At 36.3% G+C, this 144179-nt stretch overlaps 1 protein-coding gene across 1 annotated transcript; it reads left to right on the top strand.

Moving 5' to 3' along the window:
• Positions 1-43383: 43383 nt before the first annotated feature.
• MARCHF1 (membrane associated ring-CH-type finger 1) lies at positions 43384-134382 on the top strand. The gene is made up of 6 exons (XM_065634734.1): positions 43384-43485; positions 86276-86326; positions 100662-100741; positions 114179-114359; positions 131848-131995; positions 134081-134382. Exons 1-6 carry the CDS (start codon positions 43384-43386, stop codon positions 134380-134382), a joined length of 864 nt encoding a protein of 287 aa, XP_065490806.1.
• Positions 134383-144179: the final 9797 nt, after the last annotated feature.

Here is a 144179-nt window from a genome sequence, read left to right as displayed (position 1 = left end):
TGCATTCAATAAACCCTCATGTTAGAGTGTATCAGTATACCTTAGTTTAAACCAGTGATGTAAAACTGGGATGTCAGCGTGAAACAGATCCTGATTTATCTCTGACTAGTCTCTTTCAAACTCTTTTGACTCAGACTGAAAAATAGTAACTAAAGTAGGGGAGCAGTGAATCAACAGTGTTTTAATCCTCTCCACATGGCTTTGTAAGAAGATCCAGACTGTATATAATGCCATTATTTCTGTTAGAATTTCAAGTGCAACTGTATACGGCTAGAAATAAAGATTATTTATTTCAAGGCCTGGGTAATTTTTTTAAATTTTTAACATCTTAAAAGATTTTTTTCCCCCTGCTTTCATTCCTGTATTGCTTATTTATTTATACAGTGCTGAGAATTTTACTTCTGATCTAATTATCTCTTTACTATTTTTTATCACAAATCAGTTTTCCTTGCATTCTTAATATTTATCGACAATAATATTTTTTTTACAGAAGTATAAGTGTTAAGAGTTTATTTTCTTCCTATCCATTTTTGTAATATAGTACCTGGGATACTCTCCTATTGTTTTGCATTTTAAGGGCTGGGGACATGGTGAAACAGTTTTCCTGGGCATTTTTCTTGTAACTGAGAGAATAGAAGCTGTTGGGTGGGAGAGGCTCATGTAAATGCGTTTTTCGGAGTCTGTGACTACTGTAAAGACACGTGTGTGTCTGCCTTTGGCTTCTCCTGCTGAGCTTGCTTCTGTGATGTCTCAGGGAAAGACGAGCACAGCAAAGGGTTAACTTTTTACTATCAACCTCAGAAAGGCACATTTGCAATCCCTCCCAGTCTTGTCTTCCCTTTTACACCTCATTTGCTCACCGCTGCTCTTCACTTCAAGGCAGATCCTTTGACCTAAGCAGATTATTGTAGATGCATGAAGGACACAGCAAGCTATCCCTGCTTTTAAAGGAGGAGATTTTGGCTCCAAAATAGGACACTAAGCTTTTCAGCCTTATGCTGCTTTACCTAGTCAGCACAGGCGGTGTCTCCGGGTGCTTGGTGGGCTCCTGTGGAATCAGATGGGAAACAAAAGCAGAAGTGGCAGCCGCTGCAAATGTGGGAGCCTGTGCCATTAGAGGGAAGCGGTTGCTAAAAAGGGCCTGCGAGACACGGGTTTCCTTGGTTTCCATGACAGTTATTAGGTAACACAGATTGAATTGTCTCTCACAATGCTCTGGGGGACAGAGGGGCAGGGGGGTGCTCCAGGGACACAGCAGAGGAGTTATGACTTGCAGCAACTCATCCCTCTAAGCATGTGAAACTCTCTGGATTATTGTGCCTTACTTCTTTGTCTGCTGTTTCTCTTCTGTGGTTGCGATTTGCTCTGCTTTACTTTTTTTCTTTTTTTTTTTTTTTTTTCTTTTTTTTTAATGGAAGACTCTGGCATATGCTACACGGTTTCTCAAATACTATTTTCCCCTTTTTATTTAGAGCTGAGCTTGGCAAAGCAAGGATATGAACAATTATACAGGTGGGCTACTCAGGGGGAGTGAAGATATAAGGCATCCAAACAGGTATTGGCAACCTGCAGCACTGTAAAAATGCCCCTCCAGCAGATTTCTGTAGTTCCAGCGCGGGAGACTGCCAGCAATGGGAGAAGTTCAATGGGCAGAAACAAAGAGAAGAGCAAGGAAGTTGAGGTAAGAGGAAGGTTTCAATTTGCTATGGTAGGACGAGTCTGCCTTTGGTAGCCAGCGGGTTTTGCTGCTCAGCAGGATGCAGCGTGCCATAGACTGACACAGTACCCATGGGTGCAGAATACTGTAGCACACTGAAGCGGTCTCCTCTGATAATATCTCAGTGCATTTGAAAAAGAAAAAAAAAAATAAAAGGAAATTGCAAACTGAACTAGGGGCTTTTAACATTTTTATTTAAATGCATGCATTCTACTAGTACGGACAAACATTATTCCTAATATGCTGTCAAGTAGCAGTTTCCTTATAATCGGTTGGATGAAAAAATAATTTTAATAAGATCCCTATCTCTATTTTAAAACAGCAAAAACCTCATGTTAAAGCCTGTCTTTCTAATATGCACATGTTATTCATAGCAAATGTAGGCATGAGCTCTATAAATTACTCTTTATTATAATTTAAAAGGCATCAGTCTTTAGTTTTTCATCCCTTGACTTCGTTTGATTCAGAAACACACAGAAGTGTTGTTCCAGTAGCACATATCATATCCTTTTGTTTTGCAGTTAAGAAGAAACTGCAAGTGCATATTATATTAATGGTTAGAACAAGAAATACAGAAAATGTGCAATTTTAATGGTATTTTTACATGTAGGGATCTATTTTGCTATGTATAGATTAAACATGCATTGTGCAAGACAAAGAAAAAAAGGCATCCTTTCGCCTCTGAAAACATAAGTAATCTGTTTCTAGATGTAAAAGTAAATATGTATAACATAGACATCTGCTTTTTACAGTCATGCTTCTTGTCTCTGTGTTTTTCTGTTCCCTCTTCCTGTATGGAAAATAAGAAACTATTGGGAAAACAAACGTGATGTTTTCTAGGTATTATCTAAGAGATTGTGACAAACTGCATCCCTGAAAGAAGTAGTGTTTCAACTTTCTTTTTGTGGTTTGTGTGATGTAGTTTTCAGGAAACTGTTAAGTTCAACATATGACTGATACTCATAACACGTCTGCGTGATTGCAGAAAAGTATTGGTAAGCTTGCAGGCTTTGTTGTTTGTTTGTTTGTTTTTGAGATGCTTTTTGTGCTCAATATTTGGCTTTGACAAGTTCATTGGATGTGATGATTCTGTTTTTTGTTTGAGCACCTACGTATAAGCAGTGTCCTTCCCTGGAAGTAGTCCCCAGTTGCTTACTGGTAGCACTGTTGTCAGAGTTTATAATGTCTAGAGATTTGTGGTTTGAAATGGAAAACTTTTGCTTTGGTATTATTCTTCCTTTGATTGATTAAAGGTGAACGTTCAGGTGAAAATAGATCTTTGTATTAAGACTCAAGATGTGAAAAACAGAAGTATAAAAGGACACCTAGCTTAAAATTGCTCGCTGGCATTGTTTTAATTTGATCATTAGGGTTAACTGAAGAATATGTACAACATTTACACAGGGATCAGATAAGTGTGATAGTTAATTTAGGGTGGTGGGGGAAGTGCGGAGCTTCTAAATCGTAAGAATTGTCTCATGTACTTTTCTAGGTTTTTTCCTAGGAGGGCTGGGTACCATAATTTCAGCAAGACTCCAGTATCTCAGCAGACAAAAGTCTTTTCTTGAAAGTTGTGGAAGTTATATGGGATATAAATGCAAAATGGCCGAGATAACTGAATTCATGAAAGTTCTCTTCTAAAATGAATATAAATAGAAAACCCCAAATCCAACTCCAAAAAACTTCCAACCAACCTTAAAATACCTGCTGCTCATGGAAATGTTTTTGCTGAACTGTCCTCTGCTGGGCAGAGCCTGATCATCCTGCTTGAGTATCTCTTCATCCCTTAGGGCTTGTGGCCGGGATTTCTGCAGAGTAAAAACTCCCTAATGCTTTTGATAGAAATTATAGATCAAGTGGTAAAGACTGTTTTTCACCTAATATCTACATTACAATGATGTTCATGTTTGTTTTGCCTATGTAACTTTGGAGTAGTGAACCAGCCTTTTTATTGTCCCCACAGAGGTTGCTTGGGCTTATGCAGATGGTCTTCTGTCCCTGCAATTTCTCCACAGCATGGATCTCACAAGGGGAAACCTCCTTGCTTGTACTCTGTGTTTCTGTCTCTGTGGGTGAGGGTCTTCTATGTTCATGGTATCCACTGATGATGCTTCTGCAAGTACCTGCTTCCTCTGCCTTCCCATTAGCGGGCATTTTGAGGTGAAAGAGCTAAATAAAGTTGTTGAATTGGCTTAGAGCAGTGAGGGCACCAAGCTAGTTCAAGTTCAGGGAGACATGAAAAAATGAAATGTCTGAAATGTCTTCCAGTTGCTAGGATAACAGTTGTTAGGATAGCATGCCAAATTCTGTTATTGCTAGAGAATTTTATACATTAAATTTTATATATTAAATTTCACGAAAAAGAGTTAATATTTTGTCTAATTGCAGAGCTTACTGCAGCGAACTGTTTCCAAGTTCACAGTAAATTACGTAAATCTGGCTGACTTAAGAACCTCAATTGCATATGATTCATGATGCAAGTCATTCTATAACACTTTAGTGATCGTAGTTGCTCACAGACTTGTTTTATCTGAATGTCTTAATGTCTATGCACATTTATAGACGATTGCCAAATACTGATCTATTTTTTAAGAATACCAATAAATGCAATATTAATTATGGTCCACAAGTGCTCATAATAGATATCTGACCAATATTAGGATGATAACAATGGCTAGAGAGGGTTTTTTAGGGCAATGTTCCTATGAAATATCGTTTGTGGGAGCAAAAACTTCTCTGCAGTCTATTCCTGTAATTTTTAGGTGATTTGCCCTATAATTACTGGAAGTTGTACCTATCAATGGATTTTGCATCAAATTTAAATATAGATATTCTTTGAGTATAGTCTAAAGATGATAGCGGTTTTTTTTCCATAACAACACACTGAAAATGCTAAGGTGTTGTATAACCCATTGCAGCAGCTCTGCACTACATTTCCATACACAGGATAATCTTCCATGAGTTTGTTTTGTTGATTTTAGGAAGGCTTAACAGTCATTAATGCTAGTTGTTTTGGCCAAAACATTTAATTGAGCAAGTTGTCTGTCTTTCTTATTCTTTTACTAATGCTATTGGAAAAGACCATTGCTGGAATGAAGGTTAAAGTGTAGAGTGTAGGGTCCACAACATGATATGGACTTTTTAGGTATTTAGTAGTTAATTCAACTTTCTTCAGTATTTGAGAAAAACCGGAAGTATAGAGTGAAATGTGTAACTGTGACTCTGTGATGGGCAAAAAAACTTGGGTGTCTGTTCACAGAAGAGTTTGTTAACAGAACTGTTGTTCTATGTGACTTAGAAACCAAATTATGTCATTAGGACTCCAACGCTGTTAAGTTTTTGAAAACATAGACTTCAGTGCTTTGAGACCAGTGCCATAAATAAATGCCCCCCATTTTAAATATAATATTTAAGCAGCTGTGGTGGACTTCTGTTTGATTTTTGTCTACTGTGATAAAAAAGGCTAAAGAAACGTATATGTTTCCTGAAGAATACGGTTGATGAAAAGCCTGCTCTGGCTAATACTTTTATTATTTCTTTATTAACATACACTGGGAGGTTCATGAAGTATCCTCTGTTTACATTGTTTTGTGTACAGGCATGCATTATTATGGTAAGGTGAGTTAACTACAGAAAGAAGTTTTCATACAGCAGAGAAAATTGGGCAGGACAACTTTGTAAAGATTAGCAAAAAATAGTAACTAACACTAACCTAGAGTTTGCTAGGGTCATAGCATAAACTGCAATAACTACAGTGGAAAAATAAACTTGAATATTGTATACACAGAGTGGTAGCAGTAGGTTTATAAATGCCAACAATAAATGTCATGAAATGACAGAGAAGATATTCCTTGCTGCCAAACTAGAATTTTTCCTTCATGTTATAGACTCTATACTTTTTCAGCTCAATCATTATTTTTCAAAATTCAGTACTGGAAAATGTGCATGTTGTTTTTAAAAGAGTTAAAATAATGAACTCTTGCTCATGGGGAGCAAAAATTAGGTCTATTTATCTGAGTGTAATAATCTCAGAGTAAAAGATATGTTAAAAAAGAAGACTGTGCCAGACACAAGTCAATACTGATATGCTTACCTTGCAAGAATTATCTTTAAAATAAAAGAATAAAAGCCTTTAGAACTGTAATATGGCTTTTGGACACATCCGTATGGTAATAAGACTGGCTTGTTGTAGTGATGAGTCTTACGTCCATTGACTCAAACCCAGTATCCTTAAGATGTCACAATATTTTATATTCTGTAGTTACTATTAACAAACAATGAATTTGCGATGTTATTGTTGTTTTATTTTAAAGTTTTGATACTTTGCAGAGGATCAATACTGCTTGTGACATACTAGTAAATTTTTTTTTTTCTACTTATGCCTATTACATTTCTATATCTCAGTATGTTTTGGTGTTCTGACAGGTGATGATGAATATTAGTTTCCTTCACAGAACTTCGTGATTGCACAAAATGCAATAAGATGCAAGGAGGAATTTTATTTTTCGCTAACACATTCAAAAGTGCTGCTACATTTGTTTTTAAATCTACCTGCTTAAACATCTTTCTCTTTCCCTCTCAGATCCTCGCCCCAATGTTTGTCATACTTTGGCAGGAAATCTAATTTTGTATATTGCACAGTTCCGTGCTGTGGAAGAAACACTTGCACCTCTGTCTGTTCTTAAGCAGTGTTTTCATCTGCCATCTCAAAGGCAGCAAGACAGCAAGAGACCTGCAACTTTTGAGACCTTAAATGTTATCAGGAAAATACTTTGACATTGGTGGAGAGAGTACGGTAGATTAGACTTGAAGTTGGTGGTTTTGCTGTACAGCTTGCACCTTTAAAAAAAAAAAAATCAAATGTGTTGCTCAAAATTATGTATGCCCATTTACAGGTCTTCTGTTCAAGTCAGAATTGAGACTGAAAGCTAATGGTTACTTCAAATGCCACATTAGAGTAGCTGCTAACATTATAAATGCCAGACTGGAGTTACTGCCAACACTTACCTTAAAGCTTCTAAATAGTTTAGGAGACATTGACATGCTTTTTAAGGGAGGAGGTGGTAGCTGAGTGATCTTGATGGGAACGAATTGGTTTACATCTACCTATGTTATCTCACTTGTTACTTGCTTAACTATAAAAAGAAGTAATGGTAGATTAAATACTTTTAAAGGCATATAGTTTCTTGTGTGCTACAAAGAAAGTAGTGCTTGTACCTTTTTATTAAATGATTTTCCTGGCGGTTGTGAAGTACATACAGAGATATTTGATACTTCAAACATGTCTGTAATTAACAAAAAAAAGTTAACATTTACATGTCTGTTTATGTCATTTTATTGCCTTACAACCTTAATTCAGGCAATGTATTTTGTTGTGGTTTTGTTTGTTTGTTTGGGTTTTGATGGGGAGGCACAATATTTTGTGTAGCTAAAATTGTTAGTGGCTTTGATCACTTTACCAAAGTGTTAAATTAGAGTAAGTCCTCATGTATGAAAATGTCAGTTATACCAGTACTAATAAAATAGCAGATATTCCTCCTCTGGATGGCTTGAGGTATATGGTACAAGGAATAAAAGCCTTAGAATTCCAAGAATTGATGAAATCTTCAGCCAGATAGCAGATGTTTGTGGTTTTGTTGCTGATTATCTAAAATTCTTTTCTTAAAGTTTCCTAGGTATAATTTAACAGATGAATAGACATGGCCATTTATTGTATAACACACAGGTGTGGTTTTGGTTTTTTGTGTCTGTTATGTTTTCGTTTGTTTGTTTTTTCTTTTTTTCAGGAGGAGTAAGGATGTTTGTTTTCAAGTAAAGCTGCTTGAAAAGAGTCATGTATTTGCAGTCCTTTTAGGAGGCGTAATTTTTATTTAACAAGAGATGTGGGGTTGGGAGAACGGGGAGAGGGAGCTCTGGCATATGAATCAGATTACTGATGTACTTTGAGGCATATTGCTTTCCTTCATAGTTTTTCTTAACGGAAAGCTCATGTTGGACATGATGTCACATATATGACAAAATCTCTAATCCTGTATATTGACAATAATGTATGGAGTTTCTCAAAAGACGTGAGATGTTATTCTTCTTTTCTTGACACGATCACAGTTTGGACTTCTGTGTTATGTTTACACAGAAATCCACCTTTATCTGCAGTTATAAGACACTTACTGCTTCCTGGTGAATTTTTTCTGTTAATTTTGTGATGATAGATTGCTGTTGTGTTTAATGATTGAAGTGCTCCCAAAGTATAGCTATAAGTCAGCCTGTGGTGTGCTTAGTTTTTTTCAACGTGCTTTAGAAAGTTAAATTCTTTATCAGTAAGTCTTCTGACTCCTGTTTGGGAACTTATTATTTTGCTCTGCCATATGATTCTTATGACGGGCGATTTCATGACAGTGAGAGAAAGAGGAAATGTTACCTAATACAGGCTAGGTTTGTTCTAATCATTTTGGATCCTTGTTCCTTTTCATATTCCTGTGAATAAGAAACATTACTCTGCCACCAGTAAGAAAATAAGACATTGCTTGCTGTGCTTTTATTAGCATGCTGCAGGATAGTGCCACTTCTTTACAGGCTGCTTTTCCTGATAAGATTATGTAATGGCTACTGGCTGCATAGTATAATTGTCAGGCTTTTTATGAAAAGAAGGAGGTAAAAAACATATTTCAACTCGAGTTGTTGTGTATTGACTATGCGTCAAATACCAGTATTGATTTTAAAATTGGTCTTTTCACTGATAAAGGATCTGAAGCTTAAGATTCTGTACCACAATAGCCTTCTTCCTCTTTATGTTTCTAGCCAATGCTTACAATCTGCTGCCTTATGTCTTCTGATGCTACTGAAGTTTGGCTACAAGACTCATGAAGAAAGCTTTTCTAATTCCTTTTATCTCTGGAATTCCCAAATCTAATAAGTTGAAGGTTTCGATTTGTTTGTGTGTATTTTCCCATTCCTTCTCTAAAATGGTTCTGAATTTAAAATATTAGCCTTCAGATTTCATTTCATTTGGATTTCCTTCTAATGTTATTTGGAGATTTTACAGAGAAATAATTGCCTTGTTAAAAAGTTATTGTAAATTTTTCCTTTCAAATTTTGTTTTGCAGAACCCCAACAAACCAAAGTCACACAGACACACAAAAAAATCTCACAGACACACAAAAAAATCTGTCTTTTTAAGTTAGTGATTGTTTGTCTTATCCTCAGCCATAGCATTCCATGACTTATTTAGTTTCATGACTCAGGTCCTGACTTAGATTGAAGCCGTGGCTGTAACTGAGACAGTTCCCAGAATATGTTGTAGTGCCTAAGCCTCGTAGCTGAATGGGACTGACTTGGAATGGGAAAAAATTCAGGAAGCTGAAAAACTGATAATTTGCTCTAGGTACCTTTCAAACTGACTTCCATTTTGAACAGTGCTCTGTAAACTGTTCTCTCTGTTGCACATGCTTTTCTTCTAGGGGGTGACGTGTTGCAAATACAGTTCAAATGAAAGTTGTCTGAGACAGAACTTTTTCATCAGGAGAGTCTATGTTCCAAGACTCAGTTTAGAAAAGTACTCTGAAATCTAGACAGAGCTTTAAAAAGCAGCTTCTGTAGTCACAGATACCCCACCAAATCTTGTTCTGATTAAAGACACCTCTCAGGCATTGAAACCTGGTTGACTGCAACTATTTGATTAGTTAAGAAACAACATCTTAGAAGCTCAAATTTCTTGAGTGTACTGCCAGCTTTGCAAAACTTGTGATGCTAGCCCTGCAGGGATATCCAGTTTTGTCTGAATCTAGCTATCTCAACAAGAAAATTTTAGATTAAAAAAGCCTGCGTATTCAGGTACACAGTCATACCACACACAGAATGATATTAAAATATTATTTACAGTAATATGTAATTCTTCATAACAATTAAAAAATAATACTGAATGTGATGTGATTTTCTTTTTCTAAGACTTTCCAAGCTTGAAGGTCTTTCTTGAAGACACTTTAAATGTAGCTCATTCTTATTCTGAAAGCACAGACAACTTTCAGCTCTATCATCAGCTTTGGAAGGGGAAGGGTGTTCATGATGCCTGACTTCAGTGACTTGTTGTAAGCATATAGAAATACAATTCTAGTTTTACACACGTGCATACTTCAGAAACTACTCAAATGACAGGAAACTTCTTTATTCTCCTTTTTTAAAATGGAGTGATGACCATAGATTTGCTGAATTCTGCACCCGCTTGCAACTCAGGGCATTACTTCAGCACAAGGGACGGTGCCCAGGGTCGTCGCGGCCCTGAGCCATCTGACTCCAGCATTGTGTTGGTGAAATGCATTCTGTTGATATGTTTGCCTTTTTGCAGTGAACTGTGCAGTGCTGGTGAGTAGGGACCAAGTTGTCTGAGTACGCTATATCACATGATAGATGTAGCTAGAGAGGACTGTGATTTCGCAGTGTACAGTGCCCAAAGATGAGTTGGCTTCATAACTGCAAAAACTGTGTGTCTGGAAGGACACTGTATCTGTAGTGCTGGGTGAAAGAGTTAAAGGTGCTGGAGTTGCATGAGATAGTGATTGCATGAGTGTTGGGAAAGCTTTGCTTCTCTTTCTCAGTTTTCTAACCACTTCCAGCCTTTCGCTCTGAACACAGGAGATCAGACACAAGTGAAGGTGTGGATTGGCTTTCCCAAAACCCTGTGGTCAGGGGTTATCACTGTTACAGATAGGCAGCAACAGGAAGGCCTGTTAATATCCTCTCATGCTGCTGCTGTCTCCTATAGCGAGGAAAGGAGGCCAGAGCATGCACGGGGTTAGTGCTGCCGTGATCTCAGCCTAACTGCATGTCTTGCCTCAAATGTGTTTCAAGTCTCATTAGTGAGGAATCCCCACTGTAAGCTGGTGTCTGCAGGTTGTGTTGTTTGGCCATCCTGAGCCTCAGTGAATGTATTGAGTCATCACTGGTTCTCTGATTGTCCTCGTTGTAGGATTCATGGGCAATCATTTAATGCATGAAAATAGTGTTCTTTTTGATGGTATTTTTTCTACTGTATCTCTTCCTCCTCTCTCCGTCATCTATAATGCTGTTCTTGGAGTTGTTGTAACAGGGACTGAATTTGACGGACACCTCAGAAAACTCTGACTTTGATTCTAATTCCACAGGTATTTTTTCTGTGCTTTCATTTTCCCCATCTGAAATCAGTGTGGCACTGCTCCCTTTGCTTTTGTACAACATTCTGAAAACCCCATTGAAGTCCATTTTATAAGGGATATGGATGAGTTGTGTTGTTCCCCGTGGGTGGATCCTGTAGGTAAATGTTTCCATGGAAACAATAGACCCTTCAGCCTTTACAGTTCCCACATAATCATGAAAGTTCTGTGTACACGGTGCAGCTTGGCTCAACTTATTTCTCATGTAGAGGCTCCTTGTTTATTGCTATTTTAGGCTTTGTTTAAAATACAAGTATTGACCACTTATCTCTTGTGCATTTGTTGAGTGTGGTCAAGAATTTAGACTACTGGTGTCATTGTCTATTTGAAATTTCTGCATATTAACACATAAGAACTAAAATCATAAGTTAGAAGAGGCTGGAAGAATAATTGTAGAATTTGATACAGATCTGTTAAATCTTATGTAACATATTGTTTGGTATTTGTGGCCTCTAGGATATAGCTTCTCATTCATGAAATTTCTAGTACCTTTTTGACTGTATGAGTGTTTGAGGATTTTATTTAGTAATACAGTCTCTATTCTGTATTATTTATATGCTCATGAATCATGCTTCTGGCCTTCTGTGTATTTAGCAGATAGGTAGAAGGGCAGTTTACTGTAGTTTCATAAATTATTCTGAGATTCTGGTATTCTAATCAGGCTCACAGTGTTCATTTCTGATAAAATTAAGGATTAGTAGACTGGTCACGACAGTGCTGTCAATACCAAGTATACAAGGAGGAAAAAAGAATCAACATACGAAAAATGGTGGGCTCAAAGATCGTCATGCTGAACTGTCTGCTTCAAAACATTTCAAACTAAAAACAAGTCATACCATTCAGAATGTTTTTTGTATATTTTTACAGATTGTGTTATCAAGCTTTTTCTCTGCAATCATAATTGCAAGACAGTGGCTTTTAAGAGAAATTGGGCATTCTTGCTTAATAGCATGACTCTAAGAATGAGCATTGCATTCCTTACTTTCAGAGATTTCATAGTCTCAGCATCTGCCACCAGTCAGACTGGATGGAAAATTCTGAGTTCATTTGAGATCTTAATATAGAATTCTCTGTTCTCCTGAATTGCTGCTGTCCAGGTGTTATAGGAGAAATATGACAGAATCAATTTTCTCTCTGAAGCTAATGCAACCTTTATTGTCAAATAGCTAAGCTCAAATAAATAGATTATGACATAACTGGGAATAGTTACTCTGTTGCTACTTGCAGTACAGTTCACAATGCTGCTATACGCAAGTGACTGATCTGTTTTACAAAACTTTGAGTTATCATTTTTGTGTCCATTCAGAAAAAAATGGTTAACCTATAGCATTTTGCTAAACTCATTTTTTCCCGAATTGAAAAAAGAAATAAGGGAAAGTTTAAACATCTGATGATTCATACAATGTCTTTTGCTAAAATAATTATGCCAAGTAATATATATATCTATGTGTGGTAACTTAAAGTGCAGATAAGTCAAATGCAGGTTAAATGTGTCTGACTAAATTTTAACTAAAACTTTTATCTTCAATGTGACATCTTTTTTTGTTCTTGTTTGCTTGTTTTTCCCTTGGCAGCCCTACATTAAACTTGATACTTTCTAGTGTGCACAAGCATATTTTATTTGCCATTCACTCTCAGGCAGAATAGCATTTGGCACTGAGTAGAATCAGAAGAGTGAACATTTAAGAAACAATTGCCCTAGTTGTACTAGTAGTATTACTCTGTTTAAAATAAAAACAAGCACACCCTGCTGATGTTCTAGCTGTTCTATGAAGTAATTAGTTAAAGTACACTTAGCTTTGAAATCAAACGCTAACGGCAAAATAGTTTTCATACATCCTTATGTTATTGATAATGAACTTTTTGGTAACACTGAAAATCATAATATTTTCTCACAGAAGTACAAGTGGCATTTTGTGACGTAATAGTATGTCAGAATTCTCAAGTCTGTAGTGTAAATACCTATTACCAGTTTTATCCTTCTTTAGTTTAATGAGAGAAAACCCAAAGTACTTCTTTGGTCTTACTCTGCATGAATTTTTGTGTTCAATATACTGCCTGAATAATTAGGCTCTTTAAAATAAAGGGGTTTTTTTTAAAAAAAACCCCAAAAAACCAAAACAAAACCCCAAAACTTAAAATGGTTATTTATCTAAAAAAAAAGAAAGAAATGCAACTTAGTATCTTCAGCAGACTAACTTCCTGAAAACTTAATTTCACTCTGAAGGTTACAAGTAACAAATACAATCTGTGATCTATGACGGAAAAGTAAATTTTCAATTGGTCTGAAGGGGAGTTACAGTGCAAAGTTTCTATGTTCTTCCTCTGATCCTAATAATTTTTCCTCCTTCCAAATTTCTCATTAAGAATATTGAAAGCTGGAATAGTGTAAGGAAGAAAGTAACATGGAGAATAACTAGATATTTTTGAGGCACTCTAGCTCTGCCTAGCTACTCTGACAGATTTCAAGGAATTTTCAAAATGTAGAAGTGTTCACAACCTTGCCAGTTTGAAATCCATGCTTTAATACTCTCCTTACAGTCCACAAAGTGATGACCTGGCTCTGCATGTCTGTGAGGAGGCATTACTGAAAGCCCTTCCCCATCAGAGACCCAGTGATTTAGGGTCTACACTTCGGAATAACTGTGGACACAAAACAACACTTTCAACTTACAGGACATTGCTAAATCCATCGTCTGACTTCTGAGGACAGGAGAGCTTCAGCTTGAAAGAGATTGTATCATGGAATAGATTCGGGAGTCTTATTTTGTCTAAGCTGATCTAAGTGCAACATAGAAGGTTTTTGCACTGTAGAAGAGATGAGTATTTCAACAACCATTTACCTTGTAGCAGGTGCCTCTGATGGCTTCAACCATCTTATTAGGGAGAGATGTAAAAATACATAAGTGCAAATCTCAGCAGGAAACAATCATGAGCATTCAATTGACATTTTTGGTAAAAGGTATATGCATAAAAATATGAAAATATATTTAAAAGCTACATAAATGCCTAATATTGATTTTCACTGTTTCACGAATCAGCAAAACACTTATTTTTGGCTAGTTTTCTATAAGAACTGATCTCACTGTTTGCTGAGTGCGTCAATGACACACTAGATCATTTCAGATGAGGAGCTTTACGAAATTCCCGAGGTATCAAGCATCTCTTTGCTTGTGAGATTCAAGTCCTAGTTGATATTTCAACTAGATAAATCTTAGCTGAAGATAGGCCGAGGTCTTCTTTCTGACTAGGAAGGTGTTTGGATATGAAACACAAGTCTGTGTACGACATCATCAGCTGTTTTTAGATACTGAGTCTCTCACATTTCCTAGAATAGTCTTTTGGCTTACTGTTCTATCTAAAGTTAGAAAAGTTAGATCTGTTGTTGTTGTGTTTTTTTTTTTTTTTTGTGATGGGGTTTGACTATTTTACGTCATTGGTATCTTTCCTTCGTCTAATGGGTCTGACCATTTCTGGTTATTGACCACTGTATGTAGGGGCTGCTTTGGCTGTAAAATTAGTTCTATAAGACACATTAAGTCTATTCTATGCTAGGGCTATTTTTATATGGCATATGGATTGTTTTTCTGTGTGTTTCATCAATTTGTAGTGTCTTTTATGTTAACCCCCAAGGGTTTTTTTATACAGCTACCTGGTGACGAAACTTCTCCAAAATTGTAACAAATCGAGGCTGTCAGAGATGGAATAAAAGTATCTCCAAGGTTATTATTGGTCTGTATGAACAGTGTTTATTTGTGAGTGACAGAGGATCAAGTTTTGAAAAATTTGAACCTTATAAGAATTCTTGCCCAACTTTACTGCTTGTTTGATGTAAAAAGACTGGATTTGGAAAAACTGGAGGAAGGGTGGCTGTTGCAGCATAAAGGACATGTTCCATTTTATGCACAAAGCAACAGGGAACTTTTACCAGGTGTCCTCATAAAGTGAGTTGCATTTGATATAATGTTATGCCACCAAAAAACACGTTATGAAACATTGGCCTTCACTTCTGCACCTGAAAATAATATGTCTGAATAGCAATTATTCATCATGCATGTAAAATTGTGGATATAAAAACAGCAGAGCGTGTCACTATGAAAATCAAATCTACGCTCTTGGTGCACTGAGTAGATGCTTCATAAAATTCATCTCACACAAAAGGAAATAAATGCATGGGCTGTAAAGAAGTGTGCAGCAGAAATGCATTTAATGGTAAATTTCTGGGGGTTTTTCTGTGTAAGAACAAAAGGCTTAAAGGAAAAAGCTGTCCAAAAATCTCCACTTTGGAGAGCTGAACAGCTGGTAGAAGGTGTCCCTTGACAAAAGTGGCCATACTGATCATGTTATTACTATGAGTCTGTGCAACTTTTATGACTGTTGGAGAGCAAGAGTCTGCAAGTTGAAGATGCCAGATAAATGACCTATGTGTATTTGCCTGCAAGTCTCCAGTGTGACTTCTGTACGCAGAAGTCTCTGGCATGGGTTAGAGAATATAGTAATTCTCTAACATAATTACTTATTTCCCAGTGCCATGGGCACATATTTCTGCAATTGCAGTTAATTTTTTGGTTTGTTTGTTTGTTTTAATATGAAACTTTAGCTTGAAGAAAGACCGAAGTCATGCATATCCATGAAGCAATACCTCATCTAGCAGTTAAGAATAGATTGAAAACTCCATTTCAAACAGAAATTGTTGAAGATCGTAACCAAATGTTTAGAATATCTACATTGTTTTTACCTATGGTACAAGGAACTGATGTGTGGGAAATTGTTTTCAAATATTTCTAAACACCAAATAATTATTTTTTGCTCATTCTCCTCATGTTCTTCACGACTGCATAAAGCCTGTACCTTTCTTCCTAATTGACTTGGAGATTTGGAGTAAGAGATTCAGGGATTAAGAAGCACACATGACACACGTGAAATATTGCATAGCTGTTAAATGCAGAGTTGTATTGTAGCATGTAGTGTTTACAGAATTTTCAGTTAATACCAAGTACACTTTCTCAGAGTCAGATGTCTTTTGACTGCACAACTTTAAAAGAGAAACCTATAGACTTGAAATAGGGAGCTCATGCTAAGGGTTCTTGATCCTTGCATTTGGTGGTCTGGTGGCTCTGACTTCTCAAGAGGATAGTTTAAAACGTGGTGATAGCAAAATGTGTTTAACATGAATGATTTTTCAATAAATATTTTATCACATTTTGAGGTCCCCCAGAGTGCAAAATTTTATTGTTATGTATTAGAGATTATTAATTGGGATTTAATACGGGAAAGTTTGGCAGATAGCATAGGGACCCTCTAGAGAGGAAAAATATGTACTTCCACAAAGGAATCTCCTTCTCTGGAGACATTCAAAACCCACCTGGATGTGTTCCTGTGTAACCTGATCTAGGTATTCCTGCTCCAGCAGGGGGATTGGACTAGATGATCTTTCAAGGTCCCTTCCAATCCCTAACATTCTGTGAATTCAGGGTGGAGTACCTGCACGAACAGAACCACACCATTTATTGGCATAAAATCCTTTAGTAAAAAAAAAAAAAAGAAAAAAATAGCTAAACATGGTGGTTATAGTGGGCTGACAGCAATATGTTTTGTAAAATTTCTTTTCTGTGAAACTCACACATCCTGTAAGGACATACTCACACTGATTAAGGCTCATTGACAGAGTTTTAGATTTGAAGTAGGAGGGAGGTAATATCAGGCTTGCCCATGACAAGCTGTGGGATGACATGCCAAGGTTAGAGGGACAGGGTGCTAGCGAGGGTCCTCAGCTTCTTGCTCCGAGATGTGTTGGGTACACTGCAGCACACTTGAAGTCCTGGAGAGATGAGCCAGGATCTTCTGAGGTGACAGAAGCCAAGAGGGAAACACCAGTGAAATACCTCAAAGGAACAAAGGGTTGTTCCTCTAAGAAGGTGACATTGCCAACAGCCCAGCTAAAGTGCCTCTACGCCAATGCATGAAACATGGGCAACAAACGGGAGGAGTTGGAAGCCACCATACTGCTGGAAAGCTATGATCTAATTGCCATTACTGAAAGCTGGTGCTCTTCACAGAATTAGTCAACAGGACCTCCTGGGAAACTGCCCTCAGGGACAAGGGAGCAGAACAGAGCTGGCAGATCTTTAAGGATGCTTTCCATAGAGCATAATAGCGCTCTATCCCGAGGTATAAGAAATCGGGTAAGAAAGGCAGGAGACTTGCACGAATGAGTCGAGATCTGCTGGTCAAACTAAAGGACAAGAAGGAAATGCATAGGCAGTGGAAGCAGAGACAGGTATCCTGGGATACTCACTGTAAGAGAAGGTCAGGTTTGTGACCACCTAAGGAATCTGAATATATGTAAGTCAATAGAACATGACAAGAGGCATCCCAGAGTCCTGAGGGAACTGGCTGATGTAGTTGCCAAGTCACTGTCTGTGACATTTGAGAAGTCATGGCAGTCAGGTGAAGTCTCTGGTGACTGGAAAAAGGGAAACATTGCACCTGTTTTTAAAAAGGGTAAGAAAGGAGGACTCTGGGAACTACCAACCTGACGGTCTCACCTCTGTTCATGGGAAGATCATGGAACAGATCCTCCTAGAAGCTATGCAAAGGCATAAGGAGGACAGGAAGGTGATTTGAGACAGCAAGCATGGCTTCACCAAGGGTAAGTTCTGCCTGACCAACCTAGTGGCCTTCTGTGATGGAGTAACTACATCAGTGGACAAAGGAAGGGCTATCTGGACTTCTGTAAGGCCTTTGACACAGTAGCTCACAACATCCCTCTCTCTGTATTGGAGAGATATGTATTTGATGGATAGACTGTTCAGTGGATGGGGAATTGGTTGGATGGTCGCAACCAGAGAGTAGTGGTCAATGGCTCAATGTCCAGATGGAGATAGATGACAAGTGGTGTCCCTCAGGGGTCTGTATTAGGACCAGTACTCTAATATTTTCATCTGTGAAACAGACAGCAGGATCAAGTGCACCCTCAGCAAGTTTGCAGATGACACCAAGCTGAGTGGTGCAGTTGACATGCCTGAGGGATGGGATGCAATCCAGAGGAACCTGGACAAGCTTGAGAATTGGGCCCATGTGAACCTCATGAGGTTCAACAAGGCCAAGTGTAAGGTCCTGCACCTGAGTTGGGGAAACCCTGGTATCAATACAGGCTGGAGGATGAAGGGATTGAGAGCAGCCCTGCAGAGAAGGACTTGAAGGGACTGAGAGCGGTTCTGCGGATAAGGGTTTGAGGGTACTGGTGGATGAAATGTTGGATGTGTGCCAGCCATGCGCACTTGCAGCCCAGAAGGCCAACTATATCCTAGCCTGCATCAAAAGGAGTGTGGCCAGCAGGTTGAGGGAGGTGATTCTGCCCCTTTCCTCTGCTCTGGTGAGACCCCACCTGGAGTCCTGCATCCAGTGCTGGAGACCTCAGTACAGGAAAGACACAGACCTATTGGAAAGGGTCCAGAGGAGGCCACAAAAATGATCAGAGGAATGGAGCACTTCTCCTAAGAAGAAAGGCTGAGAGTTGGGGTTGTTCAGCCTGGAGAAGGCTCCAGGGAGACTTATTGCATACTTGGAGTTCCTAGCCTTTGCTTACTCTTTGTCAAAGGTATTTGCCAATTCAATCTGCTATAACAACAACAAGAAAAACTACATTAAAAAAAAAAAAATTACCTCTTTCCCTCAACAGTATTTGTTTAAAAAGAACCCCTTCTGAGTATCTTGAGAATACATTCAAAGTAAGATTTCATTTTTTTAGTTTTTTAGTTTCATCATGCAGTGGCCAAAATTTTAATTCTGTAATGAATTATAGTATTGTGATTTTTCTTGTGGTTTGAAGTTTCCTAAATGCCTAAATCCTTGGGGGTGGGGAGGCGGAATTTAGATAGTAAACAGCTTTTTTTTTTTTTTTTCCCCCACTATTGTCTCTGCAGCTTCTGAGATTATCTGTCTTTTTGATTTTTCTGGCAGGGATTCAAATTTAGTAGTTGTCTTTTTGTAATAATTTAACACTAAAATAAGTTGTGTGTGTGACTTTTAATGACTGACAGCTGTTAAGATGATACTGTTAAAATTATTGCATGAGCTAGTAATTGTTGAGTGATTTTTGTGCTATCCCTTTACTTTCCATTTAATCGCGGTAGATTACATACCAAAAAGTAGTCTTTATTTAAAAGTTTCCCTCTTCATTGCATAGTTTCATTTCAGTGTATTGGCTGTTCTGATAATTCAGTTTTGTAGTGCTGTTAAGTCAGATTGGTGTTATCTACTGTGTAAAGTATAAATTACTGTCTGATAAAGCAATACCCACACATGTGTAATCGGTTAATGGATAGCTATTGTTTGCGTATGTTTCCTGACATACATCTCCCATTTGAAGTGCTTTTTATTCCCAACTGTAGTTTAACAACGTTCGTTTCTACAGTGAGACCCCTCATTTTCCATTTTGTCTAATGATGCAGTTTAGTCCTGGTTTCTAACATAAAATAGCAGTTTAGGAATTTCTTTGACCAAGAACACAAGAGCTTTAGTTTCATTGAATTTTGAGGACTGGTACTTCAAATTTTCATTATTTGTGAGACATAAAAAATATTGACTAACATAAATTGTATCTGATTCCTCCATTTTTTTCTCTCCTCTTTCTAATAACTGCTATAAAAGTCTTTAGCATTTGGCTGGAAACCAGCAAACAATTGATGTTGTACACATTTTACTTCATCCTTCTTTTTATTTATTTTTTTTTCCTTAATAAAGGAAGTGAAAAAGTTGTAAATCAAGCCTATTAAAATTTGAAGTGTGCCGACCAGTGGAGGGAGTGCAGGTTTTTGTTTTTGCTTCATCAAACACCCTCTTATTTTACACAAAAGCTTACAGTATTTGGGTAGTCATTTGGAAATGCTGCGTGACTTCTAAATTTCTTCCAGTATCACTAGTTGTAAAACTTTTACTCTCTGCAGTTTGTCATTCAAAAACTTTAAAACTGTTCTGCTTCCAAAATGCAAAAGACCATTATGCCATTTAAGAGCAAACAATAGAAATGTAGTTGGACAGGTAAACCAGCCAAATTTACAGCTCTAATAAGCTGAGGTAGACACATTTGAGAGGATGAAACAGGTTTTATTGCATTGTGCTAGCAATGAAATACTGTAATCCTTGTGGCAGTTCCTTACCATGAATCAGCTTCACAATAAACAAAAAGGGAGGATACAGTTTTGGTAGTTTTGTGTGCCTTTTAATATTATGTATTAAATATGAATCTTATCATGATCTAGATAGGGAACAGGTGTATAAAGGTACATTCCTATGTTATTAAAAAAATAATCCCTTTAATGATTTCTAAAAACCAGATACTGGGGAAATAAATTATTGTGAATGAGAAACTAATAGAAGGCTCTAAATATCTAGACAGTAAGAAACTTATTAGAAACATATTAGACTTATACACAAAAAGTATAGTTTCTAAAATCCCCAGAGTCTCTTTTCCATATATCGAATTACAAATATGATGACACTATTAGTATAAACATTTTCACTGTGTTCCTTTATTCAAAATTACTGTACATAACTAGAATGACACAAAGATAAATACAAGCAGTTCTTGCTTTGAAACTTAGTGGAAATTAATGGAAAATGAGGAAAAAAGCAAAGCAACAACAACAAAAATGCAATTTAGGGAAAGTGGATCCATTACAGCAGGCCACACAATTGTATATATCTTTGTTTTAACAGGATCTGTTATTTCTTCTTACATGTGAATGTATATTTATATGAAGACAATCCAAAGCATTTGTACTAAGCATAGGCTTAGACTTAATGAATTTGTTGCTTATGCCATTTCTTTATAAGGATTTATATTTAAAATTCAAATGCTCTCAGGCATAAAAATGTAAATCATGTCACGTTACTACTAAATCATCCAGTTACTGTCCTAATTAAAATGATTAAAAACATCAAGGTTCACTGTTAAAAGAATGTGTTTAGTTGAGAAAAGTAACGGTTTCAAGTTGAAAAATATTACTTTCCCTTGCAAAAGATTGAAGTACTGTTAGAAAAAAACTGTTATAAAAGGTGAATCATAATTAGTTTGTCTGAAAAGTGACAAATCTTAAACAATTTGCAAGATTCCTTCCCCCATCATACACACATAAAAGAGTAAATGCATCAATCAGCACCTTTGGGAGTCAATGGCAGCAACAACTTTTTCATTCCCCTGTTGATTAACAGCAGGATTTTATTGAAGCAGATGTAGGGAACCTTCAGTAATCCCTGAAGCATCAGAGTAAGCAGTAAGTAGAAATCAGGAGAAAGCATTCGTTGAATTTGGTTGGTTGGTTGAAGTTAGTTTCCTTTTGAATTGGTAATTGTAATCCACAATACTTTCTTTTCCTATTAATATCCCATCTTCAGTAAATGGTAATTACAATTAATACATAGCAATTGCTATATTACTGTTAGGTTAAATATAGCAAGTGTAACAGATTTGTGTTAACAGCTTTGTTGTTGTGCCTTAAGCATTCCTGCTTATGAAGCACACTGTCACCCATATTCCATCCTTTGCGGGACTATACTCCTTATTATTCATTGTTGCTTCTAACACAGCCACGAAAGCAGTTCATTTTTCTACTCAAAATGAAGTGAGTGGAAACTTGGCTGTTTATGATTGTGTGCACATGGAGTCAACATGGAACGAAGTAACAGAGCAGAAAAATGCTTGCACATCTAGTGCAGAATTCAGCTTTTGCAGCCTCACCAAGAGCGTCCAAGTCCAGACTTGAGAAGTCTGAAGTTTGGGCCATTGTGGGGTTCTGGACTGTGACAGTTATCTCACCACCTTATATTCAGGGTGTGATGTGACCCCAAAATCTAGATCTGAATTAAGGTAACAGAATAACAGAACAAAAGGAGGAGTAAATAGGGCCTTCAATAGTAAAGATACTTTGTATTGCTGAGTTAAGTGACTGTACCCCATTTTCAGGAACTGATAAGAGTTATGCTTAGATGAGCCAAGTATTTTGGTGCTCAAATACCTTGAAGTGCCCTGACAAACATATAGATACTAAATTCCTTTAAAAATCTGAGGCATAGCCATAGTGTTTTGAAGACGCTTCATATTATTATGTAAAGGCCTAACAGTGAGCCTAACAGTGCTCAAGACAATATTCTCTTCATGTTTGCTAGAACTTAATAACCAGAAAGCATATACAGAATGAATAATTAAGGAAAGGGTAATGCTTATTAGGACACTAAGTTCTTCAGTTCTAGGTTACTCTGAAATACATTTGTTTCTCTGTTAAAGAAGTAGTTCAGAATGTAGATTGTATATTGAAGGGGCCTATTGAAAGGATTTTATAAGCAGGAAAACCAGTGAGAACCTACTCTAATTGTTCTGTGGTAGCATATTTCCAAGAAACTAGATTAGATTTAATCATCTTGGGAGGCTAAGCAACCCTCTTATCCCCATTAGTGTACTTACATAATATACATTTTAATACCATCTCACAGTAAGGCTGCTGGTAAACCACAGCAGATATGCAGATTCCCAGTGTTGCCTTTTCTTTCTGAAAGACTCAGAAGAGATATCGCTATTCCCAGAAATAGGTTTTTCCTCCTTGTCCTCTTTTTAATGTAACTTATTATGAGTAGTTGTAATTTTCCCACTAGCTTGGCCTCAGGTGTTTGGTTGTTCTAAAGGGAGGAAAAAGGTGTGAACAACTGAGTATTTTTCCTTCGCTTGGAAAGCAGGTTGTACAACTGATGAAATCCGGTCAATCTGCTGGTAGAAAGCAGCAGTAGGAGAATAATCATCCTGATTTTATATATTAGTTTTTTGGTAGTGAAGAAAAGTGAGCTTCTGGGCAAAGCCTGGTAAAACTGGGAGAGGTGTTGCATGTGTCAAGTCCCATGCTAGTTGTAAAATTTCTGTATATGATAATGTAAACAGTATTAGTAAAAAAGCAGATTAGGTTTTGACATTCAAGAAACCCCTCATGGAATCCTGTGAATATAGCTCATACTAGGTGTGTATTAAAAAGAAGGAAAGCATTTTCTCCATGTATTCATTGTGTCCCCATGATGGCAATACTGTTAGAAATGTGTGAACTTCTTGAATTGTCTTTCATCGGCTCAGTGGAAGATTTTTTTTTCCTATTTTTTATTTGTCTAGATCTTAACACTGGGAATTTTAGTGATCTGACAAAGATGAGGACTTTGCAAGTGCTGTCTCCTTTTGTTTCAGTTTTTTTGCTATGATTTAACCTATTCAGAATCTTTTGTTTCTGATTTTTTTTTTTTTTTCCATGTCTGAATTATTTAGAGGGACAGGCATCTGGAACAAAATTTATTTTATAAAATAACAGTACAAGAACCAATACCTGGTACTGAAATAAAAAAATGGCACTCAGGTTTGGAAATGTCTTGTTTGTGTTATACTTTTTAGACTACATATTTTCCTGACGTTCTACTTCACGCTTACTGATATGGCCAATGGCCAAAATAGTGATAAAGAGGCTATCAGGATGAATCATGTTAGTCTGATGAGGAAGGACTAATAAAACCTGTTTTGATTTAAAAAGCAGCAACAACAAAACCCACAGCCACAACAAACCCATACAAATTGGCTACATTGCTTTGTTAGCACATTTTGCTGATTTCCAAAACACCTTTGAGTGCCTATTTGAAAAGCAGGTTTTGGGCATGCAGTCTTCCATGATATCTTCTTCTAGTACATATCCACCAGCTTAAAGGTGGTTTACTCCCCTGCTGAGCTCTGTGCAAGCTGAAGTTATTCTGAGCAGTTTGGATTGGCAGAGGGTAAATCATTAATATTAATGCCTTCACAAATTTTGTGTTTACAACTTCATGGATCCTTCTGGGGAGAAGTGCTGAAATCCAGGATCTTGACTATACCATGATAATCTTGACCGTTGTACCCATTATGGAATACTTACACTTCTTTAATAATCAGCCAAATTCTTGCAGAGCTGGACTGAACCTTTAAAACCAGCTTTCTTTCTGCATTTCTCTGATAGATCATAGTATAGACATATACTATTGACAGCAATAGCTATTGATAGTACTAGAAAATACAGCATGACTGTATCATGTCTCTAACTTTACTGAGAAGGCTTTTCCTTTTTAGATATACAGAATCGTACGGGAGTTAATTAAAGATTACATGAGTCATAAAAAGTAATCCTCAAATGGGATTGCATTTTTTTTTCAGTTTGTCCAATTTCAGTGTAAGATCTGTGGGTCATTTTGTTTGGCAAAACACTGGATTTTGTATTTAATTCCAAGTTGTGGCTTTTAAGGAAAACATTTCTTTTTTTTCAAAAGAAGTGTTCAGATATTACAGTGGATCAATGTTTGCTGTGTTTGGAGCTACTGCATTTATTTCTTCATAATACAGTACATTTTCTGTGTGTTTGGAGCTCTCAGAAGACATTTCAAATAAAACACCTGAGACACTGCTGCAAGGAGTTTGTGTGAACATGTCTTCATTTAATTTCAGTATTTGCTTTGCTTTTACAAAATTATATGAAAAGAAAAGAAAAAAAAAGGATCTGTTTTTGTTGGTAGCTCCCCTGTTTCTTAGCAGATGAAAATATTACTGGCGACTACATTTAGATCAGAAACAGTATAAGACAGGATCTTAAGGAAATAAGGCATTTACAAATGCATCTGTTTTTATGAAGGCTTGGGTTTCTCTTGAAGGACTGGATGGAGATGTCAAAGATGTTAGGCAATTTGCATAGTATTTTGGTAGTTTTGAATAGGAGATATTATGTGAAATGCTACCATGACCCAAAGACTTTCTGAATAATGAATTTGTGTTATTCATATGTTTTGCATTGTGTTTGAATAAGCTATATAGCAATCATGGTGGTAATACTTATCTATAATTTTTTTTGTCGTCTTTAATTCTCTGCCATTGATATGCACGATTATATGAAAGCAACATGGAATTATCCTGCCCAAAATATAAAACATACAAAACAACATATAGAAATATCTGAAAATCTTATTCTGAACAGTTAAAAGCAATTTAAAGTACTTGCTGTGCCTCTCAGTCAATTGCTTATCTTTTACTATGAGGTCAGTGTTGACTGTGACAACTTTACGTAGGCAAATGCAAACAGATGCATGAGTCCAACCTCAGAGCTCACCTATAATATTTCCTACATATATAGGAGTGACTGCATTGGTATATTTCCCATACTGTTTTCAAGTCTGTGCTTGTCCCCTCCCTTACCTGTTACCTGTGATGCAATCATCCATCACACAGCAATTTACTGTTATTTCACAAATCTCTCATTTCAGCCCCAAGTCTTGTGATTTCTTGGACTGTAATCTTACGTGGAGTGACACTGAGTTTTGCACTTGAAGACAAGTTCCTTATTTTTTATTCCTATTTAATTACTTTTAATTGCACAGTTAAAATATAAGATGATACAAAGAAATAGGCTTGATTCTGGTCTTTGTGTGCAATTAATATTTCTTTACTAAATTCCAGACATGTTCATCTGTGTGGAAAACAGTAGAATTGCAAAAGTATGAGGAGAGAGCATTCTGTTATGTGTTGGGATTTTTGGATAATACATGAGAAAACAGGAGCTTCTTTTCCAAGCCTAGGCTGATTTTGTCAGTATTTGCATTTGGAAAATTTACGTAGTATCCAGCATTCCATAGCAAACACTGAAAAAGAAATGCTGAGCCTGCAGCCCCATTTTTATTGCCACTAATCAAAAATATATTGCAGTATAACTAAACTTCGTGCTACTTAACTATTCAGTTTGTGATACTTAGCTGAGCAACTTTGCCATTGAATGTTTTCAGTAGTGAAATATCTCAAGAGGAGGAAGTAAGAGTTTTTTAAAAAAGAGTCACTTTCACTATAGGATTGCCTTGCTGCTGTCAGCATGCCAAATTTGAAACCAGATTGCAAGTTGCCTTACAGACATGCCTACAGTATTCCTAAAAGTACTGGAAAACAGGTTTCTCATAAGATCTGGTTACTGTTTTTCTTAATCCAAACTGTCATCTCACTGTGCATTAACAGAAATATTATATATTTTTCCCCTTGGTCGTTGTGCTGTGCTCATCCAGAAGTTTGCGGTTCTTCCCTCCTAGCATGTACGTGGACATAGTCATGAGTGTAAGGAAGAACATAGCATATGCAATGAGGGAGGTGTAGGTCTTGGCATATACACTGTTCCTGACCACTCCTGATTCTTTTCCAGCTGGCCCTCTTGGCAAAGTATTTATTTTGTGGGCCAGATTTCAACTTGCTCTTCATTTCAAATCTAAGTTTCTCCTCACCAAAGATGTACTTTTCTGCCCTCCCTCTGCTGGCTTTGAATTTGTTCAAAAATATGACACAAGAAACTGTATTTCATTACCTTAGGGTTTTAAACTTGAGATAAAGAATTTCAAGAGAATGATGAGCAGAAATTATCAGCTCAAAAGGTAAATGCTTCAAATAATCAAGACTGCCTCAAAGAGCAAGACATTTATAATTTTATGCTTTCTAAATTGTAGCTTTAGCTAATAATTTTGTTACGATACCGTCCAAATCATCACACAAGAGGTTATGTTTTAGAGTGTTTAAATTGGAGTAGCTGGAAAGAATGTTGGTTTTTGATCTTTCATTTTTCAGAGACTGTCAAACAGTATTACAACACATAAGGTGGATGTTTCTTCTATATATTTAGAAAGCTATGCCAGTGCTATGCCTTCTACTGTGTATTGGCTTTCAGTCCTTTTATAAAGAGAGGTTTACTATACTGCAGGCAAACTAAGTTTGCTGAGTCTTGTGGTTATAGCGGAGAGAATATGGAAGTTTTGCTCAGAAGTTCAGGCAAGAATTTCAGTGTCGTCCTATTGTGATACAAGTTCCTTTGAATACTTGAATATGAATTACCTAAATACTATTTTTTTAGATTAATAAAATAATTGATTCTTCAAATGTCATTTCAATGAGGCAGTGATCTAATGATTTACATTATAGGAGAGGGGCCAAGTAACTTTTTTAATCAGTGTTACATATTTTAAATATCTGAGATAAGGAAGGTGTGTCAAATGAGAGGCTATCAAGATGACCTATTTATTTCTAACTTATGTTAGTAGAAACGCTAATGCTCGCAAAAATGAATGTGATTGTTCCACCCTAGAAAAAAATATTGTGTTAGAAAAGAAATTTTTCTTAACATGAGCTGAAATCAAGTGTAATGACAGGGGAAGTACATTTATATGGGCATATTAGTGTGTTTTGAGGCGGGACACACACACACACACACACGTGCGCTGTTTGGTTTGGTCCAGGACAGAAACCTAAGCTTCCCTAAAAATTCTGTGATATTAGATGTCTTTAAAAGTTATTGAAGCTAAAGACTATTCAGATTGGTTACTGACTTTGTTTCTTCTACTAAACTGAGAAAAGGCTTAACGTACTTTATTGTGTGGCTTTGGTTTGTGGTTTGCTTTTTTTTTTTTTTTTAAATTTCAGGAACAGATGTTTGTCTTCTATGTGAGACATAAATTGCAGGATGTGGTAGAGGTGATAAAATTTACACTTTTCATAGCCTTCAAAACTTGTTGTAAAATCACCAGCTGTGTTCCCATGGGTTTATCACTCAAGTACCCTACTCACATGATTCTTGAAATTCTGGGAATGACAGATTTCATTGTATCAGCTCTTGAACCAAATAATACAGATTTGCTTAATTAGGTGAAACATAATCTTGAAATATGAGATGTCTATTTTTTAAAAGCTCTTAGAAACCCTTCATAAATGCATAAGCCCATACGTTCCTCATGCTGTGCAAAACTGCTCAGAGGGATCAAAGCCAGTCAAAAATTCAGAGACCTAGTCGAAGTAGCTAGCTGAGGAAGAGGCATAATTTTAAGGGTTTGCACCAATATTTCAGTCTAGAATTAAGGATTAATGGGAAGTCAAAGCCACAATCTTCATATTTTTATTGGTGATTTGAAGATTCTGGACAGCTCAAGTCAGATCTCTTAATCGCAAACTGGCGAGGACAAAGCTGTTGGGCAATATGAAACCACAGGTCTACCAGCCTCCTTTGGAGTTTGTAAATTACGTACAGGACTGCTTTAGCCTCCTGAATATGGTAGGAGTGGAAAGATGTGAATGTTATTGTGAGACAGTTTTTTTCTCCTTCCTTGCAGTATAAAATACTATGTATTGCAGAGGTGAAAAACAAAATAACATCATATATCTATGAAAGACCTCAAAACCAAAGTTTATGGATGTCATAAGTTTAAAATGAATGCTTTAACATTAACGAAAATGCCGTTAAAGGATAAATGTTAATATATTTTTCCAATACAAGAGCCAAAGAGAGAGAATACTTGAGGGAAGAGATTTTCCTTTCTAATTCTCTCTCCATCCAGTCCCAGTAAAGGTCGCTCATTGCATAAATCCTGGAGCAGTACTTATTAGAAGCATTTTCCCTTAAAATGTGTACAGGAGTGGAAAGAGATAGGAACCCATATTTCACAAGAATCAGAAAAATAAGAGAAGTTTAAATCTGAGCTGTCACCTAAATGATCTTTCTGAAGTTGTAAAAGTAATTTACATTAACTTTGGCAAGTGTTAATCAATTTTTCATTGTCTGGAATAACGGAAGACCCAGATAATATGTTGCCAGGGTATACCAGAATTTGGCCTCCAGAGAACTAGTGATCTCGTCTTCACTCAAACCAATTCACACAGGAGTGTCTGGGCATACTTTCACAAAATTTTCTGGTGCCTCAAGCATCAGATAAGTTTTGCTCAGGTGCAGCGTGGCCCCAGGTGTCTTCAGGTGTTCATGCTGTGGCTTTGCCAGCAAACCTTTGCAGGCTGTGGCTCTTGGGAAGGGCAATGCCCATGTGGCTTTTCAGAAGTCAGCTTGGATGTGGGCTTGCTTAATAACCATTTTACACCTGAGCTGCTTCTAGGCCTGTAGCCCATATGGCTGCAGTCACATCATACAGCAGCAGAAGAAAGTGTTGAGAGCCAGGATGTCTCTGCACAAACACCAGCTCTGGGACTGTGTCAGAGGCACGACTAATTTGTAACCTGTATGATTAATGGCATGTGGATAATGGGGAGTTTTCTGTGTGTTTATCAATGCTATAGTAACACCTATAAGGAAATTAAAATTTGTGTTTTGAAGGAGAATCTGGGCAGTACAGTAAACATGATTTCATGTTGGTTTTTTTTCTCCCCTCTGTTAAGTATTATTTTCCACCGTGTCTGAACTAAAGCAAGGAAGAAAAATGTGTAACCCTAGAACTAATGAGGTTATAGTGCATATATAACATGCTGTTATAATTTTGGTGGTTTTTTCAACTTATTGTTTGATTTGTCAGCTTCAGTGACCTCCTTCAAGTGATAATTCCTAATTTTCAAAATTAGAAGACCCTAGTGTAAAACCTTGAAGCTGTCTTCTTTTCACAATAAAAATAGTTCATTTATTCCTGCCTATTGTTGCTCAACTGAGACATGGTTTTGTCCAACACAGAACTTTGCCTACTGCTCACAATTGCTTACTTAAGTATCTTTTTCAGGAAGCTATGACCTGAAGTTCTTTCAGAGTCCACATAAATAGTAATTTCCATTCTTTGTTCATTATTCTATTGACTTTCCACCAAGAGCTGTAAGGGGTCAAAGCAGGATTTACCTTATTAGGATTCTACCCATTCTTCCCTGTTACCTCACAGTGGTCTGATTTGTTTTAGATTTAGCTCATTCTGAAGGTGCCCAGCTCAATAATTCTGAAGACTATTACTGATGTTTTTTCTAAAGGTAGCTACAGCACAAGTTGCTTAGGCAAGCTCCAGTTCTTACGTGAAGCCAAAGAGCTGAGACTAGGTTTCATCTCTGTGTGAGTACTAACTGATCAAACCCATGCCATGCAACATTCCAGCCTAGCTTAAATTTTGTTTGCTTTGAATATACTTATTCTTCACTATTAGCAGACAGTACTGTCAGGCAAACTTATTTCAAATGTTCAAAACTAATTAAACCAATTTTCTGTTAATCTGAGATTCCTCATTATAAAACAAAAGGTAAGAATAGTTTATAGATATCTAAATTTATGCTTGTTGGAAACTAGATTTTGCAACATAAATATTTAGATATACTGGATCTTCAGAATTAGGTTAAGCATATGTCTGAAATTGCGATTTGTGTCAATAGCTCTGTGAGTACTTATTGTACAACATTTTTATCACAGTTATTTCGTTAGCAATGTGTAGTTCATCAATTCCAAATATATGATTAGCGCAAAATCTACTAGAGAGGTTTTTGGTGGTAACTATGGGTTATTCCTGTAAGTAGCTTTGAAATATTTTAAAGATCCTAATAGATTTCCCTCCAGGAACTATTGTTGTTAACTAAACAGTCACAAAACAGAAGGGTAGAGAAACGGCAAAAAAGTCAGCGGGGCACAGTTACTGGGAATAAGAGTCTATCTGTCTTGCTTGTCACCTGCCAGGCAGTCTTGGTTTGGCTCTGGCTGACACAAATTGGAATACTGGCCTGCTACTTCATTTTCGGAAGAATATTTGACATATTTACCTGCTGCTTGATGAATTGTTCTGTACAAATATAGACTGAATGGTGAGTCTACATGCTTAGCAGGGAGTTTAAATTGTTGCCATGCTAGGAATGCTGCTGTTTTTTTCCTGTTAACTATTTATCTTGAAAGAAAAATATTTAAATTTTGGAACACAGAATTCTCACTGCTATATATGCATTACTTTATGACAGAAATTTTATTTCAAATATCTTTCTACCTAAGAGAAGGGACAAAAATGAGTGAGCATAAAATATTTCATGTTTTCTATAGCAGACTATTTAGCAGAACTATTTTGTTCTGCTGCTGTGTTTTTTACAGTGCAAGCCTGTGATAGCTTTCTGCTGACCTGATAAATTGCCCGGACCGATTAGTGATTGTCAATAAAGTACATCTATATAGCATCATCTTAACATTTAATTAGATTGATATAATCAGCATCCCTTGACATTACCGTGGCAATGGTACTGGAGAAGACCCTAATTAGTAAACTCCCATAGTGTTTAAAGGGTGCACTTGACATTTTTCTTCTCTGTACATTTTGATTATTTTACCAGTCTCTGAGTGTGAAAAATGTCCATTCTAGTGCTTTTCAGTGTGGGAGCAGTTAGTGGCAAGAAAAGAAAATGTGTAATTTTCACACTTTGGATACCATGCCTCTTTGTACTTGTACTGAGCTTACATTGAGCAAAACATATTTTAAGTCCCAGTGTTGTTTCTATTTCAGGACTTTTTTGATAGTCTTGTAACTTTAAGGACTATATGGTGCCTTCTGTAAAAAGCATTCCTTCTGTAGTAGAGCTTCTGCTCTGCTGAAAATTTGAGCTGGCACCTTCATTCTATACTGCCACTCATGTGGGCTTTTTACTTGTTGGGAAAAGAACTTTCTGGGATGAAATTTTGCATACATGATAAGAGAAAGATGTATTTCTTTCTGTCTTATGATGGAACTTTTATTTAAATGTCATTTGAAAAATGTTTTGCTTGATGGTGCAATCTTAGATATCAAGTAGTGATGTATTCTTACTGCTAAGGTATCTTCTATTACAGTGCAGGAAATGTGAGACATATAAAATACATAATGCTAATCTGTATTAACAACAACTGTCAACATTCTAAGCAAACTGCAGTCCCATGGATTGTCAGTAAAGACTTGAGTAAATATATACGCTGGGAATCAATATATTCTGTGTCTGAGAATAGTCTGTCCCTCCCTGAGGACACTATGTCACAGCACCTTGTTGGTATAGATGAATGGGTTGTCTTTCTAAACATACTTGCACATCCCTTCTGTCAGCCTTGGGAGGTCCTGATCCTTCAAAACATGACATAGCTTCAGCACAAACACAAGATTAGCGGACTGTCCTTCACTTCCTAACTTGACTGTAAAGATTTACAAAATGGATTAATAAGCCTTTAAACATGTCCCTGGAAGTTCAGCTATAAGAAAGTGCCTAAAGACCACTGTCACGTTGGGCTATAAGATTCCTCTTCCCTATGCTGTGGTTTATTACATGCCCTGTGCATGTTTCATTTTCCCATTTTTCACATCACAGAGAAGCATCTTTGACCCCACTGTTTCAGTATCTTTTCTGCACTTTTCTATTTGTCTCTCACTTATCCCTATCCACTTCCACCCAATTAACAGGGGCCTGACTTGGATTTGCTACACCCCAATATTGCAAAAGCTGAGCAAGGGGCTGGGATCTTCATTTTGTGCCTGGAGTCTTTTAAAATAAGTACTTCAACAGCAACAACAAGCCATCCTGTATGTAATTATTTTCACTAGCACATGCATTTCTTCTTCCCCCTCAAGACTTCTTGAAATGTCCCCTAGTCTTGTGGGTGGCTGGCCTGCAGTTAAATACAACTTTTACTTTCAAAGTTAGTTTCTCTCTTTTAGCTTTCTAAGTAAGTCTAAATAAGTTGACAATAGCCCAGCTGCCTACATGTTCTTTTGCATTAATCTCTGTTTTCCATTATTTTGTATTTCCTAAGGCGAACTTATTTTCTGTGGAGCTATATACAGAGAAAGGGTCCTTAATAAAATCTCATCTGTTGAGCTAGCACTTAGGAAGTATGTTCTTAGTCCACTGAAGAAGTTGAGGCAGAGAGAATGGCATGGCATTGGGAAATAGTGTACTTACTCCAATTAGCTTGTTGAGACCTGTAGCATGGCATATATTTCAAAACTGTAAACAAGTCTTCTGATAATGTAGTGAAAATTGGTTTGTTCAAGTTACATGGAACTGTAGATGTGCTTTCATGAGTGCTTTACTTAATTTTGTAATGTATTTGTTCTAGCAGCTTGCCAGAATTTTGTTAGTTAAATTCTTATTTATTAACTATTTCAACAAACATTTCTAGTTTACAATATTTTTCTGAAGAGAATAAAAACATCAGTGCTAGAATGGAATGTAGCTTGCCTACTTTCTTAAAATGAGAGAGAGAGCGCCTTCATGTAAAAATGTTGGGATTAGAGATGTATATATATGAAAATAAGTGGTGTATCAGAGAGCTAGAAATGTAAAAGTACAACAAACCTTAATTAAACCTTAATGACATAAAAATGTCTGAATTCAGTGTAAAAAAATTTGTAAATGAATAAAATTTGAAATTCAAGGAACTGGGTAGCTAAAGAAAGGAGGCATAACCTTTGTACCAGCTCAAGAGGCTATTTTATTTAGGAGAAATGCTATATATTTTAGTGATTGGAATAAAAAAGGTATGTAGATTGGTCCTGAAGGCAGAAGAAGACAGAGTTGGCATGTGAAGGCGGAGGCATTTTCAGAAAACAGGAAAAAAATAGTGCATTGGGAAAAAGAGCTGAAAAAAACCAGCCAGCCAAGGCAAGTATTTATGCACAAGAGATAACGCATGTCAGTGAATTATGTTGCCTGTCAGGGCTGAGGAAGGCTTTGATTCCAGAACTTGCTGAATCAAAAACACAGTTATCTTTGAGAAGGCATTTAATGCAGGTTATCAATGGTATAAGGTAGCTCTGGAAAGCCAAGGCTTGTGTCTGTTACACCTCATCTGCAGAAGGGAGAAACCAGCACATTCATCTCACTGAGATTATGAGAAAACAAATAATTGAAGATTATGGAGTGTTTAGATATTATGGGACACAGGCACGCTAAATACATGAAGACAACTCATTAAATGACACCTGCAGAGCTACTCAAGTGAGCACCAAGCTTATCGGAGCAGCTGTGTGACTACTTAAGGAGGTCTCACACTGCTGTGCACCAGTTCTCATGAGGGCAAGGCTTATGGCTTAGCCATGGAGCGGCTCTTCAGAGCAGCGGTTAAACAGCTTTTGGAGCAAGACCTTTGTACGTAGCTGTGACAGGCCACATCCCACAACTGCCATGGGCATCTCTGCACCATGCTGTACTGCGTACTGTTGTCTCAACTTCTCAGCCAGCGTTGAGTATAGCCTAAAAGAAAGCAGTATGGATGGTAGCAGAGTCAGAGGAGGCTGTAACTGTGAGGTGACATGCTTTGGCAGATTGTCAGAGGCAGAGATCAAACCTTCTGAGTGGCACAGGAGAGACTTGGCTGCCTGAGCTGCTGCACCACAGCCACGGCAGAGCTGCAAATCTTTCTGCGTTCACCCAGTCACTCAAGGGAGCCAGGGAGCAACGCTGTGCCATCAAGCATTGTGTTTGTCTTCTGTTATACACTCAAGATCACAATTTTATAAATTTACATTTTGTTGGTATCCTTGCTAATGTCTTACTTGTTTGAGGTTCTTTGGAAATACTTGCAAGAGGGTGAATACCTATTTTGTGCTTAGTGTTATTTTGAACTGATGCTGTGCCTAGCTTTCTCCTTTAATTAGCAAACACAACAAATACTACATCTTTGGTTTTTCTTTTTAATGGCTTGTGAAGAATAGCATATTATTAAATGGTTTGTGAAAAATGGCGTATTATAAATGTGACGTGCATATGATCTGCATGAATCTTTGCTCACTGACAGCCATGAGATTGCAGTTATGATAACCGCTGGTTCTGTATTGTTTTCATCTCACAAAGAAGAAAAAAACAATGTTCTCTATGGAAAATAATTAGTAAATCATTGTGGTCTGCTATTATAATGTTTTTATTTTTGCTTAGCTGTCAGTATTATTCGTCATTTGCCCTCATATTCCATTAGATTATTTTATAAAACATTATTGTTGGATTGGTTTCTGGCTGCATTTAGCTTTTTTATTTTTAATAAATAGTGTGGGTTTTTTAATAAATAGTGTTTGTAAGGAATTTACTCCTGATTAGTGAGCAATGCAGTCATATCCACCAATACAAATTTGTAGGTATGACTGATTAATAGTTTATTTGAATGCTAGTTGACAGAAAATTCAGGGTCACCTCTGGAAACTGAGGTGCAGCTATTTTCTTGTTAACAACTGAAATTAGTTACAAGAAGGTGAATTTGATTATTTTATGGAAGGTACTTGATAAAACACTTATTAAACTGAAGTTGTAAGCATTATAATAAATAAAATTATGCTAAATATTTTGAAGGCTTCTGTTGTCATTGAGGATTAACTGGGTATACTACCTAATAAGCTGATATAAGAGCCAAATTGTATTTGATGAAAACTTCTAACAGATATGCTGAAGGTAGAAAATTTTGATTCCTTTTTAACAAAGACTAAATAATCCCATTAAATAGTTGTTACCACTAAACTAACAGAAATATACTCTTGCAAGTAATCCTTTTTCATACCTCCTGCCCCCCAGACATACATTGTGAAGATCATGACTTAAGATCTGACCTTTGCTAGGAGGACAGATGGCCTATTCGGGGTGTTTCAGGATAAACGGATTCCAGTAATTTAAGTTATAAATAAATACTGGCCTAGTGGCCTAATGCTGCAGTTACTGGTAGCAGCTTAAATAACTAGTCTCTTACATAAGTAAAGTATATGTTAACCTAAAAGCTAATAATTAGTTGAGTAAACTTTTGAATAATATTACTCTGATGATTTGCAATTACAATTTCCAGAAAACAAATACAAAAGTAGGCCTTAGAAGTGAATACGTAGGTACAAAAATATTACTCAAATATTACTCAAATAGCTGAAATAATACTTTATTTAAATGGAGTTCTCATTAGATAATAGTAATTATGGTGGTATAATTATGGTAGTGTAATTATTGGAAGCAATTATTCTCATCACTCTGGCTGCTGTCAAAATCTAAATTGGGAAATACTTGCAGAAATTGAGTAGGGGAAAAAAAAATTGAAGGATTATGTAGCCCTTCTAGTTTTTATGTCTGTAGTTAATGAAATAAATAGAAATGTTTTGACGAATAGATAATAAAACTGGAGAGGTGCCAGAAGATTGGGTAAATATCAATATGGCACTCTAAACTGAAATTAATGAGGTTCTTAAGAGTGTTTTCAAATAGCTTCAAATTAAGCCTGAACCTAATTTATTACAGGACATCTTAAAAAAATGAGGCAAAACATAAAAACCTAAATAATATGAAAGAAGTATAATTTTAAAGTGTTAACCAACTACTCACCATTTGATAAACATTTATTTCATGGCAGTGCTTTTATGTTATGCTTGTTTGTGAAATAAAACAAAAAGAGTCAAAACCAATAATGAAACATACTTTTACATAAACCACTTATTTAAGCACTGTGAATTAAAAAAAAAAACATCAACAATAGTATATAACCACATTCTCTGTCATCCTTGAAGAGTCAGCAGAGAATACATGCAGAAAATATGCTGATTGTAATGGACTTAATTATTAGGTGCAAGTTTTTATTCTAAGAATTTTTGCTTCATCTTGTTTCTATATACAAAATGAACCTACTGGAACAGGTTAGAATTTCACAGAAGCATTTCTGTTAATTTGACTGGGGTGCAGCGATTGCATTCCTATCATTCTGATGTCATTCACCGTAAAAGAGCTTTTGAAAACTGTCTGAAATTAGGTAAGAAATATCTAAGAGACTAGCAAAGATATAGCCTGTCCTGCAATAGAGTTGTTACAGTCAGCATTATGAATGGCAATAGTATTTAAGCAACAGGGTTTGCCCTTCCAGCAGTGGTGGCCTTTGTCTAGTGTAGGTGCTATATGACTGACCTACCACAGGAGCAGTACCTGAACTGCTCGCAACCATGACGTTTCTGTGCTTAGGGTTTTCAAAGGAGGATGCTTCATGACTGCCCAGAATTTTGTATTTAACACAAGAACTTCTGTTAAAAATACTTCTCTGACAAAGAGGAAGTACTATAATACTTCTGTTGGACTAAGCGTGGTCTTAGCACACTTTGGCGTGTGTACTTCTGGCTCTTTGATGAAATGTGATTTAACGTAATTTTCCATTTGTTCTTAAAAGCTCATTTAAATTCAGTATTAATTATCCATGCTTTGAAACAAGGGTGTTTAGTGGTTAAAGGATGTCTTTCAGACATCCAACCTTTATTTGATTAAAAAAAAATCTACTTCTGTCTTCATATTTTACTTCAATAGAGAGTTCTGCCTCATTCAAAGTGGGGTTTATCTTATACATAAATATACCCTTCTTCTCTAAATAAACCACAGAAGAATGAGGAAAAGCTTTGCAAAATAGACTTTTGGTTTTATATATGTGGAACAAAATTTGTTACAGACTTACTTTACCTTCTTATGCCCTGCGTGTTTGGATAACTGCATGCATAATTTTATGAATTAGTTAATGCTTTACCTTCTTGTGGATTTTTTGCACGTTACATATGGATTCCCTGAAGAATTTCCATCTGCTAAGCACTCAGTATGGTTTTAGCATGTGCACTTACCAGTCATGCCTTTATTGTTGATTGAAGCTTTGATTTTAGCTGCTTGGCAGTCATGTACAGTTAAATATATGCAAGCTCCCAAGGCAAAACCATGTAGTTTGTTCTCGTTCTCAAATCTATGTTTGTTTCCAGACCATTCTTCTTTCCACTTGGGAGTCAGATGCATCTGGAACTTATATTGAGGGGTCCCAAGGGGAGATTTAGACACCCTTTTGTCATCCACCTGTAGCCAGGAGGACATAACCATACTGTTGCATTGCTTTTGAAAGTGTTGAAGACAATTCAATGGAGACGACTACCCTTGGATAAACAAAGCATTCCCAAGAAGACTAGCTGTGATATTAGGGGCAAGAAACTTTTAGAAAACAAAGTCTCATTTGATTATGGTATAGAGGCTGCTTAATAAAATAGTTTCAAAAAATGAGAATTAAACTGTGTGTAGGCAAATACAGATTTGGTGGTATCTATATGTGTAAAGATTTTTCTTTTAATATTAAATCAGTAGCCATAAATATAAATTTCTCCTTCTAATTTCTCAACATTTTCTTCTTGCAGTCTTCACAAATGCAAAGAGTAGAATTACAATGCTGAAGACACACCATGGGGAACAAAAACTGTCATGGTTTCTCTGAAGAGCCTGGAGTGATTTAAAATTGCTTTCTGCTTTACACAAGAGATACTATTCATTTAAAAAAAAAAAAGAAAAAAGTATGACTATAAAGACAAACATAACCACAATTTTTCTATCTTTAGTAACCCAAAAGACTATTTGCTTTGAAAGCTTTTAAAGATTTCTTGTTACTCTTTGGGTGTAGTGGTTATGGATTGGTTAGACAAAGCAATGTTAGCTGCAATAATTTTTGTACCAGTCATCTTAAATTGATTTATTTTCATTAATTAAATGGGTTTAAGTAATAAATGAAATTTGGGTCCTTAGTTAGGACAAAAAGGAATCAGCGTCTTGAAGGGCTAAGGGCAACTAAAAATACATATTAGCAATGAAACAGAAAAGAACAAAACATAGGTTGGCTTTAGTTGCAAATAAGTATATGGTTAATTATGGTACAGAAGCATCAAAAAAGCCACTTCATAGTCTCTGCAAATTGATTGGATAATATAGGTAGTAATTTAAGAAGAACCTATAGTTGACACTTTGCAGGTTTAAACCATTGAAGCAAGTTCTATAAAACTCGATTATAATAAAACTTCTAATACTCCAAAGAGGAGTGCTGATACTGTGGTTATATTTTTAAAGAGCTGCTGAAGTGACACATTTGGTAAGTGTAACTAAGTTAAATGACAACTCTATTTTGTCTTTACAGCTAGGGAAATGCATTTACATGTGCATAATTGGGTTTACTCTTCAGGTAGTGCCCTAGAAGCACTTCTGAAATGAGTCATTAATAAATATGAGAACATGATTGAATTCAGATTCTTACATCCACTTAATGCAGAGGAATTTGCGTATATGCGGTAACTATACAAGAAAACTGGTATCTTGATCAGTACCATCATGCTAGGTGTCAGCTGACAGATTTGTGGGCAAGTGTGCTTGTTTTTGTTGGGTTTTGCATTTTTTTTTAATGAGGCTAGCACATGAGGTATATATTTTAGCTAATTGCTGCAGGTATCAGATGGGAAGATAACATTTTACTAGATAGACTTGATAGACTTTCAAGTGCTGACTGTGGAAGTTATATTAATTAAATGTTGGACTCACCTGTTTCTTACAAAATTATTCCTCATTTTGGAGGGGCAGGTGGTACTTAGAACTTCTGATGAACAAAAAAAAAAATTACTGACATTTATCACATTTGGATCTGGAAAAACTTATTCCCCAACCCACCCCGGAGTTAGAAGAGCCACCACTGAATTGTACAGGACCAAAATATTTTACGGCTGTTGGCATGATCACACACATTCTAATATAACTTTTTAAAAATATAGAGATAATTTTAAAACTTGAGGTTGAGCTTCTTATTTGTAGAAACGGATAGTTGGAGTCATTATGTTGTTATACTATGGCTACATTGGATTGTTCCTGTGAAACACAGCAGTCATAGGATAATATTGACTCACTGGTTGAGAAATGCCTGTGGTTCACTTGTGACACAAAATTAGCACAAGCTATCAGGACTTTCTAGTGCATCCAGCACATGAATTTATGTTTGTATTCAAATTAGAATAACTGATTGGAAGTCACAGCTTGATAGGACTCAGACAAGAGATACACAAAGAACAACAGGGACTGTATTTCTCTTACCAGACCTCAGCAATTGAAGAGTATTTGCATTTCAAAATTCCTGCAGCTCTAGTCCTGGAATGTTTTGATGATCTGCAAGTCGTGCAGTGGGTGTAGTTGCTGGACAAATACCATCACTTTGATTGCTGTTGGGAATCTTCGAATACAGAGAATAAAAGTATTTAGCTTAGGTAAAGAACAGTATGTTTTGCGTTCAATTTCCTGCGGTTCTATGGTAGCTGTTAGATCCGGTTAAGGACTGAAAAAGCATAACCTTCTCATGTACTTCATCTTAATTTAGCCTTTGTTGAGGCCTTTGTTACCTGAATCTAATTATGTTCCTGAATTAAGCTTACTGATTCTTTTCTCTCACTAAATTAATGAACTTTTTCTTTGAGACATTATGCTTTTATTCCTTATTACTGGCTAATTTTTAATACATCATCCTTAACTAGACCCCTATTTATTTAGTATTAATATTGTGTAAGATGTACTTGAATCTATAATTCTGTATGTCCCTTCGCTTGCCTAAATTACAAGTAAAGGTTGTCTCCTCTGAAAAAGTATGAATAAAGTGATTATTTTCTTTTTAAACAAATTTATAGGGGATGAATTAAGATTTTTTTCAGACAATTTATTTGAGGTGGTGGTTCTTCAGTTGTATGAACAAGTGCAAAGTCCTCCTTTCAATTATGATCTACACAGTAGTAGTCATCATTTAGATTACTCAGGGCAAAAAAGGAATTGCAAATATTCCAAGAGGTTCTGCACCCTGAGAACAGAATAGAACTGTAGCTATAATCTGATGATTGCCTGTCTTCACAGATACAGGCAATATATTAAGGGTGGATTGATCACCTACTGAGGGGTGATGGTGATGTCCTTGTTAGGTGTAAAGTAAGCAGTACCTCTTTGCCCAGCTTTGGACTTGAGTGCAGTCATAAAGAGAGCAGCAGAAGCAGCTCATCCCTTTTCACCGAGTTTAATAGAGTTGACCAGTGTCAAAACTCTGATTGTTTTTCTCATATTAAGTGCTTATCTTTCCAAGTTGCAGAGGAGGGCATGTGACACGAAATTGGGAGGAGCTGTTGACACACTTGAGGGCAGAGAGGCCCTGCAGAGGATCTTGACAAATTGGAGGACTGGGCAATCACCAACCACATGAAGTTCAACAAGAGCAAGTGCTGGATTTTGCACCTGGGACACGGCAACCCTGGCTGTACATACAGACTGGGGGATGAGATGCTGGCAAGCAGGTCTGCAGAGAGGGATCTGGGGGTTCTGGTTGATGGCAAGTTGAACATGAGCCAGCAGTGTGCCCTGCCAGCCAAGAGGGCCAACCGTGTCCAGGGTGCATCAAGCACAGCTTTGCCAGCCAGGCGATGGAGACGATTGTCCCGCTCTGCTCTGCACTGGTGCGGCCTCACCTGGAGCACTGTGTGCAGTTCTGGGCGCCACAGGATAAAAAGGATATAAAACTACTGGGAAGTGTCCAGAAGAGGGCTACGAAGTTGGTCTAGAGTTTGGAGAGGAAGCCGTATGAGAAGCGGCTAAAGTCACTTGGTTCGTCCAGCCTGGAGAAGAGGAGACTGAGAAGAGACCTCATTGCAGTCTACAGCTTCCTCACAAGGGGAGAGGCAGGTGCTGATCTCTTCTCTCTGGTGACCTGGCAGAACCTGAGGGAACGGTAGGAAGATGTGCCAGGGGAGGTTTAGGTTGGACATTAGGAAGAGGTTCTTCTCCCAGAGGGTGGTGGAGCACTGGAACAGGCTCCCCAGGGAGGCAGTCATGGCTCCAAGTCTGACAGTATTCAAGAAACAATTGGGCAATGCTCTCAGACACATGGTGTGAATTTTGGGATTGTCCTATATAGGGACAGGAGTTGGACTTGGTGATCCTTGTGGGTCCCTTCCAACTCAGGACATTCTATGGTTCTATATGCTTGTCCTTCTGACACTTTTTCTGCTTCTCCAGTGTTACTTTTAAGTATTTCATGATATGTTGGATATACAATGAAAAGCATTTAAAACATGGATTAATTTTTTTTTTTTTGTATTTGTGTACAGATTGCTTAAATGCACAAACTATTCAGTGTTACTGCCTTTACTCTTAAAAACCTCCAGTTTGGTATGTACAGTTCTGCTAGTTGCCTTCACAAAACAAAGGAAAATAAACAGTCTTGTAGCACTCGCAAGACAGTGGATTGTCTGTTCCACTGGACATCGTAACTGCTGCTAAGTTGGTGACAATTACTTTAGTTGGTACTTCAGGCGGACTTCTTATTGTGAAGCCTTTGCTGGGTTGTATATTTGCCCTGGAGGATCCTGTTCTTGTAAGTCTACAACTGAAATATTTTATTATGGAAAAATGGAAATGACTCCACAGACAGTCAACAGGCTGTGTGACAGTTTTCATATTGCTAATGCTTTACTGGCATATATTTTTATCTCATGTTAAGATTTCAAGATGCTGAAGAATTAGTAAGAATCACTTCACTTGTTGACTCACTCATCATCTCCAGTGCAATAAAGCTAAGGCTAGTTTCCACTTTTTCCTTACTATCAGTTTCACGAGGCTGTGTGAAGAAATACAACTTTGTGAGTTTCATGTTTTGAAAATTATGTATTAGTGGTAAGTGTGGAAACTGTAGGGCTGTAGTTATTCAAGAAGAGGCTGTAGTTTGTCAGAATCAGAACCTGGGAAGATGAAAGCCTGCTATAAACATAAGCATGTCTTGAATACAGCATAGAGATCTATTGCAGAAAAAAAAATAAACTACTTTACAAGTATGTAATATTCAGTGACATAAAATAAGTGCTACTTTACCATATAAAGTCTTTAGCATCATTGTAAGTATGTTCCAGATTTATGTGGTCTAGTGCTAAACTCTTTTGGAGTACTAGGAACTCAATCTGGTAGGTTAATCTTTTTGTTTATTATGTTTCATGATGGCACAGAATAACACATTTTAAATTAAAAAATGTTATAAACAACCAGATGTTGTGGAGAAAAAATACCTTCAAGTTTTTTTTTTAAATTAATTAGCAAAGTTTTGCACTGCATACCTAAATTACCTATTTCAACTGGGAAAAGTAGCTTGTGAAATTTTAAAAATACTTATGAAGGTTTGTTACACTTAAAAACTCCCCACCTGTATTTCCAGCATGTGTTATTGTTACTTAAAAGGTATTTCATTATTGTTACACACTAAAAATAAGTTCATATGTAACTTAAGCTGGTATGTAGCATTTATTGTTGGTGTGTGTATGTTACTTTTTGCTATTTACAATACGTCCTAATGTAACACTTCAAGACAAACCAGGTATTCTGGTGTGCGTGGGCATAAGTACATACATGTTTGTCTATTTTCACACTGTTTCTTTGTATTTAATATCTGCTACTGCTTTGGGACTTTTTCTAGTTGTTTCAGGGAACATGGAGTATTACATCCAAATGTTATATGATTCTAGGAACGGTGCTAGTCTCATAGTTATTTTGTAAAAAAAAAAAAAATCCTTTAAAATACCACTTTTTCACATGAAGTGACAACTTGAGAAAGATTTAACAGGCAGAGAAGGCACTGAATTTGCTGACACTGAAATAGTATTAATGCATGTAAGGTGTGCTGAAAATGCGTAGTTCTTTTCTAACCTGTGTGGCATAAACCCTCAGAGTACGTTAAATAAACATGTTCTAAAAATATGTTTATTAGCTTGTTTAGATACAACTTTAAAAGTTATTTTTAAAGGCATGCCTCCAAAGACATGCACATAATAAATTCAAAGTGTCAATGTTTCAGGGAATCTAAATTATTTTCAGAATTTCAGAAATTGAGAAGGGATAAGTGGAAGGAGAAAATGTTGGGCTGGTGCCAAGCGATAGCTCGTAACCCTCACAGACTTCCAAACAGCACAAGAACACCCGAGGTCTCAGGTGATGCTTCACATAACTCCACTTTGGTGAGTGAAAAGTTGCATTTCATGACGGTGGCATGCTCATACAAACTTCAGAGGTGTTAAATTTGTTTTTAAAAATGTAGTTTTTGCCATTGATTGCATTGCCTCAGTGTGTGAAACCTTTTGACATTATAGCTATTTACTCTTTCCATTTGTTATTTTTTCATCTTTTATGTTATGCATGGTCCATTCTGGCTTGCCTGCTATGTCTATAAATCGGTATTGATGTTTTGTGAATGGTGAAGCCTTTAAGCAGGAAATGTCCTAATATAGATTACTTACATTCTTTGTGATCTTAATCAATGCAATGACATTTGGTCCTTGATGAATACAGCCAGACATTATCTAAAGGTACCTTGTTTGCTCTTTGCTCCTGCTTGCAACAGGAACAAGGTATAGTATGTCTACACTTGCGTGAGAGAAATTGATTTAAAAATTATCTTCGTATATTTAACATGATCAGGTAAGAGATGGTTGAGTTTCTGCATGCCAAGCTATTGACAGTAGATGGTGAGGCAATGCAAAGTTGACAATTTACTTAGTGGAGTTATTATGAATTGTAGGAAGTTGATTAAAGTGACTCGTTGACAAGAATTTTAATTCTGCAGTTTTTGCTCGTTCAAATAAATCCATTTACATCAGTAGACCTCCCCAGGTGAGTAAGAACTGATATTTGAATGTAAAGCCTTCATATTGTCCCACACGTAAGAGCAAAAATTTTCTATGTACTTGTTTTTCTTCAGCTGATTTGACATTTTAAGACTACAGCAAAACAGATTGTTTGAAACATATTCAATTGAATACGCCTGGTCAAATATCATTATTAAGTTTAAAATAGGCATGATATTTTCCTATCCTAAGAAGCACGAGGTATCGGAAAGTACCGCTCTCCAGTTGTTGAAACATGGATATGACAACATCTAACCAGAGGATGGATAATTTCTTATAACCACTGATAAAACGTGGTATTCCAAAGAGTATGACAAGTGTTGTAAATGAAGAGGCAATGATCTGTTTGAAAGTTGTTGAAGTTCTGGTGAAAAAAAGGCCCTACTTAATGTGGCAAAATTAACTTGTTCAGTGGTAGATTATATAGAATGTAAATTTCTGCTAAGGAAGAGAACATAAAAAGGCAGCACTAAAAATTGCAAATTATATAGTTTACTTAATATCCTAGATTATTATTACAGCTTGCTTTCATCTGTAAATCCTTTTGTTCAGTGAAATAAAAGGAAATTTAAAAGCAGCAGTCATGAAACAAGAAAATTCAAGTATATTATCCCCATATTTAATTACTATTACAGTTTTCTTTTTAAATTTTATTTAATTACTATTAATGTTTGGGTATTGCTAGTAATAGGTGATAGCTATTAAGGAATTTATATATGTGAAAATCTGCATATTTTGATTTCTTCTTGACTGTTAATCAACTTTTAATTCATTTTGATATTCCAAAGACAAGCATTCCAATCTATCAGATGGGATTTTGAAATGGTGAACTGGGAATACACTTCATAACAGTTGAATCAATAGAGTTAGCATGTTTTAACCTTATTAATATTAAAACTTGTTCAAAAATAAGCTTGCATGAAACTGCTGCTTAGTTGATGAAGTGTGTAAGAAAACCAGGGATATAAGCAACTAAGGAAGATACCGTGTGTCCTTTATTGTCGTGACTGGCTATAGAATAATAGTCTTCACAACAGCAAACAGAACAGTTACATCTCTTGAGGCCTCTTAATTTTCTTTGCTTCTTGCTCTCTCAACCATTACACTTTCTGTCCCTCACTTCTGAAGTAAATGACATTGTATAAGCTTTTGCTGGCAGTGTCTTTCCAACTTGTGGGCTATAGGCTGAAAATCCTTATTTTTCTTATGAACATTTTAAAGCTGAAATGTTGTTTCAAATCTGTTTTGATTTTGTTTAGAACTGTTAGCCTTTCAATGCTGGAAAATTTTCTACCTGGTCTTGTGTGATGATGTGGACTTTAGCACTGGAAAATGAAATGTGATGAAACAGCAGAAAATAAAGAATAATAAATTATTTGCTGTAAGTGTACAAACGCACTTACAATAATCTATTCAAGTCCCCTCTTTCTGAATTAACATTAATTTTTCAGTGCATTGCAGCTCCTCCGTGGTTTATTTGGGGGTTTATTTGATCTGTCTTGCAAGCACATTTATGGTACAAACAGTTCTTTGCTTCCTTAGACTGGAGATGGCCAGTCTGGTTTTGGTGGGAAGCAAAATGGAGTGTACACCGTATCTTTTTTCACCTCTGCCGTATGCCTTTTGATTGCACTTCTGATTCAGCAGAATGTCCTATGTATTTTAGAAATTCAGCTAAGGCTTTTCAAATGAAACTTTTATTTCCCTTCAAAAAAACAAAACAAAACAAAGCACCCAAAGCTGTTGTTCCATTGTGCCACTTCCTAAAGAGGAATGATCTGAAAATTGCAAGTACGTCTTCTTAATTTTTATGAAAAGAAATATTTTTATCTCTTACTGAAAGAAAGAAGGAGGCTTGTGGAGTAGGAACCAGGTTATGATCATTAAAAAATTGCTTTTTTTCATTAAGCATGTAAATGAAATCCTGAACAGCAGTGCAGGAAAAAGTAAAAAAGAAATTAGCTCATGAAAACACTGAAATAAATTAAAAGAGCCTAATAAAATCACTTGTACTGTTTCATTTTATTTGATGTTAAGATGTTCTAGCTTTGTTCAAATTCTGAAATATTTCAGCAAAACTCAGCTAAATATTCTTGGAAACATTTTTCCATTATTATTTTCTACTTCATTATAATATTAGCCCCAGGCTTTATCACATCAGTCTACTTTATGTGAATATTAACCCTTTGTGTTCAATTTCAGGTGGAACTCCAGCTTCTTGGTTCTGAGCACACCTCAAAAATTTTGAGTCATCCTTTAATCAAAAAAGGCATAACTTCTCAAAAAATATTGTTTAATATTATGATTTGTTGGATTTGGGAATTTGTACTGATGATTTTAGATCTATAGAGAGTAGATCTCTTTTTATTTTTTTCATACTGAAAACAATTTCATATAGTCCATTAACTTGGTGTAGTGGAACATAAAGGTTGAATTGACTTTGCTTCTCTTATAGCTACAAATCAGTATCTATTTTTCAAACTGAGTTTATATTTGTGCTCATTTGTCCTGTATACACTATTTCCAACCTTTAAAGGCTCATCCTTCCTAATGTTCATTGTAAGATTTATTTTTAGAGACCTGTAATATAATTTTTCAACTTTACTTTTGTTTTTGTAATAATTTCCATGTTCTCATGGGTATCTTAAAAAGTCTTGTCTGTTCCTGCTCCAGTTTGGCCACGACTGACCAGTTGTACACAGTATTCCAGATCAAACTTTCTGTTCCTAACAATTGTGACACTAATTATTACCTATTCAGTAACACATTTATCATACTGCATAGATTTAGGATCACTTTATCAATATATTTTTCTATCTAACTATTATTTTAGTTTTGAGACCAAACCTAGACTATGCTAAGTTTTGATCAGTACATGAAGACTGCATCAACTCAAATTATTGTTGTTCCTCTGTTCTCTTCCGTTCACTGGTGGGTTTTTTCTTTGTTTGGTTTGGTTTGGTTTTTTAATATTTATTTAGCAAAAAGACCTTTTCCCATGTAACTTTCTTTTTTGAAAGTTTGATTCTGTTTTGCTTTGGTTTTTTCCTGGTAATTCTTAATTTTTTCGTTACTTTCTAGTATATTTCTTTACTTTTCTATTTCATGTAGGCTTCATCTACTATATTTATCTCTTCTGAAGTTACATATTCATTCACACAAATCTGAAGATGTTCAGATTATTCTCTAGAGGTTTTTTTCTTAAATGCAAATTCGTATTTTTTTGATTTTTCCCTTTCTCTGATTTTTGCTAGAGTTGGGGAAAGAATAGTAATGTTTTATTCCTTAATTGAAAAAAAAAAAAATCCAGATCTTGAAAGCTCATAGCTCAATGCAATAATTGCAGTATTTTGTCTTCTGAAAGGATAATGAATACAATTGCAAACATACCATTTTAAATTCTTTCTTCATCAGTCACTTGTCTCCGTACTGACAGTATCTATTTATACTGTGTTTCTAAGAGTATATATGTATGGTTTTGATGGGAAGACATAAATATGTATTAACATTGATTAAGCAATTTGACTAGAAGTAGTTGTATGTCTGCCTATCCTTGCCCAATGTTTCTTGGGGTCCCAATTCAGAACTTGAACATTATCACAATTTATATTCTTAATAGTTTGTACAGTGTGTTCTGCATGGGGTATGGACTGGTCCTTGGTTCAGTACATCATGTTCAACACATGAAGCTAATGGGACGTGAGCACATACTTAATGCTGAATTGTAGTCATTAGTACATACTAATTTTCCCTGATTTATTTCCCACTAGAATTATGGGTGAATATATGTGGAAGTATAGTCATGTGAGTAACTACGTAATTTATGTTTGTATATGCAAATGAAATTTGGAAGTCATAGCAAATGATAAAGCATCTAATTTAACTTTAATGACAGATTTTTTTATATGAAAGCAAAAGATACCATCTGCTTCTCCAAGAGACAGTAAAATGCTTATGAATTATCTGTTTGACATAGGCAGATATTAGGTTACCACATCTGATCTACACATATTGACCAAGCAAGTTAATTGTAGTCACTGGTCATTCCAAAATATAATTAAACAAACAATGGAAAGTGGGTTTGTTGTGGTTTAACCCTGTCAGGCAACAAAGCCCCACACAGCCTCTCACTCACTCCTCCTCAGTGGGATGGGGGAGTGAATCGGAGAGGGAAAGCGAGACAAATAATGGGTTGAGATAAAGGCAGTCCTATAGGTAAAGCAAAAGCCATGGACACAAGCAAAGATGGCCTAGGAATGAATTCACTACCTCCCATCTGCAGGCAGGTGCTCAGCCATCTCCAGGAAAGCAGGGCTCCATTGGGCATGACAGTTATTTGAGAAAACAAACACCATAACTCCAAACGTCTCACTTTCTTCCTTCTTGTCCCGCAGTTTTTATTGCTGAGCATGATGTCATATGGTGTGGAATATCCCTTTGGTCAGTTGGCATCAGCTGTCTCGGCTGTGTCCTCCTCCCAGCTTCTTGTGCACCCCCAGCATACTCACTGGTGGGGTGGTGTGAGACACAGAAAAGGTCTTGACACAGTGTAAGCACTGCTCTGCAGTAACTAAAACATCCCTATGTTATCAATGGTGTTTTTATCACAAATCCAGAACATAGCACTGTACAAGTTTTCTTCCAGTGATAAACCGAGAAGCTGGGGTTTAGCTGTAAGTTCTGCTAATGGTATGAAAGTTCTGAATAGTGTAGGAATTATTTATTATTACATGATCTTTAAAGGTCCCATCCCACCCCAGCCATTCTATGATTCTGTTCTAAACCCCAAAATTTAATTCTAAAAGATCTCTTGATCTGAGCTTGAAGTGTTTGACTCCCTGATTTTCATCAAGGGAGTGTAATTCCTTGCTGAAAATCCTGTGAAATAGGATCCATTTGGTTTCCTTTAACATTGCAAGCCTGTTGTTGGTAAGCTGACAGGGGTTGAGGGAATGTTTAAGATCTATATTTTAATTTGTTATAAGAAAATTGTGTAGTTTAAAACTCAAAAAACTAGTAAGGGAGAAAAGAGTAATTATCTAAGAATATGGAGTTTGTTACATCTGAATTATCTTCTTATTTGCATAACTATTAAGTAGACTTTATTAATGAGGCTGCAGAGGCAGCTTGGAAATCCAAAATATTATACCTGCAAAATTCTCTATAGACACTGGTTTTGGAAATCTAATCGTAACTTTAATACAGTAGCCAATCAATGTGTATATGTGAATCAAACTGTAGAAGAAAGAGATTCTACAAGAAATGTAATTTCAAAAGAGGTAGAATTATTCACCTGGTATAATAAAGGATATGCTGTTTAAACCTTCTCTTAGTCTATACTTCTGGAATAAAAATACAGCTGAGTGCAGCACATTTAATTATACATGGAAAAAAAGAAACTACTGAGAGTAGAACCTTTTGTGGTTCAGGCACGCTGCTCCTGGCTTCTATGTCAGGTAGCTTATGGAATAATATACGGGGTCTGAATAAATTCTGGGGAGGAGAGGAGGAAGCTAAATATCTCATGTTCTCTGGTGCTACATATCTCAGCTGGGCTCAGTCCCTCTATTCTGGTGTTGGGAAGTTCTATCCTAAGGAACTGTGTTTTTCCATCTGCTTCTCACGGACATTATGAAATTTCTGTAGGGTTTCAGTTAAAGACAGCATTTCTTCTCTTCTTGAGCTAGAAATCTTGTTGCCATTTTTCGTTGTACTTTTTGATTCACCTTACCTGTTTTTCTTTCCTCAGGTGCTCTAAGGCCTTTTGAGAAGAAATTTAATTAGATACATGTTCATTTTTAGCATTTTATGACAGGTTACTTTTTAGCTTTTTATTTAGCAAGTCCCTTAGCATCTGTCAATGTTAAGCTATGGAAACTTTTCCTTGTGATATAGATATTCCACATGGGGCTTATCTTTCTGCACAATGCTGCATGCTCCCCTGCAGTGCAACTGTTTTAACTATTAATCACTTTATAATTTACAAGGTCAGCCTAAGCTGTCAGTGGCCTTGGTAGCCATGCCACCCCAGGCCAATCTTATTGATTTTCCTTATATTTAAAGCCAATTAGTAGTCGTTACCTGGGTTACCATCACCTTCTGGCTTCTTACCACAAATGCATTACAAGGATGTAAAGTTGTTAAGAGTTAATTTATGTTTCTTTTCTGTGCATACATAAACCATCAGAGCAGGGCAGATGTAGACCAGAGCTTTTGGGTAAGTCTCCCCCAGTGCTCAGTTTCTTTCTCAGTGCATACCAGCGTCATTTAATAACTTTAAGTGCAGGGCAGATATGGTCAAATTTTTACTTATTTGACCAGTGTTTTCAGTTAGAGTTCCTCTATGACAGGCTTAAAATGACAGTCCTCATTTCAATCGTTTTCATTTCGCTTGTGAAAAGGATGACATATTTCCTGACCAAAAACGGAGACCATGCAGAAAATTACTACTATTTTGTATTTGTAGAAGCAACAATAACTTAAATATTGGAGAAAAAGAATAAAGGTTACCTGAATGCTGGCTTCAATATGAGTAAATTATTGTTGTTATTATTACTATTAATATTATTGTTTAAAGCTTATGAAAGTAATGTTTTATTTAACTTTATAACTTCCATTTTATTTATGTTTTCTAGGTATTAGGTGTCCACATTTACAGATAGTTTTAGCAGTGGAATTTGCAAGAAATTATTTTCTGTAGATCAAATTACTATAAGACATTGACAATAAATATTTGTTAAGTACCTGTGTAACTGTTCAAATAGATTGCATTAAATCCTTTATTTTTTCCCCACAATATTTCATGCACCTTGTTTCTCATAACAACATGTGTTCACAAGATTGGTTCAAATCTATTTCATATAAATTATTCATAATTTGTTTCTTTTTTGTGTAGTTGAAGCTGTCTTGTTAGTCTGTTTCACTTAGGGAAAAGGAACATCTTTTAAGTCCTGAATTTAAAATATATTAACTTTTTTATTTTTTCTTTAGTTTTGGAGAGGAGAGTTATGTACACTAGACTTGTTCACATAACTTTTGACTGAAAGCTCAAATTATTTTTCTACCATTATTTTATTATTATTGTTAGTAGTATTATTATTTCTAGCATTATCATTGAGTTATTTTTCTAGCAATTTTCAATATGTCCATAAAAATCTTAGATTTGGTTTAAAATGTGTAAAGCTCCAGGTGATATGCTGGAGGGTTATATGTACAGAAAGAAAGAGGGGATTACCAGATCACCATTCAGTTTCAATTTGGTAAATAAGTTCTAGAAAATGAGAAAATCAGATAGGGCCGAGTAATTAACCTAAGTTTTTCATGAGGTGAAATGGGTTATTCTCATTTTAGCTCAGTGAAGCCTTCAGTCTCATCATTAACTGAAAACCTACACTGTAATGGGGAAGCCAAGATGACAGGAAGCATCAAAGAAATATCTTTGCTCGTTCATTTATTGCTAGAGTAATACCAGCAAGGAAAGCTGTGAAAGCACATCATGTTAAAAACAAAACAAAACAAGGCAGTAGAACATTATTCTGCAACTTTATCTTGTAAAAAATCTCATGGCAATGCTAAATATTCAAGTTAAATTGCAAGTTTACTTAGTACTCCCCTTCATGAGGATTCATATTTTTTGCATGCTATTTGCAGTCCAATTCTACTGGAATTACAAGACTCAGGAACTGTTTTAGGATAAGCTCTCTACTATGCCGACTACTATGATTGGTGCAAGTCAGTCCTGTAAACAGAAATGTGTATTAATAATTTGCTTAAAGTGTCTCTAGTGATACCATTTGTATGCTTAGAGTGAAGCATGTGCAGCAGCAATTTTGTGCAGCAGCAGTTTAGAGCATTGATTGAAAATGGTAAGAATCAGTAATTCCCTCGTATATATATGTATATATATTTCTTTCAACCCTGCTAGTTTAAATTGTACCTAATCACGCAAGTTTGTGTGGTTTCTGCATCAGGATTCATTCTCACTTTTTTTAAAGTGGTTTACAAAGTAATTATTACTGCAAAAAATACTCCAAAATACTAAAAAAGAAAATGGGGTTGTATGTGCACGCATACAAGCCATTTCAAGTGTTCCTATTTGGTATGTAAATTTTACTACAGACAGGGGTGGAAGAAGAAGAAAGTAGTAAACTACAGGGAGCCGTATGTCTCCCTAGATAGATCCCTAATGTATTCTTCTGCTACGCTATCCTTAGTAAGAGTCTTCTCAATGCTCCAAATGATTTGATGCTGGTTTTGTGGCGTCGGAGGCTACACAGTGCGTCACATCTCTTCAGCTGCTGCTCTTCTGATGCAATGGTATGTCGGTGCGTCATAGCGGCGTTTCAGCCCACATTCAGCACCATGCTCCACCCAATCTGTGGGCTGGTTTTCCTGCAGCACGATGAGTCTGCACGTATCAGGACTGTCGTGTGAACACCAAGCTTGTATAGAGACAGTCCGAGTCCTCATTGCAGTTCTCTGTGGTTCTGGCTTTTGTCAGACATGCTGTAGCAGAGAAGATTAAGTAGGGCCTCTTGAAATCTGCAGAACATATGAGTTTCCCTTTTTATAAGATTTTGATGGAGCGCTGAGCTAGGAGAGGGTCTGGGGAGAAATCAGATCTTCAAATAAGAGATAACCTTTATAAGCGTATTCTTCCAAAAATACTCTGTGGGAAGATTCTGAAATCTAATATTATCGTTCTGTTTTCTAGTTGGCAGTGTCACTGAATACGTGGCATTGCAACTGCAGTTTTGGTATCCCCTTTATTATAAAGAACAGCAACAGAAAGTGCTGGAATGATGCAGAAAAAGGATCATAATTATTTTTTAGGCGAAAGCACTGATTTGCTTTGTATGTAACTTCCACGTAACTTTGTGAAAGTGACTTCTTTGTGATTTCAGCCTCGCTAATGTGAACTCATGATAACGTTCAGAATAAAATTTCGCTTACAATCATAAGTTGCTTAAATCCTGTAGAGACAAAGATGTTAGACCTATCCTGGTCTATAGTGCAAGGTTTAAATACATTTGGATAATTAATACAAAGGAGGAGGAGAGAATATGGCAGAAGACCTAGTAGTTTCTAGAAATGAATCAAGGGATAGGCTGAGGTTCAGTGTTCATTCCACGGGAGATGGAGATAACAGCACGATCCAGATACTTTGCTGCAGTTTCAGAGGTGTTAGTACAAATCTTGGTCTTGGAAATGTCAGTCTTATAAATTTAATTAAAAATGGGTATGTGGTCAAAGATGGCCGTATGTTCATGCTGACTGTGTAACTTCTGTCAAGTTTATTGACTGTGAAAGAAAACTGCCTGTGACCCTGTTAGGCTAATTACATCTGGTATTAGTCTTTTATTCTCTCCCCTTTGCCCTTTCTGAAAGTATGAGATGGGAGCAATGGGATGAGATTAAGGGAAGATTTAGGCTGAGGCTGAAGCTGAAGAACATACTCTTGACAATGAAATGTTTTAGGCTGCTGTATGATTTTGTATTGAGGGTTACAGGAATCTCATGTCTGTGATTCTTAAAATTTGGAACGGAAACATTTTCATGGAATATTTGTGTTAGTTTTTTTCCTGCCTCTGATTTTCTGTGCATATAGTTTTTTTCCTATTTCTAAAAGAATACATCCTAGCTTTTCATGCCCTGCTAATCCTTTTATAAAATCAATGGTATGAAAAGTACAACTTCTGTACTAGATCAGTCAACTGACTATGATTTGTCTAATCCTTAAGCATTGTTTAAATAGAAGAGTTGGTTTTCATTCTTTGTGAACGTATATATATTTTGTGGTAAAGTGTCTGGTTTTTATTTCTGTGGTTCATATATATGTGTATATATATATTTTCCAGTCTGCACTGAACCTGACAATATTTACTTGTTAAAAATGTAGATTGTAATTTATATCACTGAGTTATTGGTTTTGATAAGGTATTGTAAACAGGCTCTTATGTTTGGCCCACCTTACATTAAAAAGAGAGGGACCAAATGTAACCATGCTTGTAGCATTTTTGTACCCCAAAGTTAAACACCGTTTCTCTTTTCATGGTGCATGAGGGAGGAAAATAGTAGGGTTTTTTTCTGTGACTTTTTTCTCTTTTCTGCTGTTTTGGAGAAATAGAATTTTATGATGTACAGCATCAACATGATCTGACATAAAAAGAAGAAAAGCACGACAAAAATTTATTTCATAGATGTTTCAATATTACAAAGAGTTATATTTTAAGTTGCACTGAGATATGGTCATGTGTGTAGCCTACATTGTTATTTTTCAGGCTGTGCCTTGTTCTAGTAATGTGTAAAGATGATACTAAATGTATTTTCAGTTTTAAAGTTTCATTACTGATTCAAAATACAGCACTTTTTTGATGCTGTGAGAGAGAAGAAAGATTTTCATCTTGCACAGATTTTTTTTTTCATTTAGAATTATAGAATTTAAGTTGGAAAAGACATTTAAAATCATCAAGTCCAACCATAGACTTAACACTGCCAAAATGGAAAGCTTCCCAAAACAATTAAATTTGCTGTCAGTTTGAGCTATTTTTCTCCTCTGTAAAGGAAGACCACAGAGGTAGTACAGATGCTTCCAAGGGCTCTTAAAGTACTCCGTTGATAATCTGGTAGTGTGGTGCATCAAAACCATGTACTCAGGTTTCGTGTTTAGTGGGGAAATAAAATTTTACCTATTTAGATTTAGGCATATACTCTTCTTGGTAAGTGACACTAATTTAGACTACAGTACTTCCTGATGTTGAACTAATTGAATTTATTTTTTAATTATGGAAACCTGAGTTTATTTAATCATATTCGATGTTTGTTTTCTCTGGGTAATATTTCAGAATGTGGTAATTGCTTCTTGTAATCTTTGTAATCTATAAATATTAATGCTCACGAAATCTTAATAAAAGCTGGTAAAATAAAATACAGAATAATGAGGAATTCAATTAATCAGTTTAAACTGATTTTATAACTGCATAGATAATTACTAAATTGTCAAAACATCAATAATGATTCCGGTTGAACTACAGCGGTGTGATATAGTTTGGATATTTTATACAGACTAAGTAGGATTTCCCTTCAGTTTCTTTGCTGATGTGGGTTAAGGCCATTTTATTTAAAGCAAAATTCTGAAATCTCTACTTCTGGATATCCGATTCAAGATACTCATGTTATTTTTAAAGAGGTGCTAATCTCCCAGTAACTTTAAGTGGCTAATGATGCTCCCCGTCTCTGAAAATCCTGCTCTGTAGTCAAAAGAGGTGTTTTCAAAAGTGTGAACTTAAAATTTGCTTTTAAATCATTACTTTGGGATTTCAATAAAAATGGGCTGCCTTTCAAAGGAACCAATTGAAATTATACATTTAGAATATCTGAAGTGATGCATCTAAGAGTTTGGTGATTTATCAAAGTGTGATTTTTAGGTGCAAGGTCTAATTCAGATAGCATCAGAAAATCTGCCATTACCGAAATCTTGCAGTAATCAAGGTTCTACACTGTCAGGAGTTGTTTGAAATAATGAGAGGATGATTCAGGCAGAACATTTTTTTTTTTTATGTTTAATTCTCCATAGAGGGGAGAGAAAATCTAATGAGGAAGAGAATGGAGAAAAAAAACCAAAACAAACCAAAACAAACACCAAACAAAAAAACCCCCAAATAAACAAACAAACAAAAACAGAAAAAAAAGCCAATTCTGTGTAAATACACGTGTCAACTCCAATTTGATTCGTATCTTGTACAACCATGAGTTCACTTGTTCTCAGAAAAATAAATGTTCATTTTTTCCCAAATACTTTTTTTATCATACCATACTCACAGTTCTCATTGGCTTATGTATTGAGCAGTACTGATGGGTGACAGCATCTGCAAGGCTGAATATTCACTATGTTGAAACTTCCAACTAAATGCATTTTTGAAATGTTCTGTGGGTGCCTATCCTTTTAGCATGCAAGTATGTTGAAAAAAATGTAAAAAAAAATTGGAGATATCTGTCATTACTCTGCTGTTTTTGAAGATCTGTTCTAAAGAAACTTTGCCTGAGTTTTTACATGCACCACCATTGACAGGAATCACAAATAGTCATCTTGCTGCTGATTTCTGTACTTTAATCAGAGGATTATTCGTTTTCCTTTCGTGATCTTGAATGTTGATCATATTTTCTTTCTAAACATGGACATAGCAAACATACAGTGTAACATAATTAATGCAAAAGTGTTTCTTGGAAAACATTTTTCCCATGGCTCTGAAGAAGTGTTTAAAAGGCAAAGAATTCTGCAAAGTCCAACAGTAAAAATTTGCTTTAATGCTGCAAATGACCTAAAAGCTTTTTGTTTAACATGTACAGAATGCTTTTGTGGAATACATTTCTACACAGAGGATTGAATCAAGAGATGCGAACTCTAGTACCAGTCTTGAAAGTACAGTCTGTTTTAGTTTTTTCTAAAAAAAATCTTTTTAGAAGAGCATTCTTATTGAGTTCAGATACAAAATGGTCTGGGTTGTTTGTTAGAAGGAGGAAACAAGGTGGAGCCCTATATTCTTAAACCACTGTAGCATCACATTGCTGCTCCTCAGTGTCATTTCTGTCACTGAACTGTGGAAAATACCATGACTTCAAGTCGTGTGGAGCTGCAGAGGGAAAGGCTACTGCATGGATGTTTCCACGTACTGTAAAGAATACACTACCCTGAATTTAAACGGATGCAAAGATCCCATCTGCCACCCACGGCTTCTTTGGAATTAGGTAATAAGCCAGATGTTAGCTGTAGGTATTTTTTTATTTCCAATTTGATATTTAGCATTTGAAGAACCATTCACAAAGAGATTTTTTTTTTTAATAGCTACAGTGAATTACAGTAACATGAGTTAAGTACTTTGGTCAGCCGGTGTCTGTCATGGAAAATGTGTTGCTTATCAGCTTCTCAGATGCATGAGATGTGCAATTAGTTTAGTAATTTTGTATATTTATTCCCAGTTCAAAATATTTAGTGAAGTAATTGGTTTCTTGCATACAAAAGAATAATTGAAAACAACTTCTTTTCATACATGAGAAAATTCAATATGCTTTGGTTATCTATGTGTTTAGGGTTTTTTGTGGGGGATTTAATTAACTGCATGAAGGCCAGTTGGAATGGGATCTGTTTGTGCCTATCTATGTATAAGTGCATTCAGAAGTGACTATCAAATTGTCTGCATAGAAAGTATATTTAAGGCTAGAATGTACGTTAATTAAAAAAAAAAAATCCCTACATACAAAGAGCCTCTTGGGTTTTTTTCAGAATTTTTAGTCATCTGGAGATCTACTTATATCATTAGGAATTTTGTTTCTAGGGGCCATTGTCTGGGGCAGTTGTTGTTTTATTTTTCATTTGATTACTCCATGGTACAGGCAAATTCTTTCTTTACCAAAGTATGCATAAAGGTGGAAGACTACTGGACAATTTTGCTTTCTGTTAAGTCATAAGGACCAGACCAAGTTCATGAATGATTTTTTGTTTTATACATATTCAAACCAGTATAGCGCGATGAATGTTACCTTACTTGTATGCTTTTTGTTCTAAATTGAGAGACTAGAAAGCTGGTATTTGCATTTTTCTGATTACAAACTTATATTTTGCTTTAATACAGATTGCCTCCTTCAGAGAAATAAACTAAAAAGCATTCTGGCAAGCTTGCAGTCTTGCAGCATAGCTTTCTCAGGAAAAAGTAAATGTAATTTCTAACTTAATCTGTTAGAACTTCTTTATAAAGTTAATATCTTCACTATTATTTAATTAAACTAATGCTCTTCTGAGCATTTTTGTGCGTTTTTACATTAGATGTAGTTTAAAACTGAACATGGAATAGACTCTACTGGATAAACTCCTATTGTGGCTTTAAATATGTTTAAAATAATATGTAAAATGTATTTGTTTTCATTCCATATTGCTAAGAATGTAGCAAGACAGTTCTCTAATACAGCCTAGTAGCTTCTGCAGACAGTGTAGACTTTAATTTGATGCACAAGCATTTAATTTTTTCCCAAATACCTACAGCAGCTTACCTACCAAATAACATCTGTGCTGCCATGAAATTGTAAGTAGGCGTCCTTCCTCAAAGAAGCTGACCATTTATTTTAGAGCTTTCTACTCACTATCATCATCTCAGGTTTAGTGCTTAGACCACTTTGAATCTCTGCCAGACTTTGTAAGAAGGTCTGGAAACTATGAAATCTCTGATGTCATGTTTCATGATATATTTTCTACTTTTTCGGTCTGATTACACATTCTAGGTAGAAGATAAGTTTTATAAATAAGAAAACATGAGATGGGAAATCCGAGAATCAGTAACTTGTGATACATAGGAATAGTGTAAAGATTTTATTTTTTATTACTTATGCAAAAACATTTCAGAAACCATTCAATTGCTTTGGACTGATTGCAGCTGCTAAAATGTAACTACTTTGAGGTTTATTAGCTCATTGTTTAGATTAATCAGCTCTTCTATAGACCATCTGAAGCTGCCTCAAGGACTACATTACTATTATTTTTATTCTTTACATAAAAGCAAATAATTAGACCATGTGCATTATTATTTCAATTATATTTAATTTTAAAATACATTGGCAAAGGACAGATATTTAAATTTCAGGCATAGGAGTTAAACTACTGTAAAGTTTCCTGTACCATAATAAAGAAAGAAAATACTTTTTTTTTTTTTTTTTTTCCTAAATGCGGGACATATGGGGAGTCGACTGTGTGGAACGTTTACATATTCACTCCTTTCCCCTTCAACCCCAATACTAAATGAAGTCCAAGACTAAGAAATGTCAGCTTTTTATATGCATTAAATGCATTTGACCTGTAGGTTATCTTTAAGACAGAATATATGTAAAAACAGATTCAGCAGCATGTCTGTGAATAACACGTCTGCTCAAGAAAGCTTATTATTCTTCTTTAATAGCCTTCCAGTCAATGCCTCTGGCTTTGGATGGCTTGAGATAGTTATATTAATGAAAATAGTGTAGTTAAAACTGCTTTATAATCCTCAGTAAAACCTGTGCTGCCAAGAGATTGCTGTGAAGAAAGCTTCGTAGTCATGAAGCTCATTTTGATGTTCCTGCAAGGCTTTTTTCTTGGAAACATCAATTTTTGTATTGTGTTCTGCAAGGCTCACCTTTTGAACACAAGATGGATTTTGCTTTGTATTGTAAGAAATTCCTTTATTTTTTAATAAGTGAAAGTCTATTGATTGTTAAGTTCCTTTGCTTAGAAAAGATTTTTCTAAATTTAATTTTTAAAGTTCAGGTTTATTTTAAGATTTTAGGTTTTCAGGATGGTTCTAGGTCCTTGTTTTAAATAGAAAAAAATAAACCTTTCACTATTTTTTGAACTTGAAAATCACATTCAGAATATATATGAGCCATAGTGTCCTTACTATTTTCTTTCATTACCCATACTGAAATATATTCGCAGGTATACACATCTGTCATCCCCAGTTCTAAAGGTCTTTTCAGTTAGGAGGGAAGTATTATAGGATTTGGTCTTTCAAATTTCAAAGCCTCAGTAATGGTCAGCAAAGATGACTTCTTTTTTTTTTCTTTTTTTTTTTTTAATAGAAGGATATTCAACAAAATTTTGTAATATTTTACCTTTCACCTTGTCAACTCTATATAAATTTTAAATATACTTCAATTCACAGGTATGCTGTTTTTAAGAGAAATAAATTTTTAAATAAGCTTCATGATCAAAGCTTAAATGCTACCCACTGGAGAGATTTTTGTTCTGATTTGTAATATCTATTCTAATTTTCAAATTAGAACAGACTTAGGCAAAACCCTTATGTACAAAAATCAACTGTAGAAGGTTCAGTGCTCAGAAATTCATGGCTGATTTTGATAGTACACCCAACTGTCTTATCTGAGTAGTCCTCTTTGTTATGAGGGAATTAATTGCATGGTAATCATACTAATTAATACTCTGAGAACTAAGATGAGAAATCTCACCAAATGCCTGCGTTATGGTGCCATTGAAGAAAATCTTTTTCAATGAATAGGATAACTGAGCACATTCATAAGCATATTCCTTAACCATGATAGACGGCGTGTGTCTAAAATACATACGCACATGTGAGTTGAGGGATGAGAAAAGCAAGAGGTACTTGGACCTACCTGAAGTGCTTTTACCATTTTTAAAATTCCTTTTCCCTGTTCCGTTTATCTCACTCCTTGAGGCAGCAATGAACACATTAACAAAGGAGATTAATCCTTTGTTGTTATATTGCCACAAGCTGTGATCTTGTCGGATCTTATAAGATAAGCAAACCCACACCTAATCAATGTTTAAAGATCAACAAGGGACAAAAAGTAGGTCTGCAAAACAGGCAGCTCTCGTTAAGATTTAGTTTATTTTTTTCCAGCAAATGCTATTCTTGTGTGGTTTTTAATTTATCTTTTTCAGGTGCATAGTTTTGAAAATGCAAATCAAGAAACTTTACCATTCATCATGAAATTCTTGGACACACAGTAGATAAAACATTTTCTTGTTCTCATGTTATATAGTAGATACAACTTTTACATAAACACTTAAGAGTATACAATATTACCTAGCATATAAATATGTTTGTATTTCAAATTAAGTTTATTTCTTGCTATAGCTACAATGGAGTGTCTTTATATGAGGCTGAGTATTATATAAAGTAAGCCACAAACTATATTTTTTCTGTCCAAGGATGTTGTAATATGACTGAGGTTGGTATTATTCACTGTACTCCTAAAACTGAAATAATCTGCTGCTCCTAGAATTGTTTTTTGTGTTTTGTTGAAGTGTTGAACAATGACAAAGCAATAATGGCATTCAAAACTGAGAGCCTTAGATCTTTGTTTACTTTGGACATAAAATGGTTCCCAAAGCCAGTTTAATCCAAAATACAGTTATTTGGATGATTATCAAAGGATTCATATAACCCAATGTCATGTCTCCTTCAAAAACAACAGATACCTGTAGAAGAATATAGATATCAATATTTCTGTGACGTGTTCCTCAAATCTGAAGAGATATGCGTCACAGGTCCTCTTCATCCATATGGGATATCACAGGGTTTTTAACAGCCATTAATAAATGTTTATTCTTTCATTAGTGTCTCCAGTTACATGACTTTTAATGTCCATTGAACATTCACTTTTAACATTGACCAATTTCTCTGGCAGAGTTCCAATGTTTAATTACTTGATTGCATAAAGAACTACTGCTTGTTGTTATTCTGAAAGAACTACCTAGGCTCTTACTGAGATGAGAATTGAAATAAATTATCAAATGTGTTGCTTTAAAACACCTGTTCTTGTTGGAAGTCTGAAGAATAGGAAATACCTTCAAAAGCATATCAAGCAGAGTGCTACTCCTAACTTCAAGTTTCCCTGCAGTGGATTCCTAAAAAAAAAAAAGCAGAGGGAAAATTGTCAGCACATTCTCAGGCACTGAAAATTCAGTTCTACGGAAGAGTAGAAGGCAGCATTAGTGGTTCCATTTTGGCAGATCCCACTGTTGTCTGCAGTCATGGTGCTGTGCCCAGTCACCTCGGGAATGAGAAGCAAGGACATGGGTGATGAGCATGTGCATGTTAGACTTTCGGCTTCAGAGAGGTTGCTCTTGTGTGGCTTTTGTTATTGTTTGCAAGGGTAGAAAAGGACAGCACCTTTTCCTGGGCTGCTGACTTGATGGTTGAGGGGTTTGAGGAAGGGATTGGAAGTTCAGTGTAAATAAAAAATTGCTGACTTTAGTCTGGATATCAAAAAGAATGTGTTTGGGTTTTCTTTTTTTCTTTTTTCTTTTTTTTTTTTCTGTTAAGTATTGAGTGTATTTGGGGGATTGGATTAAAATTAGATTAAAATTTAGATTAAAATTTAACCAAGATTTTTTTTTTTTAATTGAGGATGCTTAGGCTGAAAGGTTCTTTGAATCATGGCATAGTGTCTGGAAAAGAGGCTTGTTCTTGAATACTGCATCTTGAAAAGCGTTCTCTGAATAGATGCAGAAAGAAGTTCAGTGTATAATTTTGTACCCAGGTTAGTTCTTTAGGTACTTGGTAACAGAGTTTATCCTGTCAGGCAGAAGCAAAGGTGAAATTAAAAGGTTTGCTTTCCTACCTGAAGACAGATCTTCCATGATTTCCAAATGTGGAGCTATATTTGTACAAAAAGCATTGCTAAGGCAGATGCTCTCATTTTGTTTCTGTAAATCACCAGTGCAGAATAATCATACATGTTTCAAAAGTAATTGGTGTTCCTCACATAACCTGATTTTGGAATGCCTCAGCATTATATAGCTTTTACAGTGTATTAGATTATTTGATGTTGCACAGTCCACTTAGCTAAAAGTCAGATTTTGCTTTTGGTGCAGGGTAGAATTTGGCCTATAACTTATGCAGAACCTCTACCACATCTAAGCACTGTAACGTTTGCTAGGAGTTTGGCTTTCTGCTTTAACTCCCAAAGTCTGATCTAAATCTTACCCTCAGTTTCATTTTAAAGTAGTTATTTTTCTGCCTGACATATTTACATGGGAAGTAGTCTTCGTCTGCCTTCATGAATTATGCAGACAGACGAGTTATCATACAAAGGTGGAAAAGGCTTTATGTTCAAAGGCTTTACTGGAATCACATGCTATCATTTGAAGCTCTCTCACTGGAAAATAATAATTAAAATTTTTGATGTGATTTTAATAGGATGAAAAGCTAAAAGAGTGGAAATCAAGATGTGCAGCTGTGGAGGGGGAAAGGACTAGGTGCAGACCATATGTGAAAGCGGCAGAGAGTATTGTCAGACGAGTCCTGAAGCTAGGACTGCAGGTGACCTGTTTAGTTTACACCCTTTAACTCATGTATCCCTCACTTGGAGCAATGATGTTTAATTTTTTGCTAGAAGTGCATAAGCAATGAATATACTGTCACAGGACGGAGTCTTTGTACAATTCCATATTTTGTGTTATTTTTTGTGCCTGTTCTTAATAGTGCAGTCCTTTAACTAGTATACTTGCATTTAGAAGAATATTTTTTATTTATGCCTTCTATTGTGTGAATATTTAATTTTATCTTTTTGGTATCTTATAACAGCAGCCTTAGAGTATTTTAAAGTAAAATTTCTAAGTGGGATCATACATCTTTAGAAATGAGATGCTTGGGTTTTGTCAGGGAATCTTCAAGCATTTTTTAAACATTCAGCCTGTTTTAGAAATAGCCTGGGGCTTTATATATTAGAAGGAATCTTAACTATGCATTTTGCTGTTCTCTGTCACATGGACATTAGTATGTATAAATGCAGTATTTTCAACAAGTTATCTAGTTAATAGTTTACAGTTCGCAATAAACGGCATGATTTTTTAAATTTTAATAATTTATAATTATTTAATAATTTCTTGTTCTGTTGTACACATTCTATGCTGAAGTATGTTCAGTTTTATCAGTTGCAAGTTAAGATGTCAAGGTTCTTGTTAACCATAATACTAATTTTATCAGGTACACAGTAAGATACTAGATTATAAAAATTATTAATTCCAGTAATTTAGTGAGTTAACAAAAAGACATCTGAGTTCCTGATGAATTGCTACATATGAACATATATTGGGTAGTTTGTGTAGAAGAAAATGTCAACAGTATAAGTAAAGCTATTTCCAACTGAATGATCAAATACCTTCTATTTAAGCTCATGTAGTATTAAGTAATTTAAAAAATTGACCATAACTAAACTATTCAATACCACCAAACTAAACCATTCAGGTGTATATTACTTTTCTTTATGATTGTCCTTTTCCAATACTCAAGTATTTGAAAATAAGCTCAGATACAAGTTTTACATTGGTTTACAACTAATGGGAAATTTACAAGTCTCTCGTGGCACCAGCAACAGCATCTGTTTTCCCAAATTTATCTGAAAAAATAATGAATAATTTTGCTGTATTATACCCTGCTTTTTTAATCTTCATCAGCACAGGAGTTTGCAGAGTGATTCAAGTACTTGGAATTTTTGAAGAAGCAAAACGAGCTTTTTACAAAAAAAAAGGTAAACTAATATTGAAATCAACTTTTAAAATTATTATTCTTATTTTAGTAGGTCTAAGAATGCCCAGGCTGTTTGGCTATGCATTATGGTATGTGCAGGATTGCCATTTTTTTTTCTTAAACAGACTTTGACTTCAAAATAGATCTGAGAGTGTTCAGGGCATGCTCATATTCCAGGCTTCTGACAATGAGCTGGGACAGGACTCATAATGAACGCTGGTGGTAGCATTCACTAGGAACATGAGCATATCATCAGGCACTTTCTATTAATTCTTGTATTTTCTGTATTACAATGACTTCATTACAATTATGTGGCTATATGGCCATGCCCACATAGCAGGATTCAATTTACTAGTGAAATAAATGAAGCTGAAATGATAGGCAATTCAGGTCATTCAAGCTGAGGCTTTACACTGAATGTGTAGATTTGCATTAAAGCTTTTGATGTTGTTAGCAAATTGAATGTGAATTTTAGATGTTATTTTCTCTACTGTAAATCAAGTCTGAATGAATAACCAGTGGCACCGTTACATTTGGTTGATAACAGTAAGCAGAATGCTGAGCATAGAGAGGAGATAATACACAAATGTACGAATCTTCATGTGTCCTGCATTGCAATCCTCATCATAACAAGCCAGCACATATCAGTGGAGCCAGTCCCAGTGTTGCAGATATGTAACCAAGAATCTCTTAAAAAAGATGAAAATGTGTTTTCTCCCTGCCTGTGCATTGGTAACCAAGCAAGGACATTTGATCAAACTAGAGCATGTTCCTTTCAGGTGCTGCCTCTTGTCCTGCAGCCTGGCTGGGTTTCCTTCATTTAGGGAAGATTAAAACATGGTTTTCTTCAAATTTTTACCTTACCATGTCTTCCAAAGCCATCACAATCTCATGTCAGCAGTGGATAATCAAAACCATTAAATTAGCTGACCTTGATTATTTGTCAGAGACTGTAATTTTGGTATTCTGTGAGGTTTAAGGAGTGCCATGATGCGTAGGCCACTGGGCATGCTTTGATTCAGAAGGTAAAATTGCTGATTATAATTTTGCCCTGCTGTCACAAGTTAGGTGTGTTTCTCACTTCATTTTTGGTTTAGGTTGTGTGAATCAAAATTCTAACACAAAGTTCTGTTTAGTTTTTAATGAGGTGCTCATCAAACAAGGGAATCTAATGTCCTATTACCAAAGCCGAATAGAATAAACCGAGAATAGAGTTTAGATATTGACTAGTATGCCAAGATAACAGGTTGCAAGGTATACCTTGCAGCTTAGATATAATAACATACTAGTGCAATGCATAGGGTTACAAAATCAAACCTGGTGTATATTGGTGTTTGCAACATTTTAGAAATTTGAAGATAAATGAATCTTAGACAATAAGATTGTGAAAGTGGTACAGATTTTGGAATAATTTGGTTTGTCTATAATTTCATGTCAACTGAACTGACAGTCATGGAATCATCTGTGCAGTATAGTAATACTGTTTGAGAAGAAACCTTTTCCCATGAATAAAGCACATCTTTTTATTTATGAATGAATGTTGTCTAGCAAAGTCTTCCATACAGGCTTTTTACTGCCTAGTTTCTCCCATAGATTGAATTGAAAATAGTGGTCCTTCAAAGTTTTATAGAAATACCAAGATGTAAAATTCACTAGAAAAAATGGGGAGTCAGTCCAGTTTGTCATGTTTACTCAGATAATGGTATTTAAAAGTGAGCAGGCCAGAATTTTGTTTATTTCCATACCTTTGAATATTAACTTCTTAGAGTAAGATCTGAATAACAAAAGAAGCTGTCACTTTCAAAAGAAGAGGAGAATCAAGGATTCGTGTTATAAAATTTCAGTGAAAACATCTTGCAGGGTGCGAGTGTCATGTCATAGCTCAGAATAATGGCTTGTTGTCATAGGGAATATTTTGAATGAAAATATTTATCTGTATAAAAATATTTTTATTGACAGTTATTCCGAAAAAAACTTGAAAAATGCTTATTTATTACAAATACTAGTAATTAGTTTTAAAATTTAACAGAAAAACACTTTACAAGGCAATAAATATCAGATTCATTTAATTTACATATGCTAACAGTATAGCATAATTAAATCATGTTTGAGAACCTGCTAAATATCTGTCTGAATCCTCTGTAGTGACATATTGTGTTTAGAGACAGCAGAAGCAATATGTATGGAGAAGCGCAGATATATTTAATTTATGTGTGAAATGGTGTGCACAAGCAACCTGAAGGGCACTGAATGAAACTTATGAAGCTTTGTTGGAATAAACAAAATACTCAAAGCCAGTGAGCAATCCCTACCTCAGGTAGCTGGGGCCCATGTACTATTCTGGTATAAAAAATGCTTTATGCTTAGGTCTCATGGACCTTGCCTCATTTACTACAGCTCTGAGGGTCCTTCTACTGTTGTGCTTGTGATCCGAGGATCAGTGAGATGCCACGGCTGAGATGCTGTGGTTTTGCCCTGCATCTCAGCATCTCTCTAACAGGACTCCCGTCTGAAAGTATGTGGGTAGAAATTCAATCTAAATGATGTTGATTTAGTTTTCAGAAGACATGACTGATATGATCCTGTTAGATTAGGTATTTATTCGATGCAAATGCCAACTTCTTTATTGGGAAATATTCCCAAATTTCTGCATAAGTTCTCTATATTCAAATCTTAAAAAATATTTAGAAGGATGTTTAGAAAGGGTGGTCACTCTTGGGCATAATCCTAGCTAAAGCAGCAAAACTCAAAATTTGCATTGGAATGAATATTCACAAACACAGTTTTGAAGCTCAGTTCTATAGCAGTGGTTAGTGTAAGAAAGGCAAGATGGAAAACTAAAAAAATGTATTCGGGAAAGAAAAAGTAACAGCGAATGGCAATAGCCTTTAGACAAGCAAAGAGAAATGCCAGATGAGAAAAGCCCAAATCCTTTCTGTGACTAATAAAATGGTTTTGAAAACACTGAGGAGACATAGGGTAAAGGATTATGCAAATTATGTGTTTGTTAATTGTTTTGTTCTGTCAAGATGAAAGAGAAAAATTAAACTGGCTAACTAAGGAGAGGGATAACTTCTGCTGATACTAAGGGATTATGCAGTGGACAGGAAATAATAAATTATAAAAAAAACCCCTATTAATCTCAGGTTTGATTTAGTAGTAGATTTACATCTTGGAAAGAGCAGGTAATTTTGTGTCATGTTCCTGAAGAATATTCTTATAAAAATATTTCGTGTTTAAAAATGTGGTTTTCTTGCTGAAAACTGAGCTCTTTTGACCAATTTAGAAAAAAAAAAGTGCAACTAAACTTGCAGTTGAAAATTGAGCTTTTTTGTTTGAAACAGGGGAACCTTGAGCCAGGTTTTTCATATTCATGTTAGTCACTGTGACTACCTTACTAGTACTGCATGTTACATCTTACCAAATCTTTAAGAAACTGTATTGATACTCATAGTGTGACGTCTGAGAGGGCAGACGTCATGGAGTTGCTTGGGAGCAGATGACGATAAAGTGCTTGTGCCATTTTATGCTTCATAGGAATTTCAAAACTGAAGCCTGTTTTTTGGTTTTGTTTTTTGATTTGGTTGGTTGTTTTTTGTTTTCATTTCATTGGAAGTATTGCACAGGCAATTCATTATTGTAGATATTGGCCAATTTTGAAACAAAAAAAATTTCATTTTGTTGGCATTATGCTTTGAAATTTTTTAAAAATCATCTTTTCAGAGGATGGCAGATGTTTGAAGAAGAATGTTTTTCCTACCAAGCAATGGTTTTGGTGAAAATGAGTTACTGTCTCTGATGAAAACTACCAAACATTCTTTTCAAAGTAAAATATATGTCTAGAGGGGACTTACTCCATCATTGAGTCCAGTCACCCACTGCTGCAATTTTCATGTTATTCTTTAGCTTATTGTCAAACAGTTATGTGTTTTCTCCTTTTGCTGGGAAGTTGTTTTCCTAGCAATTTAGAATCTCCTGTGTCTAGCCGAAATTTACTTCATGGTTACTTTATACACATTTATTCCGTGCGAACTGGGGCTTATCTTAAATTTTCCCACCCCTAGTTATCTACTGCAGAAGCATTTATGCATTTAGCCTATCTCAACCATCATTTTGGTAAGGTAAACTAGTCAAACTCTTTCAGCCTGTCTTGGAGAGTAGGCTTTCCATTTCTCTAATGATTTTGCTGACCTTTCTGCCCCCGTTGCAGTTTCAATTAATCTTTCTTATGTGCCTGTCCTTGTACATTGCTAGTCTAGATGTGATCTCATCAGTGCCTAGCACAGCAATGATAACATTTTCCTGATAGTTTGCAGAAAGCATTCATCTTTCTTCTAGTGTCTTTTAAGAAAGGATTACAAAGAAATGTGTAATTGAAGTTTTTGGATTGAAAGTTTCCTTATACAAAATACTGTGCTAAAAAAACATATCATTTAATAAGAAACGCAGTTAGCATTTTTATCTTGAAAGGAAGGAAGGATGCAGAGAAGTAAAGAAGTTTTCAGCTAGAAATTTGTTGCATCCAAAATTAACTCTTTCAGAAAAATGGTCGGTGTGCTGTTACAAGTTTCTCAGGGGAATCTTCCTCAGGATTAACAATTAAATTCAGTGAAACTAGAAATGTAAGAATAGATATATTGAATGTGAGAGTAAATAACACTGCAGATGATGTAATGCCACCATGTAAATCCATGGTAAACCCTACACAAAATATCTGGAATGCCTTGTATATTTTGACCACATTTCAAAAACTGTGACTCAAAAAGATTTAGATTAAATCTTGAGCCTTGAGCCTAATCCTTAAGGCTTGGAAAAAATAAAAGAGTAACAAAATAGGAAATAACAGCTCAAGAAAAGATAAAGGTATGATACTTCAGAAGTAAGGGAAGAGCGTATAGATACTAAGTGACATAGAAAACTTTTTTTGGAGTACTATGTTTCTCATGATGCAGTATTTTCTGTTATGATCTAACAATGTAAAGATGACACTCTGCTGAGAAGGATGGAAAAAATTAGAATTACGGAAGAGGTGAGTTGACTAACGGGATATAAATCAATTCCCAGAAGGACAAGTGTGATGCACCATATGGAGTGCAAGATTTCGTTTTATGGTTGGACTGAATTATCATTTTGCTGGTACCAATATGTAGAGCTCTTTCTCTGCCTCATGTGGAGTAGATCTTCTTCCCTTTCTTTACCCCAAACACAACCAACCTTGGTGGCAAGAGATTGATAAGACATAGTTAGTATTTGTCTATATTTTTGATAGTTCCATCTCTTTCCCCAGAGCCACTGAACTTGTGTATCCTTCTTTAAATATTTCCTTTGAAGTATCTTTTCATCTTCGGGGCTTGTGGGGCTATGAATTAAGTCTGTTAAGTCTGTACAACTAATTCAGATCCACTTTTTTTTTTTTAATTTTCTCTTGTTTTCATGATTTGCTTGTTCATTTAGTTCCTTCAAGTTTACAGTACAATACTCAGCGTAGTGTCTCATAACCTTTTATAGCACTGATCTACTCATCAGAGTTTTCAGAATAATTATTCTCAGGAGTCACAGAACATGAAGGATGCATGCCATAACTCCTTTTTTATCCTCTCTCTCTCTCTGTCTTTGATGGCAGCATGTAAAATTATATTCCCACATCACTATTTAGCATCTGTTTTCACTTCTCAAAGTGTATCTGACAATCTTCTATTCTTTACTTTCTGCTTATCTTTGTGATAATCCTTCACCAAAGGTCTTTATAAAAAGTTGAAATATTTAAAAACTTTGCTAAAACGTTTGATAGATGAGTGAAGACGGAAGATACTAGTATGCTATACACTAATATGCATGTATATGACCTGTAAATTAGAATGAGAAAGGGAACTGCTTGTTCCTGATTATCCTGCCCATTAGCAAGCAACTTATCAAATGGATGTAGTCTTGATTCTCCTTTGCCTCATGTAGAAGTGAAATATTGTATCAGAAGTGTCTAAATTGAAGTTAGTTCAGAATTATGTGGGAGTGGAAAGTAAAGTTTTTCAGTGTACTATGGTGAAAAAACCTTACTTACCTCTGACAACAACAAAAATAATTTTCCTGTTCAGAATATGGTGAAACCAGGGTGCTCTTTTTTTTTTCGCCTTTTTTTTTTTTCCTTTTTTAATTTCTTCCCCAGCAACAGACTGCTATTACCCCAAGAGAGCTAGTAGTTTTGTGGTTTGGATCAGATGCAACAGGGAGTAGCATCCAAGTCTCACAGCTGGATAAGCTAACTCCACGAACTAACGTCTCTTGTGAGGTAATTAGGAACCCTTTCAAAGTGAAATTTTATTCAGACCCTAATGGGTATGAAATGGTTTTGTTTCAAGGAACAGCTACTAGTCAGAAAATTGAAAAAAATCTGAACCATCTGTATTAATAACCACAATCGGTGTGTATATATTTGTTTGATGATATGTGTTTGGTCTAGTCTCTGTTGACTAACTTGTGTACTGTAAACACAGGAATGTTGGAAAAAGTTGAGTTGATTTTTATATATCTCCCATTAAATAAGTATTATAAAGTCTGCTTAAAAATGTAGATATTCCTTGGTATTCTTTGAGTGGCCTGAAGAATAAAGTCTGCTACTGCAAAGAGCTTTAGCTACATGTACACACTGTGAATTTAGGATAACATCTGGGGATTTAGCTTCCCTTTTTGGTACTTCAGAGCTGAAAAGCTTATTGTCGGACACTCTGCATACCTGATATTTGTTAGGTTGCAATGTAAAGAGCAAGAACATGCTGTGCAAAATGGTACCCTAAGCAGAATGTGCACAGTTACTACCTTTGAAACTTTTAGCAAAAATATTGTGTCGTTAAGATGCTCAGATACATATTTTTCTTGCCACTAGTCTAATACAGGTATGCTGGCATGATGCTGTTCACTTTTTTAAAATTAAAAAATAATTTTAAAAAAATTCTATTGAGGACATCAGACAATTAGCTTCATACTAAAAGTATAATCAAAGATAATCTGACTTACATTATGTGGTATTTGTAACTCTTTTATAAAGGATATGTGGTTTTTTTGCACAGCTATTATAAGTCATTAAGTCATTTCCTTATAAATGCTAATAATTTTTTCAAAATGTTATCCAGCAAAAGTAAGGACTTACTGTTTCATTTACTCTGAATTTATTCTGTGAGGAATAAAACCGGGACAAAGCTATGGACACAGGATTAATTCTTGAGTCCTTTTAAATATTTTTTATACACAGACTTTTTATATTCACCAGGAACTTTCCCAAATATAGATGAATTAGCAATCTATGATTCACTGCAATTTTTCACATTTACATAAAAAATTCTTTCCTTACAATTTTAAAAACTGTTGAGTTTCCAGGAACTTGAGAGCTAAATCATTTGCTTTACATTTGCAAAGATATGTTCCAGGCCTGAATTAGTAAAATACTGCCATACGTAATTTGTATAACAGTTTTATTGAGTAGTGTGAAATGTTCTCATTTATCTTCATTTTGGTAATTGAAATCACAAATTTCAGCCTTATAATTATCCAGTTTATGTCTATTAATGTAAGAAGGTCTAAATAGAGACAAAATAAAAGCCCATGTATACCAGAGTGCTGTCTCAGACAGAAGTTAATTGTGAACACTCCGGGAAGGGTGAGGTAAGAGCCTGAGCTGTTAGCCTGGCTCCCCAGAATATTGTCCCATCACCCAGCAGTAAATGGAAGTTCAGAGAATTCCTGGCCAAGAAGTACTTTTTTATGTGTTCCCCTTGAAAAATCTTTTCTTCTGCAAGTATGTTCTGTCACTTCTTGATCTTCTGTAAGCTTTTAAAAATTTCTGATATGCTTTTTAAACTTTAGCCACTTAAGGTGTTTACTTTGTTCTGAACCTATCTTCAGCTAATTTGATTTGATGTTCTCTCGTACTGGTATACTGGAAAGTAATTTCCTGTTTTCCATGCCTCTTATGATTTTGTGGCCCTGTATCATATTTCAACTCAGTAGTCCCTCTTCTAGTTTGAATGGTTATGGTTTATTTACTTGATTCTTGTGCAGAGGCCATTCCATCTATTGGTCATAGAAAATTTCCAGCAGACATCTCGCTCTTCATGTGTTTAGGGGAAGGAAGTGGATTACTATGAATATTTATGCCTTTGGCAAATGATTGCTCATTGTCTTTTTAATTTTGGCCCACATCTTTTTACATTTAATCACATAGAGAGTATATTTATTCATATTTTCATCACATGGACACAACTTCAGCTTTTTGTAGGATTCTTTCACAGCTCTACGTTCATTTTTTTCAACACTGAAGGATACTGAATGCAATGTGAAAATTTACCCAAGAGTCTCAAATTTTGAAGTCTGGAAGAATATATGTTAAGGCAAGAAAAAAATGTCTTGTTTAACTGCTTCATGAGACAAGATGCAGAATTTCACCCTGAAGAATCTGAGCTCCAAAGAGGTATAGATGAATCTCAGCCATTTTCATAGGGATTAATATTACTATTAATTTCTCTGCAGTTTTGAATAGATATATGTACAGTCTAGATTGATAGTTTTTGTTATATCTGAATATGATTTGTCATCCTAAACAGAATATGAAATTCTGCAGAGACACGGCCAGACCTGAACAATTATTCTATCAACTAAATACAGAGAAATGCCTCAAAATGACTTTCACTTGCTTGGTTAGCTTAATTGATAAACTGTTTCACAGGAAGCTTAGAACCAAAACAGAGGAAAAGATGACAGATGGTCAGTGGTTAATAAGAAAATAATTCTTCTTGGTGGCCAAGATGAATTTGCAAAAGTATACAATATACTGTATACTGGATTTTCTATACAGTGATTGTTACAGCAGAGCTGGCAATTTACAATACATTGCAAATACATACTTAATAAACTAGCAATTCACCAAGTAATGTTCATTTGACAGGTATGATTGGTGTCGTAATTAATTCATTGAAATAAATAACTCTGAAAAGCGACACCTTTTTGTAGTGATTCTGGTTTGAGTCATTTTCATCACGAAAAATATCATAAGCTGTTTATTGTATTTCTCATTATTTCCTTTTTATGCTTTTAGAAGTGCCTAAGAGTAAAAAAGCGTAGGAAATTACCCTTAATTTACTGGATTGTTTTAGTTGCCAGGTATACAAGCCTGTTGCCATAGAGATCAGTGCACAACTTGTATGCCTGACTCATTGTTGGTAAAGGGAGCACTTTAATGGATTATTGAGTGAATGTTTGTGTTATATTGCTAAATAAACTACAGGGATCAGAACACATTAATTTTAGGATGCAAGAGAAGTTACTGATACCCCAACATCTACTCTCAGATTCCAGTAAGTATTAGTAAAAGTCATACAGCTCTTCATTCTCTGCTCCTGTTTCATGCGATGTTTTCTTAGTGCCACAAAGGAACACATACCAATTATAGCCCTTGGAGAAGTGCACTGTAAAACTGAACTGGAAAGCTAGTATAAATATGAACTCTAAGTTGCATGCACTGCAGCACTTAAAGAGCGGGAATTTAGCTTGAAGTGCAGTGGAGAAGTGATTTGAAGTGGTGTAAAAGTATCATTTCTTTTTATGTTTAAAGTGGAAGAATAGACTCTTGCTAATGACTGAGCATCTCAGGGAATGGATGGGGATTTCTTCCTTGCATCTGTTAAATCCTGTAGCTGATTGAGGGCTCCCAGTACTGATTTTTGCAGTGAGAGAACTGAGGGACTGACAGCTAGGCTCTCTTAAGGCTTTTTTAACTGGAAGTGTCCGCTAATGTTTCTGCAATTATGAGCTAATCTCACTTTCTCCTTACATTGTAGAGATTCTTACTGAGCAGTTTATATACAGACCTGAGAAAGGAAGAAAATCCAGCTGTGCTACTTCTTCCTTCCAGCTAATTGCAGAGGCCAAATGCTTGCACCATGAGAAAATATGATAATGAGAGAGTGACTCCAGGGATATAATGCTGTCTATCGTATAAGAGAGAGCTGGGACATTTACATGACTTCTCTCCCACTCACATCTTATATAAAGAGCTATAATACTTTGCCTTATAGATACTTTATGTCACAGAGGCTTAACATATTTTATCTCTGTAATACTTAATCTTCTGTCTTTTATCTGGCCCATCCGAGCATATTTTAACAAAATTTCCCTGGGAAGCATAATGTAGGGAAGGAAGTGATCCCACCTGGTGCTAACTATGAGCTGTGCAGGCTGAGAGAATTTGGATGGCTGAGATGTTCATGTTCACAGGGTCTGTAGTCGTGACTGTCTTTTGCATACACTGGGAAGGAGAGGGGGCTTTCACTGTCCTTTCCAACTAGAGTATGTGTGCCCTGGTTTTAAAAGATAAATTATATCAGATCTGTTGTTGTTGGGGATTATATTTTCATCTTTTATTGCCAGTAAAATTCCTCTGTCTAATCACAGTATGAGGTTATGTTCCTCATCCTGCTAATTGGTATTATATTCAGAAGTTCTGTCATTTTGTCTCTGATGTAGATGAGGAAGCTGAGTTATGTGCTGTAGTCCTTGGCTGTATTACAGTTCAGTGGTTTTAGCACATCTATTTTCTTTGAATGCAAAAGGTTAATTTTGTTTCAGTGTAGATTGAATCTGGATACTGACCTTTACAACTGGAAAAGAAGATAGAATTGCAGTTTAATTAGCCTTCCCAACCAGGACACATATTTGAAACATACTCAAAACCCCATAGGTTTTAAGTTCTACTGGCATCCATGTAGTGGATCATTGATATCTCGAAACACTAGAATTGTCCAGAATTAGATGAAAGTAAAAGCTTATTACTGAAGTGATGAAGCATATAGCTGAGCTTGGGAAGAACTAAGGTAAACCAAAATTGGAATACTGAAATTACATCTTCATGCTTCATCTTTGTTGTGAAATGGGAAGAGCAAAGGAGATACTGAATTAATCAGTGTCTATACTGACATTTTCCCTAACATGTCCTGTGTTCCACCTCTCTATGGTAGTGTTCCATGGCCCTTCCAAGTTAAAGCACAAGTTATGTGGAATTTTATTGTGTGCGTGTAAGTTTTAAAAGAAACTAAACTCTGGAAGCAAGTAAAGAAAAATAGATTTAATCCCTTTACATCGGTCTTTGCTTGATCACTGAGCATTTGTAATCAGTTAAATGCTTAATAAAAAAATTAAGACTGAAATTTGAATCTGTATCCTTTCTATGAGGCTTTTCTTTGTAATAATTTTGTCTCTAGTATCTCAGATTGTAAAAGCCCTATTTTGCTTGTTTACAGCAATAGCTGCCAAGAATACTGTTTCTGTGTAAAGGGAAAAAATCAGTTGGAGCTACAGATGTTTTTTAGATCTAAAAGAGAGTCACTTGAATACCATTTGCATTTTTATAGCTGTGTAGGCCAATATTTGCCAGAGTTGGGAGGCCTCTTCCCAAAAACCTGAAAGATAATATGTTGCTAAGGATGTTCTATGACCATCATATTGCAAAGTGTGGACCACAACCCAAGATGCATAAGCCAGATCTTCAGTGGACCTTGTTCATGTTGACACTGTGTAAGTCACCAGTCAAATACCTGCTTCAGATACAAGTGGCAGAATATTGTTTATTTTCTTATAAGAGTAAAACCATACTTGAAGTCCTTTCTAACATGAACTGCTGGAAATCTGGAAGCGTACTGAAGACTAAAAATCTAAAGCATTTATCACATCAAAGACCTACTGTCATGAAATGAGAGAAAGTGTGGTATGTGTTTAGAAAATGACAATAGTGATTTGTGTGTAATGTTATTTCATATCACATGTTGTGACTAAGAAAAGCAGGATTCCTTGGTGATCAAGCACAGAAAAGAATAGAATGGAATCACACATGCTTTATTGTTGCCTGCAGTAATGGGAAAATATGCAAAGTGTAAGGTATTAACTGATATCTAAGACAGTAATTAAAAATGTTTCATGAATGAGAGACTAGATAATTTCAGTGGTGTTTTTAACAACTACAGCCTTTGAAGACAGGCACACATAAATGCACAGAATATTGTGTGCAAATACCTGAGTCAATTACAGTGTCAGGATTTTACTCCCAACACATTAGTTTAAATTCTATGCAGTAATTAACAGATATGAATAAAATAAATATAATATGTTCTATATTCTGTTAGGCAGTTATTTATAGCCACTCTGGGAAAGTTTGAATTATTGTCTGTCCTAATTATACCAAGGACTTTTTTTATTAGGCATGAAGGTCTGACTGGGAGGAATTAACAACCACCTACAATGCCTTTGCATTATAGCTAATCAGATATCTTGGCAGAGCTGCCTTTTTTTTTTTTTCCTGTTCATTAATTTATTAGTCATACCTGGAATCAGAAATTGTGCTCTCAACAGTAAAATTTTCCCTTGCGTAAGACAGGGTAGCTGTTTCTCTTCCCCAGGACAGTCGCCCCATGTTCCTCCCAGTGTTCCTCTTTCCATCTAAGAGATTTCTGTTATAACACAAAATTTGCCAAGAACGAGTAATCAGCAGATAGTGTGCTGTATGTGTCCCTCTCTCAACACATCTTTGAGACTTAATATGTTGATCGTGTCTGTCTGGGAATAAAAGACCTGCAGAAAGCTTCTGCCATGAATATGTATGACTTGCTGGGCAAGTGTGCTAAGAAATAGGTGTGTACTGTGTTCCACACTCCTCTCTACCTGCATTATTTTGAGTTGAAAATAGGATCAAGGTTTAGCCTTTAACTAAACATTAGGGTAGCTTTAAAAAAACAAACAAAAAAATTGTGTAATAGTTTCACTCAATCCCCTGACTGAATAAATGAATATATAGCAACAGGTACGCATGTGAGTTCTAAGAATAAATCAAATTTAATTGTAATTTCTACAGTATCTTTCATGTAACGAATACACTGAATATTACAGAAGGCAAAGCAAAAAAAGAAAAAAAAAATGTGGCCTGGATCCTGGAACTTGCTGTCCTAAAACATTCCAGATGTAACTGAAACAAGGATCTAGTCTTTGTCATCAAATCTCCTCAAAAGAGTAAATGACACATTTCTGGGTTTGTGCAGCAGTAAACTACTATTGATTTCTGCTGCTAACTTCTTTATGAGCAGACTCAGTAACTTTAGAGATGCAAATCAGAGAATGCTTACTTGTAAACAAAAATGATAATTTCTATAATAAAGATCTATGATGGCATATATGTAAACCGCACAGTAGGAAAGTTTCTATTACCTTGATGGTAGATCACATCAGTTATGAAGGATGATGGTCGTTGGATCAAACTACATAGCAATAAGATTTGAATGAACTTTAATATTAGTTCTGAAACAGAGATAAGTGGCTGTGGATACATATTTTAACTTGAAGGTGCTTTTCCTCCAAATTTTCTATATATTTTAGTGTGACTAAATATATCACTCCATGAACTTTAGTGTAGAGGTTGGTTGAGAAGAATTTTTCTAAGAATTTTGTCATTGAAGCACTGAAGTTTATATTTTGCTTTGATTTTTAAAGAGAGAGGAGTTGCAATGTCCCAATTCATGTTAAGAATCACAAACTATGTAATGACTAAACTAATGGGTAGATAATTAAATAAGACAATAAGCCCAAAACTGTTTAATTATTTCTTAACCTCAGATAATCTAGCATTAAGACAAATTTTGGAATTTCCAGAAGAGATAGGAAAGATGCTGATAAATGCATCTGTGGAATCTATGTGCACCTGATTCAACTGGCATAAAATTATTTCATGTCCTTACATTTGTTATTTTCAGCTCGTGATTTTAGGATTTCAGACATGCTAAGCACATAGTGATAAGAGTTGTGGACCTTTGAATCTGGGCCTGCTGGTACAGAATTAAATTGTTCAGCTGGTAACATTTGTGATTTTTCGGCTGCATCCAGCAGTAGCAATCACCAGAGTTCAATGTAAATTCTCTTAATCTCACTCTTATCTAATGTCAGGATTTTCTGTGAGCTCTGCTATTCTACTTACAAGGACATTTCTGTTACTCATGTAAAGATCCTTGAGATACAGGTTTGCTGGAGATCAGAAGCCAGGCGTATACTCAAACAGTATTGGTATTTGTCCAGTTCTACTTCCACTATTTTTTCTTAACATTATTACTTAGCACAGAGGACTTATGGTCAAGAACTTACTTATTTATAATTTTGCTTCTATTCTTATTGCACTTGGAAATCAGCAGGTTTGGGCTGAATAATGAATCAAATCAGCCAATGAAAGATGGTCCCTGTTCTTTAAAAGGTTTGAATTCCTGGATATCCTTTAGGGTACTGAGGAAAATACTGTTTTCTTTCATTTTCCCTTTTACTTGAAGGACTTTAAGTTCATGTTTTAAAGGGATACAGAAGACATAAAACTTGTAATCAGTCAAAAGATACTAAAATGGTGATATTTGAATATACAGCACATAATCAAGTAATGTTTTACAGTTCTGTTATAATTGAGGCACTTTGACTTTGTGTATTTAATTAATCTTTTGTCCTTTGATAAATATTTCACTGTTAGACAAGTAGCTGGCCACCCAGAGTCTTTCATCTCTGGTACTAATTGACTGCAATCCAGCAGGTCACAATAACTGGCAGACAACAAAGTGGCCTCTGAATTCTGGCTTCTGAAACAAGTTTGTCTTTTCGATTAAAAAAATTGCGTATAGTCATACTTAACAAAGGCAAAACTGAATGCATATCATACTATGAATTAAAAATCAGATTACATAGTCCACAGACACTTATCTGTGTCTAGTTTCTTGTCAAAAAATACCTATCCATTAAGCCTTAGAAGTATTTGTTTACTGACCGCCGGGAATGTCCACACAAGAGAGACCAGATGTTTGGGGAGACATCCTGAAGGATGAGGAAAGGATGTCACTCACAAGTGAAGAATAACGAGCACTCAGGCTGATAATTAAATTAACATTCATTGGAAATAGTGATAAGAAGACCAAGTAATCTCTTCAGACTCACTGAGACTCTTAAAGAAAAGCAAAGTTTCATGATCAACTGGGAGCTTTGGAGAATAGATACAGTGGCTAGTGTATTAAAGTTGCCATCAATACAGGATCAAATGACAAAAAAGTTCTTTATTGATCAAGGATGGAAATGCTTAAATACATTGTCTGCAAATTATAGAACATGTACATCATAGTACCACTTAAGGATGCTGCAGTGCAATTTATTGTTTCTGCTCATCATCAAGAGAGACAAAATTATAATTTGATGTCATAGTGAGGAGGATTCTGTTTCACTTTCCTGCTATTTGTGTCAAACCTATTTAAGAAGGGTAACACGGTGTGAAAATAAGTGATAATTAAATAGTTGGTTTATTTTATATTTGAAACAGAGAAGTACATGACATATATGTGTCACACCTATGTAGAAGTAATAAAACAAAGCTGAACTGACAGTCACACATCAGCAAAACAGATTAACAAAGGCTCCAGACTATTTGTTGCATTTGTATTTTATAGGGAAAAAAAAATAGAAATTGGTGCTTGTCTTTTTTCTATAGCTGAGTAATGCCAAGGTAAAAAGCATATAAAAATAACATTTACAATTTTCCAAGGTAAGATATCTTTATCAACAACACCCAAACATAAAATCTCCTATAGCATGTCTCCAGTAATAAATGAATGTAAATCAAGGGTTAGTGCAATCATGCAGGTTGTTTATAATTGCCAGTAAATTTAGACATTATCAATGAAGTAGCAGAAGGTGGTTTTTACATGTGGAAATCTATCAAAAATTATATTTCTATCTGTTATAACTAAAGTTTTCTGATTAATGTAGTGACATGGTAGAAATTAAACAGGCTGTAGTTAGACATAGATACAATAATAATAAAAAGCTCTGTATTTTTGCTAAGTATTCAATGAGTGAAACTAGGAGTGTATGGAAATTTCATGTCTACTTAAAAAATGGAAACAGTCATGTGAAATTATGTTTTTTTTAGAATATGTTAACCTAGAGACTGGTCAGGATATTGGTGTCCATAGTTTCTAATGGACAGAGTCATTTGGAAATGGGCTGGGTTATATAATACTGATTTATTTTTGAAAAGAAGAGCACCATGAACCTCTCTGCCAGTAAGTGCACTTTGCTGTGTTGCCCTAGTTTGGAGGAGGTAGAAAGGTCCCCTGGCACCAGGCTGTTGCCTCACAACAGTGTATTGCTTATTACCCAAGTCTATCCTGAGCAACATATGCATTTTGGCTCCTAGTAGAGGTAAGTGGAGAGATTAATCAAAAATGTGATGCATTGTATCAAATGATGGAAAATATTGGTACTTCTTATTCACATTTGTTTTGACAAATCCCCTCAGTTCTCTTTGGTGGTTTAATAATTTGATGCTTTGGACATAGAAACATACTTCAACTCAGGCTGTTATAGCATCTTGTCTGCTTCAAATACACTTTCTGAAGGATGCTCTGTTGCTGAAGGTTATGTAGGCAATTTGCAATTTTTTTTTTTTATTTTAATATGTTGGAACTTCATAAAATAGTGTACATTGGAAACTTCCCGTGTGGTAACTTGTTCAAGTGCTCAGACCTTGAGTTGTGTGGGGCCAGGGCTGGATTGCTGCACTCCATTTTATTGACTTGGATGAAGAAGTATGTAATCCACAGCAGAAAAATGTGGAAGACGGTTCTTAGATCAGTTTAAGATTTGTTAGAGTTCTTTTCTTGTGTTCAGTGAGGGAAATGGCACAATTTCCTTCAGACTCCAAACTGAATCAAATGACTCCTCTTGATCTGCAGGTGCAAAAGGAAATTAGAGCCACTTCCAGCCCTCAGTTCCTGGTTATCTTAATTGCAGTAGGAATAAGTTCACTTTGCTCCTATAAAGCAGGACATGCTAATGAGCAAGACCCTTTGACTTCTGTGTGTGGTTCTGTTGTTGTACAACTCTTGCTTACCTTTATATGTTGATCTTCTGAAAGCCTGGCCTTTTTTATTTTCTGTTTTGTTCCTTTAGCCTCATTCTCATTAGTATTAGGCATTACCAGAAATAATTTTCTGATAAAAGATTCTGACTAGCTTCTTATTTCATGATCAGTCAGGGCAACTGCATGACACATTGTCTGTTTACTGATTTGTGTCGAACTTGTTTCCAGCTTCATGATGGTTTCATTTGTCATTTTGGCAAGGATTCTAGGAACTTTTCACTTTTGCTAAATATGGTACAACAAAGTAAAATCTGGCTCTTTATGTGAGCTGTTAAAGGAATTGTATTATGTTGGGTGAGTGTTTAGTATGTGCTGTTTTCTGACTGTATTCTGTGCATGCCTATGGTGTGCTTCAAGATTGATTCAGTGCTGGTTTGTTCATTTATTTTTTTAATAAAATAGTGTATTTATTCCCATTTTTAAAAAGCTTTCGACCTAGCACATATGTGCAATACAGAGAAAAGAACCGAAAGTTGTAACACGGCAGTTGTCCATGTAATTGCAGGTAGAGGCATCACTGTGAAACCCTTACATTGTAACAGCAAGCATGGTATTGACTCATCTTGGCCTGTGATGGAAATTGCTCTGATCCTCATTAAATTGTAATTAACATTTTCCACTCAAAAGGATGGTGGATGAGATTCTGATATATTTATCATGCTTATTAGCAGATTACACTAAAAAAAAAGCTGCTACACTAAGTCCAGTGAGACTGATGTGGGGTAAGATAGAATAAGATATGAGAGGAAAGGAACCCAGCCCGCTAGAGATGTCAGTGCAAGAAGCAGCTGTACGTAACACAGTGATATGTCTGTGCCATGCAGTTGGTGGTACTGTTAGATGTTTGTTTGGAGGAAAAAATGGTAAAGAAGAAAATAACTTCAGAAAATGTTTAATTCCCAACCTTATCGCAGTGGAAGTACCAATGTGCGATTTTTATGGTCTCATGTGCTGCAAATCTGACCACAAAAATATCTTAGTTTGCAAAATAAGTAACAGGACATATGACAAGTAAAGCACCTGTACATTATTCTTATGTAAGGTTACCCAACAGCCCACTAATAGGGGGGTTCCTTGATCATTGCTATGCATTCTTCCACCCACATACAAATATGGGAAATATGCAACTTCTAGGGTAACAAAACTAACTTCTTTGTGTCACACTGGATTAAGTAGTCTGCTTCCACAGGGGACAGTCAGAGTGGCATGTTTGAAATGCTTCAGCATCCTCAGAATCCTTTTTTTTTTGTGCTAATCAGCTGGTTTTGTACAGCTGTGCTTTACAATGTAGACCTTCAGTCTGTTTAGGTTTACCTTCTCCAGAGGCTTTTTCGCATAGTGACTTGTAGGTGATTCGACATGAATGTAGAGCTTCTTAGTGAAATTAAAATTTATTACAGTGGCAAGTTATTAGTTTATAAAGAGGGATTTCAAGTACAGACTTAACTACTAAAAATTTTATATGTGGTGATTTAGTGGTATGCTTCATTTATAACAGGAGTTATATGGCTAACTGTGGAATATTTGAAAGTGTGAAAAATTTAGATAAAATATGTAACAGCATAGAAAATAATTCCATGAATGATAAAAGATGACTAACAATTCATTATCAGCTGCTTTCTCAGAATTGTTTTAGGGCTAAAATCTGCTTTGAGTTTTTCCCAAGACTCAAATTCTCCACATCAAAGATGTTTAGAAATTGTGAGTTACTCTGAAGGATGTTCAGATGCTGTCACCAGCAACTGATTTTCCCCTGCCCCTCCTTCCCATAGAGAAAAGGCTGTCCAAGTCTGAGGTGGCCAAGAGGTGGGTTGTATGCTCTGTCAGTAGTAACATTGTCATTATCTTCTTGGTATAAATAGTTGTAAATAAATATGTATATACTTGTCTTTGTTTTAATAATTAAGACCCCCAACTGTGAATTAGTTCTTGAATAACGTAACAATAGCCACACTGTGGGAGACAGTGTTATCCTGGTTCTGGCCATCCCCAGTAGCAGATAACTAGGAAAAGAATTAATACATTTACATATCTACATACATATATATACATTCATAGATAGGTATTATATGTTTTATAGACATACATAGATGTGATGTATATATGAATAATATAAAAACATTATACTGTATGCATTTTGTTGATATTTCATTTAGTTTTATTAATAGGTATTAATAGGTATTGTTATTTATATTTTATTGTTATTTTAAGCAAGGCTCACATGCCAATGTGTGAAGCAGCATGTTTCACCACTGGGATAGAAAGATTAGTGACCACACGAAAAAAAAAAAAAAGGCAAAATATTTTGTGCAAAGGAGTGTTCTGTTTTGGTTTTTTTATGGGTGGTAGATTGGGGGGTGTGTGTGACAGAATTTGTTGTTTAAGATTCGCCTGTGAGTTGAGATATTGTTATTAGTTCATGACGCTATTGTGCTCTCTTCAGAGAGGTGAAGTGCAATCCATTAGCAAGGGTCAGTGCAAGTGATGCTCAGAGCCAGAGCAGAGCAAGGGGCAACTAAAGGAAAGAAACCAGACAAACAGTTTAGTTAGTTTAAAATGTGCTTTGCTGTTCAGCAAGACCATTAACTATACATATGAAATTTTAGCGCGAGTCAGAAAGCAACCAGCAATTCTACTGCTTTCCTCCTTAGAATGGGAGCCTGAACTGTTCACAGCAGTATTTTAGGAAGTCGTTGCTACTACTCTGTTTATTCTCTTGCTTTAATAAAAATACTGTTTGTTAGCAATGTAAATCACATCTGCAAGTTGGGAAAAACTGTATCTTTAAACATCAGAAAGTTTAACAGGCTGGTCACTGCAAAAAAACTCACAAAAAACCCCAAAAAAACCAAAACAGTTCAACAACCCAGTCTTATGCAGAAATGGTATTTTAAGAGATGGTTTACTGATACAAGAAGAGAGACATATGTACTATTTCATTTTTAATTCTTTTAATTCCTTATTGCAACCAGAGTTGGTTTCTTGGTATGATGTGTTGGGCCAGACACATATAAACATTTCTCCCAAAGCAGTTTTATGAACATGTCATTATCTGATATTTCATGGCATTATTTCTCTTTTGTCTTCCTCCCAGAATTTATACTGAAGGTTGAATTCCTTTTTCAGTTATAGCCTTGTAAATAGTCTTGGTAGTCTTGGTAAAACTGAATTCTTAGGAAATTTACAAACACAGACTGATTTTTCTCGATATTCCAGTGGAAAAGTTACAGGAACTTGTTTCTGTGCTATTACAGTTTTGAGGAGACGCCTGATGAGTGTTTGCAGGATGTAATATAAAATAGAAGAGATATTGGTGGCATAAAATGTCTGGAAATAAGGAGAGGCATTCCAGTGTGAATTTTGGACTGCATAATACAACATACAACCTGAAAATCTCATACCTGTCCTGGCCAGAATGAGTCTTGGCAGGAGGTGTTTTGCTGCTTGTATCCTTTTGAGGAAAAGACGGTTTGAGAATTTTAGCAAGAGATCCCTCTGAATATTTTGTTTTTACTTTGCTCAAGGGCCAGACCTCTGTATGTGTAAATTTAGAAAACTTAAGTCAGGGAGATCAAGAATCCTAGGTATAGACGTTAAATAACGTCTGCTGAGAAGTGTTAATTCTAAAAGGCAGATGCTACTTTCCTTGAAATACTCTCTTTGGAAGGACATGATAAGACATTTCCCTGATGCACAAAAATATTTATAGATGTTTGAACATACATTTCTTCAGATATAACCTTTCAAATGTAAATTAATATTGAATGTAGGGAAAAAGAAATCTTTTTGTTAGTGTTTAGCAAGCTCATATGAAAAATGTTCTTCAATAAAGAACTTCTTCACTTATATTAAGAAAATGAATAAATTATTCTTAACAATACGAGCACTTTGTAAAGATAAACCATAAAATGTGAGCACACAGCCATTCTTTAAGGACACAGTTCAAGAGAGATTTTGCCATAATTTTTCTATTTTGTTCTTTCTTTGTATGAACAGTCATGTGAGTTCAATGTGAACTTCAAGAATTCTGTGTTCGATTTATGTACAGTTATTTAGTGCAACATTTTATGTTTTATTTATATGCTCTTCAGGATAAATCACCATGAAATACCTGAACTTGGAAATTATGATTAAATTTGTCTATTTTTTTATTTTCCCAAAAGCTGTAGAGCCAGCATTCTTCCAACTTAGACTATTCAGTGGTCCCAAGTAGCTTGTAAAACAAACTTGCATAAATGGATCTAGTTCCACCCCTTCTAGGTAAAAATCAATCTTGTTTATATGAATATTTCACCTGAGTATTTGAACCTACATTCTCAGCGGTGAGAAAAATATTTCCATGACCTCCCTAAGATACATGCATTTACCAAGGGGACGAGCACTGGTTTTTAAATATCTTTTACCTTTTCAGTGTAAACAAAGCTGAATCTATTGCTGGGGAAGTGTAAATACTGAACAAGTTATCGAATCCCTGCTTCACTACCTCCTCCAGGAAAAAAAAAAAAAAGTGCTATAGAAATGTAGCTATTCAACATATACTTTATTAATGGATTTCAGCCTATGGTGTTGGTTGTGTGTGTGTGTTTTTGCATGAGCGAGAGGGGATGGAGGGGTACCTGTTAAATTGAACTACACTTATGACTACTTACAGTTTGTTGTTTTTAGAACGTCTGGCCAAGAAGAAAACAAGTACTGTTTTAATTTTCCTAAAAGGATGAATTCAACTTTTTGAGCAGGGATGCGTCCAGTGTAACTAGGTGGATTTTAGTATTTATCATGAAACATTCCTCTTCATATAAGAGCATCAGTTTTCATGAGAAGCTGTGATGATATGTTAATCTTTCACTCAAATGATGTTCAAAACCCTGCAAAATAAACCAACAGTAATTGAGTGCTAACACTAATTTCTTACATAATTTTTTTTCAATTTTTACTGATGTAATTCACATGATTATTGTAATGGTTTATTTATTGAGCTGTCTTCCATTGTACAGTCAGTAGTAAACTGAAGAAAAGTAGAGGAAGAGAAACTGTGCACTCACAATCACAAAAAGAGTACAACAGCTTCTTAGGTAGAATTTGAATTACATAAATTTTTCGTCATTTTATTTTCCAGAATGACAAATCACCAGGGCGTTCCACAAGTCGATCAAGTAACATTTCAAAGGTATGTGAAACCTATTTCCTTTGTATAGAATTCAAAGAAAATTAAGTTTATGAAATACAATACAGCACTTTACTCCATTTAACCATATTTGCATACTTTGATGTTTTCTTTATAAACATCACATTTTAAGTTTTTGCTGCCTAACTTTATGGCTACCATGTAAAATCCATCTTAAAGTATAAATATATAATTAGTCATTACTGTAATATTTGTAATAATAAGAAGTAAATAACAGTTGCATTTCTTTTCACCTGCTTTCCACAACTGCTTAATGTTACATTAACACTTTGCCTTAAGAAGGAATTGCTGCTTGATTTTCAACCTCCCTGCCCTCTCCGCTACCCAAATAATAACAGCTGTAATGTGTAAAGATACGAATGTGTCATCATTTTTGGACTGAATTCCTTTTACAGGGATTTGTGGGTCACCGAAACCAGGACTTTATATCTCGATGCTTTTTGGTTTCTAGGAAATGGAGAAGGGAAACTTTAGGAAAAGGCAAAATGTGATTTGTACTGGAGTCCTTTGTTTTTAACTCCCTTTTTTCTGTATTTTTGGTTCAGATGTGGCTGAAATCTATGCCAAAAAGCCAGGATATACAGGAGGTAAAAGATAAAAATAATTGTTTGAATCCCACCTTAAATCTCTGCCATGTATTATATTTGTATCTAAAGATTAAATATTTTGCATCCAGTGCAAGCACAGTATCCTTAAGCCCTTTCCCCACAATACTATTGTCTGTGGGGTATACACTGTAAAAATGTTTTCCTCTCAGAGCCATTAAAAAAAAACACAACAAAACAACAACAACAACAAAACAAAACAAACAAAAAACCCCGAAATGGTGATTTTTTTTTTTTTTTTTTTAGTTCAAGAAACTAGTTATATGTTAGGTTCTGCTCTTTTTCATTAAGATGGAAAAAAAATACAGGGAAAAATGTGTAGAATATATCCAGCCCGTTGTACGATATGGCTGAATCACTTCCTGACTTGCTGCCTATTTTTAAAAAGTGTATGGTTATATACTTACGAGTTTGATCATAGTGAGTTGTATGTATCATTCTCACTAAAGAGTTTTAAATGCGTGTCTATAGTTCTAATTACTAACATTTATTATTTAAGTAATTACTGCAGAAATCAGGATAGATGCGTATTAGAAAGGGGTACTTGCACCTTTTAAAGTAGTAAGTTTAAAAGCAAGGTTTTCAGACATGCACTTTATCTTTTTCTGATGTATAGCATTATTCACTGTTTTGGTTTATATTTTTCTTTGTGGGGCTACCTGCCAGTGAAGTTTCTGAAAAGCTGAAATGCATTTGATTGGAAATCCAGTTTCCAGTTTGTCGTCTGATTCAAAATGATTTTTTTTTTCTAAAATACTAGGGTATATATGTGTGTAAACACAGAAAACACCTGAATTTTCAGGTTAATATTTCATGGCACAGAGTAATGGTAACAAATATTATACCCCAAAACAAGATTGGAAGCTTCCAGGTGGTGTAAATTATGTACCAAAGGCAAGAGCTGAGTTCTATGCAGTTTTGCATCTTGCACACAATAAAAATTTCCATTGATAGAAAAATTAGAAAGTATTTATCTAGAAGTATAAATTACAGTAATCAAAACTTTGATTTTGTATCTCTTACTGCTTTCATTTGCCTGTATGAATAAGCTAAAAAGGGTCAAATGGAGAGTTAAATTTTAATGGTTACTATGTATGGTGTACGCTCCATATACACCCTTGGTTGTACATGGAGCTCCTGCTCCAGAGCAGAGTAGATGTTCCCTGATATCCCTGGATTTTGTACCACCTTATTTGTGAGATGGAATATAGCAAAGATTCTGCAAATACAGATTCATATTTCATAATGTTCTTAAGTTGTTTATTCAGAGAGGACACCTGAGGTTTGCAGTGTATGCTTGGGCAATTTTGCATCCTAGGTACATTAACTCTGAATTATATGGTATTACAGACTAAACTCAGTTGTTGAACACTGAGTATGTCTTATCTAGACATAATGAGAAGGGATGGCTTTGGTTTAATTTGTTATTTACGAGACATGAGTTAGTACATACCTATTAAATCTATAGATTTTAAAATCCAACGTTCCCTAGAGGTGAAGTAAAAGTCAGCACTTCAGTCTTACAGTTCACTTGTGCTGTCTGTTCAGTGTGTAGAAAGTTGCAAAGGCTTTTATTCTCTTGCATATAAGTTTCTGATAAGAATTTCAGTAATAAACTATTTTAGGCAAATGAAAGGACAAAACTTAAAATATTTAGATATTATTTCAATTCAAAATTATTTGTGAAGTCCACTGTAATACATGTTCCTAAGTAAACAAAACAATGGCTGGCCAATGTGTTTTGTATACATATGGCAGGAGTAAGGCAAGATCCTGCACTTTCATTCTGTTAACCTGGCTCAGCTGTTTTATTCACGGGCCAGAGAACGTGAACATTGAAAACCGAGTCTATTAGGGCTATAGCTCCCACCACTCCATGTCCCCAGAGGACACTGTGCTGTTCCCCTGCTGCACTTGGCACTCCCCTGCTGTGCCTGCACCATCTTGCTCGGTGGGTAGCAGGGAGAAGAGAGCGTTTGCTCAAACTCATTTGCTGATCCATCTCTGTGGTTTTCTCCAGCTCGTTATGGTGGCCTTAAATATCCCATTTGTGAGGTAACCGCTGAGTTAATTGCAGGTTTTTGAGAGTAATCTCTTCCGTATTCTGCCCAATTCTATCTGCCTGTTTCCTGGTACTCCTGACTGACAGCCGCTCGGGCTGTCTTCAGTGAATGTCCACCTGGGACATTTGTTCATTTGCTTCAGCCTATACATCAATAAAACTACCCTGGCATTCCAAGAGAAACTGCTTCAGTTGGTTTTCCAAGCAGAGGAAAATGTAGCCGTGTCTGATTTCTGCTGCACTAGGTAATAACCTAAATTTTTCCTGCCTTCTGCCCTGCTCATGTGGGGAGTAATAGTTTATATTTGGGACTGATCTGTGCTTTATATTAACTCATAGTGACAAAGTAGAGCCCTAGTTAACAACTATGGCTTTCAAAACCTATCTACTGTAATACATATAAATAAAAACATAGAAATATTGGAAATATGAGTTTTGAACCAGCCTTGCTATATTGATTTTTTCTTTAACCCTTAGACTTTACTGTCTCCTACCCATTTCCCATGGTGCTGGTAGTAGAGGCAACTTCATTGTTCTTTATAAGAGGTTGTCTTATTCTGGATTTCAGAATTAGCATTATCTTATCTGGGTGTTTAAAATCTAAGTAAATTAAAAACTTGATCTTGCTCATTAGCTATTTGCCACTGCTTAGTTCTGTGCACTGTAGATTTTTTCAGTAAACATTATTTCTCTTCCAAAATATAATTTAAGAGAAACACTAGTCTGAGAAGGATCTGGTGGATTCATTTATTTCTGTTGTGCTTAACCAGTGGAACAAATCTTGTGTTTGAATTACAGTCCACAGAGGTTATGCTTATATGTGTTTCTGAGGCTGCCTGGTTATGTTAGAATGCTTTCTGGAAGAAATGTTTCTAACGCATTGTAATTATCTTTCTGCATGTTAATTATGATTCAAGAGCTCCTTAGAGAAGGTTGCTCTCTCAGCAGTAAGATTTGAGATTCTCTGATGGGAACTTTGGGCTTATTTTTCAGTGCAGAGAAACTCAGTCTTGGAGCAAAATGCCTAATTTTTGTTTTGGCTCAATTGCTTGTCAAAAGCCTGGAGCAGGTGTTAGGACACTTTTTATTTACAAGTCTCTGAAGCATCCACCTAATAAAACTCTGTTGAGTTACATCAGGAAAAAGTGAGGTGATAGTTTCAGAATATTCAGTGTGATAATATTCACAGGTTTAATTTAGAATATGAAAAACAGCAGAGAAAGGAAAGAAAGAAATAATTGATTTTACTGTATGTTCATGCAATTTCTATACTGATTTGTTATGTCAGGTTTGGCTTCTCTTAGTAGCGCACAAATAAAAATCAAAAGGCACTAGCATGTCAAAGTGGTGCCCACTAAAGTTTCAGATGAAAAATTTATTGTTGGCAATTTATTGATTTGAGCTACTTGGTTTGTGATTTTGAAATATATTTCACAAACTGACTATCAATTTATGTAATATTTGACATAGTATTTTATACTTTTGAATTATAATGTTCCATTTAGTCTCTCTTCCATTAAAATTGAATGTTCTTTCAAATGGATTTGGATATTCTCTAGTTTTGCATCCTCTCTCAGTACAAGATGAATGTGTAAAGAGTCCTGCATCACAGCTTGGGAGATTTGCACAATTTGAAGCAGAACTCACTGTTACACACAATGCATTTTTTTTAAATGGGTAGACATACCACCATGTCTTTGACCATGATTCCAACAGAGAATGCGTAATATCTTCTGTTGGAATTACTGTGCACACAAGTAATAGGTTTTATGGTGGAAAAAGCATAAAGGAACTTAAATATTATTTTTTAAGAAGTTCATATCATAGACTTCCATAGCCTGAAAGAGGATTGCAGCATCTCCAAGATACCTGTCGCGTGACTGAATCGTAAAAAGCAAAAGTGTGACCCCTTGTGTTTTGCTACCGGGGACTGCATTGCTACAAGTTGATCCACCTTTGTTATTCTTATGTTTCTTTGCCAATTTCAATCTAATTATTAGAGACAATTCTCTTCCAGATTGGTGGTGGTGCTTGTTTGTTTGGTTGGTTTTTTAAGGAACTAGGTATCTCCATCCTTTACAACTGTAGCTTCTAGATTACTGTAACGAGCAACTGAGAAAACTTGCAGCTTTCAAAAAATAAAATAATTCAAGAAAACAACAAGTTGCTCTTGTTAAGTGTAAAATGTCAGCCTTCAAAAGTGCTGTTACAGTGAATAAAATCGTGTATACAAAACCAGCATTAAAATATGAGTGTAAATGTTATGTTAGTCATCTAAATTATTCTTCTTGCTCATAAACAGAATCATTAATACCAAAGGTGAAGACTAACCTAGCACTTAACTCTCATTATGATTCTATTACTGTAAAAAACAACAGCACAAAGTAAACAAGTTAGTGAAGACTATTTTGTTCATCAAAATGTAAAGCATAGAAAGGGAAAAAAAATAGATTCAATGGCATAATAACTATTGCTGCACTCTTTTTTCCTCTTAGATGTAATTGTTTGGTTTTTTTGTCTAGAGAATACTTTGTGGCTTGTCCATATAATTTATTCTTTATTTACAATAAGCTTAACAAAAGGCATGACTGCAGAATTTACCTAAATCTGCCTGATATTTGAACTTCTGAATAAAATTGCATTCAATACATCTCAGTTCCAGGGGACAATCAGTAGAAAATAATACATTTTCAATTTATTCTTGGATGCACTTGACCTGTTTTAAACTTGTGTTCTGACAAGAGGGAATATAGACAAAAATAGTACGTTTTATTAAATCACAGTTCTTACCAACAGCATATTCTGAGTATACCTAAATATGCCAGACCCACAAGTCAGACAAAATCGCAAATATATTTGAAATGTGTTAAAAGTACCACAAACTTTGTGTTTATACAAGCTTACTTTGTGTAATCCCTATATATAATTTCCATTTCTGTGAAGACATTGTGTTACCACTGAATTCCGTCCTATCCTATGATATGCAATAACGTACAGGGAAAGTAGCTTTGCTTTGATTTCAGTAAACATGGTATGCAAGTTATGACATATGTTTATTGTCTAGTTTTCAACAAGAATTGTGATCTTTAACATACCTACTCCATAGGTACTCCTGGAAATCTTTATATGGCATTTATTTTTTTACCATGGCACTCAAAAGCACGTTGCAGGCCTTTGTCCTAAAACAATTAAAATAAGCAAACTTTACTTCTACAGTGTTACGAAATTATTTTTTGCTGCAATCTGAGATTCCTTGTACTTCATAAAAATATGGTGTCTCCTGATTTTTGTAATGATGCATTGTCAGGGTTTCACTGTCTTTTGGCTTAGTCATTTCAGTATTCTTTCTACAGCTCCTTTGCTCTGGTGCATTTAGGTTTCTCTCTTCTGTAGCGCTGGAATAAATAGATATCAAATACACACTAGAGTAGACTTGTTCAAATATAATAATGACATCCTTACAGATGGGAATTTAACCAGTCTGTGTCCTTCATAGCCCATCAGATCCAATGAAGGATATGGTGAGTGTGCGCGCTCACATAAATATGCATTGGTGGGAGAGTGGCACGAATGTCATATGATTGAAAACTGTTTATTACGTAGAAGTATTTTGAGGCTTTAAGTTTTGCAGATAGAGGGATATGTAGAAACAGATGCCCTTTGTGGAAGAGAAAGTCTAAATTATGTTCTCTGAATACTGACACTGCCTACCTTTAGAACTAAAATACTACAAAATCTGGTAACAAAGATGATGTGTGTTTTGTGCTTCACCTTTCCTAGATGCTAAACTTGCATTTAGCTCCTTCCAGACACTCAAAAGTTGCTGGTCTCAGGGCTAGGCACCTTTTGAATAAAGACCAGCGCATCCTTTGTTTCAATTTCCTACATCAGGGTGTACTTTTTTAGGAGCTACATAATATTTTTATTAATAAAGTGATAATGCCTAGAAAGGTGCATCCTTGAAGAGAATAATGAATCAAAAATCTTGCATCACTGCAGTACAATTACTTTTGCAAACTATAATCCATCTGATAATTCAAAGCTTAGCTACCCGTCCCTCTGCATCTATAGAAAGTGTGGATTTTTGAGTAGAATCTCTACCTTCAAAATAAAAGTCAACATAGACAGGAGACAATATATTTAAAAGTTTATTGAATCTACAAGTCAAAGTTGTAATTGCTTCTGTTGTTTCCACTTTTTAAATAGTAGGATAGATTTGCCACTTTCAATTTTGATTTTCCTTTGATGGAAAGTAAACATGCTTTAGTGATTTAGATTTCAAACCATTTTATAACAGGATCATCCTGACTTTCAAAGCTGCTGAATGGTATTGTTCAGCAGAATCATAAGGATATTTCCTCTTCTTCCTTCTGTGTTACTTTTCCCTTTATTCCTTTTCTTCAGAGGCAGGTGGAAGGAGGGGAAGGAGGACAGGAGAGAAAGAAAGGGTTGGGGAAGAAATGTGCAAGAAATAATTTACAAAAAAAATCACATGAAAGAAAATCTAACAGAAATTGAGTTACCAATTAATTTACCTGTTGCTGTAAAGCCGTCAGTCAAACAATAAGAACTTTGAGATCAGAGCACAAAGCAGGAACTGCATCAGAAATTACCAAAAAAGAAAGGGGGGGGGGGGAAGAGCACCCCCCCCCCAACAAACAAACAAACCACACATACAAAAACAAACAAACAAAACCCCAACCAACAACAAACAAACAAAACAAAACAATGAAAAACACACCAAGAAACCCCCTCTCCCAAACCTATATGCATATGTTTCAATTTTCACCAACATGCTTTACAAGATATACCCAGCCTTTGTCATTTCTACCATGTTTTTAATCTTTTTAGACCTGAGAAATTATAAAAATAAAAGTTCATAATGAATGGCTGTTTTCCATTAAAAGTTGCATTGTTTACAGAGTAGAAATTTTCAGATGAAAATACAAAGACTGGATCTCCTGCTGAGGTTTTTGCCATGCAAACTGCTCTGATCTTCTAAGGTATCTATTCTTTGGTATGCCATTGTTTTAATAGGATAGAGTTTCAGCTTTTTAACTATATTGGCTGGCAGGATCCAGAGGATTCTGTGATGCATCACTGCTATAAAGCATACTTAGTAAGAGAATAAAAGCATTATTCTTATTCCCTGTCTGCCCTGTCATCCCTCCATTTTCTATAACTTTCTACTTAAGCTGTGTTGTGAGCTGAGGAGCTTTTGGAAATGCCTCTGGCCTTCCTTACACAGAACAGAGGCTTTAGAGCAGGGGTGTCAAACTCATTTTCACCTTTTCTCTTTTCACCAGTGGGGGTACATCAGCCTCGCGGTTGCCTTCAAAGGGCCGAATGTAATTTTAGGACAGTATACATGTAGGAGCAGTTACATTTATACAGTTTTAAAATTACATTCGACCCTTTGAAGGCAACCGCGAGGCTGATGTAGCCCTCAGTGAAAATGAGTTTGACACCTGTGCTTAAGAGGATTCATTAGCCTTTCTGGTGGCATCTGTGAGGCTATTTTATAGCAGCTGCCCGTTACATCTCATTTGTTACTTTAAAGCTGAACTCCATTCAAATGTGAATGCTTTGCACTTGTGGAACATGTTTTTACTCAGCTTTTCTCTTAGGTCAAAGTAGAGCCCTTCTCTCTTCTTCAGAATAGCACAACTTGACTCAGTTTCTTGGACTAGTTTCAACACTCGGTGTTAAGCAATAGATGGTCAGAGAGGACTCTCATTTTTTGTTATGGCCTGGAAAATTCTGTCAGATCCTGAACACCAAAGTAAAGGGAATCTTGATTTGAAATTCTCATTGTTTTCATCAGCTGAACTTCAGCTGGTCTCCCATCTCTGTCTTTGCTGCAGTCTCTTAACATGGACATATGTGTGGCATATTAAAGTCCCTTTGTGTCAGATAAATGATTATCACCTTGCTTGTCCTGAAAACTCCATATTTACCAGTATTCAGTTTGAAAATCATACTAACAAACCCTGTTGAATGTATCAAGAATAATAATGGGTAAGTGCCTTGTCATGTTTGTGAATTGCATATCCTTGACAAGAAAGTTCATGTAAACTGGCCAAGACAGCAGAAGGTGGTGACTGGGGAATCTCTCTCTACTAACAACATTTTCAAAATGCCAGACCTAATCAGCTGGAGTTGGCATTATCCCTCAAGCATTTTCCTTGTGCTGATGGCATAGAGAAATGAGCTGCCTTGTTTATAAATGAATTGTTGGACAACTTTATTTTGCATTACCACATTTAATTACACTGCTGATACAATTTGCTATGATAGCATTAGTACAGTGCTTGTTTAGTTTTCCCATTCCAATGAGCTGTACAATAAAGCTGTCTAAAATCAACATCTATTCAAAGAATACTGTTTAAAAAAAAAAAAAATCATTATTCTGCCTCCCAAGTGGAATTAGAGTCCACAGCATCAATCTGATCCCTCTATTCAATAAATACAGTATCTCAAAATATTCAGTGTGCTAAATACCACTATAGCAATGGGACAGCAATTATAGCAATAAGATCTGTGTGCTTGAGGCTGTTTCCAATGTCTGCTGTATATACAATCCTATAATAGCTGGACTGATATGTGACTAGAATATATTCAAATGATCATTTTTTGGTTTGTCAGATATGCCTTTAAAATTAACTTTATGCCTCTTAAAGGATATTGTATTTTGTTGCTAAAACTAACAGTAAGGATGGTTAAAAATAAAATAAAGCTTATATTATGAGCAGGGATGGTGGACTTGTTTAATGCTGTGTTTCATGGTGGCACAGTATTGCAGAGACCCTGAGGTAGCATGGACTGAATGAAGGTGGAACTTGTGCAGGGCAGTGCTTGGCTTTATCAACCCATTCTGCCTTGCAGAGGAAGCAAAACACTGGTATCACTCCCAAGATCTTACCTGGAACTTCCATATGGCTTTATGCTGTGCTCTGTAAATACACCAGCCAACTAAATGCTACTTTAAGTATCTTCATTGTGACCCCTTTTTTTTATGACTGTGAGAAGTACAGCTTGTAGAGGAGATGGCTAAGAGGGAACATTACTTAAAAAAAATGAGGCGAGCCCAGAGGCAGTGTTGGCAGCAGAAAGCAAATGCAGTTTATGTTGTGAGAATATGGATAGGGTGAAAAAGCAAAGCAATTTGGGGGTAAAGGTCTGGAATAGACTTCCAGCTGAGTTGGAATTTACAAGTTTTTAAAAAGAGCTTGATTAGCTCTGAATGATTATATTCATAGGACATGTGGTAGCAGGGACAGACCTGATATTAACAGATCCCTCCACTCCTGTTTAACTTACAAAGCTAAGACTGGAATTATTTACAAAATAAGGCCCTCCAGTGCCTGTAAGGTCCATAAGTAAATATCAGATAATCAATATCAGAAACACGTAACTTTTTTGATTTTAGAAATCACTCCATTAGTTCATTCTACTACTAAAAGCTATTTAAAGTAGATAAAAATCAAAATTTCTGTTTAAAAATTGTAGAAACCTATTGAATGAAACTTGCTCAAGGATAAGAATCTGAATTTTCTTGAGCATAACTTGGCACGTTGGAGTTTTCTTTGTTTGTTTTTGAAGACTTAAGCAGTGCATAGGTTCTTTGCTGCCCAGATGTCAGCTTTGCTCTGAAAGGAATTAGAAAAACAAACAAAATCAAATTTTAAGAATTTGATGTAAATTATTTTATAAGGAAATAAACCTTCCTCTGAGTTATGTGCAACTAAACATAACGTCATTATGCCAGTGCAGGGGAACTAGAAAGTAAGGGCAGGGCTGAAAGAGTCCAGACCTCTTTACAGCTGAGAGTGAAATATAAGATTTAAGCAATCAAATTGGTAATGTAATTTTTATCTTAAAATAATTAGATTTCCACCTGTCTCCAGTCCCAAATAATAAGTGTAAAAGCTTTTCAAGGAATTTGTTTTAATTTTTGGCTTGATTCCAGCCCTCTTAAGAACCGTCTAGCTGACTTCCTGCTTTAATAGCTGCTGAGAGATTCTTGAACTTGTGCAGACCTCCTGAAGGGGGTTACTGGGACAGCTTAGCCGTTCTCGTTATCCTTTCATAGGTAATGCTTGTGGCAAGGTGACATAGATCTTGCCGTTATGGCATGGGGGTGATCTGAGCACCACTTAAGATCGAACCAAAGCTCTAGAGTACACAGATCCTGAAAGAAGCAATGGCACAGTCCTGCAGCTGTGACGGGAAAAAAGAAATGGGAACTGGTCACAGGGGATGAATTCAGGAGCCCACACTCAACTCTAAGGCAATCCTTGATTTGAGGTTTAGTCTGGGGGGATGTTTTTTCACATAGCAGCAGCATGTAGCCCAACAACATGGCTCTGGTGCTGATGTCTGCATCTTTCCTCACTAAGCAGCTGCACAAATGGCTTACGGTATAACTAATCACTTAAAACCAATCACAGAGCCTGAGTTGGAAAAAGATTATATACCGAGCCACACATCACAGAATCACAGAATGTTATGGATTGGAAGGGACCTGGAAAGATCTTCTAGTCCAATCCCCCCGCTGGAGCAGGAACACCTAGATGAGGTTACACAGGGAGGCGTCCAGGCGGGTTTTAAACGTCCTCCTGTGTTCCAGTTTGTACCCATTGCCCCTTGTCCTATCATTGGTTGTCACCGAAAAGAGCCTGGCTCCATCCTCATGACACTCACCCTTTATATATTTATAAGCATTAATGAGGTCACCCCTCAGTCTCCTCCAAACTAAAGAGACCCAGCTCCCTCAGCCTTTCCTCGTAAGGGAGATGCTCCACTCCCTTCATCATCTTTGTTGCCCTATGCCAGACTCTCTCCAGGAGTTCTCTGTCCTTCTTGAACTGAGGGGCCCAGAACTGGACACAATATTCCAGATGAGGTCTCACCAGGGCAGAGTAGAGGGGAAGGAGAACCTCTCTTGACCTGCTAACCACCCCCCTTCTAATACACCCCAGGATGCCATTGGCCTTCCTGGCCACAAGGGCACAGTGCTGGCTCATGGTCATCCTGCTGTCCACCAGGGTTCCCAGGTCCCTTTCCCCTACACTGCTCTCTAATAGGTCATTCCCCAACTTATACTGGTACCTGGAGTTGTTCCTACCCATATGCAAGACTCTACACTTGCCCTTGTTATATTTCATTAAATTTTTCCCTGCCCAACTCTCCAGCCTGTTGAGGTCTCGATGGATGGCAGCACAGCCCTCTGGCGTGTCAGCCACTCCTCCCAGCTTGGTGTCATCAGCAAACTTGCTGATAGTACACTCTATTCCCTCATCCAAGTCATTTATGAATATATTGAATAGTACTGGTCCCAGTACCGACCCTTGAGGGACTCCACCAGATACAGGCCTCCAACCAGACTCTGCCCCATTGACCACGACTCCCTGGCTTCTTTCCTTCAGCCGGTTCACAGTCCATCTGTCCCGTCTCAACAGATCGGATGAGGGATGAGTTAACTTTGAACGCGACATGCGCCCTGACTCAACAGATGAGACCAGGTGTGAGTTAACTCTGGGTTAATTCTGCGCGGTTATGTGAAGTGAATGATAGACAATCACTCTAGGGGTCCAATTCAGTTATGAGTTTTACTAAAAGTACGTGTTGGAATACTAGTTAGCGCGAATAATGGCTTGGCAAAAGTATCTTATGATATCACAGAACTTATCAACACATTAACAGCAAAAGTCCTTCTACGAGCAATGTATTGGCAACCATTAGTAGCTATAACACAAAACTTAACAAGAATCCAACAGCAGAGCTTAAGATGATGTTAGTCTTATACGTTCGAAAGGAAAAGAGAGAAAGAGATTGGTAGAGAGGGAAGGAAAACTAAGGTATAAGAGACAGGGAAAGAGAGTTATACGGAAGGAGAGACAAAGAAATAGGGATATAGAAAAAAAGACAGAAGGAGAGAGCAGAGAGAGAAGAAGAAAGAAAAGGGTGAGGGATCCAGCCACTCTTATGACTACGCAGCGTGGGTGACAAGACTTTTATGATGATGTGTGACCTCCAGTGTCCCATGGTGAGGATGCTGTAATGTTTTCCCAGCATGAGGCTGCAGTTATTCTAATGTTTCTGCTCTGCCTGGTGGTCCCAGGCATAGAAAAACTGTTTGAACATAAGGATTGTGCCCAGAAGCTTTAACAATTTAATTTCTCATATGGGCTTAGTTTTCATCCCGCTGAATTTCATTTTTTGGAACTAGTCATAAAGAATTAGTAATATTTTTGGTTTTGTGACATTAACACATCAAGAGGTAAAAAGGGTTACCTGAGTTCCAAAAACTAGATTATTTTCGTGCAAAAGCACTGCTCTTGACTCCCAGCTGGTATCCCATTAAAAGCAAAAATGCACATAGAGGTGACTGATGTTTCCAAAAGACCTATGCAAGAGCCATAATGGATATTAAGAACCTTGGATAAAAGTGAAGTGTCAGCAGGTACTTGCTGTATTTATTTATTTCTGCCTGTACTATTAATTTTCAAACTGACACCATAAAAATGTCTGTGAAAAGTGAGCTAGAAATAATTTTTATTATGGACTCCACGTGTGACTGAATTTGACTTGCTAGTATAAAAGCCTGGTGTGACAGCCATTACATCTTTGTATTATTTGTACTTTTTACTCTTGCTTAATAGTCATTCTTCCCCTGCGTCTGGTGCGTGATCCTGTAGAACTCTTAGGCTTATAGTATTTTGTCTCCATTTCGTAGTGGTGCTCACAGTGGGACAGTGTTGCATACTAAAAGCTAATGCCCTTATCAGCTAAAGGAAGGTCATAGATTAAGAACGATTTGTATTAAATCCTCTCTCCACAATACTATACCTTGTGAGTGATCCTGAAGAATCATGAAGCCTCAGATTTAAATTTGGATTCTGTACAGCTATGCTACCAGTAGATTGTGAGGCAGATTGAAATGGTTTACTGTTAACACCATCAAAATATGTTTTCATTGGAAGTATTGAGCAACTGAGTCTGCAATTTGTAGCAACAACCTTATGAACAAAATGCCACATACTAAATGTGTTTTCTGTCTCTCCTGCCGTTTAAGAATGTGATCAGCTCTGTAGAGATGCAGCCTGCACTTTGGTCTTATCAAGCTCATCAGTTTAACATATTTGAGCTCTTCTAGAAGATCTGATTGCCTTGAAAACCTTTTAAAACATACTTTAATTTTCTCACTGTTCTGTCAGTCCACTCAACATAGGTTAGCTTAGTGCTCTTCATCACTCAGCACAATGTAAATGCACTTCACTCCAATTTGAAAGGAATCATCATGGTTGTTTGATTGCATGAAATAAAAACAACATCCTTTCCTATCAGACATTTACAGTAGATGAAAACCAAAATGAAAATTCAAATGTTGAAAGCTGCTTCCTCAAACAGCGACAAAAAGTAGTTGTGAGCGAATGAGAGCTGAAACACTTCAGTCATATTTAGTTCCACAAATAGGTTTTGCTTTTGGTCAGGCTTCCTGTATTTTTGTGAGCTTGCAAGTGTTCAACAGTGTGCTATGAACAGCAGCAACAGTTACTTTAATTTTGTAATAATGTGGCAGAGCACTAAAATATCTGCGATGTATTTCATGGACAAAGATTCCAAACTGTCTAATTTATTTCAACAGGCAAGCAGTCCTACAACAGGAACAGCTCCCAGGAGTCAGTCACGGTTGTCTGTCTGCCCTTCCACTCAGGACATTTGTAGGTATGTGCTAAGAAAAATATGCTCAAATCTGGCTGATGCTCATTAGTTGTGGTCTTTATTAAATAATATGTAGCTCTTGCTTCTGCTTAACACTATTCATAATTTAGACTTCAGTTTTCGTTTGATTTCTGGTTTGGTTCTGTTTTGCTTTTCAGTCTCGTGTTTTTCTGTTAAAATTCATGTTCTCTTTTTTTTTTTTTTTTTTTTTTTTTTGTGATTCCTCTCTTTCCACCCATCCTTACCACTTCCATCCCTTTCCTTTGCTTACTGCCTTGTCTAGATCTACTACCTTGCATGATTTTTCAGAAGATGAGCTTGAACATGCAACCCCTGTCATGGTGCTGACCCCTTCTAATAGGGAGTCTGGTAAGAAACAAGTAAAACGAAGGTTTAGGCGGAAAAAAGAGACTGGAGACAATGGTGAGCATACAGAAAAGCAAGGAAAGGGAAAAGACTGTAAATTACATCCTGAGCCAGCGAGATCCAGCTGGAATGCATCTGATTCATCATCATCTTCAGATGAGAGTCAGTGGGCTCAGGCTAGGAGGAAAGCGAGAGAAAAGGCCAGAATGCCCAGGAGGGGGAGAAGGAACAATAGATCATGCACTAACCAGGATGAGTCCTCAAACAATAATGCAGTTGAACTTGTCACCTTGGGGACGATGGGGAAAAAGAAGCAAGAGGTATCTGACCCTGAGAATCCTACTTTAAATCACCGTCGAAGAAGGGTTCCAAGGCTTACAGAATCACAGTCTTCAGCATCATCTCAAGAGGCAAGGATTTCCTCAAGAAAATGTGGGAAAAGAAAAAGCAAAAGCTACTACAGAGATCGGCAGCCTACAACTTTCCTTAGACACAGTAAAGATTCGAAGGACTGCTTTGCAGAAGCAGGCTCTGGCAGTGATGCTCTGGCAGTCCCAGCTAATGGAGCACCTGCTGGGGCAGAGCCCAGTGAGACTGATGCCGTTCAGAAGCCTCCAGTGTTGTATGATGACTGGTCTGATGATTTAGAAGTATGCAGGTTAGTCCCTAATAAGAAAGATTTAGCATTCTTAAAAGGAATTTCTCGCCACTGAGGGCTGAGTGTCCTTCTCTTGACTGCTCTCTGCCACTGTTTCTCAGTAACAAACTGCTGGGCAGGCCATAAGGACTAACACAAAAACCTTTGCTACAGAGAAGTTAGCCTATGTCAATCTGAAGATGTGCTTCTCTTATTTAAAAACAGTAATCCTACAAGGGAACCAAATGTTTTTCTTTGCTCAATTTTTCTTCATGGTGATGGACACAGTGTGTCCTCTGGCAGAGTATTGCTGTGTTTTAAATCTCCAGCCAGAGGCAGAGAATGAGGCAGAATGCCAGATAGCTCAGTAAAATGGGATATAGAGTTTTTCCTTCTTAGATGATCAGTTCAAATCCAGTTTTCATCCCTCTTTCTCATTTTTCATAAACTTACATGAAATAAATTTATTATTTTGATTCAGTGTCCTCTAGAGCTACCATTACCACAGCAATCTGATGGACAGTGCCTGGAAAACACCCTCTCCAGTTGTACAGGACTTTGCACAGCTGAACACCTCTACATCGTGAGCGTGTAGGGGCTGTTAGTCTGGGACCCATCATAAGCACTGGAACAATATAAAGTGTGATTGGGCAGAGTAAGCATTAAAATAAGCTTTGGGAAGGAAAAATCAACACCAACAGCTCTCCCTAGTTAAGAAGTTCAGGCTTCAGACAGGCTGATACCCTTAGTGTGAACATATTCCCTTGGAAAAGAGAGCAAGCTGGCCACTTCTGAGCAAATGTCTGAATTTGGAGCAGGCAGCTGGGTGGACTTGAGTTACTTAATCTAGTGGTAAACGAAAATGCACCATCCTGTAAATTAAACAGAACTGAAACAAGTATTTTTTTTTTCTTCCCAAACTTGTGAGCCGGCGTTGACTCTCATCTACAAAGTTTTGTTTCTTGATATGGTAACACAAAACTTCTCACTTTTCTTCGCTGGGAAGAAATTTGCATGGAAATGTAAACAGTCAGAATGAGGAAGTTCACAATGCCACATCATTCAGTTTCACAGTATACTTCAATGTAGTAATACACTACAAAGATCCTGGTTTTAAAAAGAAAAAATATGACATGCAGGCCTTGTGTTTTTTCATAGCAGGAGATACAACCCATTACTGACGCAGTTAGTGCCATGCACTCTTTGTTATGCTTACAAGGTAAAAATGGACATTTTGGTTGTTTGACCATTGTCTGTCATGATAGTTTAATATTCTTCAGAGTAAAGTCCAGCTGTGTTTTTACATCAGCTTGTACATCAAGGCCACACCCCTATTTTGGGACCTCTTTTCCTTACAGAAATGCAAAGAAAGCAGCAGTGGTGTAAATATGTTATATATTTTTGAAACACTGGAAGTAGGTCTACATGGTATGATGCAGGGATGTGCACAGATAACTACTTCAACATCTTCAGAGTTGTCTTGAAATTCTGAACCACTGAGCCTGCAAGGATTGAAGATCCAACATAGTGGGCACAGTACATATATAACCGGACTGTTTAATTATTATTAACTGAATATGAGCTACTGAAAAACTGAAATAAATTATTTTAGTATAGGTCTTTATACAGGCTTAACTATACCATATTAAAAAAAAAAAAAGAGATAAATTAAAGTCAAAGTTTTGTAATTGTCCATGTAAATAATCCTAACTGTTGCCTAAATCCACAAACTTAGACTTTGCTTTCAGATGGAAAGCAGACTCCAGTATTTTATCTGTCTTCTCAATCCATTCAATTTTATTATAATTATTCAGGCACTTTTTGCAAGACTTGAAGTTTGGTTCAAGTATGCATCTTTTGGATGTGCTTACAAACTTTTCAGCAAGGCTCTTGTTTAGTTGAGGAAGATCGAAAACTTTTTATAGGTATGTGTTCCTGGGTGCACTGTCAGTGTAGACACTCTTTGAACAACCAGAGTTATACTCACCACAGCTGATAACTTGGCCTGTTGTGCAAAATTTGTCAATACACTCACAATTACATTTATCTTCATGTCATGGGTAATGATGTATTTTTTTGTTGTCATTACTAGATGTATCATACTGATGATAATACATCATGTTAAAGCATGTTAATTTTTTATAGCTGGGAAATTGTCTTAATCAATTTGCAGACAGCTGATGAAAAAGAAAAACATGTTTTTACTACCAACTCAATAAAGACTATAGTTTCTGTTTTTCAGGGCAGGTCCATGCACTTAATTGACCTAGGATCTCTGGCCTGTTTTTCTTCACATTCACAGTCTTGTTTTTGAAACAAAAAAAATAATTAAATTTCAACGTAGATGTGCATCTATACAGTAACCATTTTTCTGAATGAGAAATAGAAAAAGGTTGGGTTTTTTGTGTGGTGCTTATTCTAAAACTGGAATTAACATGACTGCTTGCTATGTGAAAAATTTGTTTTCCTGAGACGTTTCTTCAGGCTTTTCATCCTAGGTATTCATGTCTTCTAGTTGATGTGACAAAACTGGCTGAGTGGCTCTCAACTAGATGGCATTGTGTGGAAATAGCAGAGGAACAGGGATCTTGAACATCTACTGGTGCCAGTAATTTTAAGTGTTTGGGTAGACATTTTTTTCCTTTACTTCCTCATGATTTACTGGCTATGAGACACATTTATATACGCACATAAGGCTATAAGCAGTTTCCTCAATGTGCATTTATTAATAGCTGAGCAGAAACGTAACAGGATGCACCCATTTTAGCACAAGCGCATTAGTCATGCAGATAAAGTACGGTACCATGGCACACTATATACTTCAGCTAGTCTAAGGCAAGACTCTTGGTCACTTCAAGTGAGACATTTCCTCTTCTAATGTCACTGTTTCTCTATTTCCAAAATGATGAAAAAATGACATGGCACCAATTATGATCTTTACAATTTCTTCCCTGAACATACTCCTTTCTTCTGGAGTCCGTTAGAAGGCAAGGTTTCAGCTTCTGGGATTAAAGACTACTATATAAGTTAGTACTGACCATATCAAGTTGTTTTGGCACTTGTCTGAGATTTTCCTCATATATACAGGGTGTTTCAAAAAGATGGACCAAATTTCAAAGCAATGTGATTTCAAATTGGGTCCATCTTTTTGAAACACCCTGTACTTTGTTGTGGAATTTGCCATGTGGCTTGAGACGCAACCTCAGAAATAGCTTTCTTTGGTCTGCACGTGGGTAATCTCACTGAAGGGAAAAGCTGTGTGTGGGCCATGATAAAGTGAATGGATTGTGAGGATTTAGTCCTATGGATTTCCCATAGGAACTACTGAGGAAAGAAAAAGGGTTAGTTGATATTGCAACTAGTATATCATGAGTGCTCTGTGTACTGACTCTGAATTAATATGATGGTATTTTTATTACTTATGATGGGAGAATTGAAAGATAGTTTGTGTTTGACTAGTTATGCTTTTCGTGTAAAACCTTTTTGTAGCACTGATGCAGTCATTTCAGCAATAACACTGAACTGTGATTCTGTAAGCTGATAGAAAACACACACACTTAAATAAGATGAAGTTTCTCACTATGAAAAAAATGCGTGTTGGAAATAGAGTTTTTATTTTGTTGAATTCCATGAATGAATCTATCCGCAGTCAGGAAAAGTAAGGCCCTCATTTGAGGAGTAAATACAAGAGCAGAGCATGTCAGAAAGCTGGTAAGAATGGGGAGAAGTAGTAAGGGAGATGATGAAGTTGATTCATGAAATCTGCAGAATCTACTTCAAGGTATAATTTTTTAAGATCAGCTTTAAAAGCTAGTGTATTAATTAAAAGGCCATTATAAACTTAGGAAAAGACTAATATGGTTATTTCTATGTGTTAATACAATCATAGAAAGGACGAAATAGTGTACTTTGCACTTGAGAAGAGGCAAAATGATTATGTAGTTTCTCTCTGTGAAATCAAATGTTGTAACACGGGTTTTGTTTTCATAATATTATTTAGCAGGACCTGCAAAAGTAGCATCTTGCTTGAAAATACTTACATCCTGTAATATTCATGTAGTACAGTGCTCACAAAATCAGCAGACAGAAAGCCTCTTGTGAGGAAATAAGTCCTCATGGACTTGAGGAAAAAGGAGAAAGGTGAACAAAAGATAGATATATAGGCTCAAATACTACCATTGAAATTTAACATTCATTTGAAATATTTATACTGAACCATGAAGTTGGATCCAGTAAATAATTTAAACAGTAGTGCAGAATACATAGACTTGAAATATAATACCATCCAGAGCCCTCCAAAATCACCAAAAGCTGGAGGATGCCGGACTGCAGTGTTTGGCTGATGAGGGGTTTTAACCTGTTTCTACCTGGGATGTTACTGCCTTCCTTGGGGTCTCCGGATGATACTTTCTTTCGTTAGGAGCCAAATCTCTGAATCTCCTCCTGCATGTTGGTTCCTCACCCCTTCCTTTTAAAGAATTGCAACTGCTGCTTACCTTCCTGTTCAAAGCCGCCTTTTTGCAAGGCGACTTTCTGATAGGAATCTCCTGCTTTTTGAGGAATCTCCTCCCCTGTATGATGGTCTAGTGGTTCATCAGTCTTTGAAGCAGTATGAAATTCTGGTTAATTCTATTCTCTGCCAGATGGTTCAAAGCCCCATCTGTCACCTCTTCAGCCATCTGGTTATGCAGTCTCTTTTGGAAGCTCTCCATGATCCAGAAGGATGCAAGGAAGTGAAACAAGGCAAGCTGGTTGTGTTTGTTGTGGCTATGGTCACTTAACTGGGGGAGAACCGAGTCCTGGTTTCTGCTTCTTTCTCTCAAAACCTCTTATTATTTTTAATGCAAATATGTAAAATGGTGCCACTTCCTTATAGAAAGATTGGGTGAGAGAAGACCTTTGGTTTTAAGAGTCCCATTATTAAATACTTAAAGCTTGCATTTGTTCTGAAGGGAGTACAGTTACTTAAAGCTTTGACTTTCACTATGTGGGTGGGAAGAAATATAAATCCTTTTTTAAGATGCAGTCCCTAGTTCTCTGAACTGTGCTCAGTCCAGTAAATCTTGTCTGACGTGTATCTTGAGTTGCTCTGACAGTGCATTTGAGGCAGGAATTACTCATAACTCTTTAGATGGTTAGTTATCCTATTTATCACCTTTAATAGAAGGACAGAAAATGTTGACAAAATAAAAGATTTAATGTGTTGTTCCTAATGTTGTTTGCTCTTTGGCCTCTTGCAAATTCTGATTGTGTTTGCAAAAATCAAGAGAAAGCTTTATCTTGACCATTATGAAATTCCACTGGTGTGGTGCAACATTTTGAAAATGTTTTTTTCTCCAGTCAGACAAAGGCAGCTGACTGCATAATACAATGGAAGGGCAGGAGTGAAAGGGAAGAGGTACACAAATTGATTACACTCAATATGGAGAATTAATGTGTTTCAGTCACACTATGTTTAAATGGAGAGAAAGACCAATTTGTCATTTAGATTACTTTGTGATTTAACAGTGGAAAGAATGGAAATGAGATTAAAAAAAAAAGCCTGTAAAATGAAAGCAAGGGAAACATGGCATGCTGTAGCCTATTGCAGGGTGAACATATTTAGTGAATTTAACTTTTTTATTTCCAAGTGATAAATTGTGCAGGAGCAGTATCTGATTTTTTTTTCATTTCTGTTTATGAATGAGTTAATTATTTGCTGTGAGTTGTTCATAAAGTTGTTTGCTTTAATTTTATGTTCTATCTAAAAGCACTGTTAGCACTTTAGAAGTTGGCAGAAAGAGAAAATGACCTTTTTTGGACAGGAGAAAAGTTTTCTTAAGATTATCAGACAGTAAGGACAGCAATTTCGTACATCCTTTTGCAAGCCTGTGAAATTGTTTCCTTTTGGTCCAATTAAGACAACCTAGGAGCTCATGGTATTTCATTCTGGCAGCTAATAATCCTCACAGCCAAAAATCAAAGCCAAGGATTCAGTTGGTCCAACATTTTCCAACTATGCTGTTTCTCCCTGACTAAGCTCCCTTTAGTAACCGTGAGATACAGCAATGAGATGTACCCCCTGAACAGGGTAAGAATTTATCTTTGCATAATCATTAAGTCCAGGTATGCTTTCTGGTGAAGGTCGAGATCATTCATTGGTCACCAAAAATAATATTTTTGGAATAGGCACTATTTTCCTTGAGCACATCTATACAGAGAAGGTATTTCCCTATTTTATTATGGAGATTTGTTAAAAGTTTGAAAGCATTTGTCTTCTACTGGTACACTTCCATATCATCATTTTCCTGAGGATGGGGATCAGGCATCTGCATTAGTTTGTTATCAAGCTCTAGATCACAGTACATAGAAATTAGATCACAGGGGCAGTAAACATATGACAGGCAGTATCCCCTCTTAATTTTGTCAGTGAAGTGGTCTCCATTAGTGCCTGCATTCAGATAAGGAGCCTGCATTTGAAGCACACCTTTACTTTTACCACTATCCAGACCACACTGAGAATCACTCTCAGGATTCTCCAACTATATTCCCTTTGACTGAAAGTAAACTGAAAGGTGCGTGACTGGTCCAACTTCAAGTCAGTATCACATCAAAGCAACCACCACTGAGATGTCCCTGGTGCTGGGCCATCTTGTCTAGGCTGTGCCTTTTCCGAGAAGGACTGGACCAGATGATCCTTGTGATCCTTTCCAACCTGATATTCTATGATTCTATGATATCAGCTTTTTAGCACTAGCTGGTTTTTTCAACAGATTTGGTACACTTTCACTTCAATGCTAATTAGCATAGACATAGCTGTATAGCACCCAGGACTATTAAGAGAACAATACAGTTTTTACATACTTATGTCATTTGTAGCCCTTAAACATTATCATACATCATCACGAGTATGCCTATGCCCCCACATACACTCCTATTTTTGAAAGCTTCAGAGGCATTCCCCTAGGTTGTATATTTGCTAATGAGAGTAAAATTTGAACTGGTTTATTTTTAAGGAAGACTATAGAAGCTATCTGCACTACCTGCCTGTAGCAAAACCCTTTGTCTATATGGAATGGCCAAAGATCCTTGAAAATGTTATTCGGTACTGAGATACTGTGCCAGTCTCAAATAGGAGATCCACTGAAAATGTTCTGGTGGTGCAGAATTACTGCAAACTCTTTTCCACCTGTGCAGTTCCTTTTGACAAGGCACCTGTGTAGCTCGAAGCACAAGCAGGAACATGCTAATTCATTCTTATCCTTGATCACCTTCCTTTAGCAGTAGCCGCGTAAGGAAATCAGCAGTTCAGATACTGTTACAGAGGAGCGCTTGCCAACTGGGTAAGGGCAGAGCACTAAGTTTCACAATGCACACGAGTATCCTGCAGAATAAGTGCATTTTATACTTCACTGCAGTGGCATAGAAGTCAGCCTATTTTCTTAATTACAGAAGACTAACATGGGCTAGTGAAAGACAGGTTAGGATAACTGCTGTCTTTCCCATTAGAGTTAAGATTAGCAGCTATTCTCTTTAATGAGAGTAAAATTGTTAGCTTTCCTGTGAAGGAAAAGCTACAAACCTGTTGGAATCTATTGGTATTTCTTGCAGTAAGCAGCTCAAATGGTCACTAATCACCTAGATGGTCATTTTGGCTGCTATGATTTTGCCAAACTAAGCCACTGTCAGGAAAACCTGAAAATTTTCCATGTGAACTTCTTGCTTCATACTTCATACTCCTTCAACTTCATAGTTGACTTTTGAACTGAGATCATGTAAGAAATGTTTGTCTATTTGTTAAAAAAAAAAAAAAAAAAAGACAAACAAGTAAACTTAATTTGATGAGAAGTAAAGTACAGTCATACAGGATAGCTCTTGCCATTTTTCTGAAAATCAGCCTAAATCCAATTAGCATAAGAATGTCTACAAACTGTAGGCATCTTATTTTCATACTTCCTTTCCTGCCTTCTAATGAACAGGACCAGGGGAAACGAGGGAAAACAGTTCTTAGTAATGGAATTAAAGATGCTGCAACAATACCAAATTCTGAAGTGTCCTCTCTCCTGAGTGCTTAGTTTAGCAGCACCTTTTGTTTTTAATCCAGTAAGAAACGTCTCTCATTTATATGAATATGGTGACAATATGCCCTTCAGTGAAGTACATGGTATACCTGAAACTGCTAGCAACTTTGCTTACTCATTTTGCATAGACATTATGGTACAGAGTTTAATACGTCATAGTCATTATGGTACAGAGTTTAATATGTCACATACAATTGCTCAGTGAAGCATTGCATTGGTATTAGGTTCTCAGCATCATTTGAATATGTCTTGAATGCAATTAATATTTTGAACAAAAAGAAATACTGAAATGTAATTCTAAAATATTCTCAGTAAACTTCTTTAACTTTCTATTTTACACAAATCTTAGTCTCTAAACATTTTCTAAATTGAAGTATCCTGTTTCTGTTTAAGAACTGGGTTTTATGTAGGGAACATACAAGAAATCTGCAACAGTTTTAATATGAATTATGCAAAATCTTTCAAAACCACAAATTTTGTTTTCAGTTTAGAATTTTGATTTTTTCCCTGAAAAGTGTTATGCCTTTTTTTTTTTTTTGCTAATTTATTGCATTATAAGTGAACCTGCTATTTAAGAACATCCTTTAAATAATTTTTATGGATTTTTGTCTGATATACGAACAGTGTTGGCATTAATTTCTCTGTTTGGTACATATGTGTGCTGAAGGTTGTAGAAACAATTCTATGCTAGAGAAATATGTGCTGGGTAATTAAAATACTGGCATATAAAGCAAAAACTTAAGCATAAGAATGACTGCTAGAATGTTAGAATATTATTTCATAAAGATGCACAGTGAGATTTCTTTAAAAAAATATTCTGTGATCTCAATGTGTAGGGATATGTCTGTATATTATGCACATATACACAAAAAATGTGTACATCTGAATCAGAAGATCATCTAATAGTTTGTATATGCTGCATTGTCTGGTGTACACATGATTTGTAGAGCAAAAGCTCCTTTGGAGCCTGGTACTCATCTTTTCCCTAGACAAGCAAGGTCCTGTTCGTAGGCAGGTATCTTAAAGAATTAAGCTGTCAAACCTAAAAAAAAAAAATATACAGGTTCAATTTATGACTATAAAGGGTTTCTAACTGAAAGGATTTGGTCAAATCGCTGACTTTCCTCCCCTCTTTTTCAAAATAGTAAAAAGTATTGTTCTGTAACGAAGGCCATTTATCTACCTTAAAGGACTAGAAAGCTGAGAAAAGCTGAGTATGTAAATTCTGTAGGTGTGTTTGAACAGCTGAAACTGCAGCTATTAACTGTGTTCAGTGCTGCACTGCACTTTGTATATAGATCAGTATAGATTTTACAATTTGTTTTGTTTTGCTTTATAGTGGAGAGTGGGTTTTGGTTGTTTTTTGGGGTTTTTTTTTCATTTTTCATTTAACTCATTTCTAAAATATGTAAGCAAATTTTAATCTTGGGATAAGATCAGTCCTGTAAAGAATCATTCTGATGGGTGAAAATTTTAAACTGTTACGATCATGTAAAAATAGGAAACTAGAATGTAAGTTCTATGCCTCCAACTTGGTTTAGATACCACTTAGGTAAGTCTATGCTTTGTATCCCTGCCTCAGTTCCATTTGCACAACATATTTTTCAAAACCATTGATTACAGCTTATTTTCTATAATTTGTGATAATGATGATCTACATAATAGATAAATACAGCAAAGGGCACAGATGCACAGAATTCTGATTCAGTACTCATGGCTAAGCAAGATACTACAAGTTATTTGGCCCAAGTCTTTAAAAGATATTTAAGGTGTTAGCCGACAGTCTATTTCAATAGCTGTCAGGCACCCACATATCTTTAAAGACTGTGATTATGAGTTTAGGTAGCACAAATTTATTTTAAGCTAATTTCATCTGGCTAAACAAATAACAAAGAGCTAAATTGCACCAAAGAACATTCAAGCTAATGAAAAACATGCCTTTGGTTATTTTCTCTGGACTTTAATTCCATTTGAAGTTAATTTTTATTCTCATTACATATTTCATTATTAGAAAGCTAGAAGAGGCCATTAGATTATTCAGTTGGAGCTTCTGTACAATATAGTTTCTTAATGTCACCTTGTTATTTATGCATTTAGCTTGTAACTTCAGTACCATGAAACCATAAATAGAATGTATAATTCGTACAGAGTTTTTCTGTAGAATTGTTTCTACTGAGGAATATTTCTATTCATTTCAAATTTGCAATGTCACTTTATTCGAAGATCCCAGTGGAGTTTTAGTCTTGTATTTTAGCTCTTAAAATAATTTTAAACAATTATGGCAGTAGTAGAAAAAAGGCTCTTGGGTACCTAGCTTAGTTGTCTAATTTCTAAATAGTTTAAATATTAAGCCTGTAAAATAAATTGTGTATAGCTTGAATTTAAATGAACAAAGAATACTAGTTTTCCTTTGGGAAATAGCTTTAATTTTAAAAGAAAATGATGTTTTTTATGTAACTCTCAGCTGGGATTACATTTGTTAGCTAAATACCTATTTGGTGTTTTGAAAATTTAGTTCTGCTTAAGCTACAAGCTGAATAAGAAGTCAGCATACAGCCAGTTTCCATTTAAGAACTAAGCCACTGATGTACCTAGCTTGGCTGGGTTACTAAAGAAAAGACTGTAAATAGAGTTCTTGTAAAATGTGCCTCAAAACATGAATGTGTGCAAGATGGACGTTGTGGGTATTTTCTTCTCCCCCCCAGTCCCCTGGGGTACAAGATACTGTGTGGGCACCACTGCAGACACTGAAACCTGGCTTTTGTGTACAAGGTTTCCACGGCAGCTTTTTTTTTTTTTCCTCCTCCCTAAATATCCATCAAAGTAGCTTTGTTCTGCTTTTCCATTATTGTAGATTCATTTTCTCATGGCTCTAGGCTACACCACAGAAGAATATTGAAGCAGCTGGTTTTGATCCATAGATCTTTTGCTTAGATATTTCCTCCTCCCCTTGCTTGTAGACTTGGCAGCCTTGGTGCCGGGCTGTAGCCAGTCTGTCACAGGGTGTCTTTGCCAGGCTGTTTCCTGACGTCTGCCAGGTGCTCCTGTGCTGCGAAGGTGGTCGCCTTCTTCCCTACCCTGGCTGGTAGGAAGACAACCCCACTGCAAGGCGCTCCCCAGCCCCTTTGCTACCCCAGGAGTGGTGTCAACACAGCTTTCTGCAGAAAGGGGCAAGTTATTCCTCAGACGTGTTCAGACTCCTCTGAACACATCCATCTGAGGGTGACTTTTCCAAGTACTACGTTTCTAAACTCTAAGTTTCCTTTGCGTGACCGCAGGATCTGTGCTGTTGTTGCTACTTCTCTATTTCGAAATAACATTTCCCAGGCTTCAGCTTTTTCTTTTTTTTTTTTTTTTTTCCTTACACACCAGTTTGACTCTTAGGACGTTCATTAGGGCTATTATACTTTATAGTGGTTTTCTGAGGTGGGAATTGGAGGGAGTTACTCTTCAGTGAGGTGAACGTCCATCACTTCAGGTGTTCAGTTAAGCCTTCTGCTCACCAAAGAGCTTCCTCTGCCCTCACAGAGATGCTTGCCACTAAAGCTAGTGTTGGTTTCGATGGGTGAATGTTTTCCAGGAGTCTGGAAGAGGGGAAGATCACCAAGACATTTGGACTTGTGTCACAGATGAGCACCATCAGATTGTGATGTTAGGACACTGATCATTTCATGCAAAACCACAACATGAAAAGCTCTGTATCCCATTATAAGGTAACAACAGTTCTGGTACCAGCCCCTGCCTTAGGATCTGCTTACAGCTGTAGTTTTTGTTTTCCCAGATAACGCAGCTATCTGCTTCAAAGGGTCAGTGAAGAATGAAAAAGAGAAAGGACCATGACTTTTAAACACCTGCCTCCTAAAAAGTGTGTGCACGTGTGTGTACACTGTACCATACCCACTGCTCCAGAGTACTCAAAACTGTTCTCTTATTCTTTTAACTATGTAACTGCAAAAAGGTATCTTGGGAACTTTTTGTACTTTTCATACCAGATGTTTCCAGTTTGGGGTTGGATTCTGCTAACTTTGTGTATTTTATTAGCCATACTTACAGATCAAGAACTATTCAGTTCTAAGAAAGAGCACTGGTATTTGTCTTAAAGGTTTTGCTGTGCATATAAGGGAGAAACAGTCTTATTTCTATTGATTCACCTTCTGACCACGTAGCAAATTCAAAGAGAAATAACTAAGTGAAGAGAAATTACTAAGTGGCAGAAGGGAACAAGGAATAGGTTCCTGGGCCTCAATCCGAAAGGCCATGTAACTTGCGTCTTATGAATGTCAAGTCTGAAAATGAAAAAGCAGTGTAGATAAACCGGTGCCTTTGCATCGCTGGTTGGCAAGTTCCCTCACTAGCTTTTGCTGTCCTTCCTCTCAGGATCTGTCACTGTGAGGGAGATGATGAAAGTCCCCTCATCACGCCGTGTCGCTGCACAGGGACCCTGCGCTTTGTCCATCAGGCCTGCCTGCACCAGTGGATTAAGAGCTCAGACACGCGCTGCTGTGAGCTCTGCAAGTACGACTTTATAATGGAGACCAAGCTCAAACCTCTTCGGAAGGTATGGTGCTTTTGTATTTCATTATCCTCAAGTGTCAAATGGCCAGAATGGCTGTGCAAAATTCTGGTACAATTAAAGAAACATCTGCCTGTCCAAAATGGCTTTGTATTTGCTGTTGTTATATCAGCCCCAGCGATTTTATTGCTACATGTAAGTTGGTTAATTGTCAGCAGCAGGGGATTTTGACTAAAGGCTCTTTCACCACACATGCAATCTAAATGCACAAATAATAGGTTTGTGTATTTAGAGTTTTTATCTTCAGCTTTTTGTTATTGACTGATCTGCTTGTTTTTAAGCCAAAAGAAAGCTTATTCATCATGTTTTGCTCCTGAATAACAAAGGCCAGTTCACCCAGTAATTTTTACATTGAGCCCATAACTTCTGTTTGAGAATGATGCTTACACCAATGTGGAGACAGCAATTATGAAATAACATTCAATCAATTTAGCTACATCTGTTCTAACTGTTACACTTGTGGGCAAGTTAATCATTCGTACATTAAGATTAGTTAATGGAATCTAAACTAGAGGGCGACCTTGCATCCTGAAAGTCAAATGTATGTTATCTGGGCTCATTTGTTTTCCAGGATAAATCAATTTAATGGTACATGGGTTGTCAGTATAGGGAAGGTGAAGAGTTTGTTAAACATATGTGGGTTTTGCTTTCTTTGGAATGAGTAATTTCTCCTCTAATTTTTCTCTAAATTTCTCTCATCATTTTTGGGTTTTGTTGTACCCTTCAAGTTTGAGACAATCTAGAACAGGGCAACTTTTGCTTTAAACTAAATTTCAGTGTAAGAGCCCTTGAAAAACATGTAGAAACTATTAGCTTATAAGTGGTGTATGCATATGTAGTAGTGTTTTTATGGCAAAATACATTTTGTTTTTGTCAGCCTTGCAGAGGTAGCAGCAATTCAGAGAAAGAAGAGCAAATGAAATTCCTTCTCATTTCCCATCAGATAAATTATCTAGTAAGTCCTTGATGACAAACCACTTTTAAAAAGAGAATTGGGATTGATTTGACAAGCAAGGCTTGTGATAAGACACAATTCTCAAGTGCCAGGTAGACCTTGCCAAGTAGATCGGAAATTGAAACAGAAGTAAATAAAAACCTGATGCCTAAAAACTTAATTATATTGACTTAGTTTTTAGTAATTCCAGATAAATTTTAGCTAATGTGACAGGAAGGAGATAATTGTATAAAATCCCCTGCCTGTAGCATATCTTTTGGATTTTTTCCTGTGTGTTGCTATTTTCAACACAAATTGCTTTAACCTTTCATCTGACAAATACACTGGCAACAGCCACATTCCCCAAGAGAATATACAGATATCAGTATTTTTAACAAAAGCCTTTTATTGATTGTGTTATCTAATAGTGACTTTAAAAAACTTTAAATAAAATTTGTAGCATCCAAAGCAAAAAGGAGTGAAATATGTGAATTACTGTTGGTATCAGAAGTAGGCGCTTTTACCTGTGTGTCTCATCATTGCTGCCTCCTCATTTTTTCTTGTAATTGAAAAAAAAATTATGGAATACTGGCAGATATGCAGTGGTAATGTAATTCTTCTAAATCTGTCTGTTCTTAGTTGTATGATTACCACCTTATTTATCTTATTGGTTCTCAAGTAAGTTTTTGATTTCTGACATAGCACAGATGAGCCTCTTCTTTCAGACAGGGTATTTTTGTTTCTGCTTAAAGCAGTACTCAAATATAATTTATCTGCCCAACAATGAATGCTGGCAACATTCTCCCCTTCAAATGCAGTACAACAAATATTTGTCTATATAGTATAGACCCAACATCTAACTACAGATCCCTTTTTTATAATTTACACCCATTTCAGAAACCAAAGCCAAAGTTTCCAAATGTTTCAAAATTAAAATTAGTTATCCTTTTTTGCAATTATGGCATTCAACCATGACACCCTTTATATTTATATTAATCTAAATATATAATCTGTAATAAGCGTATGCATTATCATCACCACCATTCACAAATTTATGAAACTCTAAACAGTTTATGAGAAGCTGTTTTGTAAACCAAGCATTTTGGCAGCTGTAGCAAAGACAAGGTAAGGGAGGAACGAGTGATCATCACAAGACCTGCTGGGTAAGTACAGCTGACTGATAACTTTTTGCCCAAACTTCTTTTGTAAAAATCACTGAAAGTGCTATTTTGTCAAAACCTATATATTTTGCAAAAGTGGAATGTTCAGATGAAACACTGTCATTTTTATTGCAAGATTTTAGAGAGGCCAGAACTTCAGCTGTGGGGCAATCCGTAGGATTCGAGGTTTTAGCAGATGGCATCAAGGCTGGTTACCAGAGACCGAAGCACTGTGGGACAGGCAGCTCCTAAAGCTGAAGCTCTCCACAATCCTGCCTCCTTGATGCAGGATCTGAAAAGCACTACAAGCTCCAGGGTTTCCAGACCCTCATGAGAACTTTAGGTTTTGCTAAAGCTTGGCTGTGTACTACACCCTGAGATCCTTCAGTCTCCAGCACTAAGTCCAGCCTGGCAGCAGTGAATTAAAATTTCCCAAATCTCTGGAATTCTCCACTCATAATGACAGGCACATTATGAGAAGTGGCAGTTATATCTGAAAACAATGCAATTCTTGTCAGCTTTGCGGTATGCGGAGCAGAAACAGCAAAATTGACAAAAAATGATTTATTTTGCTAATAAACTTTGAGGAATTCTGAATTCATTTCAGTGTTTCCTAAACAAAGGACAACAGATTTAGTTCCAACAAAAGAGTAGCTATTCAGTTCCATAAGAAACTCATTCTATTAAAAAAAAAAATTTCCCCAAAAATGAAAGTTTCTGGCCAGCTCCAGAAGATGCCATTTCCATGGCCATTAGACCTGTATTTGAAGTGGCATTCTACAAATTACTCAACTAGTTTTGATTTTTAATCTCTACCTTACACATGATGTGAGATTCTAAAGTTTGATTCTTGACTGTGCATTGCTTTAGTATGATGAATTTTGTCATAATACCTTTGTAACATTCTAACTGCCGGTCTCCTGAAGGGAGAAAATTACAGACCACATATCTTAATTACAGCTATCTATACTTTTGGCTTTGCAGTATGAGAAAAGCAGAATTTAAATGTAAACCAAACTATTTTATTCAACTGTTGAATTACTATCTTTATTCATGCCTCAGCCTTTCATGCACCCTCAATGTTTCCTAACAGTTTTTTATCAAAGTCTAGGGTTTTACAGAAAAATCGTACTTGAATATAGTGTCGTACAGCTGTTAGCACCCATGAGTGACAATGTGTATACTGAGTTAGCATAAATCAAGATACGTCTATTAAATCAACAGGCTTGTACCAATATGCAACAGTTATTTAATTACAGAATCCATGAAAGCACCAGACATCAAATAAAACTTAGTTTAATCATTTTAGTGAGTCTTTGCATTGAAGTAATCCTTTCAAGCATTGATCAACAGGCATTGCAAGTGTTTCATATATTTAAGCAGGTCTAATTACTTGGCTAAATATAAATTTAGAGATTAAATACTAATCATTGCTTCATGTGTCTGTTTTATTTCTCATGGTCTCTGTTATGTCTGTCTATGGTTATAAATAATACAGTTACATTTGCAGCTTTACCTTTCAGCATTTGCAATCCATAATGCAGAATTTCTCATGTGAATTTATTTGTCATAAAAGGAATTAGAAAGTGGCAAGAAGCTTGTGTGAGTTCCTTACTGAGCTCTCTCAAATAATAGCTTCATTCTGAGAAAATCACTTCTTTAAAAATGATGTAATCCCAGTAAAGTAGCACCTGCATTTCATGTCTCCTGAATTTGGTGTTTGAAGCATAGCAGAAACAGGAACTGAATGAAAATACTGTGAGTATGAAATGGATTAAAGTTCCAACAAAAGGTGCTTAAAATGCAGAAATATCTTCAAATTGAGATTTCTCCACAGTGTCTCACTGTTCTTCAAAATACTTTTCATATTTAAATTTTGCTGTCCATTTAAGACATCTGGTATCTGATGAGATGTTTTACTTTGATGCATTATCCTAACAGATTATTCTGTGGTGTCAGATATATCTGTTTTCTCTCCTGATTTTGTTTTATCTTTGAAATGACTTACAAATAATGTCTTATTTATGTGAGGCATAAGCAATGTTGCACATTGTTACCACGTAGTTACCTTTGGTCATTAAGGAAGAGCAAGTCAATTTTTTTGTTTAGGGAAGCATTGTGTACTAACTGAGGTTGATTTTCTTTCTGATAGAAAGGGTATCTGAATTCATCCCTTTTAAAAATAGACGATTGGGAGTGTTCTTTTAGAACAGAGTGATAAGTTTCTGTTAAATTAAACAGAAGCAAAGCCAGTCTTAAAATACCGATAATAAAAGAAACTTGATCTCCTTGTTTATTTTGAATGTATACATATATTTTCTAAGTGTTTACTCCTCTTGCATTCTGTATTTTCTTATATACTGATAAATAGCACTTCTAAATGTGATACGAGGTGCCTCCCTTTGGATTTTACATCCTTGACCTCTGTGGAACTTCTCGTGTACGAGGTTGCTGTCATTAGAGGAGAAGGAAGGAATGTTCTCTCTCTGCCTGGTATCATTTATTTTATAAATAACCAGATTGTAACAAGAGTGATAAAATGTCCATGCCAGCTTTAACTCCCATTCGGGATTCACATGCTTAAGTGCCAGCTGGAGATGTGTAGTTCATGAGTGCACAACAGGGTATTGAGGCCCTGGAAAGGAGTTCTGGAACTGGCTAAGTGCAATTTCCATACAGAGCAATACCCAGTGCAAGCGTATCAGTGCCCCTTTGTGGTCGGATTAGTGATTAACTGCTTAAATCAGTTTGGGGAAGACTTCAACTGTTTGGTATGATGCTGATTTAACTATTGGATCAAAACCAAATATTTAGTTTTACTATAGTAGGTTAAAGATACTCTGTTTGCAAGACGACTATCGGATCAGTAGGAGGTGTGTAACCAATTAAAGTGTAGAGTTTGAGCCAAAAGACAACTTGTGGGTAGTGCCCAGCTGTAAGGCAGAGAAATCAGCAATTCCACAGCCTCTTAAAAAAAAAAATCACCTAAGGAAGCAACAGAAGAAAATCAGAATGCTTCTTTGAGAGCTATGATAGACAAAAGAAAGTCTAAAGTGAAAGTTTAAGCCATGTTTCTCTCCCAGACCTAACATTTCACTCTGGAGCAGGGACACATCTGTTTCTTCATCTCCTGTCGGAGTTAATTTTTTTTTTATAAAACAGTCACCACCTGCACTACTCTAAATGCAGTTGTTAGAGCTCTTAGCTGACGTGCGATAGAGACAGATTCAGCTCCCTTCTCTGTGCTCAACACAGGCCTTATAAAAGGAGTAAATCTTAAAAAATATGAGTGCCTGGAGGAATTCATTCATAACTAGATGCTTTGTGGCTAAATCCTTTTTTGATAAAATCTGGTAGCATGCATGATAAGTTCAGTGACAGCAAAATATGTTTAGGGTGTTGATTTATTTTTGGTCCAATGCTAGCTGGATAATTCACATTTACATTCCTTATTTAAGAATATGGCAATTGCTGCCAAAAGTGATAAAGCCTGCAGAGACATCTTTGTGAAAGCTTGCTATGAAATCAAAAGCGGTCGCCATTAGAAACCACTTCTCCCACCAGAGTAGACTCTCAGAACCAGAAGTGACCTGCAGAGCCTCCCAGGAAATTAAAAACAACAACAAAAAAAAACCAACCAAAAAACCACCCCCAAAACCCCACTTGCTGTTTACTTCTTATTGCCCTGTGCTGTGAAGTATGAACCATCTGGCTTTTTCGTCAGTTTTCTAATAAGGCTCATGATAAGAAGCGATAGCTAATATTGCATAGGTCAGGTAACATTGACTCGCTCTGGGATTAGTTCCCTTGTAACCCAGTTCGGTGAATACTTTGCAGTCCTTAACATAGAACAAGATCCTACATTTCCTTTTGATTTCTGGTGCAGCTACACAGTGTCGCCAAGGCAACCTGCTCTGGTGTTTTCTTTCTTCCAGTAAACTGCCTCAAAACATCGCCAGCCTCAAATCATTGCTTGTAATCTATGGGGTCAGACACTTCACCGGTATGCACAAAGGCACAAAGCTATTACTTTCTTATTGGCTATCATGTCATTAGAGTGAATAACTTTGTGCTTGAGGGAGAATGTATATATTAAAGCTTTTAAAGTAAAAATAATTCTATAGCATTTATATCCTATTGTGATGTTTTGAGGATGCAAGGGACTACTTTGTTCAGACACTTGTCTTCCTAGTTTTTGAAACAGAGTAATGCAGCAGTACTGCTAACTTATCTGTATATAGATAGTACGCTGTACCTTACAGAGTAATGTTGGTTTGCATTTTGTGCCATAACAAGAATAGTAGATCTTAGCTTTCTCACAGCGGTAGAATTTGGGTTAGCTTTCCATCTCCATATTTCTTTCTCTTCCATTCAATGCAGCTTTTATTCACACAGCTGTTCCAGCTCCCATGGACTTCTGATGAGAGATTCTGACCTCTTGTGCCTCGTACCTTGAAACCATCATAATATACTCTTAGGCTTGCAAAACCTGTCTTTCTGTGATACTTTGCTGGGACACCCCCACATGCAGCATCCTTCCTGGAGGTGGAACAAGATGTTTTTATTGTCATTGCTTTGATCTTGCATTCTTTTAAGAAGCAAACAAAATTTCTTATACCAGAAAATGAAATAAAAACTGTTTCCTCTTTTAATTAGTTGCTAGTAATTAAATTGGGTACTTCTGCTGCTTGGTAGCATTTACAAAAGCAAAGGGAATTCAGGAGACTGTCCAGCTCTGGGTATTAGTGTTGTTATCCACTATTGCACAAAACCATGAACATAAGTTCTGGGAGGTACAAATCCTTCTGTGCCTTCGGAGGCTGAAACAGTTTGGTTTGAGCTGTTTTACAGATGCAACTTGCATCAAAAGGTTTCACTTCCATTTTACTTAGAGCATCACACCCCATCCTGCAGTTCATCAGCCTCTCACATATTTTTTAAGAACTTAGGGTCTCATTTTCATTTTTTATTTCAGTCCTTTCAGTGTTCCATTTTACAGCTTGGCCTCATCAATAGTTACAACAGAGGAGCTGAAGCATTGAAAATAATTAAGAGAATCTCTTGATACTGGCTTTACAACTAAAGAAAATGTAAATGAAATAGTGCCCTGACACAAAATGTATGGCTAGTAATATAAAATTTAAAGAGCATAATCAACCCAAGCATTGACCTAAAACAGTCATTGTTATTCATGGACTTTTGTAAAAATGCCATTTTTGCTGTTTAATTTTGAAGCTAGGGATTTGAACAGCTCTAATGGGTGTGGGCTGCTATTCATGCCCTGATTAATGTATGTATTAATTTCTTACATAACTAATACATTCAGTTTTATAGTGGTTATTTGCCTCAAATTTATTTTGCTTGGGACCTGTTGATGTGAGAATGATGTGAACTGAGTTCTAGTTCACAGGCTGATTCTTGCTTGTTAGTGGAACACATGCAATAAATGGCTTCTCTTGAACATAGCGATGTTCTTTTGAACATAGCATTACAGTACTTGATCTAAACTCCCGTCGAATGGGATAGTTATCAATTTATTCAGTATACCTTATGATTTTTGGTGTTAATTTAATTTTATTCCTGTAGCATTTTATTACAATTACTTGGAAAAAAAAAACTTTTCCTCCAGGAATTATTCAGATATTTATTCACCTTCTCCAATTTGTATGTGGCAAAATTGGACTGTATGGTGTTTGTTGGAGGTGTTTCAGAATGAATAGCTTCCCTCAGCTCTTTGCCAGAGCACTAGGCTACAGTTTTGTGTTAATTATGGAGCCTTTCCTCAGCTCAAATTTCCTCTAGTTAATTTTTGTTTAATTGGATCAAAAGATTCTCTCTTGTGGGAAAACGAAAAGGCAGAGAAGGTAACTGTAGCTATTCATTGAGAAATCAGTATTCAGGCTAAAGTTATATTTATATGAAGCATGTCAGCTCCTTTTTAAAATCTTGATTACATGGCAATTCAGACATATGCATGTATATATAGTTGCAAACATAAGATGTATCTAGATATGTTTAAACAACAATGTACTTTAAAATATCAGAGTTTTTATATTCAAGGACATTTAAACCAAGTCACATCTTTGTAACAATTCAGACTGTAACAATTCAAAGAAGTGCAGAAGTAGAGTTACATTTTCTATACAGTGTGGGTCAATTGCTCTTACAACTTCAGGAAGAAAATAATGACCATATAAAAAAGAACGAGTGTTCAGGTTCACTTGTACTATTGATTTAGTGGGTGATGAAGGGGAGGAAGAATTGGTAAAAGCACCGTTGATCTATAAAAGTGACTGATAGAAAATGAGATCAAAAGATACACAAAATGTTCTTGAGTTCCATCCAGCAGTACTAAATGGCTACTCTTCATTCAGTGACTTTCGGATTTCCAGTCAGCATTACTCCTTTTCCCACAAGACTCCTCAGAATGTGAAGGTGCCTTTGTACCCTTCCTTCCTCCACTTGCTGCTACACTTCTTTCCATTCCTCTTACCACACATGATGCTGAAGGGCCTTGGGCTGTAGCGATGTAATATATGCTTCTCTGGGCCAGGTTGCACAGCAAGTTCTCCAGGTAAATGGTTTAGGTTTTTATTCTGTAAGAAACAAATTAGAACTCTAAGGAATTTTAGATATTGGAAGGAGTTTAAATTACTAATGTATCAAATGGGGGAATCAAGAACATGATCAGCATACAAAAAAGAACAAGTACATTTAGTACAAGGCAGTAACGAGAATTTTCATCCTTGCACTGGTCTAAAAGAAGGCAAACTTAGGTGAAAAATATTTTCAAGGTTGGAAGGTGGAGTAAATAATATTCTACTGTAACTCCTGGAGAAGACTCTGTACATCATTTATAACTACAGCTAAATAAACAGAAAATATATTTGTTGATGTAGCTTTTCAGGTATCACCAGCTTTATTTCATCAGATCTAATTTCAAAATGTGTGCTTCAAGATACTTCTCAGCAGGCTAGACTGTTATCAAGGAAATTAAACGGTGTGAGGAATACTGAAAAAAGAAGGTGATTCAAATAAACACTCTCTAACAAAACTGTGATTGTATATTATAACTATGTCTTAGATGCCTAAAGGAACAGTTCTTCAGAATTTTCAGTTTAATTGGATGGGACAAGACTATGTGAAGGGATGTTGATCTCCAGCATGTTGCTATATCCACATTTCTCTCTAATTTTTTGCCTTTTCCTATTTCTACCATGCTATCCCAGCCTTTTGTCCACATCCATCACACTATTTAAGACCAAAATACACACAGATGTGCAAAGGGGGCATGTGCTACTTGGTGCTTGAAGACAGAGACTCTGTCACAGACTGTTGGGAGGTGGTTTGTTATGGCTGCTGCAATGGAGGAAGGACTTGTGGTTTCTTTGATCCCAGCACAACCCACCTCAAATCCAGCACAGAGAGTGTGTCAGGGCTGGTCTTGTATTGCCCATAGAGTACATACCACAAAATGCAGCATCCCCACTTTCTTTGGCTGGAAAATGAAATCTCAGCTTAACTGGCCTTACAGCAAAATTATGATCTGTGCTTTGTGGTATGGTAGTTAGATTGACTGATTTCTTTTTTTCTTTTTTTTTTGTTTTGGTGCGTAAGTAATTGTTTTTTGAGAGCTGGACTGTGATTTAAAGGCATTTGCTACGTAGTGACTGGAGGAAAATGTCACGCTTTCAAATAATTGTGCTACTCTTTTGGAAAGACAGAGTAGACAGAGTAGACAAAGGAGGGAGATGACTAGCTGCAAAGAGAATAAAAGTGACGCACAAACTAGATCCTTTCGATTAGATGGAACGATTATAGAAATGCTGTAGGGAGAGCAGGTAACAATAGCATCTGCTTCTGTTCTTGACTAACCGTGATAAAAGTTAGTGGAGAAATAAATTCTATACCATTTTTCCTTGCTTATTTATGGGTTGCCCCACATGTAGCTTGTTTTTTGATTTTTGACTCATAAAGGCATATGCCCAGGCGCCTGGATGTGTGCCTCTTGTTCTTAGTACCAGACATTCCACATAGTTTTGCATTATGGTGATAGTTTACTCCTAACCTGTGGTTTAATGTTTCACCTGCAGCTTATCCATCAAGATTTTCTTTTTAGGTAAGGTAGCTGAAGCGTACTGTGCTAGGAAATAATGATCCTTTTCTTAAATAGCTTACAAGGCAAGAAAAGAAACAGCACTTGTAAAAGGGAAGCTCATGATAGTACTGAAGGCTGATCATGTAGACCTTTATTGAATAAAGAATTGGTTAATGTTTTGGCATTCAAAGAGGATGCTTGAAAAGTAAACACTTTGTAGAGTACTTCTGCATTCTATGTATTGATGTAAAATAATTTCTAGCAGATGTGGGCTAGGAAGAATCTCCCAATATGGAGAGATTATACTATAATTACTGGCTATGGAGTTTCTTGCATGTTTCTCTGAAGCATCTGGTATTGGCCCCTGTCCGAGACAGCGCATCAGATGAGAGGGACATGAGGTCTGGCTATTCCTGTATTTCCAAAGCACAGCACTTTTTTGTTTAGTCTGTGTTGGGATGATTAGGATGCAAGTACTTAAGTTCTAGTTCATAAATGACAAGTATTCTCAATAGTACTTCCAGACTGCAAAAACAGCTACTTCATTTTAGAAATTACCTTTTCAAATTACTTAATACCCCTATTTTACACTTTTTAAGGGTCTGCTAATTGATGCCATACACAGTTAAAAATTGCGTGTTTTTGAAGAGTGTATACCGATTATATTACTCAAGTCCAGCTCTTTTAACTGTCAATTAAATAAGAAGTATAGCACTGTCTTGATTTTTAGAAAACTGAATTATTGGTTCTTTGCCAATGATAATGTGTTTATCAAAGTGAGATTTTTCATTATGCAGTTCTTTTATTACTCTAGGCATGCATATCACACATAAAAGTGAGTGAAAGTGTATTTGACTTTAGACATGCACCCATTTCTGGTTCACTTTTAAACTTTTAATAGGTCTTTTAAATACACAGTAGACTTCCATTTGAATTCCAACAAGGTTTATTTAGTGTCACCTAGGGACAGAAATAGATTTTAGGTAAACTTCAGACAGGTTTGCAAGAGAAGAATTTGTACCAGCTCATGTAATAAGCTAACTAGATCAAGGTAAGGTTGTGTGTAGATATGGCCGTATGACGCACCATACAACATGGGATTTTCAAAATTTATTTTATTTTTGTGCTCAGTGGCTAATGTAGCAAGTGTCTAATTCTGGTTTTCTATTCTTTATCCTTACAAGTGTTTCTTCTCTGGGACAAATATGTGTTATGTGTTTTCTGTGAACCTGCTCAGTTCTTCCTCTCTGAACAGGCTTTGGATGTGTTTGGGGAAAAGAAAACAGAGAAGGGGTTGTCATAGCCCAAACCCTTCTCTTTTCAGGCATCAGCACTGGCACATTCCGTTGGACTGTATGAGGGGCACTTCTCTTCTCGGAGCAGGATGCAGTGAAATGTGCCTGGTCCTTCTTTAAGATGCAGTCCCTCAGGCACAGGCCATAACCACAGGTTGTTTAGATGGCATAGAGTGGCCCAAAATGCTTTTATTCAAATTACAAGGTTTGAAGTCTCATCTCTGATCAACACTTCAAATCTGCATGAGGCATTTTCTTCTTCCAACATGTCGTCCTTTTTTACTATTATTTCTTCCTCTTCCTCCTCCTGCCCAAATTCCATTCCTGCAAACTACTGTTGCAGCTGCTTTACTCCAGCTGGTAGGCTGATATTAGTGAACAGTTTACTGTGGAGCTTGAGCCAATTAGTACTGCAACAAGTGACTAGAACACCAGTCCTAAACCACAGAAAATAAATAACTGTAAGCTACATGTTCAGACTGCTGACGTATCTTTGTGGCTCGGTTCACTTCATCGTACATTGCTCCAGTTCTTAAGAGGTTTTTTTCGAAAGTGCTGCCGAGATCCTTCAGGCCTGGTTTGAGAACAGAAAGATGTTTTTCTGTGTATTCCTAGACTGCATGCAGAATGCAGCTACTACTACGGCCCCTAGTAAATAGTTTCAGCCTTCATTTTTGCAGGCATGCTTATTTCAAGATAGAGGTTGACTCGAATTATTTCTTTAGATTGTAGAAAGAATTCAGAAAATGTTGCATGATGATTTTAGCTCTAGGTGAGATCCCTCCAGCTGTGGGTGCTGTTTACATTTGTTGTCATTTCTTTGCTACATGTCAAAACAAGAAAAATATTTAATATTGGCAACGTCATGCCCACACCAGATTCTCCTGTCAGGCCTCTTTACGTGCCATTTTTAAAAACAGGACTCCTGAAAGTACCCAGGAGTTAAAAGTCCAAGCATTCATGGCATTTTTGCAAAGCAGCCTGTTAACTTCCCCTTCAATTTGGCATCCTCAGTGATGAGCCCCTGCAGGAGGGAGACCTGTTGTAAAGGTGTGAATGTGCAAACCTGCAGTAAATATGGAGTTGACTCAGGAAATCTGTGTAGACAAAATTTTGTAGCCGAAGTGACAGAAGATTACCACTGGCAGGAGGCAACATGCAGACACAAATTGGGGATGAGGGCAAGCAGAGAGTAGATCTACAACCAGAAGGTGGGGAAAACGAATACAAGCACCAAAGTTTGCAGAGTGTAATTCTGTGGTGTGGTAACAGCTTTTGTGTGAGCAGTGTGAAGCTTTTTGTTCTGCATTGGGCCATCATGAAACCGCTTTGCAGAGAGCTTAATATATGAGAGGGAATTAAAACTGCAGATCTACTTTCGTCTATAAGAGATGCTGTACGATATGAAGCAGTATCCTCAGATCTGCTAACAACCCATTTTCAAAGGATATTGACAAATATCCGTATTTATTTGTCACATATTGATTAACCAAGCTTTTAGTAGAAGTGACATGCAAGGAGGCAAATTTTGGTCCTTTAAAATAAATAGCAGGGATTTTCTCAGACTGTGTTACAGGAAAGGGAAGTGGTTGGCTACATATGATTTAGATGTTCCCTGTGAGCACACCATTAATTTCCCTTTTTTTTTTTTTCTTTCCCCAGAAGACTCATGACTACATTTTGTAACTGCGAGAGTAGATTATGAAATCAGCAACCATTCGCTTCAAGTTTCAGAGCAAGATAGTATTTAAGAAACAAGCCCAAAACACTAGGTAGAAACCTAGAGCAGGGTACAGTTTTACAGCTGCCACTTTCAAGATTATTACACACTTCTCTGGCAGTAAAGCCTAGAAATTCAGGCTGAGATGCACATCATGTTTTAGAAGTAGTTGTAACTAGCAGTTGGGGTGGGAGGAGTGTTTCTGATCACATTTACAATTCAGCTTCTTTCCTTTGACAGTTCATTCTGACTTCTTGGTAGGAACCTCGGAAAGAGGTCGGCAGTCTCCTACCACCCTCCAGTGGTTTGCAGAGCACAGTGCAAGCATAATGTTCAGAAAGCTTATTCAGAAAATAAAAAAGAGGCTGGGGAGATTTCAGGCGTTCTGGAGATACAATCGTTGCATTGCAGATTTATTTGGTGACTTGTGTAAAAGGTCTTGTGGTTGTCAGATTTTACAAAGTGTTTTAGCACACCTGTTCTGCGGGGTGTAACGATATTCACGTGGTTGCTTGCATTTGCAGGACATCGCGCGTGTCCTGCGTGTGGTGATTTGCAGTCTGTGGATGTGTTGCTGCCAGTATCAAGGAATCTGCGGGTGGTGACCATTGGATGTATGACAGTGAAGGGGCACATCAGAGGAGGCTGGGCAGAAACTACAATGTTTATCAATTTAGTGACTCAATAATTTGCAAGTCACTATGAATGTCTCCTCTGGCTGTTAGTCTTCCATTTCTTTCTCTCCTTCCAGCCTCTAGACCACCTTAGGAGTATTAACATGTAAGTTTCCAAGGAAAATTGAATCTGGGCACTTACTTTTTAATAATTTTTCTGGTTTTGGTGGCATCTAATAATCTATCTGTAGTATGTCACAGTGTCATCAGCCTCATGGTTGTATGTTTTTTCCAGATCCCTGATGAAGATAGTAAAATGTGATGCAATTTATTTTTATCTTGCCATCATGTACTGAATGTAAAGAGCCATCAGAACTGCAGAAGCTTCAAAATACAGCAGGGGTGAATTTATCGGTGGCTAAGGAGGCATTATTTTGCCATTTGGTATGGTAGCACTTGCCAAATTTACTCACCCAGCTTTAGGCCATATCGAGACCTGGACTATGAAACACAAGTAAAAGGGGCTGACGCTTTCACTGCTTGATATATTGTTGTCTCATAGCCTTTGTAATGGATTTTCAAGCAATTTTTATTTCACATAACTGTGTTTTTATCCAAGCAAGTCTGTGCTAACATTAGCAGTTAAATTTTCAATTTAAACCTATTGCAAAAATCCTAAAATGGTGAATCGCACTTTTCTGCTCCAGGGCAACTTAAGTTGCTGGCTTATCTGCTAACATCACTTGTCTAGTAGAGATTGACAGTAGTCACATAGTATTCTGTTCAGCCAAGCTAAAATACGTGAGTAGGACAGGAAAATTACCTCAGCTACCACAGGGATCACCAGGAGTACAGCACAAAGTTTAATCAAATTTCCCTTTCTGAGCTCAGCCCACCATGACTGGAGGAGAGGAGACCTGGGACTGCAGCCGGGGCAGGACAAAACAGCAGCGCAGCTTTGGAAGACAGTAAGAGCTGTAAAATGCTCCCAGGTACCCTGGTCCCCCTGCACCTGTCCGTGTGAGCAGGAGGAGCCTCTCCTTGGTCCTTGTGCCTTTCTTGTACCCCAACTGGGAGTCTGGGGTGCGTTGCACAGTCTTCCATTTCCATAACCACCCATGCCCTTCTGGCCACTCCTGTTCTCCTGCCACGGAGCTCATTTCTGGTGTGGCAACACATGTGCGGACAGAACAGACACCCAGGTGTGCTGGCCTGTGGGAGAAGGAAAGGGGCCAGAGAGGAGAGTCCTGTAGGCTTTGACTTGCCTTCTAGCTGGATTTGACCACGGGATGTCAGCAAGAAATGCCTGCTCTAGCCTACTTCTGCTAGCTCCTTCTCATTATACGCCTTTCTTGTAAATGTCAGCAAATGTTTGTGAGGTTCTGCCTTTATTTACCTATCCTGCTTGTTGGTTGGTTTTGTCTTTCTTTTTTCCACCTACAAAATGTTTACATTTAGAGTAATGGGACCGGCATTCTTCTTCTTCTTTGACTTTAAAATTCCATATGAAAAAGCTTCATTTGACTGGGAATTCAGATCAATACTCGAAGGGTTTGTGTATGTTACAGAGAGTAAAAGGGCTATAATGAGACTACAGGTATACATTACAACGAAATTTTAGAACAAAATTTTCTCTCTGATAGACCAAAAAGTGTAGCGTCAGAGTTGAGATGACAGAAAAATTCTGTTTAAGAACACAATTCATTCTTCTTTAGGTCCAGCATTGATCTCACAAAAGGCATCCAATGCTAAGTGAAGGGTTAAGGTAAAATCTTTTCTTCCATCTGGACAAAGACAACTTTCCTTTAGAAAGAAAGCTTGTTGCAAGGCTTGAATTATATTTTCACTGCAAAAAGGCTGAAAGTCTCCAGGTCAAATGGTGCGTAACCTGGTGACTGTAAATGATATGATAAGACTGTGATAATAATGCCACAATCTGTCTGGTCTGACTGCCGAATACGACCTACGTGAATCACTATGAACCTAAGATTCTTGGGTTTTATTACTTTTTTTAATGCCTCTCATTTTTCCAGACTAATATATGAAATCCAGCAAGCTTACTTTTCCCTCTTAAGTACATCTCAGAAATTGAAATCAGGTATCAGCTGGTAAATAACTTGCTAGCTCTGTCTCTTTTTGTATTACTCAGAAAATGTTTCATTTCTCCTGAACAGTTTTTAAGGCCTTGTGTTTGCAAAATTCTGGCAATGGCTAAAAAATGCTCCAGAGATTGTGTTTTGAGGCAATGACTCTGAAATATGCAAGCTTTAATTGCCATTAAAGAAAGAAATCTGTTTGAACTGGTAGGTAATCCTCTAAAACTAATGGCAGGAAGCAGCATTTCTGAGAGTGAGCCCTCGTAGTGACATTGCGCTGATATTCCTTCAGCTTTTACTGCAGTTGTGCTCTGTAGAAATGTGACCAGACAGCAAATAGTGTTCAGACTAGAAGATTGGCCCTTTCGGTTCAGGTTACAGTCCAAGCATCTAGCTGAGATGCCATTTCCAACACTAGCAACAATTTTGGGAAATTTGTGATTTCCCCCAAACAAAACAAAATTTAAAAAAAAAAAAAAAATGCTTAGAAAAAACCCCAAACCAGAAAAACAAAGCCAAACACATAACTTCGAAGTAAATGGATACCACCTCAGCGCTCTGCAGCGGTCAGTGCCGGGGTGCGGACGCTGAGCCCCAGGCGGGTCTCGCGTACACACGACTGCAGAGCGGTGGCACTGTTGTATCGTGGTTTGAACTTGGTTCAGTCATCAGATGCTGGCCGCGGTCTGAGATTATACGTCAGAATTGAGGCATTCTGCTTTTAAATGTCATATTCTTTCATCTGTTTTCAAAGGCAAGTGTTTTAGTAGAGAAGGGTCTTATTTTAAAGAAGTGCAGAAAAAAATGTCTTCACAAGCAAGATTTTTTAAAAAATTGCCTCAAGAGTTGCATTGTTCAAATGCAGAGAATAGCCTAGTTCATTTTAAAATTGCTTTAACTTAAGCTAGGATTTAGTGCCATAATTCACAAGCATATGATGAATGTAGTGCCATAACTCACAAACACGTGCCTGGAAGATCTTTCTTGTGTTACTGAGGCTGTTTGTGCTTTCACGATCATTTCCACGTAACAGTCTTTGCAAGATTACTGAATTTAATCCTCAATGTAGTTGCATTTCTTATGTGTTTATTCTATGGGAAGGCTGTTCCACACTGCATTCCTCTAATTTTAAGCAACTGAGAATAGCTGAGACTAGTTTAAGTATTACAAGCTCATGTTTGTTGGTGGTTTTTTTTTCTTCTTTCATCACCAGAGGTGTACATCAGGTAAAGTTAAAATAAATATACAGCTTTTTACTTGTATATTTAAGTGTTATGGCTGTATTGCAATGAAGTGACTTTAGATGTCATTCCTTAGCAGACAGAAACAGAACTCTTCATTCCTCTGAATCCGTGAAAATGAGATAATTGTGAATTTTACAGTGACAATGCAGATACTAATGCAGTGGGTATTATCAACATAAAAGGGTTTGCTATTTCTATTACAGCATGTGTTTTTGGTAGAAAGAGCCAGAATGGGCTATTCAGCTTATTGTAAAATTTTACAAGTCCGATTATTCTTCTTTTTAATTATTTTATTTTTTTTTTTAATTGCAGTGGGAGAAACTACAGATGACAACGAGTGAGAGGAGGAAAATAGTTTGTTCAGTCACATTCCACGTAATTGCAATTACCTGTGTTGTTTGGTCATTGTATGTTTTAATTGACAGAACTGCTGAGGAAATTAAACAAGGCAATGATAATGGTAAGTATCTTTTATCTTCTTCAATCTTGTTGATAATGCAATGGATGGATGTGAGATGCTGCTGTTTCACCAGTCACATTCTGTTCTGAAGTAACAGCTCAGTGATACACGGCTATATCAAATGCTTTAATGCAGAATTAATGAATGCATCAGTGTTAAAAGCTTATGTTATGCCCCTGCGGAGAGACCTCTACTTAGTGTAATTATTACAACAGCTTAACTAGCCTGTTGGCTGTTCTTAGGTTAATCTCCCATTATCTAGATATTTCTAAAGCTCAGACAAAAAGATGAGTCAAATTCAAACAGCTCAGTGACAGTTTAGGTCAAAACCCAGCAATTTATTTATATTACCCACTTGAACTGTGATTCCCTGTAGAACATCTTCCTAATACAAACTTCCAAGAGACTGTGGTCCAGCTGTGTTAGTGGGGACTTCGGGGGACTTAAGTAGCATGGAAAGCCATTCCTGTGACCTTTTGAATAGAATGTCACTGTGAATGTCCTTATTCCAGTTGTGTTTATTGTGAGGATGGTCAAATGCTGGAACAGAGAGGTCTTGGAGTCTCAGTCTGTGGAGATACTGAAAACCCAACTGGACGTGTAACAAAATGCATGTATAACATAAGTAGGTTTCTTTTTGGACTATACCATATGTGGAAACTACATTGCAAACTGAACTACTGTTTTCCTTTTCTAATCTAAGTCTGTTTGGTCTTAAATTTAGTCTTAAATATGATCATGATGATGACGAGCAAAAGAAGCTTTTGGGTTTTGTTCTGAATTGCCTCTAATAATTAGAGAGTAGAGGGACAAAGGTCTCTAGCTTTGTGCTGTACTCTGAAAGTTATACAAACAAAACAGGCAGAGCTTTGTGCCTTGCTAGTTAGATATTTAATTATACTCCTGATGCTTGCCTTTCATGCGTATGAGAAGAAAATAAGTAACAAGCCTCAGTAACTCACAGACAAATGTATAATACAAAGTCTTGTTTTGCATTCTTTCTAAATGGGTAACCCTGTTTTTCCTCTGAAAAAAAATGGCCCTGAGGACAGGACTAGGAATGGCTTGGAACTTTTGTTTATAACATCAACCTGCTTATTAAAAAGGGGAAAGGTATGTCTGTGGATTAGCTGAATTTACACAACAGAATAGCTAACATGAATTTTTATTGTTATACAGAATGCACAAGAATCATGTTAATCCTCATAGGCTTAAAAATTATTTACTATTTGTACAGAACTCTTTGCCAAATATAAGGGATGATTCGTCACACTAAAAAGTGGAAAAAGACATGCCTGGGAGGTACTTAGACCATGCAAAAATAAGTCTTAGTGAAGAGAACTCTTTTGCCCCAAAATTTGGTTGTTGGGGGTGGGAGTGGGAAGTACTTTTATAGAATTCAACGTGTGCATTCAGGGGCAGGGGGAGGAGAGACATATATGTAGTTTGCTTTTCACCCTTTTCATTATCTCTTTTTAAATGGGAATGCTGGGGAAAAGACAGTGAACACTGGAGGGAAACAAAATTATGAACACTAGCTTTTTTTATTAGACCTTGACTTAAAGATGAAGGTAGGACCAGGTAATAATATTGTAAATGTTGGTGTTCCAGGCACTCTAACCAGCGTCATGCTTCTAGCATGATAAAGAAAAAAAAAAGTTGCTGTTGAAAATGTGCGTAATGTTTCTAGGTATCTTGTTATCTCTGGTTTGGTACTTGTATTTTTGCTTAAGCAAGCTATTGAATAGAAGGATATTATTGAAGACTAGTAAAATGTTTTGGTTTGGTTTTGACAGTATCAAGTATTATGCTTCTTTCAGGAGAGTGGCCTTGAATTTCTTATTTGAAATTCTTATTTTTTTATACTTTTTTTCTTGTTATTGTTAGGGGCAGCTGCAGTTTCTTGTCTGGCCTATGGGATAGGAAACAGCTGCAGTTTCCTACTTGAGCCACAACTGCCCTGAAAGCATGTAAATACCTGGAGATTCTTAGCAAGTAGCTTCTTTTCAAAACACTTTATTGATACTTAGTACTTGCTATGCATTATGTAACAATGGTAATAAATATAAATGTTCTGTTTCAAAGGCGTCCTCGAATGGCCATTTTGGACAAAACTCGTTGTGGTGGCCATTGGATTCACAGGGGGCCTGGTCTTCATGTACGTGCAGTGCAAGGTTTACGTGCAGCTGTGGCGCAGGTTGAAAGCCTATAACAGAGTGATCTTTGTTCAGAACTGCCCAGACACCGCCAAAAAACTGGAGGAGAAGAACTCTTCGTGCACCCAGACCGCGGACGTCAAGGAGGCGGTGGTGGTGCCAGTAGCACAGACAGGTACAAACTCTCAGCCGGCAGCTGAAGAAACGACATCTGAGGCCATGCCAGTTTGACAGAGATGGCGTTGTTTCTTCCTTGCAGAATAACGCATAGTGTTTTCTACACTATGAATGCTAAAAGAGAGTAGAAATGACTGTGCATTTTTTCAGTTACAAGAACAAAACAAAACAAACAAACGGAAAAAAAAAACCAACCCAACCACACAAAAAAGAAAACTCTACAAGGAAAATGGATCCAGCAAAGCAACTTGTTACTGTATGGAATGTGACCATTCGTGAAGTAGTTTCTCAACTAGTCAGCAAGTGTAGTGAAAGTGGAAGTGTAGAAAGTGCAATAGAGAACAGGTTTAACAGACAATGCCAAACCAACGTGACAAGAGTACCTTTTTTTTTTTTTTCTTTAAATCGGATGGCTGGGAAAGCAGAAACAGGCCTGGTTCAATCATTTTGTTTACAGAAATCAAAAAGAAACCTTTCACCTGTTTACTACTAAAAGTTCCATTTGCTATTTATCTTCTTAAAGATACACTTCCAAAGGTTACCAACTGAGTTATATGCATTATCTGAATTGAAGTGTATAGAGCTGTATCACAGCACTCGCTCTCTAAGCCTCGTATGGTAACACAAGTTCATGTGACTGCAGCGAAGCCTGAATGTTTGGACAGTTGTGTCAACTAAGGATATCTGAAACATCTGAAGGGTAGCATTGTCTTTAAAGATGCCCGAGTTTTTGAAAAGTAAGCAATTCCAACTCGTGTGTCCATAAGCTACAGATTTTTTTTTAAGTGTAGCTGTCAGAAAAATAGGTACGGGAAGGAGAGAATGTGTAGATATGCGTTTAGAACAGCAGCCCAGCTGCTTATTTTACTTTGCAAGAATGAACTAGACATTAATTGAATATACAAATGTTTGAGGCAGAACTATAAATTAAAAAATGCAATTTACTGCAGAATCACACAACAGTAAATTGCATATCATCAAAGTTCTGGAAAAGGATGACATGTAAGGAAGATGGAAGCCATTTTTTCTTTTATTTTTTAAGATTCATGATACAGAAAGGTAGATGTAAGAGAATATACTTATGTATCTTAAGAGAACATTAGTTTTTAATCTCCTTTTTTTGAAAAGTTAGTTTTTATCTTCCTGACTGAAAAAAAGATATAAATGGTTTCCCTCTGTACAGGTAAACCTGAGGCATTAGAGCTTCAACACTTCAGTTGTTAACTTTGTGTTCTAAGCATTCTCATATAAAAATGAAGTGTGAATAGCATTAAAGGATGCAATAGATAAATGAATGTAGATATAATACTGTGTCCAACAGAATGAATTATGTATAAAGAACTAATTTTGTGATTCACTTCTCATACCTGTGATATTTACCATCAGGACACAACAGGAGGCATTGACTTGGCATGGACAAGTCTGGAGTCTGAACATAATGTATGTTTAAAAAAAAGCAATTTAAAAGCTCTTTTTTGATCTTGTATTTAGGTAAAGGAGGAAAAGCAAGCAAATAAAGAAGGAGAGTAAAGAGAGCACAGGTTCATTCAAAGAGGGAAATCTGCCATAAATACCAGCGAACTATTCTTCTACAGAAGTAGTTTCTAATGGTAAATTTCCTCTTTACATACTCAAATATCTACAATTAAATAACAAAATCATCACATTCTTACAAATATCCAAGGTGCTAGGCCTACGTTGTGTTGGAGTTTATATATTAGGCATTCCTTTCTGAATGTGTTAAGTAGCAGTATTACCGAGAAAAGTGTCTTTTATCAGACTATTATGTTCTTTTGTATTGGAACTGCTCATGTAACTTGGCTGTGACTATGTGATTGCAATCTGGCTAGACAGGACACAGAATATTGGTGCTTGAATAGGTCCATATTAATAGTTTATCTAAGTTACTCCAGATGAGTTGGATTAATGTTTATTTTCCACATAATGACATGCATTTTTCACATAAAATAACTTACCAATTATACAATCGTGAACTGGAATTGTAGCAGCTTCTCACTTGAGATTGCACGCAAGAGTAACCAAATAATTTCCCTCTTTATAATTGTAGAGGAGACTTCAGGTCTTCAGAGAACTATGACAAGATTAAGGAATGCCTCATAACTGCACCTGTTCAAGATATTTTGCAAAGGCATGTTTTTTCTAAAAGTGTAAATCTGCTTGGTAAGAAGTAAATCTCATGATATCTGAAGTTAGACACTTAAAATTTCTAGCTGCAACTAAATGTTTGGAGAGATGTTTGCAACAAAACCTTATCAATCACAGCAAAATTGACAGACAAGGAAAATTGTAATGGAAGATAATTCAGATCTTTCTAAAATAATCAGAAAGTTTCCTACTAAGTGACAGTAACCCCACTTCAAAGAACAAGTCAGCTTGTTCTTTGACCTGCTGTAGCATCAGGACCTCACTGAAAGTACTTTATCCCCTATTTTGACAGTTTGATGGAGACTAATTCATACTGGTTTTTTCCTTGCACAAGTATAACATTCAAATCAAAGAAAAAAATACCTGAGGCTTCTGAAGGCAGATCTATAGCATCCAACAAGATTACCGTACATTTTTAAAAATACAGAGAAGAGTCAGCAACAGAACAGACAACTTTCAAAGCCATTCTATACTGAGGACTTCAACTTCAAAACACTATTTTGGCATTCATCTGAAACTACATGTGCAACTGAGCTTACAGTTAGTTAACTAAAAGAACGGAAAAAGACTTCAATACTAATTCCTCCTCTTCCTTTGAAATATTAATTTGGACAGCAGGAAAAGGAGCAAAATGGGACAGCATCTGCTGACACATGAGACAAGTGAGCAGCAAGAGAGGTTACAGCAGGCTTGAAGCAATCTTTAACCTTTTAAACGTTACCATATTATTAGCCCGTGCATCCCTTTCTCCTCTTAAGTGCACTGGGTATTCTAGAACTTTCAGGGATTTCATGCAGGATTGGCATTTTTTTCTGAAGCAGGGTGGTTCCTCTTCAAGAGGGCAAGGAGCTACTCACACCAACACGCCCTGCGTACAGGTCTGCACGAACAAGGAAGGTGCACAAATACTGACGCTAGACAGCTGCTTACCAACCAGTGTTTTTTTATTCCCACACAAAGCACAATTTTCTGTATTAATTTAATGACCACAGGATTATATCCTGCAAAAACAGTATACCGAAAGTTTTAAGCTACATTCTAAGATTTTTTAATGCAAATGATATATTAAATAAAGATCGGTACCAAACTACCTGTGTAGCCACAGTGCATCTTGGGCAAACAGGCAGACAGCGGAATTCAGCTTCACTAAACCCACAAGGGCAGAACCTTGCTCTGAGCTGCCATCACGAGAAGAGCTTAATCTGCATGCTTGTTTAAGCCAAGTTTTAATGAAGGTAGGTAGAAGTAATCTGGTGTCAGATCAGATCTGGACTCTTCAACAAGATACTCTTAAACTAGGAACACGCACATTTCTTTTCCTGTTTTGAGTTAAAAGCATTATGAAGTTTATTTCAAACTGGCATAAACATACCACTTTTGACTATCGTTAGCATTACGAAGATTCTCAACTAGTCGAATTGTGCCATTCACACACTGCTATGTCTGAAAGCAGTGGGTTTTTCTGTTGTGTAGAAAAAAACAGTAATTCCCCATCACCAGAACAAACCATTTATAATTTCTAATAATGCAACAAAACTTACTCTATGATGAAAATATTTTACTGTGTATAATATTTGGAACTATGAGTTTGTGTTACTTGTTTAACTCCCTCTCTTTTGCAAAAGAAAAATTGTATGTTCTTGTGGGTGAATGTGTACTGAAAGACAGAAGGTAAGGGAAACAAAAGTAATATACCTGCTTATTGTTGTGAAAAAAATGTATTTGTATTAAACAAATGACACAAATTACTGTAGTATTCTACATTTGTCACTTTGTTATATAGAGAATCACATGCTGAACATGAATTGGCAAAACCACACTGTTGCAAGAAAAGTGAACAACATACTCAGCTGCATACTTACACCTGGTAAACCTGCTGTACCAGAGTGGGTACCACTCAGGAACGCTCAGAAAAATAACTCACAGTACAAAAACACCTGAAAAAGACCTATGGTTGTTTAACTCCCAGAAAACAACAGGTTTTACATCTGTAGCAAAATGGACAATTAGTACTGCAGGAGGAGGCAAAAACTTTATAAGGAGAGCAGTGCCTTGGAATTAACTGGTTTTTACATGCAATTGTGTTATGTCCAATACTAGAAAGCTTTAAAGATGGGTTGGACAAATAGAGTTAGATGGTTTAAAGCTAATCCCACCTTAGACTGTCAGAATGGATCAGGTTTCCTTTTTTATTATTTTAGAATTCTACTTGGTGAGATTTTCTCCATTTCCAAAAACCATAAAGATAAATGTCTTTTTTAATGCAAATAAATATTACATGTTTGCATTATAAAACAATCTATGTACTTCAAGTCAGGTGTAAAACCAAAGAAAGTATACTGTCTTGAGAAATACAGTGTTCCAACCAAGCTACAAATTTAGTTTCTAAGGAGGGTTGTATCCACCTGCCCCATATCTTCATCCTACATTGTCAGCTAGGGAGGGAGTGGACTAGGAGTCCAAACCTCACACTTGTAGCTGGAATAAGTCATCAAATGGCTGGTGACTGCTAAGAATATATGTTCAAAACACAGGAGAAGCATTCTAGCAAATTCCTTTCCCTACATCTGAGGTCAACAGATTGTTCCTTTTGTTAAAGCTGCCATAACTATCTCATTATTTAAATCCAAGATGGATTCATGAATCCCTACAAGATATAATACAGAAAAAGCAGCATAACCAAGGAAATTCCAGTGACAAAGATGTATTCATTTCCATTTATTATAGCATAGGGAAAAATAGAACCAAATTTGGGTTTAGAATTAAGAGAATAAAGGTATAGTTCAATACACCTTTTTGCTTTGCACACAAGAGTTCAAATATCTTGATGAAGGGTACTACTAGAACAGAAAACACACTTCTGTTCAGTTTGCTCTCTGTGTACACACAAAGAAACATGCCATACATCTGCCCTGCCGCCCCCAGTATTGAGGCTGTTCTGCATGAACTTTATCTAAAAGCCAAAAAAAAATTGCCAGTTAACGAAGAACTCACCTGAAGTACTTTAAATGGCGTACCATACCCACTGCCTATGACCTGGATAAATTTTACAGCGTGGTAGAGAACACGACAATTCCAGTCTGCTGGAGAGTGTGGGCCCTGGGATGAACTTGCCCTTCTACTACTTGCAAATACTTACAACTGATACTAACTGAATCCATGAACTTTTTTTTTTTTTAAACTTCTCAAAGGTCATATATATGAAAATACAATAGTTAGCACTATTCCAAATAAAAACCAAAGACGACAGAAGGTCACAGTCATTTTTCAGTGGGTTAATTAAATTAGGTCTTATTTTAGCAATGGATAACTTCTCTTGAAAGCTGCATGAGAAACTGTCTGGCCTGTATGACAGACAGGATAACTTTTTTCTCATATTTGTTTAGGGTCTTCTAGTTCAATAAATGGCATGGTTTTTTTGTTTTTTGGTTTTTGGTTTTTTTTCTTCAAAACTATCATACAGTTACAATGCCTTTAGACCTCATGGAATTTATAATTGCAGGAAATAAGGCTCTAATGAAGCATGGATCATTACATACGTGTATGCATATGCCTGGGAGGTAACCATGTTCTACAAAATTTAGTAATGATCCACAAAGAGCAAAGAAGTGAAAAGTAAAGTAGCAAGATTTAGATGGGATTTAAAATAAACTCAGAAAAAAAAGAAACCAACAAAATCTTAGTGCCTTTTGGAAATGTTGCTGCTACTTACAGGACCTCTGAAGAATGCAGTCAAAAGAACAAATCGGTCTAGAAAAAAGGTTGAGCAAAGGCTTTAGTGAATCCTTCTCAAGTGCCTCTTCTAGGTTTGCTAGGACATTTTGAGTGCTGGCAAAAGAGAAGAATGTCTCATTAAAATATGGGTAAAATTTTTTGGCCAGTTCATGTCCTAGCAAAAAAACATTGTCACTTTATACATTTTCAAAACAGCGTGTTACTGTATTGGTTGACCGTGTGTGAACTTACATGAATATGAGCTGACACTAGTAGAATGCTGCCACCTTCCCGTATTTCTTCAGAAAATGCTTGATTTTTGAGTAATGCTGGCATTTTGATCCAATAACTAAGTTGAAAGTTTAAATAGTTCTATTTCTCATTTCTAAGAGGTAACTAGTTGCATATTAAGCTGTTCCTTTTAAGAAAATTTGGCAGTATTTGCAATACAAGCAGTTAAGGCTTAGGGAACCACTACAGTAAGTCTCCCACAGTCAGCTGATTTTTAGTTTCACTACAGGAATTCTACACAGGATCTTGTTAGCTGTATTTAAGGCAACAACTTAAATTGCAGAGCATAAATCACACCACCTCATTAGCAAAGCTTCTTACCTTCATAAAACTTACTTCTTTTTACGAAGTCAATCATAATGAATTTTTACTCTTTAAATAGCTAGAGGATTGAAATATGATGTATGCATTGGTTCATTCTGAGACTGACCAAACCAGCCAATCTAACATACTTCTGAAGTGCAGGCATTTCTCTGTCCTTTACTAGAAAAATAAGTCTGGAGGACTTGTTAAGTGGAAAACATTTTCTGCTGAGAAAAAACAATAATGTCCTTTTTTATTACTCTTTCCAATCTGCCAGGTGTCTAGTAAATAAGTTTTTTTAAAAGCTGGACTCAAATGTACACATTTTTGGATCCCAGACTCTGTCCTCACATACGGTAGTGTCATTACAGAGATGAGTATACATGCTATTGCAATCAAAGACCAAAAAAACCATATTCACACATACGATACCCTTTAAGTATATTCCTTGAGCTACTTAGGAATGGTTCAGAAAATGGTTAATATATGTTGTCTTTTTGGCTGCACATACTGAAGTTCCACAAAGATTGACACATGCTTAGTAAAGGAAAAAAGGAAAAATACAATAATGAGGCTAAGTGCTTTACTATATGCCTGTTTCCTCACATCACAAATGCTGGAGCCTCATCCCTTTAGAACCAACTTTGTGGAACAGATTGGAAAGCCATAGTGAACAGTTCCATTAATTCAGTCACATTTGTTTCCAACACTAAAAAACCGTAAATTAATTAATTCGCTGCATACAATCAGCCTGAAGGATAGCTTTAAAAAAAAAAAAAAAACAAACAAAACCAACACTTTCTTAGTTTACATGAAACAAAATCATACTACTTTGCAATTAAAGTCAGCTGGTTCCTTCCAGCTGAGACCATTAATAGGGTATGTTCCAGAATCAGAGAACGACAACTCGTCTGCTACTGAAAGTTTGAATGTAATTCAGCCAATTCCTCAAGAGAGGACTTGGCTCCCCAGGGCTGGCTGGAATGAAAGTATACCTTAGTAAGTACACTGCAAAGTACGATGTAACAAATTAGAAAAATATGCTAAAAAAAAAAACCTTATATAAAAGTGGGCTTCCGTGTTAAAATGTTACTTTCTGCTTGAAATTTTTTATATTTAATTTGATCCCTGATAGTTAAAGAAACTTGAGTTAACAGTTACGCCTTTGCAGTGAACAATTAAAAAGCAGGGAAATTGTGAAGTAATATCTGACAAAGAATGAAAGAAATCTTCCATAAAATTAATCTCTAACCAGAAAACAAACAAACAAACAAAACAACAACAACAACAAAACCCCACTGTCAACTACAGAGAATTGTAATAGAGGATTTAACACTGAAGTCTGTAATCCTCGGTTACAAGTAAACAGCGGTTCAAGGTATTCCCTACAGCAAGTTTGTAAGAACAGAGAACATCACATAAATATTTCCCATTCCCACTGTTACCAGCAGGTGCTTTCTTCATTTTAATTATAAAGAAACAGAATAACAAATCAGAACTCCTGGCAGCATTCATCCTTTTTTTCACCATAGGGAAGAAACTCATCACCATACAAATGCCTAATAGGTGGCTTTAAAGCACAGGCATGATTGGACTATGAAACTGATCGAAGAGATTCCACTATCTTGTCTCAGTAACACAAGAGGCAAAAGACCCTCTCTACCCCCACTCCAGCTTCACAGCACAAAAACTCTGAGCACAGAAATAGCAAATAAATGAATAAATAAATAATGCGATTTTTTTTCCTTTCTCATTGCCACATTAGCGTTCTGCAGCAAAACTCATCTGGTCAATTGGTCCTGCACATTATCAACTTAAGCCCAGATTACTTTTCAATACAAATATGAATATTCGACAGCTACATATTATTTTTTCTGATAAAATCTATGTAAGAAGTTCACATAAGGAAACTGTTCTTTTTTCATGACTTATGCAGCAGGACAAGAAGATGGTTTAAAAGGCAGCTAAACAAGCAGTGAATACATGGACTTCAAGGGAGAAAATCCACAAACTCAACAAGTCCAAATTGTAAACATGTTCTTGAAATGTGAACAACAGATGTTAAAAAATAAATAATTTCAAATATTTGACGGTCATATCAACCACACTAGTAAAAATTACTTTATTTAGATTGCCTTATTAGTGAATTGTTTCAAGGAGTATAGAACATCTCATTCTCCATAACTTTGTGCAACTATCTTTTTTAAAGCATTCACCAAGATGTCAGCCTAATATACTGCCGTTACTGTGACAAGCTAAACCTTCGAGTAACTTTACTGCTCATTTTCCTTCAGTATTTTACTCAATGTGATAGGAAAGTGACTTTTCTGCAATGTTTCTACTTACAACTTCAAAGCACATCAGACGTTGTACAGAAGCAAAAATTCAAGATGCATCTTCTGAAAGGCAAAATCTTTCAAACCACTGAACAAACATGCACACGGTCTTAGTTCAGACCAACTACCCTGGCTCAGCTTCCACCAGAGTTTACCACCTCAAGTTTTATAGATCAAAACAAGCTGAATTCTACAACACAGCTCAATTTAACAAAGTTAAAAAGCTATCAAAGGCCTGCCCTGAAATTCAGCACACTTACTTCTAACACACAAAGCAGTGATGTGATGGCCCAGGGATATGGCAGGTGTCAGAAGGTAAGACCTCTAGTCAGGTTTAAGCCTTGCATCTGAAGATGCATTAGATCACCAACACGTGCTTCAGGTCTGCTAAATTTATTCATGTTTCTTCTTCAGATTAATTAAGGAGAACAACAGTTAATTCTATATTACCTAAATAGATTGGTTCGGTAAAACATTGAAGGATAACACAAGCCTATTTTGTAAAGAGAGAAAAACTTAATATATACATTAACAGAATAAAACTCATCAGTAACACTTGCTGCACAGCTGAGAAAATGCACACCTGGAATATCTGCAGAAGAAACCTAGGAAGCCCACATAACTATTTACCATGACAAAGCTTTGTTGTTTAACCCACAGAACTGTACTGGGGATCAAGTACTAGAAAGATCATCCACTAGGAATAATTATTTCCACATAATTAACAGGCAATCTGAACTGTGACAGCTTCAGTGTGTACAGACAGTACATCTGAACTGTGACTTCTGTGCCCAATCTAATCCGCACTTAAAGAGATGTCCTGCTTAATGCCTGCTGTGAAATTATCCTTGCCTTTTTTCCCCTAATTTTACAGTATTAAACATGAGAATCTGCTAAGAACCTTCCTGAAAGACACATTTAAAGGCATCTAAAGAGTTGCTTCTTAAAGCAGGCCTGCTATTTAAAAGTCCTAAGCAACTTAATTTTAAAATGCACAGCTTTCTCAACGGAGGGGTTAGAAAAACAAATATGGACAAAAGA

The sequence above is a fragment of the Caloenas nicobarica genome, chromosome 4 (genome assembly GCF_036013445.1).
Source record: "Caloenas nicobarica isolate bCalNic1 chromosome 4, bCalNic1.hap1, whole genome shotgun sequence".
NCBI classification, from domain to species: Eukaryota; Metazoa; Chordata; class Aves; order Columbiformes; family Columbidae; genus Caloenas; species Caloenas nicobarica.
This window is presented reverse-complemented; position numbering and strand designations above follow the sequence as displayed.

Coding starts and splice junctions, on each gene's coding strand:
- MARCHF1 (XM_065634734.1), top strand. CDS start 43,384: ATGTTGGGCTGGTGCCAAGCGATAGCTCGTAACCCTCACAGACTTCCA. Junction 43,486..86,275: donor CTTCACATAACTCCACTTTG/GTGAGTGAAAAG, acceptor TTTATTTTCCAG/AATGACAAATCACCAGGGCG. Junction 100,742..114,178: donor TCCACTCAGGACATTTGTAG/GTATGTGCTAAG, acceptor CCTTCCTCTCAG/GATCTGTCACTGTGAGGGAG.